At 46.7% G+C, this 115,664-nt stretch overlaps 19 protein-coding genes, 1 long non-coding RNA gene and 1 pseudogene across 38 annotated transcripts; 9 read left to right on the forward strand and 12 right to left on the reverse strand.

Moving 5' to 3' along the window:
* Window positions 1-1,213: 1,213 nt before the first annotated feature.
* Window positions 1,214-2,651, forward strand: LOC117137501 (cyclic AMP-dependent transcription factor ATF-2). The gene is made up of 2 exons (XM_033298982.1): window positions 1,214-2,385; window positions 2,441-2,651. Exons 1-2 carry the CDS (start codon window positions 1,350-1,352, stop codon window positions 2,548-2,550), a joined length of 1,146 nt encoding a protein of 381 aa, XP_033154873.1. The 5' UTR covers window positions 1,214-1,349; the 3' UTR covers window positions 2,551-2,651.
* On the reverse strand, window positions 2,510-6,045 carry LOC117137497 (TBC1 domain family member 31). Its single transcript, XM_033298975.1, has 4 exons — window positions 5,500-6,045; window positions 5,328-5,441; window positions 2,850-5,265; window positions 2,510-2,786 (listed from the first exon to the last, which is right to left on the reverse strand). The coding sequence occupies exons 1-4, from the start codon at window positions 5,781-5,783 to the stop codon at window positions 2,631-2,633; spliced, it is 2,970 nt and encodes a 989-aa protein (XP_033154866.1). The 5' UTR covers window positions 5,784-6,045; the 3' UTR covers window positions 2,510-2,630.
* A 69-nt stretch (window positions 6,046-6,114) lies between these two features.
* LOC117138652 (vacuolar protein sorting-associated protein 55 homolog) lies at window positions 6,115-8,020 on the reverse strand. Its single transcript, XM_033300880.1, has 3 exons — window positions 7,830-8,020; window positions 6,486-6,741; window positions 6,115-6,417 (listed from the first exon to the last, which is right to left on the reverse strand). The coding sequence occupies exons 1-3, from the start codon at window positions 8,018-8,020 to the stop codon at window positions 6,310-6,312; spliced, it is 555 nt and encodes a 184-aa protein (XP_033156771.1). The 3' UTR covers window positions 6,115-6,309.
* LOC117137500 lies at window positions 7,817-12,196 on the forward strand. The gene is made up of 3 exons (XM_033298981.1): window positions 7,817-8,473; window positions 9,314-10,277; window positions 10,339-12,196. The coding sequence occupies exons 1-3, from the start codon at window positions 8,380-8,382 to the stop codon at window positions 10,889-10,891; spliced, it is 1,611 nt and encodes a 536-aa protein (XP_033154872.1). The 5' UTR covers window positions 7,817-8,379; the 3' UTR covers window positions 10,892-12,196.
* A 506-nt stretch (window positions 12,197-12,702) lies between these two features.
* Window positions 12,703-19,757, forward strand: LOC117137498 (sodium/potassium-transporting ATPase subunit beta-1-interacting protein). 3 transcript variants are annotated; one of them, XM_033298979.1, is made up of 7 exons: window positions 12,703-12,783; window positions 13,781-14,169; window positions 14,227-14,364; window positions 14,428-14,508; window positions 14,572-14,763; window positions 14,825-14,885; window positions 18,374-19,757. In XM_033298979.1, the coding sequence occupies exons 2-7, from the start codon at window positions 14,110-14,112 to the stop codon at window positions 19,519-19,521; spliced, it is 1,680 nt and encodes a 559-aa protein (XP_033154870.1). In that variant the 5' UTR covers window positions 12,703-12,783; window positions 13,781-14,109; the 3' UTR covers window positions 19,522-19,757. The 3 variants fall into 3 exon arrangements, with proteins under 3 accessions (XP_033154870.1, XP_033154868.1, XP_033154869.1); XM_033298977.1 differs by lacking the exon at window positions 18,374-19,757 and adding an exon at window positions 15,691-18,097; XM_033298978.1 differs by lacking the exon at window positions 18,374-19,757 and adding an exon at window positions 15,691-18,097 and having other exon boundaries at window positions 12,735-12,783; window positions 13,786-14,169.
* A 36-nt stretch (window positions 19,758-19,793) lies between these two features.
* On the reverse strand, window positions 19,794-22,136 carry LOC117137499 (angiotensin-converting enzyme). The gene is made up of 4 exons (XM_033298980.1): window positions 21,045-22,136; window positions 20,335-20,901; window positions 19,962-20,275; window positions 19,794-19,901 (listed from the first exon to the last, which is right to left on the reverse strand). The coding sequence occupies exons 1-4, from the start codon at window positions 22,031-22,033 to the stop codon at window positions 19,885-19,887; spliced, it is 1,887 nt and encodes a 628-aa protein (XP_033154871.1). The 5' UTR covers window positions 22,034-22,136; the 3' UTR covers window positions 19,794-19,884.
* A 3,501-nt stretch (window positions 22,137-25,637) lies between these two features.
* LOC117137677 (sodium channel protein 60E) lies at window positions 25,638-51,370 on the forward strand. Of its 9 annotated transcripts, XM_033299246.1 has the most exons (26): window positions 25,641-25,789; window positions 32,042-32,253; window positions 35,489-36,108; window positions 36,178-36,397; window positions 36,455-36,589; window positions 36,645-37,380; window positions 37,436-37,650; window positions 37,707-37,877; window positions 37,933-38,126; window positions 38,188-38,290; window positions 38,353-38,481; window positions 39,665-39,907; window positions 39,962-42,102; window positions 42,161-42,488; window positions 42,550-42,650; window positions 43,224-43,398; window positions 43,478-43,774; window positions 44,051-44,205; window positions 44,893-45,026; window positions 45,090-45,759; window positions 45,866-46,225; window positions 46,330-46,438; window positions 46,497-46,678; window positions 46,947-47,047; window positions 48,528-48,785; window positions 48,855-51,370. In XM_033299246.1, exons 1-26 carry the CDS (start codon window positions 25,753-25,755, stop codon window positions 49,349-49,351), a joined length of 8,523 nt encoding a protein of 2,840 aa, XP_033155137.1. In that variant the 5' UTR covers window positions 25,641-25,752; the 3' UTR covers window positions 49,352-51,370. The 9 variants fall into 9 exon arrangements, with proteins under 9 accessions (XP_033155138.1, XP_033155137.1, XP_033155135.1 ...); XM_033299238.1 differs by lacking the exons at window positions 25,641-25,789; window positions 32,042-32,253; window positions 46,947-47,047 and adding exons at window positions 35,307-35,415; window positions 47,988-48,106 and having other exon boundaries at window positions 48,855-49,351; XM_033299240.1 differs by lacking the exons at window positions 25,641-25,789; window positions 32,042-32,253; window positions 46,947-47,047 and adding exons at window positions 35,307-35,415; window positions 47,988-48,106 and having other exon boundaries at window positions 48,528-48,737; window positions 48,855-49,351.
* LOC117137681 (glycine-rich protein DOT1) lies at window positions 29,313-30,699 on the forward strand. Its single transcript, XM_033299250.1, has 2 exons — window positions 29,313-29,545; window positions 29,614-30,699. The coding sequence occupies exons 1-2, from the start codon at window positions 29,528-29,530 to the stop codon at window positions 30,553-30,555; spliced, it is 960 nt and encodes a 319-aa protein (XP_033155141.1). The 5' UTR covers window positions 29,313-29,527; the 3' UTR covers window positions 30,556-30,699.
* Window positions 30,570-31,942, reverse strand: LOC117137680 (mitochondrial thiamine pyrophosphate carrier). Its single transcript, XM_033299249.1, has 2 exons — window positions 30,725-31,942; window positions 30,570-30,660 (listed from the first exon to the last, which is right to left on the reverse strand). The coding sequence occupies exon 1, from the start codon at window positions 31,694-31,696 to the stop codon at window positions 30,725-30,727; it is 972 nt and encodes a 323-aa protein (XP_033155140.1). The 5' UTR covers window positions 31,697-31,942; the 3' UTR covers window positions 30,570-30,660.
* Window positions 34,623-35,197, reverse strand: LOC117137682. The gene is made up of 3 exons (XR_004459164.1): window positions 35,089-35,197; window positions 34,907-34,997; window positions 34,623-34,799 (listed from the first exon to the last, which is right to left on the reverse strand). It is a non-coding gene; the product is annotated as an uncharacterized LOC117137682 (long non-coding RNA).
* A 1,332-nt stretch (window positions 51,371-52,702) lies between the features above and the next one.
* LOC117137679 (transient receptor potential cation channel protein painless) lies at window positions 52,703-59,543 on the reverse strand. Its single transcript, XM_033299248.1, has 4 exons — window positions 59,488-59,543; window positions 55,637-55,864; window positions 53,564-55,576; window positions 52,703-53,496 (listed from the first exon to the last, which is right to left on the reverse strand). Exons 2-4 carry the CDS (start codon window positions 55,853-55,855, stop codon window positions 52,963-52,965), a joined length of 2,766 nt encoding a protein of 921 aa, XP_033155139.1. The 5' UTR covers window positions 55,856-55,864; window positions 59,488-59,543; the 3' UTR covers window positions 52,703-52,962.
* A 473-nt stretch (window positions 59,544-60,016) lies between these two features.
* On the reverse strand, window positions 60,017-68,871 carry LOC117137041 (putative fatty acyl-CoA reductase CG5065). 4 transcript variants are annotated; one of them, XM_033298247.1, is made up of 8 exons: window positions 68,696-68,868; window positions 65,895-66,178; window positions 65,401-65,826; window positions 61,020-61,218; window positions 60,727-60,966; window positions 60,527-60,658; window positions 60,332-60,457; window positions 60,017-60,276 (listed from the first exon to the last, which is right to left on the reverse strand). In XM_033298247.1, exons 2-8 carry the CDS (start codon window positions 66,172-66,174, stop codon window positions 60,159-60,161), a joined length of 1,521 nt encoding a protein of 506 aa, XP_033154138.1. In that variant the 5' UTR covers window positions 66,175-66,178; window positions 68,696-68,868; the 3' UTR covers window positions 60,017-60,158. The 4 variants fall into 4 exon arrangements, with proteins under 4 accessions (XP_033154138.1, XP_033154139.1, XP_033154140.1 ...); XM_033298248.1 differs by lacking the exons at window positions 60,017-60,276; window positions 60,332-60,457; window positions 60,527-60,658; window positions 60,727-60,966; window positions 61,020-61,218 and adding exons at window positions 61,312-61,536; window positions 61,593-61,721; window positions 61,780-61,911; window positions 61,971-62,409; XM_033298249.1 differs by lacking the exons at window positions 60,017-60,276; window positions 60,332-60,457; window positions 60,527-60,658; window positions 60,727-60,966; window positions 61,020-61,218 and adding exons at window positions 62,425-63,052; window positions 63,126-63,254; window positions 63,322-63,453; window positions 63,508-63,946 and having other exon boundaries at window positions 68,696-68,871.
* Window positions 68,872-69,762: 891 nt separating this feature from the next.
* Window positions 69,763-71,014, forward strand: LOC117137189 (protein CDV3 homolog). 4 transcript variants are annotated; one of them, XM_033298512.1, is made up of 4 exons: window positions 69,763-70,065; window positions 70,152-70,234; window positions 70,348-70,609; window positions 70,663-71,014. In XM_033298512.1, the coding sequence occupies exons 1-4, from the start codon at window positions 69,853-69,855 to the stop codon at window positions 70,918-70,920; spliced, it is 816 nt and encodes a 271-aa protein (XP_033154403.1). In that variant the 5' UTR covers window positions 69,763-69,852; the 3' UTR covers window positions 70,921-71,014. The 4 variants fall into 4 exon arrangements, with proteins under 4 accessions (XP_033154403.1, XP_033154404.1, XP_033154405.1 ...); XM_033298513.1 differs by having other exon boundaries at window positions 70,666-71,014; XM_033298514.1 differs by having other exon boundaries at window positions 70,366-70,609.
* Window positions 71,015-71,095: 81 nt separating this feature from the next.
* Window positions 71,096-71,924, reverse strand: LOC117137191 (putative gamma-glutamylcyclotransferase CG2811). Of its 2 annotated transcripts, none has more exons than XM_033298517.1 (3): window positions 71,505-71,924; window positions 71,298-71,405; window positions 71,096-71,234 (listed from the first exon to the last, which is right to left on the reverse strand). In XM_033298517.1, exons 1-3 carry the CDS (start codon window positions 71,825-71,827, stop codon window positions 71,204-71,206), a joined length of 462 nt encoding a protein of 153 aa, XP_033154408.1. In that variant the 5' UTR covers window positions 71,828-71,924; the 3' UTR covers window positions 71,096-71,203. The 2 variants fall into 2 exon arrangements, with proteins under 2 accessions (XP_033154408.1, XP_033154407.1); XM_033298516.1 differs by having other exon boundaries at window positions 71,096-71,246; window positions 71,505-71,923.
* A 138-nt stretch (window positions 71,925-72,062) lies between these two features.
* Window positions 72,063-73,887, reverse strand: LOC117137506 (troponin C-akin-1 protein). The gene is made up of 3 exons (XM_033298986.1): window positions 73,700-73,887; window positions 72,559-72,878; window positions 72,063-72,491 (listed from the first exon to the last, which is right to left on the reverse strand). The coding sequence occupies exons 1-3, from the start codon at window positions 73,712-73,714 to the stop codon at window positions 72,323-72,325; spliced, it is 504 nt and encodes a 167-aa protein (XP_033154877.1). The 5' UTR covers window positions 73,715-73,887; the 3' UTR covers window positions 72,063-72,322.
* Window positions 73,888-74,916: 1,029 nt separating this feature from the next.
* LOC117135718 (wnt inhibitory factor 1) lies at window positions 74,917-76,499 on the reverse strand. Its single transcript, XM_033296150.1, has 4 exons — window positions 76,417-76,499; window positions 75,385-76,220; window positions 75,193-75,303; window positions 74,917-75,135 (listed from the first exon to the last, which is right to left on the reverse strand). The coding sequence occupies exons 2-4, from the start codon at window positions 75,786-75,788 to the stop codon at window positions 75,033-75,035; spliced, it is 618 nt and encodes a 205-aa protein (XP_033152041.1). The 5' UTR covers window positions 75,789-76,220; window positions 76,417-76,499; the 3' UTR covers window positions 74,917-75,032.
* LOC117135717 (LHFPL tetraspan subfamily member 2 protein) lies at window positions 76,487-77,984 on the forward strand. Its single transcript, XM_033296149.1, has 3 exons — window positions 76,487-77,512; window positions 77,568-77,681; window positions 77,732-77,984. The coding sequence occupies exons 1-3, from the start codon at window positions 77,110-77,112 to the stop codon at window positions 77,872-77,874; spliced, it is 660 nt and encodes a 219-aa protein (XP_033152040.1). The 5' UTR covers window positions 76,487-77,109; the 3' UTR covers window positions 77,875-77,984.
* LOC117135716 (dnaJ homolog subfamily C member 21) lies at window positions 77,908-79,739 on the reverse strand. Its single transcript, XM_033296148.1, has 2 exons — window positions 79,094-79,739; window positions 77,908-79,035 (listed from the first exon to the last, which is right to left on the reverse strand). Exons 1-2 carry the CDS (start codon window positions 79,697-79,699, stop codon window positions 78,022-78,024), a joined length of 1,620 nt encoding a protein of 539 aa, XP_033152039.1. The 5' UTR covers window positions 79,700-79,739; the 3' UTR covers window positions 77,908-78,021.
* Window positions 79,740-80,021: 282 nt separating this feature from the next.
* On the forward strand, window positions 80,022-85,373 carry LOC117135715. 2 transcript variants are annotated; one of them, XM_033296146.1, is made up of 8 exons: window positions 80,022-80,753; window positions 80,946-81,221; window positions 81,280-82,210; window positions 82,325-82,880; window positions 82,951-83,373; window positions 83,430-83,624; window positions 83,682-84,367; window positions 84,420-85,373. In XM_033296146.1, the coding sequence occupies exons 2-8, from the start codon at window positions 80,988-80,990 to the stop codon at window positions 84,638-84,640; spliced, it is 3,246 nt and encodes a 1,081-aa protein (XP_033152037.1). In that variant the 5' UTR covers window positions 80,022-80,753; window positions 80,946-80,987; the 3' UTR covers window positions 84,641-85,373. The 2 variants fall into 2 exon arrangements, with proteins under 2 accessions (XP_033152037.1, XP_033152038.1); XM_033296147.1 differs by having other exon boundaries at window positions 82,954-83,373.
* A 6,254-nt stretch (window positions 85,374-91,627) lies between these two features.
* On the reverse strand, window positions 91,628-100,375 carry LOC117138653 (annotated as a pseudogene).
* A 5,978-nt stretch (window positions 100,376-106,353) lies between these two features.
* Window positions 106,354-110,272, forward strand: LOC117138659. The gene is made up of 7 exons (XM_033300892.1): window positions 106,354-106,376; window positions 106,457-107,109; window positions 107,224-107,779; window positions 107,850-108,272; window positions 108,329-108,523; window positions 108,581-109,266; window positions 109,319-110,272. The coding sequence occupies exons 1-7, from the start codon at window positions 106,354-106,356 to the stop codon at window positions 109,537-109,539; spliced, it is 2,757 nt and encodes a 918-aa protein (XP_033156783.1). The 3' UTR covers window positions 109,540-110,272.
* The last annotated feature ends 5,392 nt before the right edge of the window (window positions 110,273-115,664 follow it).

Genomic DNA, 115,664 nt, shown 5'->3' on the forward strand with positions numbered 1-115,664 from the left:
ATGTTCATCGGAACGCATGTTCTTTGAAAATTGCCCATAATTATGCGAACGAACTTCAAACTGATTGTTTCTACCGGCAGCAGCGCAGTCCGAGAAACGAGAACCCAGAGCCGAGGATCGGAACCCATCTCCATCCCATAGCTCCTTGGACCATGGACCACGCTGTCCGAAAAACGCGCGTCCGTTGCATGCAACGTGGCAGGGATGGGATGGGATGGGATCGAGATCGGGACATGGCCAAGGGTATGGCTGTGTGGAATAGCCCGCTTGGCTGCAGTGAAAGAGAATGACTGTAATTACGCATCACTTTTTCTTAATTTTCATGCTGTGCATCTTGCGGCCCTTCCTCCTCGCAAACGGAGCGGATTGGAGTGGTGGTGAACGACGAGGACGAGGGCCGGAAGGGGTCCTCCATCTTGTCGCTGGGAACAATTTGAGCACTGAACTTGACCCACAAGTCGAGTCTGCAGCTTTTTGCGGCAGAGTTTTAGAAAATTGCTCGTTTCGTTGCGTGCATGTTTCCCAAAATGCGATCGGCTTGAAAGCATTTTGCGTGTTGTTTTGTCCGCTGTCTGTTTTCTGCTTGTTCCTCCAATGAGAAATCTAATTTAAAAGATACAAATTTTAAATTATGGGGTTTTCTTGGCTGCCAAAAATGTTTCGTTGTTTTTTCTTCGCTTTACCTTCCTCTTCACATATGATTGCTTCTACGTGCCGAAGACTCGCATTTTGGCATTTTGGATGCCATGGCAGATACGCAATTTCGTGGCGGAAATGCTGAATGTCAAGAGTGGCTTACTTAGACAGTGGTTGCATAACAGCTTTTAAGACAAGGGGGCTAGGAATAAGAAGGGTCTCATCACAGGGAGTACTTTTTACACACAGTACATTTATTGGTAACCAGATTCAAATTGAAAACTTTCGCGCGCTTTTTGCACCCACTCTCGGTATCGATATATCGTTTTGCTCCCATCGCTACTGTGCTAAGGTAAACAACATATAAAATATACATTATTTCAAGGTTTGAAAATGTCATTAGTTATTTTGTGAAAATTATTAATTATTTATTTGATTTATTTTAAATTCTATGTTATGATTTTTGTTATACCAGTAATAAAATACATTTTACATCGTAATTATGGTAGAAAAACCTTATACCTTTTCCAGCACTGCAGCTAGAGTTGGTTTCTTAATGGATTCCGATAGGTTCAATAACACATCCATACATCGATAACCATTTTCTTTTTGTTTTGATAATGTGATTTACAAAATAGTTGTTTTTATTGAGAATTGTCGGCGGTTTATGGAGTTTGATTTGCATATAACATGATTTTGATGTAACTTCTGACATGGACACCGCCGGAGACATGGAGCACCTGGCCAGTGTGTCCTTCGGCGACTTTGAGCCGAAATCCACAGAGGGCGACGTATCCTGCTATCAGAACTTTCGGGCGCAGGCGGAACATGTTTCGCTGGACATTTCGCTTGGGCAGAAGTCAGACACTCTATTTGCCGCCGACCAGACGCCCACGCCTACGCGACTCATCAAGAACTGCGACGAAGTCGGTCTCTTTGAGGACCTGCAGCACGTGAATCCCTTTGACATTGGATTTCAGCAAGCAGCGGAACGAAATGTCAGCGGCACTCCGAGTCGCCCAGAGGCTCCACCCAATGACGGCGAGTCTCTGCACACACCGCAGGTGTATCCCGTCGAGGCCCCCAACGCGGTATCAGTTTCGTCTGAAAATCAGGTCTCACAAAGTGTCAGCTGCGGCGATATGGATGTGGACCAGCTTCTGGCCACGACAGTTACCTCGCCTTCCAAGGTCAGTCAAGATGGACCGCCACCGCTGCAGTTGATCCAGCCCCAGGTCCTAACATGGGTGCTGCCTGCTCAGACAGTTCCCATTTCCATCGCTACAGCAGATTCTAACAGAAACAGGGTGAAGCCGCCTGGTGCCATTCATCCCTTCATATTGCCGAAACCCACTGCGAAAGAATTAAACAAGACCAGTAGAAGACTCGACCCTATTCTGGTTAGTTGCAACCCACCCAATTACGAGCCCAGTAGCGCCAGTCTGACGCCCACCTCACAGCTGCCCATCAAGGAAAGATTGAAGGCCATTATCCACAGCAATAATAGCAGACGCAACTTCTCCACACCGCCCAAGGCTGCGAAAGCAAAGGATCGCAGTCGGGACGAGGATTGTATGGAGCGGCGAAGGGCAGCAGCCTCTCGTTACCGTAACAAGATGCGAAACGAGCACAAGGACCTCGTCAAGCAGAACGCCCAGCTGCAGCAGGAGAATCAAGAACTGCACGAAAGAATTTCCAGATTAGAAAAGGAGCTGCAGCAGCACAGGAGTCACGGCAGCTTAGCTGGCGGTAAGCTTTGACAAACCGTTCCTGAATCCTTAAGCTAATTAATTTTCGTTTATAGTGGTGGCCGACCAGCTGCGGATTCCACCATCCAGTATACACTTGCTCATCAATGTGCCCAACGTGTTAGTGCCTTCGTCCGCGACCAACGCAAGCGCGGACAAGAAATAACCAAGATGCCTTGTTAATTTATTTTCTAGTGCCATGTACATAATCCTAGCCTTGTAGTTTATTTGTACAAAAAGCCTCAATTAAGGTAAATTCCTTCTGTATTCCAGTGTTGTGTCTGTGGTTATGATTTCCGTAAACTCCCTCTGTATCTCAAAAATGGAATTTTCGATATCCACCAGCTGGGGACTAAATAGCACAGATGATGTCGCTGGAGTTCGAAGCTGTTCTATGGTCATCTGTTTAGAAGAAAGAAGACTTTGAAGATCACAGAATACAATCTAAAATCTTTTAGCACATACATCACGCAAATTTTTCTGCAGCTGATCACGCTGATAGCAAAGTTTCTGGATTTTGTCGTAATACTTTTGTGCCAGTGGAGCACCCTCCGTATCCGAGTAGTAGCGCTGGGCAAGGAGCTCCATCTCCTGGTTACGAATTTCATCTTCGGCCAGCTGCATTTCTTGGTTGTGGCGCCGACGCTCACGCTCAATACTGTTCATCAGCAGGTCCATGTCCTTCTCCATTTCCAGAATTTTGCGTCGCTGCTCAGACTCCTGTAACTTAGTGATGACCTCGCTCTTGCGCCGACGCACCTCCATTTGGTAGGTGAGCAGCATTTTCCGTTGGCAGGTGATGCGCTCCTCCTCGCGATGGATTGTGTCCTGGTAAACTCTCTCCATTTCTTTGAGGCGGCGGGCGTGCTCCTCTTGCTTAAGTCCTGTTTCAAGGCGTTCCATAATTTTCACCTCCTCCAACTCTAGATGGCGAATTCGGGCATCGATTTCCTGGTTGTGTTTCATCAGCGATACTGCTTGATACTCCTGCTCATCGATCCACTCGCTAGGATATTTGAGAAACTTTGGATACACCCCCTTTGGAATGGGGCTGAAGTGTGCCATGAAACGCTGCGGGTGAAGTGCAAGCGCACATTTGGACATTAGTTTGCGCGCCTTGGAAAGAAGTTTGCTGATGTCCACTGGGTTCTGATCGTGGAAGAAGAAGAGGACTGATCGCTTGTCTGGCAGCCGCACGATTATCTCTCGATTAATCAAATTGTAGGCCACCACAAGAAAGACCGGAAACCAAGGTGGTTCCGAAAAGATGTTGTCCCACAGCGATAACCACTGCTCCTCTTCAAGGACCTCGGAAAAGGCAGTGCTCAGAAGGGGCCAGGCAAAATCTTTGGGCAAGATCTCCTGGGATTTATAAAACTTGCAAAGCTGTTCGTCACAGTGCTGCAGGATATTTTCGCACATGGCCAGATAATTGGAGGGCGGCAGCGGGTGAAATTCAAACCACAGCTGAAAATGGTTCAGTACAAGAGTAGCGATTAACTCGAAGCAAACCAGACTATTCTTGGGCATTCGCTTCACAAACGGAAAAATAAGGTGCGGCATAAAATCTGCGTGAGCTAAGACCTTGCACCATTGAGCAAGGCAACTCCAAATCTTAATCACAACACGGCGTTGGTGATCGTTGCGAATCTTCAGCTTCTTGGACCGATTTCTGACCAGGAGAGGTGCTCCCAGTTTGATCAATTCCTGGAATTGTGGACCATTGCAGGGCAGGTCTAAGAGGGATGTCCAAATTAGGTACCTGTACTTTTCAGGATAGCAACCGTACTCTTTGAGCATGGTTTTTAGGCGCTGCGGATTGAGCAGATGTCGCAGTTCCTTGCTAACGCCTCCGCCAACGCTGCAGGGCGGCAGAGATTTCGGTTGTTTGAAAGTGGACTTCACCTGGCTGAGGCAGCGGGTCTGAGCTTGCAGGGCGTTGAAAATGCGGCACGTGGACCACACATTCACTTCTCCGCAGCTAGACGTTACACTCAACAGTTTTCCATCCCGGCTCAAACTCAAGCTTCGTGCATTGGAGCGCTGCACAATTAGTTTGTGATCCGTATTGGCTAAATCCAGCATGATCGCTTGGTTTCTGGTGGTGATTCCAAACACTATGCGCTCCTTTGGCTGCGAGAGGAAAGCCATTTGATGGAGAGTAAAGTCCGTCAAGCGGTACATCTTTTCCAGATCAAAGGAGGCCACGCTCAGCAATAAAAGATACCCATCCAAGGTACTAAGGCACATCTTGTTGCCGTCGGGGGTGAAGCAGTAGCAGAGTAGCAATCCATCGGCAAAGTCGTAGTGCTGGCAGTCAAACGTCAAGTCCTCCTCCAAGTCACTGTCATCCGGGCTTCGGAGAACTATTTTCGGAATAGTTTCTCCGGCGGGTAGCAGTCTCAGCTTGCGATTCCTGGCCTTGATAGGCTGGCCCATTCGCAAAGTGGCCAATGAATGGGAGGACCACACATGCAGTGAATCGTTAGAAAACCCTATAAAGAACTGGTCCGAGTGGGGCAGGAAAGCAGCGAACTTAAGAGTGTAGCGCGACTGATCGAAATCCAGCTGATGGGATACCTGCAGAGTATGGAGATTCACCAGAAGAGCATCGCTGCCGAAGCGCATCAGAGCGATAGAGGAGCGTGCATTCTGCAGGCGATTGCTCCAACTCAATTCATCGAGAGCTGCGCTTCCCACTTCTACGTCGACCCCAAGAATTGAGTTGTCCACGTCTATGATAAAAATGTGGCCCGTTCTATTGCCCACAATGTAGTCGCTAGTGTGCAGAGGGGATGGGCGAATGAGCTTGGCCTTGGGCATCCGAAATCCCAGCCGCCAGTAGCGTTTGCGTACAAAGTCGAAGACGAAAACGTTGCCACTGGAAATGAAAAAAGACTGTTTAAAAGAGTATTTCCTTATTGGTTCCCCAGTTAGCCTTACCGCTTGTCTATTATCACCAGCTTGTTGCTAAGTTCGTTGAAGCAGCAGGCGGCAATCTGGATGCGCAGTGCCTGACCTCCTTCCTTGATCGTGTGGTGAACGGTCAGGACGTTCCTGGAATTCGAAAATTCGTTGGCAACAACTCCGTCATGTGCCTAAAGCGCATACTCACCCAGATTCGCTTTGCTTCAGCTTGAAAGGGTACTTGCGCATAGGAGCATCGCTCAAAGGCACTCTGCGCGCTGCCTCAGGCTGCGCGAGCGTCACATCAGAATCTCCCGTGTCCGAATCCTGGTATGTGAGTAGCTCCAACTCTTCCTCCGTGAAGTCCTCCTCCTCCACGTCAGTGTTGCCATCCCTATCGTCCTGCATCGAGTTCTCGATGCCATGAAGGGCCACCGAAGGGATTCCCGTGATCTGTTCCTTCTTTATTTCTGATTTTATAATCCTGTCCATGTTATGGGCTCAAATGAGGACTAACTCCATTTGTCAAAGGACGTGTACTTTTGCCAATGAAAAAAGTATCACCACACCCTAGTCAATTCATTTATCCGGCAAGGATGTTTACAAATGTGTATATTTAAAAACTGAATGCTTGTTCCCAGTTCCTGTGCATCCAATTGAACACCATCCAATTTTGCCGACTACAAATATTTTCAGTTCAATTAAATGAGTGAAAACTGCCAGCTAATCCCTCCTTGATACGCCAGTGGAGAGAACTTCTGCCTATCAAAGAGTGGTTTAGATATCGATATCGAACCAGCAAAAAGAACCGGAACCAAACAGATAATGTCTACTACGTTTGTTTATTTCGTTTGCGTTTATCTGGATACACTTGATTATATGAGATTTGTTGATGACTGCGGATAAGCGAACAGCATGCGTGCTTACGAATAAATGGCCGTAACCCCAGGACTCAGTGCATCGGTGATATTCCTGCGCCGGTTACCAGCCTACTGAGCTTGAGAACTACAAATCCCCTCTAGAACATGGATCCGTATGGCTCGTCATCGCGCATGGCGTACCAGAAGATAGTGCCGTAGTTAATAATGTTACTTATTATCGTCAGGATACTCGCTGTCCAGGTGATCTGTTGAGAAGGGCAACGCGTGTTTAACACTTTTACAATCTTACAAATAGCTCCGTGTGTCCACTTACCACCAATGCGTGAGCTAGGACGATGGGCAGGGCGAAGGCACTCAGCACCATTCCCGCGGTAAGGAAGTGAGCAAACTCCGATTTCGGATTGGTCTCATTTCCAGGAGTTGTTCTCTTGGCAATGAAGACTGGAAGAACTGACAGCACGTAGAACAGCAAAACGAAGAACGGATAGAAAATCTTCGTCGTGGGCACGGCGCAGGCCAGGATCAGGAAGGTAACACCAATGCATGTAAGAAAGGCGCAGATGAAGAGGCTGCACAAAGAGGGGAATCATTATCAGTCGATTGGCTGCAGGAGTGGGTGTAGTTGTAGACATACGCTGTGTGATGGTTTCAAAAGAGGTGTGATGCGGGTTCCAGTTGGTGTTGATGTAGGCGGAGAACGTAAGCCATTAGATTTGCTAGAGACTGATGTGCATAGTTACCCTTTAAGGTGGCCATTGTATTTGTTTATAATTTTTCCTTTGTCGCTCCTAAAAATGACTCAGATGTGTAGTTCCAGATGAGCCAGTTCATCAGTATGACCGTAACATGACCATTAAAAATTATTTAAACGTAATATACCGATTCTAGTATATACCGTTAAAGATAATTTATGATATTCGATTTTACATTCTTTCAGGTCTAATTAAATGTATTTTCAATTTATATGCATATTTTCTCCAAACGTCCGTGATGCTTTATTAAAGGACTTAGCTTTGCTTTCTCAAGTTCTATTTAGTGAAAGCTTTTTCAATAAATGTCTTTTAACTGGGTCCGTTTATCAACGACTAATCAATGAAAAGAAAGCAATAAAAAAAGGAGTATTCCTCAACAATCTGTTACGAAATCATTTCCAGTAAGAATCAAAGATCCACTTGGGGGTATTTTTCCCAACCGATCAGGACATCAGGACCAATGCTTCACATATGTATCACCATGATTGTTTCCCGCTGCATACTCTTTTCGGCCTACCATGACTCCCGCAGTCCTTTGCTGGTGAGAAAAGCTCTTTGGCTGCCAATTCATTGATAAAAATTAAGCACGCCCTATCCCAAGCGAGGAAGCTGGAGGAAAGGGAAGGTTTCCCAAGCGGGGAGTAGACTGGCGGGGCTTCGGAATTCGTGAGTGGCAGCCACCTGCTAGCTGGCCGAGAGTCTCCTTGGCCTCGTCTCGGCTCTTTATGAATGCCCGTGTTTACTCAAAGAATAAAGGAACGGACGTGCCGAGCTTTCTAGCCCCACTGTGCGCAGGCGCTGCTTTTGACTGCTGTGCCCCTCTGGTTGTTGTTGCTGCACGGCCTGCCCTCAAAAGCTGCCCGCAACATTTAACAGCGCGGGGGCGAACCTAACATTTGCGTCACAGCTTCTGCTTCTTCTCGGGCTTTTTGCCGCCGCCAGGCTCATTCAGTTTCTTCAGTATAACGGTATACGTCGACAGCGGAGCAACGCAGCCCAGGAGTCGAGTCCCATCCGCATATGTATATCCCCACAGCCATATGTCCATCTGAGCTTCTTCGGCAGCAATTTGTGAGAAAAGTGCACCATTTGACATTTTAACCAGCCGGTGGAGTGCAGCATAACCTTTGCTAGGACACCAACTAACCGAAAATCCTCGAGAAGTGCAGTTGGCGCAGGTTACTAGCCAGAAATATTGCACGCCCACGCGAAAGTGCAAAAGTTCGGGGAGCAACCACCAGCAGCTGCCAATTGGATATATTCGCAAGTGTGTGCGAGTGTGGGTGTTGAAAATCAATAACCCTCGTCGACGTCGTCGTTCTGGCCAAAGCCCCATTAACCGGCCATATGGCAGTGGTGGCAGAGGTCGTGCAGTGCTAGATAGTTCCCATTCGCAATTGAGTTCTGAGTTCTGAGAAATCCGCAAGTGCAAGTGCATTCGGTGGCAAGTGCAAGATGGCGGCTCGCCTGGAAATCACCGTTAGCTTGGCGCTCGCTGCAACGGTACTGTGCAGCATATTGGGTCATTGCGAAATGTCCGTTTACCCAGGTAAGCCTAAAAATAGCGCACTACACACCCATTCACCTATAAGCCCGTACACCCATGCACCCACACACGCAACCTGAGTGTTCGGGCTTGAATGGCGCAGGAGGAGCGAAAGCAAAGGAAAGCTGCCACCTCGATTTGTGTATCCCCTGCACTAGATACATGCATGGCGTGTCCTGCGAAGTCCAAAACACCCACGCTCTTTGCTTCGGCAAAACTAAATAGTCAAGTAAACTGCAGCGTCGTAAATACAAAAATACACATAAGTGCTCTGAACGAAATTCTGCAATCGAAATTTACATTCATTCGTATGCATACGATTGTTTCCCAGGCCATGCATTTTGTATAAATATATGTAATATGGAGTAGCTACATTCTTCGTAGCATACATTTGAGCGCCTTAAAGCTTTTCCGTTCATCCCAACAGCTATAACAAATACTTCCTTGATTCAAGCGCAACAATGGGCCGAACACGACGAAAACAACAAAGTGCGATGGAATCGCCACGCACGTCACAGACTTCGGTTCCCAGTCCTCCGACTGTATATTGGTCTCCCTCACTCTGCGGGAATGGCTCGGGTTGACCTGGGCGCGTGTGTAATTGGTCTATTTTTAGCCTCTGGCAATAAAACGAACTTTTGTTTGTCTATTTCGAATCCTTTAAGGTTTTAGGGGCAGACCACCGCCACTCGGCCATTCCTTCTATTTCTATTTCGACTTCGATTTCACTTTCTATTTTCCGACCGCTAACACGCAGCCCAGGCTCATTACCATTACCATAATCACCTGCCCGCGCCCACTAATCCGATGACATTGATCCGATTCGAATCCGAATCCTTGCAGGACTGCGCCGTCGACCCATTCAGCCGCCTGTGATGGATCCGCAGAGTGAGCAAGAGTATGCTTTTCTGGCCCAGATGATGGAGCAGTATGCCCGCCGTCGGCTGCAGCAGCAGTTCGACCAGCAGCTGCACGAAATCAACCTGAAGATGGATCGTCAGCGGCAGCTCTTGGAGCAGGAGCGGTACCGCCAGCGGCAGCAGGAGCTCCAGGTACAGCGCGAGGCAGAGGAGGACTACGAGTCCAACGGAAACAACCTGAACCAGCAGTACGACCAGTACGACAACGCGGAAGCAGAGGCCAGCTACGGCAGTCCGATGGAGGCAGTCTCTGATCTCCAAAGTCCTCCTTTGTACCTCCCTCGCCTGCCCAACCTACCGCCCCTGCCCAGCCTTCCGAATCGGCCCAGCCTGGGCAACTCCCCGAACAGAAACAGCGTGCTGCGCGAGCGGATTCCATTCGCCGTAGGTCCCAACGACGCTCGCTTCTTTGACAACCCGAACGACCCTTCGGGGGAGCTGGATTCCCGGGCGCTGGAGGACTACGAGGAGTACGCTCCCATTGAGCCCACAACCGAAGTAGCCACCACCGCCAGTAAGACCAAGATCGATACGCCAGTGCCGGCTCCCGTGCCCGTTGAGCCGCCCAAGCTGCTTGACGCCGCTAACGCCAACTTCCACCGCATCAATCCCCAGTCCGCCGCCGCCGCAGCCGTGGCGGGAGTGAATATTCCCCAGAGCAAAGAACAACCACCCCATGAACTTAACGCACTGATCAACAAGCTGCAAAAGCAGGGCAAAGTGCCCTCTCATTTGACTCTGGTCAACGGAGGTGATTCCAGTCAGGAGCAGATTGTGCTGCGCCAACACCTGGGCATGAACAGCGAGATGGGGGTGTACATAGTGGCCCTAATAGCGGGAGTCAGTGCAGCGGTGACCGTTGGGCTGCTTGCCCTCGGAGTAACTTGGTAAGCAACCCAGAGAAGCTCCCAATGCCTGTTCCAGAAGCTAACCAATATTTCTTGACAGGTTCCATAATCGACACAAGGCAGCAGCGGACGTGGAATACCCTGCCTACGGCGTTACCGGGCCGAACAAGGATGTATCGCCCTCCGGTGACAGAAAGCTGGCCCAGAGCGCCCAAATGTACCACTACCAGCACCAGAAGCAGCAGATCATAGCCATGGAGAACCAGGCCACGGATGGTAGCTGCGGCATGTCGGACGTGGAGAGCGACGACGACAACGAGGAGGGCGACTACACGGTGTACGAGTGCCCCGGTCTGGCGCCCACTGGTGAGATGGAGGTGAAGAATCCGCTCTTCCTGGACGAGACGCCGGCCACGCCGTCGAACAACCTGTCGTCCCAAGCCGCTGGAGCTGCCAATGCGGCAGCAGCGACCAATAACAACATCACGCAGGCCACCCCCCAGCAGCCGGCCACCCAGAAGAAGGGAACGGTCAAGCCGAACATTAATCTCCTGAACGCAACGGGCACGGCAGCAGCAGCAGCTTCAGCCGCATCAGCAGCCTCAACGACCGGAGGGGAGGAGCCCAAGCAGAAGCGCAAGAGCAAGAAGTAAGGCGACTGGACTTTGTTTTCCCTCTTGGGGCAATTGGTAAAGTTTGACTGATCCATTGTCAGCCAACAGACACATCCTCTTACACAGATTCAGAAACAGATCAGACTAGGTGCTGGAAGCCATATATGCATATGAATTCCTAACAGATACTCCAGGGAATTTAATTCCGGGAGCCGAGCAAACCATACACACGACACTCAGCTATCTGTCACTATTCTTCCTTCCCCATATGCATAAGTCCGGTAATGTAATGTAATTGCTATGCAGTAAGAATAGCTCCAGTGAACCGTGAGTACCCCGGACCCAAACCCAATACCGAACCCGAACCCAATCCCAATCCCAACCCCATCCGCCCTGTTTCCACCCGCTGTCAGTTGCACAACGCTGATGATTCTGTTACGGTGCGGCATGCGTAATCCTGTGTTGCATGGCAGCGTGGGTTATTGTATATCAACTTTTTTGTCTCTGCGAATCGTTGGACTTGAGGTCTGGAGGAGCTGAGAAGCTCAGGAGGAGGGACAACCAACCGAAGCAAACTAACATATTATATTATTATAAATATATGTATACACACACACATATTTATATATAGATATATATTCATGTAATTATTGTATTATATACACGAAGGCGGACACCTTTTTACTTACCTGTCTGTGTGGTGTACTATCTTCTCTCATTTTACTACGCTTTGTGATCGATCCTAAATTATCTGTGTCAATTTAGAAATACAATTCCGGCATCCAACCTTTTTGCATGCGCATGCAAATATATTTCGTAGAGCAGGAGACGCGACTAGAGGAGAAGAGGATTATTTACAAGTAAAACTTAACAATAATTTCCCTGCACATTCATGTAAAGTAAATGAAAAACGACTGATAACACACAAAAAGAACACGCGTCTATTGTACAAAAAAGAGAAAACGATACGAAGAAACAATTTATTTACCGATTAGTGAGAGATTATTAATGGAAACTATCAGCGGAAACGATTCCCAGCCCCCAAAACTACTATAGGAAACTGTAGCGAACATTTTACTATGCTGTATTCTCGATTGCTGTAAATAATCATGAAACATTGGGCAAAGGACAGAGTTAGGAACCATTGCGGCCGAAACAATACACTGAATACAACCGAATTGAAGAACTTGCGAGTTCAAAAACTAGCTAAAGAAAACACAACACGAATATTATATTTCTATTAACTAGGCGAATGCAAAGCATGTTGGAGCATTGAAAATTGAATTTGAATTCCAAATCGAAACTGACTTAGCCACAATAAAATGCGCATAGCATATGAATGTACGTTGAGCGTAATGTTGAGTTTGAAATATATATTTTATGGTTTTTGGCCAAAAACACGAAAATAATCCGAACTCAAAACGAGGAATCGTTGCAACTTGCAAGCGGAGGTGCAAAGAACACACTTTGTGAATGAAGAGCATAATTTAATTTATATTTATTCATGTATGATAACCGTAAAAACACAAATTATACAATATGCATACAGAATAAACTAAACTAACCAAAACCCCGCGTCTTCTTCTTTCCAATCAACACGTGTCTGGACCAAACTTCCCGGGATTTTCCACAAGTATCCTCAACTTAATCTTCAACAAGCGAGTCCTTCTGGTCATGTCATGATCGATAATGATCGATCGAGCCTGCCAACCGGGAAAATATTTTAGTTGTACATTTTATAGTTTGATTATTATAAATGACTTTTTAAAAAGTAACGTCAAATACCATTTCCAATGATTGGTATTTCTACAAACTGAAATGGTATATAACGCCATTTTCTGTCAGGTAGGAATTCTTATCGTTTGTAGCACGGTCACACTGCTCAGTTATTTCAATTGTTTGTCCCGTTTGCTCGCGCACTTGTTCCCAACGTAAGTCTGAAAAGCGTTATTTTCCGAGATAATAAATCGCCGTGGCTGCTTATTATGTAAAGTGGAGTGGTTCTGTGCCGATTTCGCTGCGTTGGGGCCGTTCCAAACATATGGAATCTAAACGCAGCGTATCTCACTCCTGCCCGTGTGTGTGTGTTTGTGTGTTTTGATGGTGTAGTGGGGCTTCCGTGTCGCAAGTGGAAAACAAATGAAATTGAGTTCTCGCTTTGAGTCATATTCGAGTGACAAATAAAGCGCGTCATGCGTTGTCCATTGAATTACAGTTTAATTTGATTACCGGGTACCGCCAAGACGTGTACATCCAACCACCGATCGATCTGTGAGGGTCTCAAATATAGACATGGCGTACCCGCACTGGAATGATGATGCGGGAGCATCTCTGGTGTGTCTGTGTGCTAATTAATTAATTGCTCATACTTGACCTGGACACTAAGCAGACGCTGTTGAAATCGACAATACATATAACACTTTGTGCTCGCGTAGATGAAATGGGCGAAAATAGTGCGTGCTTGGTTCAAGTTACGTGAGCCCCTCGCTTCGAGTGTGTTGGTAGGGAGCATTCCGTGCGCGCGAGTGTGTGTGAGCAGCGGTGTGGGGATGGGCAGTACCTCTTTGCTTGTACCTAGGTGGAATAGTTTGGTACCCGTGACTTTCCCAGGGAAAGAGCATTTTATAAAGTTTCCCTATTCTTTAGGTTCGCAAATAAATAATCTTTTTCTAAATTCTACTGACTCATAAACTACTGTGAACATTATATATAATATTACTAAGTAGATTTTAGGCTTTATTTACCATCGGATAAACTATTTGTGAAACATCTCATGACTCAAGTTGCATTCGTTAAATCATAAACCCACAATGCAGTCCCCGAGGTTCAAAGAACTAGTACCCTCCCCAGCAGTGTTTAAGCAGGGTTTCTCTCGGTAGCGCAGTTCATTTGGCTTAATTTCTCTTTATTTACTCTCGGTTCGCACAGATCAGGTTTTGTTCGCTGCTCGACGGGGCAGCTGCATTCTTTCTCGCTCCCACCCTGCCCCTGGAATCCCCTGCACCTGTTCGTTCTCGAGGTGAGAGCGAGAGGCCAAGAGGCAGAGGTAGAGCGGCACTTGCCACGCTTGACTTGCAGCAGGTCTGCAGGCGACGCGGAAATGCCACTAGGAGGCCCAACTACAGCCGCCGATAGCCAACAGTTCCAGTCCCGATAAGGAAGCGATAGACTGAAGTAGACAGCTATCTGGAAAGACAGATAGCGACGGGGAGAGCGGATTTATTTATTATTCAAATTCTGAATGGAATGACGATGTGATGGGATCGTGCTCGTGTACGCGGCGACACTTTTTGCTGTCAATATGCTTCCTGCAAGTGGTGAGTAGTCCGCGATCCGGATGATTACAATTCGAAATCTACAGCCGCTCCCCCTAGATAACGATTATCGAGCGCCAGGTATTCGACTTCCTCGGCTACATGTGGGCGCCCATCCTAGTGAACTTTTTCCACATTTTGTTCATCATATTCGGGTTTTACGGCGCCTACCACTTTCGCGTTAAATACATCATCACCGTAAGTGCCCTGATTACCATATCTCTGCGATAACCCCAATTTATTTTGTGTGCCCGCCTGCAGTATCTAATATGGAACTTCCTGTGGATCGGGTGGAACACCTTCCTCATTTGCTTCTACTTAAATGTAGGGCAGTTGAACAGGGTGAGTTTACATGGCTCCACAAGAGACATATCTCTTCTAAACTAGACGGAAATCTCTTCACAGGACAGTGACCTGCTCAACCTGGGCACTGGCAGCGTCTCCTGGTTCGAGGCGAATGGGTACGGCTGCAAGCCCACCTATAACATGGCCGCGGACGATACGTTCCGTCCCCAGCGGCCGGAGCGCGTGGAAGGCTGCCTGCTGGACTACCCGCTGGTGGAGATCACACACTCGGGGGTACAGTGCGCTCTGGCGGTGAGTGATCTACTAGCTTAAGTTCCCTGAATTGTGTAAATTTTCTCTCCCACTCCCACAGCTGCTCGGCATACTCGGTGCGATTCTGATTAGTTGCATATTTCTTGACGAGGACGACAGATGTAAGTGGCGCTCTCTGAATGCGAATAAGAAACATGCTCGTCTGTCATAAACACCACTAACCGGGAACGGTCATTGCTAACCCCTCTCATCCCCATAAGATCTTTCACTTTCGGGTCTCTCTGTGCACTGTGGTGTATGTTTTCTTTTCTCACAAAACCTGAAATATTCCATTATGTGTAAGCAATGTTTGTAAAGTTTTCATCGAGAATTCGCCCAATTGCTTATTGTAATTCTCGATTATATAAGGCTGTCGATAAGAAGGCTCTTGCCTCCCTACCCAAAAACCCGCAACCTGGAATGCGACTGTACCCCCAGAAAATTATGGTTTCGATTTAAACATAAATTGTATCCTATATTAACCATTATGACTTGTCCATTTGAATTGTGAGCATCTATACACATGCCTTTTAAAACATTTTACTCACATACCACATAATCGTATTGTTATTCATGTTATGTATATGTCATTTACTCATAATCAAGAAATCAGAAACATTGTATTTGCATATGGACAGCGACACTGTGCAGCTCTAAACAATGTAATTCGACATTGAGATAGGTGCTCCGAAATGTATATAATTAAATGATATATGAAAGTATGTAAATGTAAAATAATCGTTTATTAGACAAAATGAGAAAACAATAGAAAAACATATTTACTTACACAAATAAGAAGCTAAATCAATTACTTTTGACTAGTCCTATAATTAGTAAAAAGCTTGTGGGTGCTGCACAGTGTCCTGCTACCTCCGAAGTTTTGCTTTGTTTATTGTTAAAGCATCTTAATCAATTTCTGGTTTTCAGTCGATTTCATGAACGGCGACGCGAAGAGTCCACAGCATACCGTGGTGCACCCAATGTACGTGAGCTATACAAGTATACCCACAACATCCGCAAGCGCCACCATGCAATCAAATAAGCATCTGCAACTGCAGCACCAGCAGCCGCAGCAGAACTCACTGAAACTCTATCATCATCAGCAACAACAGCAACCCAAACTACACCACTTCAATAAGAACTACCAGTTGAGCGGCAGCAACAATAATACACTGAACAATAATCTCCACCAGCGTGCGCCTGCGCTGCTGCCGCCAAACACAACAAATAACCGCAGCGCATCATTCCAACCTCAAAGTCACCCTTCAAACAACCATGTAACCCAGCGCACAGGCGGAGAGGGGAGCAACTGCAGTAGTCTACGCCGCCATCGACAACACCATTCCAAGGCACCCGTCAGTCCCAGTCCCATGTCCCCTCAGACCACGCCGTCGCTTTCGTACGCCTCACTGCAAAACTCGAGTCCCTACCTAGCCGGGAACTCCCTTAGCAACAGCAACTACAGCATATTCCAGAGCCCCGACTCGCTCCAGGGCAGTTCTCATTTCGCCCGTATTCATCACAAGCCCAAGCCGCCTAAATCTGATTATCCTGTTACTGGAGAATTCAATCCGGGCATGAATATATCCTCACCTGTCCGTCCGCTCGATCGCCTGTCGCGCAGTCTCGAGGACGACGAAGACAACTTTTCCCTGCAGAAGTTCGCTCCCGGCGAACACGGTGTCACCTACGTCCCTTTTCAAAGTCCTACTCCAAACAGCCTTTTTCTGGGCGAGAACAACAACGCCCAGCCCCACCTAGTCTTTCACTCCAACTCTCGCTCTAGTCCCAACAACAATGCCTATCCCTACGACCAGAACGGTTTGCCCTCTTCCCTCCGTATGGGGTCAAACTCCAATGCCCGACGGCCGACTCACATTCCTTTGCCCACGGTTCCCATGCACAACTGCCAGGAGGTGGAAAATGATGAGGACGCAGATGGCGAGTCCGAGCAAGATCGCGATCAGATGCTGACGCCCCCGCCTCCGCCGGTAGTGCGGCCTCACATCCATCAACGCTTGGGTCAGGCGCCCTACCTTGATCTCTCTCCGGAAGTGGCAGAGCGCTATGCGATTCCCAGCAAGCTTGGACCCGGCCTTCCCATTCAAGTGCCACTCCCCGTTCCGCATGGGTCGCCCATGGTACGTCGCAGTAATCGTCGACCAAGGCCATCCAATCCCGTGAACTTTTGCGACCAGATTCGCGCTACACCTCCTGGTTATGTGGTACGCGCCCAGAGCGACGATCGTCTAATGGAACAGGTCGAGGCAGATGCTGCCCCGCACGTGAATCGTCGGAGCGGTCGCGATCAAAAGTCCCGTCCTCGGTCGTTCTGCAACTCGATAGTGGGCGTGCAGGGTTAGACTTAAGTACGTCCCGCTGCACTTGCTCCTCCTCTCTCTTACTCACGCTTTCTGCCTAGGCAGGATGGCTGTTACTAACTCTACCAGGATCACTCGATCCCTAAACACATAAAAAAACTTCATATACATAGGTGTTGCTGTTTCTTTGTTGTGCCTAACCAGCCGGCTAACCTGGCTAAGAACAGGTCCTAACCATAGCTTCCCATGCAGGCATTTATCGATTTTAATGATGCCTTGCAGAGCTGACTTTAATTGTGTAAATCTAATTAATAATTCACATACGTGCGATCAGTAGAGACTTTCCTCGAATTGTGATAGAAGGCGTGGAAAGTCGTGACAGAATGCAAGCCTAACAATTTTATGTTGATCTGTGATAACTGAAAACAAACATGAACGACAAGCGATAATTTAAAAAACGAAAATGTCACAAAATCATTATCAAGAAAAGGATATGACAATTTGTTGAGAATATGAGCGATAAATGAAATTTTGAGCCAATTGCAACCAGATGCCTTGGATGAATGACGGAATAGAGATTAGAATATACAACATACATATATATACCGATGTTATGTGCGGGAGAGCCCAGCCTCCCCAAGAGTTGCCTTTTGTTGTTTAACTATTAATACATATGAATGTATTTGCCCTTAATAACGAAATGTACTACGATGCTAACTTTAGTTGTCGAACGAACACAAACAAGAAGTTGCCTATTCCGTTAAGTATGAGATTCGTTATACAAGCGCAAGCAAACGTAAAAGCGTTTAGAATTACGAATAGAAATGTTAAGCCTAGTATTAAGCTTGAGGCCACAAAATGCAAGAGCAGATCTAAATACATTTAGCGTAGACACTATTTACTGTTTTAGATATATCCCCCATCTTTAGCCATGCGAATTGTGCGCTGACTGGTGCCAATTCTCGATGAGATTGAAAGCGTTTCCAATAAAAATGTTCATTTACACCATACTACGGGTAATCTATCTCTGTCTCGGAAGCTCTTTTCGTAGCCGATCCTTCTATCTTCCTAAGTTGCTCTCTTACTGGTAGCTGGCTTTTTGTAGCAATTGTGCCTCTAACCAACCGCTAACTATTGATTCTCTCCGAACGTAGCTAATCCAACTTGATTAACAGCTCCAATCACAAAAGCACACTCAAAAACAAGCCAAGGTAACTTTGAGCATTGTATCCGCGGCTTAACGGTCTTAACAATCTTCCACTGATCCTATATTGTTCTCCCCGGCGCAGTGAAGCATATTAGCAAGCAGTCTAAACACCGCCAGTCGCTGTACTCCATCGAATTCGGCAGCAGCACCGACACCATCCGGCATGGCGGCCACTCCTTGGGACTGGGCGATCCTCGGGGCGACCAAGATGGCGGCGAACTGAGTCCTAAGCCGATGACACCACGACGCGTCAAGCGGCGATCGGTCATGGCGCGCGGCACACAAGGAAGGCAGTCAAATGGAGGAGGCTCGAGCAGGCGCTCATACCACGGATCAAGCGGCACCCTGAGATCCAAGCACGGACATAGTGGACGTGGAGGCGGAGCAGACAGCAGTAGCGGAAGCTATGTGAGGAGCAGCACTCGAAGCTCTCGCCGGAAGTATCATCAGAACCCAGTGACTAAAATCATTGATCAGCAGCTTCAGCAGGAGCAACCTCACCTGGGTTCCTTCCACCGACAGGATAAACTCTCGCTGACTGCCTCCAACCTGCAATCACTCAACAATGACTTTGTAAACAACACCAATGCTTCCGGCAGCCAATTGGGAAGTCTCGGCAAACCCAACGAGCACTACTACCACAGCTACCGCAAAAACATTCCGCTGGACCCCATCTACTACAATACCAATGGTCTAGGAGCGCTGGAGGAACCACCGAGCCTTCCACCGCCACCACCTCTGCCATCTGCAGCTGGAGCCTCAATCCTGCACGGGGGCGGTGGAGGCCACTACAACCCCAGTTACCAACACTCCACGACGCACCTAAACGACGTTGGTCACGCTCCCGATGAAGTGTACAACAATCGACCGCCCTCGGTGCGCTCCAGTTACTCGAATTTTCATGGCTCACGGCCACTCTCCACCGCTTACGGGAATGCCACTGGTGAAAATGTATTCGCTGGACTGAACGGAGCGAGCGCCAGTCCACCGCAGGCTCCTTGTACGCCACCTCTCTACCAACAGCATCCCATGCAACTACAGCAGCACCAACAGCAGCAGTATCCTCCGCCGCCGCCAATGGATCCGGCGCCTGCTTACGTCAGCACCATGTCGTTCTCCAAAAGAACTGCTTCGCGGGAAAGCATCCGCTCAATGGCCTTTCTCAACAACGGTCCGCCCGCCTACAATCTGAACTACCACACACCGCCCGACTCGGAGACGACCATGTAATCCGGTTCGCCCTTTGTCTTCACCGTCGCACATGGACACAATCATCATCAGCCATCATCAGCCCATGCCCAACACATATAATATCTTGTGCAACAAGCCAAGGCTACCACTTGGTGCTTTAACCACATGGATAGCTTATACTTGATCCGTAATATAACGATATATGTAGTGCTTAATTTATACGTAAGTTTCTGTCGTTTTACCAAAGTGCCTTTGTAAATAAATACTTAAAATAATGGATCGGTTATTTAAATATCAGAAAAGACGGTTAATACTTGATTGTTTATGTTCAATTATATTTCTCCTTAGGAAATTGGTTTATAGTTTTATACCGGTAGATAAATGCGTGCTGTACTTGGTATCTTAGTCCCTCCGACACACTATAAGAAGTTCGAAAACTTGAGACACTGCAAATGTTGGATATCTGCACCAATACTCACATTCATCTGCATCCCAGCCCGGCTCGATGTCCAGTTGCTTGTTGCGCTCCTTCAGCCACGTGAAGAGTGGGGCAAAGTATTCAAGGATACCGCGTCCGCTCAACTTTCGTTCACCGGTGGCTATCTCCATGACATCCCGCCAATGTCGAGTGGCTCCCAGCTGCATCATGTCGCGAATCTTTTTTCCTGCTTCTTTGCTGTCGTAAAAATCGCAATTGTGGAGTGGGAAATTGGGATCACCGGGCTTGTACTGTCCACTTGCCAGGCAAAAGGAACGGTAGAACTGGAAGCCCAGGATCTCGGCCAGAAATTTTCTGTGGGGCTCGGGAAATAGGAAATTCTTGATTATCAAAAACAAAAGATGGAAACTGACTTGGTATTGGAGGTTTCCGGATTTAGTCCTCGATAGAACTTGAAATCCACATCAAAGTCCTTGTTAAGACGTTGTAATGGCGGCTGGACTCCGGCGAATTTGTCCTGGAGGCCCCAGTAAGCGCAGTTATAGTCCTTAACCCCGATCCGCCCGTCCATAACGTCCACGAGGAATTTGTCATTGATGAAGTACTGGGGCACGGCGATCAAGGTGTGCACACCCATGCGAAACAGGCGGTTAAGGGATTGCTCCTCCGTAAGGCTGTCGTTCAGCAGGATGTGGAGACGGTGCAGGTGGCGTGGAGTGCCTGAAGCCAGGATAACTGTTTCCGCTATGGCAGCTCCAAATCCAGGACACGGCTCCGTGTCGAGACCAAAGGGCAGTTGCATCTTGTAGAGGTGGTACTGCAGTTCAGCCATCGTTCCGTGAATCTGCATCATCTTCTTGTAGTCTAGTTTGGGGCAGTAGCGCAGCGCCACATCCGGCGGAAAGTAATATACCTGCGACTTGCACTCAGCTCCGCCCTCCTCGTCGTTCATCCGACGGGAAAAGCGGTCGTAAAATATACTGTCACCGAAAAGTTGTTTCTATTAGCTTTAACATTTATATTATTTATACATATGTCTTATTATTTATATAATATAACCTAGTTTATAGGAGTTACTGTTTAAAAATGAAATACCTGCCAAATCTGTAGAGCATATACTTACTTCGGCATCACCATTAAGCCCAACGATTCAAAAAACTCGGCAGCTTTGCGGTTGATTTTGACGGGCGTCACCAGGACCTCCTCTAGACGTCGATGAACGGAGGGCAACTGGTGCTGTCTGCCCTGGTGCGGTGTGCGAAAGAACTGGTGAGGGTACCAGTCCTGCGACAGGATCTGGTCCATAATGGGAGCGGAGATGGCGCCATCGCTCTTTGTGTCCGCCTTTGGGTAGGCAGCTTGCACCTCGCGACGCAAATAGGCGTGCAGTTCCCGGTAGAGCGGCATAATCTCCCACACGACCGCCTCCATTTCAGCTTGAAAGTTCTCCGTGTCGTAGTTGAGGTACCATGTGCGCGAGGGCGTCACATGTCCGTTGTAGGTGGCAGCGATCCGGAGAAGCCGAACGTAGCCGATGAACGTGTTCTTGGCCACGTCCTTCTCGTTTATGGCCCTGCGCCAGGCCTTCCAGTTGATGACCAGATCCTCGTATAGCTTGGTGTGCATGTTTTTGTTTATGATCTGCGGGTACATGGCCAGCGAACCACGGGCGGAGCAGTCCTCGTAGGGGCAGACCAGGGGTCCGTTGACAAAGTTATAAATCTGACGTAGAAGGTCCTTGGCCTGCTCGTAGTCCTTTGGCCGCAGGCCCTGCAGCTGCAACTTGGCCATTCGCTGCACGCGCCTACGAAGAAGTGGGTCATCCAATTCAGCCACTGACACAACGCTGAGATTGCCCGCTAAGTCGTAAAATAGTCGATAGGTCTCCGCCTCTACCTCCAGCTTGGAGTTCAGAACCTGTCCGCCCAGCGGTGACTTTCCCTTGGCCGTGAGCTGCACAAAGATCCTGCGGTTCAGACTCCACACGTGGCGCATGCGGTCTTTGGCTCTATCAAGTATCTGCTTGGTAGCCAGTTCATAGCTGGAATGGCCCATTCCGAAGGTCACGGAGAGCAGAAGGATTAGCAATACTCCCACAAATGGCAACCGCATTTTGCCTTTGCTGGCTTCCGTTTCGCCTTGATAAGGTTATCTGAGTGCTTTCGAATGCGTCTTGGGATTTGCTTCCGACTCTGACGGAAGCTCGAGCAGAACTGAGTTCAGACTGCGCCAGTCGAGCCGCAGGCTTATCAATCCAAGTCCGGGGCATTGAGCTAATCTGTAATTGGGAAAGAAACCCAGCTAGCGATCTCCCCAAGCAAACGTTGCGTATACGTTACGAGCTTGTTCTGGCATTACTTATACGCTGAGTGTGCCAGCCCGAGGCGGAAATCGCAGTGGGCAAGGCGGGGAAGACAGGCCATCCTTACACCATTTTAGACTGATTAACAGTGTCCGCATGCTGCTGGTTTTGTTAGCCAGTGGCCCATATTCAAGCTAAATCATTTTGACATATTCCTTCCGAAGAAGGGACAGCGGAGGTAGTCCTTTGCCCCGCGGTGCACCAGCGAAGCATTCGGAATTCAAATCGGAGAAATATGGGGAAGTTCGTCGCTCGTGTTGCATGTAGCACGGCATTTGTTTATGCCGGCTGACCTACAAGCAAGCGTGAGGGCGCAGGAGATTTTGGGCACGAAGGCGAGCGTGAGAGCTTTTCCCGCACGAGTCCTTTTCGAGAGAATAGTGGGAAGTTCGCGTGTGTATTTTTTCATCGCTCTGCATCGTGGTCGCCCTGCAGATTACGTCAAACGGAAAGGAAACCCGTTAGCCGAGCTCAGTCTCCGACGAACCTTAGAACCGAGCAGTCGCCATGCAAGCGCACGTATTTATAGTGGCCCAGTGTCATAGTGTCCTAGTATGAAGTGAAAAAATCCAAGGAATATGGTGAAAAGTGAAAAGTGAAAGGCAGTGAATAGCCTGAAAGGGCATGGAACATAACGCAGAACTCGCACCCCCACAGCCGCACAGTGAAGCGCCTTACCATCACAAGTGCATTATTCGGTGCGATGAAAATTCTTCAGCGCCCAAAAATAGAGTGAAATGTGTGCTGCATATTGTTGTTGCTGCTACTGAGTGGGTGAAGGGAGGGGGAGAGGCCACGACGGAAACTAACCTACATTTTCGCGCTCTTTCGCACGCTTTTGCTGACACACACACAGACACACGTGCGGTGGCAGGGAGGCCACTGTGCTATCTCTTTCGCACTCACCCTTTGGGCCGCGAAAGAAATCAACAGTAAATTGTAATAACACTTCTTAGACTGCCAGTAGGCTTTCGTATGTGTGTGTGTGTGCGTGTGTCAAACAATGTGCGTGCCCGAAGTTTTTTGCTTTGTTCTGTTTCTGTTTTTGTTGCTGGTTCCGTTTCAACATCCCCACCCACTCACATTCGCATTGTTGCACAGTTGCGACTAAATAAAAATGTAATTAATGTAAAATAAAATCAAATAAAACACAGCAGCAGCAAAAACAACTGGATCGGGAATAGTGAGTGAGCCAGTGTTGGGAAGTCGATGTTAAAGTGCGAGTGAAGGCGTACGTGTGTAAGTGTGCTTTGTGTGCGTGTGTTGCAGGCCCAAGAAAGTGAAATACGAAAATAGAAATAGAAATTGCCGGAGTGCAAACACACAAGCGATTACATAAAGCCCAACTATCATCCCGAACATCCGACAACTGCAACCAGCGGAGAGTAAAAACACTGATGGCCAATGCTTAAAGGTAAAATCGAAAATTCAGACGCCTGTGCGTGTGTTGGTGTTTGGAGGGGAGTTTGGGTTCCAACGCAACAACAATGTCCTGGTCATAAATTAGCCCTTGATGTGCACTTAACTAGGTGGCCACACTTTCGCTTCGTTTCGAATCGCTTCGTTCTGTTCGCACGAAAGAGAGAGCTAAAATGGCGGAAGGGGACCGAGAACGAAATTCGTAGCACAACTTTAGGGGCCAACTGGCAAAGCTCTGCCAGCCGCACTTTTATGAGCCAACTTTAAAACCAACCGCTGGTCACGCCCAGAAAGCAGAAACCAGAAACAGAAGCGAGTATCCCCGCCCCAAAGGGAGAGACCCCCCGAACAATTGAAAGCCAACAACACACTGCTTAATGCCTCGAGCGCCGCTCTCATTGTTGTAATAAAAGTGTTTTTGCCGATTTGTGTGTGTCCGGGACAGACCAGCAAATGCAGGTGGATCTCCAATGGCACACGACAGCCCAGCCTCCAGGCGTAATGGCACATCCCTGCCAGTGCCAGCGAATTTCCGCCAGCAAACATCACATCAACTGCCATAACGGGGCGGTGGAAACTTGATATTGAATATTTTATGGGCGCCTTCATCTACCGCTTTTCCATTTTTGCTGCCAGTTGCGAGTTGCCAGTTGCTCGTAGACGTGTCAAGAAGTTTGCGAGGAACACAACAGGAAGCACCGGCCTATACAAGCACCCACACACCCATACCCATGCCCATATAGTATATGCACAACAATGCCGGGAGCAGCATCAACAAAGCGCTGAGCAATGAGCAGCCTCCGACCCACGCCACAGCCCACGCAAGCTCATTGCTTCTTCGTTGGGCGCCATTTATCAATTCTTGTATCTTACTTGTGTTGTGTGTGTCTGTGCAGGAGATGCTAGATTGTGTGTATGGGTGTGCCCATAATGTTAATTAACTTTATCTCGCCCAAGCTTTAAGTCTTAAAGCGGCACTCATTTCCCGGCCCTCGCCTCAATCCGCATTCTTCCCCTTCAGGTGTTTATCTCTTCCGTTACGCACATTACACATACGTTGGCCGAGTGAGTCGTTACGTTGCGTATACGTACTGCACTCGCAGAAAGGTGTTTCTCAGTCTAGAGGAAGTCTCCATTGAGTGCTGACTGCTATCTTTGTTTATTGGAAACAAGTCCTTACATTCGTTCCTCTTGTTGATTGTCTTGTATTAATTTATGGTATTTTATCCTAGTAAAATATAAAGACTTGGTCTAAAATAAATAAGCTTGGTCTAAAATAAAAAACAGACTGTGGGGTGGTACATTAAAAAGAATCTGTAATCGTATGTTTTCAATGGGCACATTTTTTTGTTTCACTGGCATCAATTTCAAGATTTTTTCTGAGTGTGAGCCGCGTGCGTAGGTGCGGGTGCTTTGAGCTGTCGGGGATTAGCGCGCTGCCAATTACCGTTACATGACGCGACGCAGAGCAATTGCGGGCAGAGGCGATTTAATTTACTCTCAGTCCCCCTACTTACATAAGCTTAAATCTTTCCACTTACATCAATCTCTTTCTTTCGTTTAGAAACCATACGCATCGCATCGCAAAATGTAAAGCAATAATCAGCACAACAAAACCAAAGCTCACAATAGAAGTAGACGAGGCTGAGGAACTGAGCTGGGACGATGCCAAATGCCATTATTGGAAACGGTCGTAGTCATAAGATTTGCATAGTATAGCAATAGCAGCAGACATCATGAAAGCCCCCAGCGTGATAAGCACAGCAACAATAGCAACAGCAATAGTAGATACTAGGCACAACATGGTTAACAAAGGGAACGGTGACAATATTATCGGTAAACTGAGCGATCCGCTCGCTTGAATAGTGAGATAGACATATGCCCAGTGTTCGAAAATCGAGTGAGAAGCCTGGCAAGAGAGAGCGCGACCAAGGCATGCAGCTGCCCTAAGGACTTCGCCCAGGACGACGACGACGACGACGTCGAAGGACCAAGAAGCAACCGCAACCAGAGGCAGCAGCACCCAACATAACGACGACAATCAGTCAAGATGAGTGATGATCAAGCGACGTCCAACGATGAGAAAGGTGAGTCCCCTAACCGCTAAGCCCTCCTGATACTGCTATTGATAGTTTTCCAAGCCACCCGGCCTCATAAATATTATTCCCGATGTGTCCAGGGGGGAGTTTGGTAACCGGGAGGCCATCAAATCTGTATGCGGGAGTGTGCAAGGTCAGGAGGGCAGGTGTCACGGGGCAGGACTTCTGCTCCTCCTCCTTCAATCAGCCCCTCCGACATCCTGACAGCGACACCTGCACGCCAACCAAAAGAAACACGTGCACAGTGGTTGCGGGCACACAGGAGTCTGGCTGGAGATGCAGGACTTCTTTCTATAAGTTATAGAGAGCAAGTTTGTTTTATTCTTTCCATTTTTTTAAACTTCTCGGCCTATTTAAGTTGACTTCTACACCGACACCGGAAACCGACAATTGGCTTAAGAATACATTAGGTGGCCAAGTTATGAGCTCAAAGATTGACATTCTTCATCAGCCACCCACAGTGCCATATACCATAAAAGGCAGTTGGGGGTGGGAGGACCAAAGGCATTTCCTTTTTGTGCGTGTTGAGCGTTTTCCTGCCACTTCCCGAACTCCTGTCCTGCTGTCCGGTCCTGCTCATCAACATAATTAAATAGCATTGCTCATTGTGTGCCGGGCGATTGCTGTGCCGGTTGTGCCTTGGATGCGGGGCATGGGCGTGGGTCTGGGGCACTTGGGTCCTGTGTCCTGGGTCTTGGCCAATAAAACGAAAATGGAATCGAACCAGCTTAATGGCGGGGCAGAGCGACCCTAAGGCCGTTTAAATAAATGATAAACAAATCGAAAATGGGAAGCGCTTTTGCCGGACGCAAAAGTTTCGGCTGATGACTGGCCATAAGTTACGCAATCGTTTTTGCAGGCGCCGATAGAGAGCGCCATTTGTCCTTTCGGCAGGAGTGAGTGGGTGGGCCTTGGGCTGATAAGTGGGCGCACGGCGCCATTGTCAGCGGAATATATTCATTGGGGAGGTGAACAATGCACAAAGGCCAGCAGGCGCTGCCATCTGCGGATTACGAATATGAACGGAAACGGAAACTAATTAAATATGTAGAGCAATTGCTGCTGCATCTCGCTTTATCCTACCGATTCACTTTTTCACTTTTGTTTGTCCCGCATCACTGCAGCCAGTGTTTCGGTTTCTCCTTCGGCTCGGCTTGGGCCGGGGTTGGACCGACCGCCTTCCTTTCCGCCTTGCCAGTCTCGAATTGGATTTGGTTTTTGGCCAGGGCCAGGAAGCAGTCGAGAGCAAGTGCCCCAACTGCGAGGGGCGTAATTGCCCTGCCCCCTAAGCCTCCGCTCCGAGTCCAAATCCCATTTCAATTTCCATTCCCATTCCCGTCACCATTGAACTTGCTCAAAGGTCTGCGCAGCTGCAACTGCAACGGAGGCAGCAATGCCAGTTGCAACTGCAACAATGGCTGCACTTAAAACAACAAACTTCTAAAGTTGAACCAGCAAATCCGAAGCAAAGCAGCCAGTACATAAGGAATATCAAGAGAGCCCCATAATATAGAAGAAAATCGAATTGACATTTTCAAGACTTTCTCCACAATTCTCGTGAATCACTTGTAGCACAACTTTTCTCTCTGTGTGTGGATGCAACTGGTTTTTTGGGAAAACCACGACATTGCACGTTGCTAGCTGCTTTTAGTTTTCTGTGTCGGTGTGCAATTTCCTTTTTGTTTTTGGGCGCTTTGAGAATGGCTTTGCTTCCGCGTGAAGATGCGACGGCAGGTCTGGAGTTTCGAGTCGCGAGCCCGGGTCGATTATGCAATATGGGGAAGATGTGCGTCTTCGTTGCATCTGATGTTAATGTGCGACCGCCAACCGGTTGCCCATCGTCATTGCCGTCATCGCCGGGGCAGCAGAAGCAGCTTCATCATCGTGAGCATGGCCCTCGCTAGCTGAAGATGTAATCCCCATTGAAAGATGCTCTGATGGCACTGGAGTGCAGCCCATGTGCTCCAGCTCAGCGGCTCCCAGTTCGAACTTCATTCGACACAGCATCGTGATTATGACCTGCGATGTGGCTTGATTGGCAACAGATTATTGCGTCGGTGTCCCGCTTGCTGCTCCCAGCTAGTTCCTTATGTAAGCCCGCTTTGTTTACAATCCGAAACAGTTTAAATGTGTATTAATTATTCGGCAGTGATGGAATCTGCCGACGAGCAGCCAGCTGCCTAGCTCCGTAGCTGCCAGATGAGAAATGATAATCAGCGACGTAATCGAAATGGCCGGATGGCCCCGATTCGCTGGCTCGGCCCAAGTCACTCACTGCTAATGAAAACAGTGGCTAATCAACGGCGAAAGCATGGCGGCGGGGGTGGATGGGGCGTGCAGATTGGTGGGTGGGTGAGTTGGCGGTGTTGGGTGGCCAGTGGCCATGACCTCTCTCCGCCGCCAGTCGGACATCTTGCTGATGTAAGCGCGAACAAAACCCACGACGCGTTGCCTTTTGCCCATGCTGCAGCGCGGGGCATGACAAGATATTTTTGATGTTGCTGCAGGCGAGGCTTAACCCAATAGCGCTCGAGAGCCTCTCGCGAACTGGCTCTCTGAACGGCGACCTGACCTGGCCCAATCCAAAGAACAGTAACGGGCTCTTTCCCTGCCCCACAGCCGCAGCAGCACCACTGCTCCGCGTTGGCAAACAAAATTATATTGATAATTTCCGGCACTGGTACGGCCATCAATGGGTTAATGACTAGCGACAGCGAGCAGCCAGCGGGCAGCAGCCAACCCGGCCAACCCTTGGCCAATCGTTATGCAAGTCTGGACCAACAATAAGGAATTGCCAATAGGAAGTTCGTCGTATCTGCATAAAAATCCATAAACATGAACGTCAACAAAATACCTAACGGTTAACAACCAGCATCGGCGATGTGATAAAGTAGCAATAGCAACGAGCTCTGGGCCAAAACTGGAACTGGTCAAGTTGCATATTACCACAGTTTGAGTTTCGGTTTTAGCTATTTTCGGCGACCAGCCCACGAAGCTTAGGGCCACTCAGATTTTCTCTCGAAAGAAAGTAGAGCACAGAAGCGAATGCTCCTCGGGAGAGAGTGTGTTAGTGCACTGGGAGAATCCGAGTATTACAATTACAAAATAAAAGTCTTAGATTTAGAAAAACATTTTTTATGCAGCGGATATCCATATCGTAAAATATGATTTTCTTACGTAAATATAGCAAAAGGAATTTAAGATATCTCTTAGCGATCTTAAATTGGTCTACGAAACCGGTTTTGTTGATCGTGTAAAATATTGAAAATGGAAAACCAAAGATGATTGATACACTTAAGTTGGCATCACACCATGGGACTTAAAATAATTTTGAGTCACAGACCCTTTTTTACGTTACTCTAGTGGGATTGCAAAAGGGCACATGCTGGGGATGATGTGAAAGGTCAACACTCTCGCGATCTTCGGAAAGGGAGAGTGAAGACTGGACGGCCGAGAAGAAAACGAAGACGAAGACGCGGCCATTTGGCCTTCAATGGGTCGCGGTCGTGAAGCTCCAGTGGTCTGGCTCCACTTCATTCAGCTCGTCGTCGGCGAAAGAGATTATCTCTGCACTTGCTCCGCGGCGAGCGATCGCTTATATAACCGCATGGCTCCCGAGTGGAGAAGAGGGCTATAAAACGGCGTGTGCCCACGTTTGCCGAATCATTTCCAGTCGGTCCAGAGGCGAGCAATCATTCGAGAGTCCTTCGCAACGAATCCAGAGAAATGGCAGCCCGTTTCATAGTGAGTTTGGCACGACACCACGTCAGTTCAGGTGGATCCTAACACAGATTCCCTCCTCCCACTCCCAGATCAGTGCGCTTCTGCTGGCTAGCCCAGCGGTATGGGGAAAGCCCACCTTCGGACGAGAGCATGTCCACATCCGCATTCACCTGCCGGAGAGCGGTGGGGATCACGGCGGCCACGGAGGTGGTGATTTCGGCGGCCACGGAGGCGGTGATTTTGGCGGCCATGGAGGTGGAGGCTATGAGATTCACTCCCACGATGGCGGATACAGCGGCGGTGGAGGAGGCGGTGGCCATGTGAACACCTATGCTGTTATCACCGAGAACCACGGATACAGTTCCGGGGGTGGCGGAGGCGGCGGAGGTGGCGGTGGCCACGGATACAGCTCCGGCGGATATAGTTCCGGTCATGATGATGCCAAGATTGCTGCCATCGCTGCTGCTGCTGGCTCGTCCTCCGATCACGGACATGGCGGACACGGAGGCAGCGGCGGACACGGCGGAGGTTATGGTGGCCATGCCATCGCCAACATTGCAGCCATCGCCGCCAGCTCAGACTCTTCTGCTCATGGAGGCAGCGGAGGATACGGCGGCTACAGCGGTGGCGGTCACAGCGGAGGAGGTCATGACACCCAGGTGATTGTGGCTGCTGCTGCAGCTGGTGATTCACATGGCTCTTCTGGCGGATACGGCGGCGGATCCTCCGGTGGATACAGTGGCGGCTCCTCCGGGGGCTACGATGGTGGATATTCTGGTGGATCCTCTTACAGCGGTGCCTCCTCCTACAGCGGCGGCTCGTCCTACAGCTCTGGAGGATACAGCGGTGGACATGGCGGCGGCTATAGCAGTGGCGGCGGATCCAGCTATGATACCCAGGTGGTGGCTGCAGCCGCTGCTTCCGGCAGCGGTGGCTCCTACGGCGGATCTTCCGGCGGCGGTGGCGACGGATACAGCTATTCAGCACCGGCCTCCGGCGGCTGGGCGGGATCCAGTTCAAACTGGAAGTAGACGGCAATGTCCGTCGTTGGCCATCTGGTCGTCTAGTCTACTGTTCACGTTTAACTTATATTTGACATGTTCGCTCATCCATATTCCACACATTCTCCCAAGACACTGGTGTACAAAATAAACCATGTTAGTGTAATAATTTAAGCCAGCCGCCCAGTATGTGGTTTACCTAATGCTTGACCAGTTTTTGCCGATTTTTCTCCGCCTCTTTCATTGGAGCTATATAGTGGCGCTTAAACATGTCATAGATGGAGAAGTAGACGGCACTCATCAGTCCTGCCTTGAGCAGAGTGGGCAACATTCCCTTATAGAAGCCCCCGAGTCCTTCCTCCCGGAACGTGGTGCTGATGCAGCCCAGGATCGTAGGGCACTCAGGGTTGCGGCCAAAGGTCTTACGTTCCTGTTTGAAGGCCATCAGCTGGATGCGCTTTTTAAGCAGGTCCGCCGGGTATACGATCATCTTGGCCAACACCCCGGACAGCGCCCCATTGAGGAAGAGGAAGGCGCCGTGGATTTCCTGGCGCTGGTCGGGAGGCTTGGCCATCAGGACAGCCGCGTTTAGGTACTTATAGAAGAGAAAGTTTGCCCCTACCAGCGGGAACACCTGCACAAGCGTGAAGGGTAATCCTCGCGAAAGACCCATCCAGCCTTCCTTCTTATAGACCTTTCGAAGTCCGGTAAAAGTGTTCATCTGACTGCGGCGCGAGGAGGGATCTGCGGCTACCATCTGCGTTCTTACCACGTCGAACGGCTGGGCTGCCACGGCTCCCAGACATCCGGCTATGCCGCCGCAGATGAAAAACATGAGGAAGGGGCGCTCCCTCCAGTAGTCGAACTGGTGGGCCATGGAGCGAAGCTGTTCGTAGGACCAGAACTGCACCAGAGCGTACGAAATGCTCAGAACCTGGCCGGAGTTGTGGCCACGGAACATGCCGCGCATTCCCTCCTCGGCGTACACCGACTTGAAAGCGTGGATGACTCCACGGTATTTCGACCCCTTATGGTTGGTGACCGGTTCCACTTGCATTTGGAATCGGATCTTCAGCACGTCCAGCGGCTGGGTTATGGTACGCGTCGCAGCTCCGGCGATTCCGCCGCCGACGGCCTGCATTACCTGGACTTCCACCGAGTTTTCGGGCATCGGATGTGGCGACGATGAGGGGACGGATTGGCTTTCGGTCCGGGGCGAGCTCCCCAGCACGGCAGGAGCTATTCACTGTACAGATGAGGACGAAGTGGTGTGTTGTCATTCCGCAAGCTAAATTTCCTGCTACTGTATAAGAATGCGGCTAGGCTTGTATTAAGCTCTGGCCAATTACACAGTATTTTCCAATTTAATATTTAGTCGAAATTTTAAAATACACAATAATTTGTCTGACAATAATGTAAAAGCTTAAAATTAGTACTACGTACTTTGGTTGGGGTCTGCATATGAATGTATGTTTGTGTTGGTTGTCGCAGTATTAATCCCTTCGATCTCTTTCAGCTGTCGCCAAGCACCAGGTTGTCGCGTACACGCAGAGGTCGCAGGTCAAGCACGAGAACCGGCACATCCAGCTGGTGCGGGAGTACGGCTTCCACCCGCGCACCAAGGCCTCCGTGGAGGACGGCGACGTGCTGCCCCGCAAGTTCGAGCCCTTTCCGGAGCACATGTACGGAAAGCCGCTGGAGGAGATTGACACCTTCATTTACGAGGAGGTGAGTACTGCCGCGTTCAACATTCCCTCATTATCCGCGACCTCGCCTCAGTTTGCCGCCCATTGGCTCTAATTAAAAAGTCACAGGCAGGCGACCAGACCCCAGATCCGTGTTCTCGTGGTAGGGCAATCCTCGTGGTGGCAGGTGCAGGCGGCGGAAATGGAACACGGCGCGCGGCTGTTGCTGCTTTTGTTTTGATACCGTCGCCTCGCTGCACTTGCCCCATTGTGGGCACAAGTGGAAGTGCACTTTGGCGCAGGGAAACTGCGGTTAATGGAAACGCCTAGAACGGCCCTCGTGGGTCCTCGAAAGCCGAAAAGGAAATCAGCGTAAATGCCGCTCGCTCGTTAAATTTCAAAGCCGGGAATAAATTTTGGAACTATGTACATCAAACAAAGGACACACAGTTGCAAACACGTCTGCCCAAGTGTGAGTGTAGGCATGAACTCGGTGCTGGAAATATGGGTCATGTCATGCACAGGGCTCCGGGCAGCGAAGTTGACAGCCGTATTTACGTGACTCAAACAAACTGGCCGGAGCCGCTGCCGCAGCAGCCGCAGAGGACAAATTATAGGCGAACATGCAAGTGTACTCAAGACTTGGCGGCTTTCGCGCCACGTGTCGTGGCGAAATAATTCCGGATAGCGGCCCAGCCGGACGAACTGGACTGGGCTGAACAAACATGCAAGTGGCCAGCCCATGGGGCTGCACTATAATGGGAGTTACGGGGAGCGATAAGATGAGCGTACCTGTGACGCCGAGTGATGTGTTTATCGATCTCCCGGACATCCCACTAAGTCCAAGACAAACAAAGTCCGGCAATCTATAATTAAATCTTATTGGCGACATGCTCGCAGTCCGGGAACATCCCATTGCGAATCTCGACGCTCTTTCTGGGTCACTCCTGCGACGAGTGCAGCAATATTGTCCCACATTCTATAATTAATTCCTGAATGGTTAGGAGAACAGAATATCTCCGGTTGACCGCACGGCTTTGCTTAATCCATTTCACAGAATCAGCCAACTCCCAGAGCACCTACACTGCACGGTACCTCCGAGTATTTTTGCGTCATCTGCGCAGCACATCGAAACTTAGTATTGTGACCAGTGATTTCTTTGGAGCAATACAGTTGGTGTCATAAGCTTATTATTGACTTTCAATTTAACGCGCTCTGAAAATTCAGGGTATTAAATAATTAAAACTTTCGACTATGCTAGTAGGCGCTCAGTGACTATTGATCATCTCTGGTGATACCCTGGGAACTAAGCAAACCAAACATTCTTAGGCCATGGCTTTGAGTAACTTCCCTAACCAAACAGCGTAGCCAATCGCCCAGCAACCCAGTATCTCCCATCCGAAACCCTTACTGCTCGTCTCCTATGAAAATGGGTTGCATGGCTTCCAAACAGCCACTGCAGGTGCAGAATCAAAGTGCTTAATTGCATTTTAATGGCCATCTGCTGGCAAACAACGCCCGTCTGCTCGTCTCCGGCGACACGATAAGACACAGACGCCGCATGTTTGCCTGGAATCTCTACAAGCTTCTACACAGCTTTTCATTTCGGGCACTTAAAAATACACACGCTTATTCCTAAGCTGCTTGCCGTAACCACCAACAGCATTTCAGGAAGGGAACTGGAAAGGCATGCAAATTTACAGGCAGGCCCACAAAATGGTAAATGGCAAAATGCCACCCAATCGAAATTTCTGCTTGCTACATTAAAATTTCTGCTTACTTGGCTGAGCGACGTTTATGTGTGTATTACAGTGACAAACGACCTTCAGACGAGTGGTCTGGAGGGGGGTCGGACGCTAGTGGGCCAGCCGAAACATCATCCTCGGCAGGCACATCTGCATATATAATTGAAGAAATCAGGGCGCTAATGAACAACCCAGTGTGGCCTGGGCGGCTGCCTTAAGGTTTACTTTTCGTTGCTCCCCTTTGGAGGCAAACAAATCGATTTTCCGAACATGGCCAAGGGGCAGGAGCGGAACGGCATGACGGGCGCAGGACACGCGCTCCCTGGTCGGAGGCAGTTCCTCCAACCGACTGCGCCTTGAATAATCGTATTAGCCGATTTGTAGGCAATTTATTGCCCTGCCTCGAGCTGATCAATGTTTAATGTGGTCTTCCGAAGGGCACCAAGTGGATCCAATCCGCCGGTTGGCCGATAAGCATCCATCGCCATGGCGCCCAGGGCTAACGTGGCTAAAATCTGTAATCTCAACAGCAAAACACTTTTGGCAAAACGTGCTCTCGCGCTCACGCACATATAGACACATGATTCGCGAATGTGGTTATGTCGAAAGAGCACGCTTGCCCTTTTCTCACCGCTCTCTTTCTTTCACTCTTATTAACAACGCATGATTTAGTTGTGGAACCTTGGCGAAAATCTAGTAATTTATTAGAATCAATTTTTACGTGAATTTAAAATGCACATGTACGTTTGTGTGAAAACTGGTTTGCAAAATTACTCGAGGGCCACCATTTTGGGGCTGCCCTGTCGGCGTTTTTCGTTTCGGTGTTAGCATCAATCAAGAGTTCCTGAAACGAAGGGGGGATTTGGATTAGAACCTCGCGTGCGGGAAACGGGGAATAGTTTGAGATGGGAAAGGGTGCTCCCAGAGGCTGCGACCAGCGGATGAACTCACCATTTAGTGGGCAATGCCGCTGCGCTTACTTGGACCTTGCACGCATCTTTCTGCGCTTACGCTTCAACCTACGCATACGCTTCTTACGCCACTGCAAACGATAAAAATCACTGTTAGTTGCTGTCCACTCGCGTTCAACGCACTATGTTCGGAAGGGAAAATTTAATTTTCACAATTTTTACCTTAGCTCTCATTTTCCTTCTGGTCTGGACGACGGTTTGAGAACGAAAGAACGAATATAAAACGGAAGTCGGCGTGCTAGGCTCGCGTGTCTATTTGACAGCTCGCTGAAGGGTTGCTTTGGTGCGATAGATGACTATCGATAGTGGCGCTGCCACCTAAGGCTGCCACTTGGCAACACTGCCACTTATTTTGCGCTCTGGTGCTGCCATATCCGATTTCATTTTAATGAGATTTAACAAGAAAGTCCCGTTTAATTGGAGGTAGTGCAGTGCCAAACAAGTGGGAAAGAAATTGGGAGTAGGCAACGCTTGGGGCCACATTGCGAGGTGCTTTAACTGGAAAACAGGAATCCTCCACCAAACAGCACCCTGTACTAAGCGCGCTTTTTTCAAATTTCAGACCTTCTGTGTAGTATCCAAGCGGTTCCGGAAGAACTACATCCATCGCTTCACGGGCACCAAGAGCCTCTTCCTCTTCTACCCATGGAGCCCAGCAAGGCGCGTTTGCGTCTACATCGCCACCAACCAGTTCTTCGACTACTGCGTCATGGCCACCATTCTGTTCAACTGCATCTTCCTGGCCATGACGGAGACCGTGGAAGAGGCGGAGTACATCTTTCTGGCCATTTACTCTATCGAAATGGTCATCAAGATTATTGCCAAGGGCTTTCTGCTCAACAAGTACACGTATCTGCGAAACCCGTGGAATTGGCTGGACTTCGTGGTAATTACTAGTGGCTACGCCACCATCGGCATGGAGGTGGGCAACCTGGCGGGGCTGCGCACTTTTCGCGTGCTGCGCGCCCTCAAGACGGTGTCCATCATGCCCGGATTGAAGACGATCATCAACGCGTTGCTGCACTCCTTCCGCCAGCTGGCGGAGGTCATGACGCTGACCATCTTCTGTCTGATGGTCTTCGCGCTCTTTGCCCTCCAGGTATACATGGGCGAGCTGCGCAATAAGTGCGTGCGCCAGGTTCCCACCGACTGGACGAACGTCTCTCATACGGACTGGCAGATGTGAGTTGTGCAAGGAGTCTGACTTTAAGGTCAGAAGTGCGATCTAATCGATGATTTGCTTCGTTTTAGCTGGGTCAACGACACCGACAACTGGCTATATGACGAGGATGAACTGCCCGTGCTGTGTGGTAACTTAACTGGAGCCCGACACTGCCCTTTCGAGTACGTGTGCCTCTGCGTAGGCGAGAATCCCAATCATGGCTACACCAACTTTGACAACTTTATGTGGTCCATGCTGACGACATTCCAGCTAATCACGCTCGACTACTGGGAGAATGTATATAACATGGTTGGTTTTTGAGGTTCCTTGTGTTGTGCGGGTCTAATTCAGTGACATTTCTTTAAGGTACTGGCAACATGTGGTCCTATGAGCGTCTCCTTCTTTACGGTGGTGGTTTTCTTTGGTTCGTTTTATCTAATCAATCTGATGTTGGCTGTAGTGGCGTTAAGTTACGAGGAGGAAGCAGAGATAACAAACGAGGTGAGTCCGTCAAATCTCTATCTGGCGCAATACTAAAGTTGTAATGGCTTTGCAGGAACGCAAGAAGGATCTCTTGGACCATCGGGATGACTCCACTTTTAGCTTCGATCCCTCGGTGCTCAACGTAAAAAAACTAAACAAGAACAACAAAAAAAAGATCGACTCACGGAAAGGAGTCCTCTTGGCATCGTACAGCAAGAAAAAAACTAGGCGAAAAAAAACCAAAGGCGGAAAGGAAGGTGGCACCAACGGCAATGGGAACGGCAGCAACGGGGACGACAACAAATCCCATTCGGCCACCCCCAGCCCTGGACCAAGTCCCCGCCATAGCGCAACTGAACGCCCCTCGGCACTTACTATGCAAGCTCAAAAACAATACCAGCAGATGGAGCAGCAGCACAAGCTGGCCAAATCAGGTAGTGGCGGTAGCAACACTTCAATGGCCCCCACGCCCAAGGGGCGCATCAGCTTCCAGGACACCGGTATGGGCGTAAAGAACCCTAATATGCTTTACCCCTCGGATTACAAAGGCCAGCTCATCGCCAGCAGCGGTCAGCCGAGCTCAAACTCAAGCGGCGTGAACCGCGAGTCCTCGCAGGACGACTCTGGGGTAGTGGACGATCACGAGGAACAAGATACGACGAACGATATGGGGCACGTGTCCACCGTTGAGCTGGCTCTCTCCCCACGCGAGGTACGCCTTATTAAATGCAATGGAAACATTGCCCGCATCAAGAACCACAATGTGTACGCCCTGCACCAGGAATTCTCTTCGGAGGTGGTGGTGATCGGTAAGAAATAAGTTTGGTTGGATGGACACTTTATACGCAAATAACACCATTTCAGATGACCTACCCGACCGAAACTGTGATCGCTGCGTTCATTGGTGCACCGACTATGAAAGCTGGCTACAATTTCAAAACTGCCTATACAAGGTAGTGAGGGATCCCCTTTTCGAGCTGGCCATCACACTTTGCATCGTGTTAAACACAGCCTTTTTGGCCATGGAACACCATGGGATGAGTGAGAGCTTCCGCAACGCCCTGGATGTGGGAAACAAAGTGAGTGTAACATTGCCGACCACCAGAATAAACCTAATTTTTTCTTTCCCTCTTAGGTCTTTACGTCAATTTTCACGTTTGAGTGCATTGTCAAGCTAATGGCTCTGTCTAAAGATTTTTTTCTTTGCGGATGGAACATTTTCGACCTTCTTATCGTTACTGCGAGCTTGCTGGATATAATATTTGAGTTGGTTGATGGCTTGAGTGTCTTGCGTGGCTTGCGTTTGGTAGGAGGACATCACCTAGTTTTCAATTTCGGATTTTCATATTTCATTTTTCCAGCTAAGGGTATTAAAATTGGCTCAATCGTGGACTACAATGAAAGTGCTGCTTAGCATTATAATCTCGACGATCGGCGCTCTTGGCAATCTCACGCTCATTTTGGTCATAGTTATCTACATATTCGCTGTTATCGGCATGCAATTGTTTTCCAAAGACTATACGCCCGAGAAGTTTGATCCAGATCCAGTGCCAAGGCAAGACTAAAATGAAATCTATGAAAGATTTTATATTAATTATATGTATACCCTTGAACAGATGGAATTTCAATGACTTCTTTCACTCATTTATGATGATCTTTCGCATTCTGTGCGGCGAATGGATCGAGCCTCTTTGGGATTGTATGCGAGCCGAAGAAGAGGTATGGCCCTACGGCTAATAACTAATATCTGAAAGTTATTAAAATTTGATATAATTTTCCAGCAAGGAGCCTCCACCTGCTTTGCCATTTTCCTGCCGACCCTAGTGATGGGAAACTTCATGGTGCTTAACTTGTTCTTGGCCTTGTTGCTCAACAGTTTTAACTCCGAGGAGCTCAAGTCGAAAAAAGAGGCAAGTCAAATGTTCCGAATGCCTATATTTTGATCCCAGTTTCTTAGCGTTCGTGAATGTATATGTCTTTATGTCTATGTGTGTACCAAAAAAGGTACTTAAACAACCTAATAACTAAATCCGAAAATCTCGAAAAGCGATGGGGGAGGGATCATCTCTCCCGTGTCGTTAAACAATCCATTAAAATGGTTAAGATGATCAATTGTTTGGTCGAACTATTAATGTATGATTTGAATTTGTCTTGCACTTTATGTGGTGTTCGGTATTTGTGTGTCTCTGAGTGTAAGAATTTAGCTTTATCATGATCGCGCGATGGCACCCCCATTTGAATTTCCAGTTGAATTATACACCATACGATTTGTGGCACTCCTCTGTTTCCACAAGCAAAACCGATTATCATTTTCATGTTTTTAAAAATCCTACTAAATTTAATCGCTGTCTGTATTTTGTTACTAACTGTGCTAAATGTTCATACTCTCTTATTTAAGCAAAACTATAATAACCCCACTCAGCACAGGAGTCAAAGACGCCCTTTGCTGGGTTCTTTAGTTCGGCCCCGTCCGAAAACTGTTTCCGCGATGTTTGTTCTGACAAAATTAGCAATCACTTAAATCGCATTCAGCTCAGAGTCAGAACAGACCTCGCTTAAGTCTTTTTGTACGTCTACATGTAAAAAAATCTTAAAAATGCACTAAAGCGTATTCCAATTAACCGAATTTCTGTCGTCAACTCTGCACAATGCGTTTTAAATCCTAACTTGCGACACAAAAAACACCAAACACTAAACACAATCTTAAACCCAATCAAAACGAAACTTAAACAATTTAAATACACTGAGAACGTTAAACAGATTTTCAAGAAGAAGGTAATTTTTTTAACTAAACTTCTTACTTGCTTTAAACTTGCTTGCCTCGTTTGCGTTAACCAATCCATATCTAAATCCAGACATACTGTATGTGTAAATACTTACGTATAGAGTAGTAAAAAGTCGATCAGGCTATATATGTACGTTATATTTTTTATGTTGCCTGCCCTTAGCATAAGTCGTATTCAGTTTTGTATGCATTGGATCCCCAATTGTATTGATGTCTATTCAAAAAGAAACATGTAGCAAACTATTTAGTTGAGTTTCACCCTTGGGCTTCGCTGTGTTCTAATGTTTTGCCATCTCTGACCCAAATAGGAAGTGGGCGAGGAGTCCAAGTTGGCAAGGAGTATCGAACGAGTGCGCGACCTGATTCGCAAGAAGCGACAAGAGCGCAAGGATCGCAAGGAGCGAAAGTTTGCTGAGAAGTTCCAGCAGATCGTACTAGACGCCCAGCAGGCGCATGCTCAGACTCACTCCCATCAGGCTGCAGTTGGTCTGGAGAGAGGCGACAAGCCCGGTGTGCTGGCCGAAACCAAGTTTCATAGATTGAGCTATCAGGTAAAGTCTTTCATATCACATTTGAACAATGAAATTAACCCATATCTTTCTCAGGAATCTATGAATCGCCCAGTTTCTGGATCCGATTTTGGCTTCCAGATTCCCCTGCATGACGGGCTGCATACGATAGTCGATGGCCTTGAGTATGATGACACGGGAGACTTGCCAGAGCAGATCCAGCTACAGGCGCATCCACTGCCACCCACTTCAGACTCGATGCCACCTACGTATGAAAGTGCTATGATGGCCACCACTGGAGGCTCATTTTCCTCTGTCAATGGAAACGGGACCTGCCAAAATCTAACGCCGTTCGTCCATTCGGAGCGCCGGCTGCAGCACCAAATCTCTTCGGGAGTGAGCACCCAACAGAACGATTCACGCGAGGAGGCTACCTACACAGAATCAATCGAGCTGCGCCTGCTGGGCCAATACAACTCTACCGATACAGACCCGTACGCTAACGATCAAAGGAGCGGCTGTGGTTCCTTTAACCGAGGCGACTCACTGCAGGACAACTCATCGCGGCGCTATGGAAGCGAAGAGCACGACGAGGCCTATCTCAAGTATCAGAAGTCCCTGCTGACGCGATCACCTAGCTACCGAAAGTCACTGGATCGCTTATCCCAATCTAGTGGGCAGTCTCAGCGCTCATTGCTCAAGTCAGAAGAGGCTGAGATGCGGCGACATTCAAGCGGCCAGTCCCTGAACTCAATATCTATTGAACAGGATGAACTGCTGTCTCAGCAGGGCAATTTGCGAGAGGAACTGCTCAACTGCGACCAAAAGGAACTATTTCAGTTCCTGCAGGAGGAAGAGGATCTGCAAAAGGGGACCAACCTGAGCCGTATCTCAAATGTCATGAGATCCCGACGACCGTCTAGTCAGATGGGACAGCCTGAGAACGAATCATTGGTGGAACACTCAGAGTTTGACAATATAATTCAGAGTTTTGAGAAAGAACTAGAAGAGATCAAGCGATCCACCACATCGTTAGAGCGCAAGCTTTCCAACCTTTCAGAGCCCTCTCCGGCGGCCGATGAAGCCACTAAAGCCATTATGGAGCACATTGCTATCATTACAGGAGCTTCCGAGCGCTCGGCCGCCGACGAGGTAGTGCTCCCCTTAAACCCGTACGACAGTTATGACCTGTCAAGCGTACCACGACGTTCGCAATCCGTCAGCGCAGCCGCTCAGCGCCAGTCCGTAAAACTAAAGCGTCGCAGCTTAGAAAAACAACGCAAGATCGATGAGGACTTTAGCATCTCAAATGAGATACGCAAAATCTGTGATCAAATCCACGCCCCCTTCGTGGCCATGGAAGCAATGGCAGTCGCAGCCACCAGCGCCAGCCAGGCGCAACCTAATCAATCACCCTTTCTCAGGCGGAAGGTCGATCCGTTCACAGTGCAGTTTGATCGCTTCAAGCGTCTTTCCCTTATTGAGCGCGTGGAGGAAGTACCCGAGGAGGAGAAGCCTATCTCGACGCTACGCATTGAGTCGGAGAAGATGCCACGCAAGTTTCTGCATGGTCCCGACCAGCTGCGTCTGGACAGCCTCTCTCTAAAGAGCACGAACTCGTACGAAAACCTCCTGATCCAGAAACAAAAGCTGGGCATGGCCACGCCACCCGCCGTTCCTGCTACTCCGCCTACCTCCTTAAAATCGAGCATAGAGCCACCGACACTGGCGCAAATTTCATCGCTAAAAACCACCCCGCCGCTGGCTGCTCTTACCGAGCACCAGCAGCACTTTCATGCCACTAGCATTCAAGCAGCACCCACTCACGCCCACGCCCATGCCCACTCTCAGGCACATGCTCACTCAATGGCTGGGCAGCGGCGACGCATGGAGCATCCACAATCGACGCTAGACAAAGCCGCATCCTTCCAGTCGGCGCGCACCGAGTCGCACAGCTCGGGAGCGGCAGACACAAGCTCAGCCCTGGCTCTGGCCATGGCCCATAAGACTGAGCAGTCGCAGTCGACGGCGCCAGATGCCACCCAGAAGCCGTCTGCATTTACGCGACTGACCGAAAAACCATGGCATTGTTTGGTTTCCTACGTAGACGATCTCACTGTCGGTGGGAGGCGTAACTCGCAGGGAGCTTACAATGATCCCATGACTTTTCCGAGCTACGGGGCCACAAAGGCCGCCAAGGTGCCTGACGACTGTTTTCCTCAGAAGTGCTACGATCAGTAAGTATTCCTCAGCGTTCCTGCGCTCCTGCGCTTTCTAATTCTGACTCCTTTTCAGTTTCTACTTTCGCTGCCCCTGGTTCATGAGCTGCATGGACACGCAGAGCGCCAAGCACTGGACGCGCGTGAGGACGGCTGTCTTAACGGTTGTCGATACTCCGGCCTTTGAGTGGTTTGTGTTGGTGCTGATCTTTGCGTCAAGTATCACGCTCTGCTTCGAGGACATTAACCTGGACAAGAACAAGACGCTAAAAAGAGTGCTATACTGGATTAACTTCTCCTTCTGTCTGATATTCGTCGTTGAAATGATCCTCAAGTGGCTGGCCCTCGGATTTTCCAAGTACTTTACGAGCTTCTGGACCATTCTTGATTTCATCATAGTGTTTGTAAGTCTCATTAATAAAAATGTATTGTACGAATACTTCTAACCAACTTGTTCTCCTCCAGGTATCAGTATTCTCGCTGCTTATTGAAGAGAATGAGAACCTTAAGGTCCTAAGATCGCTACGCACATTACGAGCTTTGCGTCCGCTGAGAGCCATCTCTCGGTAAGTTGACCAATTATTGGTCTCCCTAAAGGCTGCACCACAACCTTCTCAGACATACGTGCATCCGATGAAGAAAGCTATCTGCGTAGGAACTTCCGTCACTACTTCTCGTTCATCCTCTATCACTACTGATCTATTGTATCTTTTTGGGGAGGAGTTGGTCAGACCGAGCGATGCGATCCAAGCCGTGTGCAGTGTTTAATACAATCTCGTCTTCTTTATGAATTTCGAATAGAAATACGTACTCGTAGAACACGCATTGCATCGTCCTCGCCTCCGTCCTTGTCCTCGTCCTCGACCTTGAATCTGTTTAGTCTGTAGTTAAAGTATAGACCTTTCCTGTGCCTCTGTAGTTTTGGTATGTTGTAGAAATAGAAAAGAAAAACATGTATATATGTAAGATAAGCTAGCTAAATAGTTGACTAAGCAGATGAGTTCCACTCCACCATCCATACACCACTTTTAAAAGTAGCCATTTGACCACGACCACTTAGCACTTTCCCGGCATAGTTGAGACGACATGTGTCCATCACGTTATTGCTGCTGGCATTTCATCGATCATTTCTATTCCAGGTGGCAAGGAATGCGGATTGTAGTAAACGCTCTCATGTATGCAATACCATCAATTTTCAATGTTCTTTTGGTTTGTTTGGTTTTTTGGTTGATCTTCTCAATAATGGGTGTTCAGTTCTTTGGTGGTAAATTTTTTAAGTGCGTTAATGAGATGGGCGAGCTACTGCCGATTACTGTAAGTATTCTGGTGGATGTTCAGATGCAGCTTCATACCAATTAACACCTGAGATATTAATAATCATTTCATATTCCAGGAGGTTAACGACAAGTGGGACTGCATCGAACAGAACTACACGTGGATTAACTCTAAGATTACTTTTGACCACGTGGGGATGGGCTATCTGGCCCTGCTGCAAGTGGCTACCTTCGAGGGCTGGATGGAGGTAATGGCCGACGCTGTTGATGCTCGTGGAGTGGACCTGCAACCGCAGCGGGAAGCCAACCTATATGCGTATATTTATTTTGTTATATTTATTGTGTGCGGATCGTTCTTCACACTGAATCTATTCATTGGAGTTATTATTGATAACTTTAACATGCTTAAGAAGAAGGTAAGTCCATTGGCCTATGCTCCTGCCCGGTCAGCTTTTTGCAACCACACTTAAATCACCTGTACAAACGCAAACCATATATGATCCATCTTTGATTTGAATCGATGTATTCCGTTCGAATCGCCGTCATAATGTGTAAATTTATCCGTGTTATTGTGTTGCTATGTTGTGACGAGTTGTTCATTGAATATCTTTTGCATACCGCTTAGTGTGTTACATAACTGTGGATTGTATATATATAATTAAATGTTCATTTTATTCTCATCACTTTTATAGTATGAAGGAGGAGTGTTGGAAATGTTTCTCACCGAATCTCAAAAACACTATTACACGGCTATGAAAAAATTGGGACGAAAGAAACCTCAGAAAGTTATTAAGCGACCTATAAATCATTTTTTAGCTATGTTTTATGATTTATCCAATTCGAGAAGGTAAACAAACCCGTCAATCAACCATTGATCCAATCAATCTCAATCTAAGAACAGCAAATACGTATATCTACTTATAGTTTGTACTTACTATTAGTCTGACTCTGTCCTCTATGAACTCTTTTTTTACCAACTTGTATGCTAAAGCTTAGTTGCTTAGGTTAGGCCCACAACACATCTATAGAATGTTTCTGATTTGGTGATAAAATTCATTTAAACACTTGAAATTCCCGACATTTTTGGTCAAAGCCGGTGCTTGTCTCAAGCAAGCACCGTCAAAAATGCCTCTATTTCTGTATTTTTAATCTGTGTATACTATATTCAAATGCATACCCCTTGAAGTTTTGTAGAGCACATTTTGCTATGATACTTAACGACTGAACTAGATACTATTCGAAATATCAGACCCTCCGCACTCTAGGCATGCTCTATCTATCGGATGAGTAGCAGTCCTTTGGCCTCAAGATCCGACCCTTTAATAGCTCGCCTTTCTATGTACAACCAGCATGAAAAACATAGTTAGCATTAGAACTAGTTAACTAATGAATCTACTTATAATGGTGCTCCTCGAAATGCCTGTACATAATCCCCGTCTTTCTGAATTTCTTTAAGCACCGCGAATTCGGCTAGACCGATGTTTAATAGTGTCAAACAAAAATCTAATTAATTATCCACTTTTGTGATGTGCAGGTTCGAGATCGCGATCTTTGTACTGATTTTTCTAAATATGCTTACAATGGGCATCGAGCACTACGATCAGCCTCATGCAGTCTTCTTCATTCTGGAAGTGAGCAACGCCTTTTTCACCACAGTATTTGGTCTAGGTAAGTCGCTGAAATAATTTGCTGTTTATATATTGATGTGTTTAAATGATCTCCATTCCGCAGAAGCCATTGTGAAGATTGTCGGTCTGCGCTACCACTACTTCACAGTCCCATGGAACGTGTTCGACTTCCTTCTGGTGCTGGCCTCCATCTTCGGGATTCTGATGGAAGACATCATGATAGACCTGCCCATTAGTCCGACGTTACTTCGGGTGGTCCGCGTCTTTCGCATTGGGCGTATATTGCGGTTGATCAAGGCCGCCAAGGGTATCAGAAAGTTGCTATTCGCTCTCGTAGTGTCCCTGCCCGCCCTCTTTAACATCGGAGCTCTGCTAGGACTGATCACCTTTATCTACGCAATTCTGGGCATGTCGCTGTTTGGAAATGTCAAGCTCCAAGGTGCCCTCGATGACATGGTGAACTTCCAGACCTTCGGGCGCAGCATGCAGTTACTGTTCCGGTTGATGACCTCAGCCGGGTGGAACGACGTCCTTGAGTCCCTGATGATACAGCCGCCCGACTGCGACCCATTTATCCATGGGCACACTAACGGAAACTGCGGTCACCCGCTTCTAGCCATTACCTACTTTACGAGCTTTATCATCATCAGCTATATGATTGTGATCAACATGTATATTGCCATTATCCTGGAAAACTTCAATCAGGCGCACCAGGAAGAGGAAATCGGCATCGTCGAGGACGATCTGGAAATGTTTTACATTCGCTGGTCAAAGTATGTGTTTTCTTCCTGACAGTAGGCCTAGCCGTAGGATCTCCAATAGCTGCCTGGAAAACAATTTAAGGAACACTGCTGACTGTACTATCTGATTTACTTGCAGATACGATCCACATGCCACCCAATTTATACACTTCTCGCAACTGTCCGATTTTATTGCCTCTCTCGATCCACCATTGGGCATCTCGAAGCCCAATAATGTCGCTTTAGTGTCATTTAATCTACCCATTTCTAGGGGTAATAAAATACACTGTCTCGACATTTTGCACGCGCTCGTTAAGCACGTGCTAGGTCATGTCGAGGAGACCGATAACTTCAAACAGTTGCAGGAACAAATGGATGTCAAGTTCAAGAAACAGTTTCCAACGCGCAAAGAATTGGAAATTGTTTCGTCGACGCGGATCTGGAAGCGCCAGGAAAAGGCGGCCAAGACCATTCAAACGGGCTGGAAGGAATATTTGCGGTACTACATTTACCACAACAGCCCCATTATCTCACTCTAGCATTCTCCGGCGAACTTCCTATCTAATATTTGCGAGTTTCTAATCCTATGGTGTCTCTTCACAGGCGCAAGCGGGAAAAGGAACGCTCCAATTCTGGGGACAGCGCCACTCAAACCTCCAGCCCTGGCGGATGGCAATCAAAACTTTCTGCCCTAAATTTCTTCCACCTTCAGGTGAGTACAGGGATATACTTTAGACCTCATGAATATGCTCAAATTTGATTTTCCGCAGGTGAGTCGTCGAGGCACCGCCTGCTCCAGTCGAGCCTCGTCTCGAAAATCGTCGCGTGCCTCGGATGCATCCGATCTTAGCGAACTAGCTGGGCCCTGGTTGAACCTGCCTCTGATGCTCGTCTCAGGTGCCGACGAAGTAGTCAAGGATATAAAACAGCAAAACGACGAGCTGGGCAAACGGTAGTTATCCAGCAGCACCCATTCCTCTTACTCAAAACAACCACATCGACTCATGACACACACTCCAATAACACACATACTGACACGTAGCCATTCCATGTATGTTTATGTTTCATGGCTGCGATGAATTTGAAATGCAATTTTTAGACGAAAACGAAAGGCTTTCCATGCTCATGCCACATGCAACAAGAACATAACCGTCGATCTGCATCGATAAATTAACGTTTTGTGTGTCCACAGTGTATATGAACTTAAGCCCTATTTCTAGCAAATCCTCTTGTATCTCCCTAAACTATGAGTCCCTGCTCGCAGACATGGTCACTGCCGTTCTCAGAAGTGGCTCGCAGCCTAGTGGCTTGAATTATCTAGGTAAAGGCAATCTCCCAGTCATCAGCTGCTTAGCTAAGCTGGCAATCTATAACCTACTACTTACGTACAATCTTAAATCTTACAACAGACAACATCAATAGCAGTATTAAAACAAAAGCAACAAGCAATCTTACCAACTTCGTTTTAAGTTCTCGACTATAACTCATCCACAATCCTTGTATATTCAGATAGATTAAGTATATGTATTTACAGTACCAACTATCCAGTACTCGAATCATTCGACCTTTATACCTAATCTATTTAGTATCTCCATCCAAACTCGACCCTCAACTCGATTCAGCTCATTTCTGCGAACGAAAGCAGTCTGTCAAAAACTCATTTGCAGTCAGAAGCTCCCTACAGCAACTCTTTTCAACTATTAGTCGACAATTATCAGAACAAGACTCACAGTAATTTCAGCTTTAAAATAATTGAAAAATGTCTATAACAATAATATTAAGATCATTTGTAAGTAGCGGCTTTTCCTTTGAATCCAATCCGTAGATCCACCCATTCCGACCTTACTTGTCTCGCCAAAATTAATTTGCGATGAACACGTGAATGCGCCATTTGATTTAGTTTTGATTGGTTGCTTGCCCTTATATAGATCGTTAGGATAATTTGGCTATCTATAATTACTCTCATTTAGTTTAAATGTAGCTTAACGAACATGCCACCAGGTAATTGGAACTCTAAGACAAAATCACATACCAAATCGATTTCATCGCCATTGATAATGATGTACAGCTTCTTTAGCGTTGAAAGCTTTCCCTATTTCTTTTGTTATTTCGTCAAAAAATTGCAGCTATCGTTGAAACGAAACAATCCTCGACTTTTATATGTGAACTGACCTAAACCTAACATTCTACATCCAGATAAATGAAATTTATGCTTATGATTGTTACTGTTATTCCAACTACTAAACTATTACTATTATTAGCGGTAGCATTTTTGTGGAAGCGCCTAGAGCAAGTCGTCGCCGAAGCTTTTATAATTTCTTTTTGCGTCATCAGGATGCTGTCGATGACAGCTTAACCTCACCTTCAGTACATAGAAAAAGTAATTATTGACAAGTGCCTATTCACCCACCCACTTCCCATTCGACCTAACAACCCACCACCAACAACCATCACTTATTAGACCATTCACAACTCTTGCGCTATTTGTATATACTCCCTGTACAAAGGCACCGCCCGAAAGGCCTGCACCTCGAACCACATCTGCACCACTCTCTGAATCTCAGTTAGTATCAACCTCACTTTTGTGGCCTATCTCCATCCAGATGCATTCCATCGAAAACAGTATTTTGCATTTCTAGTTATAAGCTTATGTTCTTGAGTCATCAACTGTTACTCTCTGCGATCTCTTTATATCTATACCTATATCTATTCGTCTATCTGACCTACCTGTCTGTCCACACAACCTTCGTACTTGTTGTCACGATTGCCTGACACTAATGCGTACATTTCACCCACGACAGCTGCAATGAACAACACGACCAACACCACCTCAAACTCCACCTCCACCTCCGGCACGGCCTCCTCCACCGCCACCGCCCCAGCCACTGGGTGTGGCCCAGCAGCCACCTCCGCCTCCGACAGCGACCGACACCAGGCGGTGGGGGGTGGGTCGGCTCCGTCACGTAAGCGCGCCTCTAGTTTCATTCGCAAGAAACCGCCCCTAGAAAGAGGTTTGTCAGCACAAAGCGCTTTAAGAGTAAACAAGAACGCTTTTGTCTGTATGTGTGAATTGTACTTTCTATCTTTCGAACGAGCAGCCCACTAAAGTCCCCATTTCCCCCTTCCAGCTGAGGCGCCAGCCCCCGAGGTGATCGTCACCAGGCCGTCGCCGGAGCAACAGACGCATCCGCACTCGCTGAGCCTGCGTCCGGACAACGCAACGCTGGTCCACGTACTGGTACACCGCGAGAGCGAAGAGTACAAGGAGGAGGATGAGAGCAGCCCGTCCTCGAGCGGCAACGGAAATGGTTTTGGTATAGGCCTGGACATGCTCGGCAAGCAGCCGCCGCCTCAGATACGCATCACAACGGGCTCGGTAGAGAGCTCAATGGACACGTGCGCGATGCCCACAGTGCAGATCATGGTGGACAGTCCGAAGGACCCGCCACGAGGCGATTTCAGCTCAGCGGCGATTGATGATGTGGGTGCGCCAATCGATGTGAATGTCCAGGGCGATACTTCGCAGGTGTTTTACGACTATAATCCTGAGAAAGCCACCGATGACCAAGGGAATGGGCAGGACGAGACAGCGCAGTTCGAATCACTTCCAGACAGACAGAGATGACCTCCGGTCAACACTCCTCTGCGGGATTCGGAGAAACGCTCCAGCCGTGGCAGCCGCAGTAGTAGCAGCAGCACCAGCAGCATCAGGAGCTGCTCGTCCTCCTCGTCGTCGTCGGCGGCATCGGCAGCCGCACCCTCGGCACGGCGTACAAGCTGACAACCTTCGGTCTGAGTGCGTATTCTTTGCCGATTCCTGTGTGCATTTGTGTCAGAACTTGTAATTTCTTAGGCTTAGGCATGGGGCCCGCCCCTTTGTTATCATAGTCGATTACCTATATAGTTATATATTAATCGCTTTATACGATATACATATATACACATATACAGATACGAAGCTATTCAAATTTATACATGCAATATCAGTTTAAGGAGGAAATCAATATTAACTATGTTAACAAGAACGTGCATTAAACCGTTGTAGTACTCGAATCTAATCAAAACTCCGAATGAGTCGGAATCGCCATCATCATGGTTAATGTCACAATCAGAATTGAGGAAGAGCAAATTTGTCGGTAGTTTACTGCCCGATTTAGTTGTAGTCAGAATGCCTGACCCACAAGTGAGACAATGAAGGCAAGGCATCGGCACGGCCTTCTATTCTCCTGCCGTGGGCCAACTTTCTGCCACATTTTCGAAGGTTGTTTTTGAACTATACAATACGTAGAGGTTTGCATCACATGCATACATAACATGTGTAACTAACTATCGCGGTTAGATCTAGGCTCATAACTGTAGTGTTTGTTTCGTAATTATCGACTTGCATATACGGAAGGTATATGTGAATAGTATCTAAATACATTTTGTACATATGCCAAAGGAAGTATTTTAAATTAAAGAGCTAATACTATAGTTACAGACATATGACGTTAGTTAGATACAACTTATTGAAATATTTATAAAGGTTTTTCGTTACGATAGCGCAAAGATTGCCGATTACAAATGCGATTACGATAGCGAATATTATCCATTACCGATTGTTCGAAGTACAAAAGCGAAGTATTAGTAGATTTGATTATTATTATATTGTATTGTACATATCTTATGGCTCCTCCCTCATCCACATCTCCCTTTCTCTTGTGCATCCAACGTTAAAAACAAAGACGTTAAAATACGAAGATGCGTAGCGCCATACCATTTTTTTTTTGCAAGCACCAATACGTGGCCGTTACGCATCTTAGAGATTATATTGGTCTTTGGTAAAAACTAAGCCAAAAACAATGTCAAGTGATTTTGTACTCAACGCACTTACATATATAAATCAATCCTAATCCCAGTCGGGATTAACACACTACACTGCACTCCTATCGAGATCCAAATCAACCCGAAATCAATCAGCAGTCCACATAAGTACCAGTCAGAAGAAGTTCACGAAGGTGAAGTTTTTAAGTTTATTTTCGATAAGTGCAGTCGAAAGAAGCAAATCAAAAGCAGGACGTAACAATTTTGGTCTCCTATACAATGAACAACCAACAAGCTTCCACATGAACTCTATTTTAGCAAAATAATTTACAATTTACACTCACTTTATTGTACGACTAAGAATGGTTAGGACGGGCCAAGTTTCCAAGAAACTCGCCTTGTTTTGTTACTTTTTAAGTGTTGTTCTCTCTTTTAAGTCTCCATTGTGATCGCATTAAGTTTAAACATCGAACAGGAAAAAGAGTTAAGAAGTGAATAACGTACACTCCGAGTGGGAAAATATAAACAAATCCCGAATTACTTATGCACCCCCGCGCCATTCAGGGCACTTTGCTACTCTTACTCTACTTTCATAACTTAACAACAGACAATCAGACAGCGATTGATAGTAAGTTGAAATTCTATGGTACCAACTAAACGTTTTTTCCAGAAACAAACAACCAAATGAACACACAACAACTTAATTGTGATTTTAACTGCAATTTTTACACAGAAAATACAAAAAGTAAGGTCATAATTTTAATTAGAATTGTTAACAAGGAAACAAAACCAAAAACAGACAGAAACCAAACACTCGTCAATTAAGTGATATTTAATATTGGTACGTACTCGTATTCGATTGTACATAAACGAAAAACGATTATGATAATGGTAACGAAATAGCAATAGAACCTGATTCCAACCAGAAAAAAACTAAAAACTCAAAAAAAGAGAAATGCTTTTATTTTAGTTTTCTTCAACAAAAATCGATTAACCAGATTACAGAGCGAGGCGAGACCAGTCGGAGCGATGCAATGATGTGGGATGTTTAATTTAGTCATAGAGTATAACGACAATAAAAGGAATGATGCATATTCAATTATAGAGACGCTAGTTCGAGTCATCGTTACCGAAACCAATACTCAAACAACAGCAACAGGCAGGCCACTCACACAGAATCTGGGAACACGAGGACAAACTTAACTCTTAGATAATCGTAATCGCAGTAGATGCGGCTTTGGTCCCACTCAAGTCGGTCAATAGCAGTACGAAGCAAGCGAACCGGAATTGGAGGCGAAGACAGATCCGAATCCTATGCATTTAGAGCTCACGCAACACAGACAAGACATTAAGACAATCTCCCGGACTTGGGAGAGATAGGTGGATGCAGGATGCAGGAAGCAAAACCACAGGAAGTACACAAATATATACCTATAGTTAGCAATACGGCTGGTTTAATTAGGCATGCCTTACAGAATACACGATTTTATTTATATATATACATTGTTGAGATTAAAGTATATACGAAAGATAGCAGTTAATGTTTCATCGGCCACGCTACCAGCAGCAGAATAAGACGAATAATACCACTTAAACCGAATAACAAGTCGTAAGATTGTCCAAAACGCTCCGAGAACTAAGTCAATTATTTTGATTTGCCGCTTTAAAGGTCCTAGTCCTAGTCCTCTAACAATAACAGCAGCAGCTAATCAACAGCGTTATCAAGTCGAGTAACCAAACTAAGGCCTAGTAGTAATTTGTATTCTAGCTTAGCTTAATCGATCGATGCCTGCGCTTCACTCACTCCATAAAACGGCCTGAAGCTTTTTATCCGTTGCTGTCGGAATCATAAAAAACAAATAATTAGGCTGAAAATTGTTAACAAATTATGAGCGCACAGCTTGCATAAATTTCCAGTCGGTTCTCCATTGCCATTGATTGCCTCGTTAGCTCTTTACGCCCGTGTAATTCGATTTGGTCCGCTACGCTCAGTTCAGCTCTGACTTAAACAAATGAATTATTATAGACAAGGAAGACAAAAAAGTAAAAGATTAAGAGCCCATTAACCATAATATGTGACTAACACACATTTTGAACCGAATCATATCAAATCAAAATAAAAGAAGATTAAGTAAAGCGAATAACTAAATGAAAACTCTAAAAAGCGTACATCTAACATTTGAAATTAAATATTTACTCGGGTACAAATGGTACAGTAATGATATTCGTTTATACAATATTTACTGTCTATATAACCATTATATACTACTTACTTACTGACAATTATTAAGGGTTTTGTTCAATTTCATTACTCGTATGTTAATAAAAACAATTTCCGACTAACTCGGCTCTTTAAACTGCAAGTTAAATGCAACACGTTCTAAAAGGTTGATTAGTCTCATAAATACTAAAGCTACCAAAATACATGCTCCATCACTTCCTGTCCTGGACCAGCTGTATTAATTGCTCCAGCTTGTACTCGATCAGCTTCAGTCGACTGTCGTTGATCTGTTCCTGTTTCCGTCTCTGCTCCGCCGCGTTCTTCTGATCGATTACCTCGAGGGCCCGTTTGACCACCCGGCCGCTCATCTGGGAGCACTTTCCGGTGAGCATGGAACAGCAGCAGGGCAGAAGTCTAAGCGGTGGATCCAACAGCTTCTTCTGGGGCGCTGCAGCACTCAGGGGCAATTGCTGAAAGCTAGCCTTCTTGTTGCCCATAAGAGTCCTCATTTCGAAGGGATCGCTCATTGGAATAAGCACCTTGTTTCCATCGTTCGGCAGCACGGAAATCTGACGCAGACTTAAGTAGTTCGGGTAGATGTTCATCAAACGTTGGCAGATGCTGCGGAAGAGATGGTTGCCCAACAAAAAACCAGCGCGTCCGTGGCCAGTGAGAACCTGCTCATACCGACTAAGGACGTTGGTTCTGCAAATGGCTCCGTTCAGTTCCGCCTGAGCCTTAATAACCTAGATAATAGATAACGCCGGAAATGGGATTAGCGAAGGAAAATAATACTAATGGCGATAGACCTACTTGGGTGTCGTTCACTGCAAGACCGTTCAAAAGGTTGAACAGCACTATCGTCATAAAGATCACGAAGAGCAGGAAAATCAGGTAGGTGTAGATGCTGGTGAACTGGATGCTTCCGGCGTCAAACTCGCCTGTCAGCATCACAATGGTCTTGATCAAGGCCTCGATAGGCTTGGTGAATGTGTTGAAGCCCTGTTCGTCCTCCTCCTTCTTCTCCAGAGGTGGACCCGGCGCAGCGCTTTTAGACTGGTCTTCCCCCACTGACTTGCCGAAGAGGATATAGAAGCACAGACTGAAGGTGAGCACGAAGATCGAGTAGAGGGTAAAGCTCTTTAGGAAGCTGTTTGACACCTCTCGCAGCATCAGCATGTGCGTCGAAATTGAGAGCACTGGCAGGGAGCCCACTAGTAGACAAAACTCCATGGAGACTAGTAGGATGGTGAATACGGCCAAGACGCGCTGTGTCTCCTTGTCGAAGCTGGATTCCATGCAGGTAAAGATAGATAGTGTAATAAGAGCCACCTCCATAATATTCGTTATAGACCAGAAGTACCGAACTGGAGACATTATCCACTGGATGCACTCCCGTATTATAAGGTAGCTGATTCCCAGCCAGGAGAGCAATCCGAAAAATGCAGTAAGAGCCCTTTGATCGCTTTCGTGGAACTTAAGGAGCGTGTATGTAATTATGGAGGCGGTAAAAAGCGAGTATATCAGGAAGTTCAGGTAGAATATCACGGAAAGTCGGTGCCACTTGAGGAATAGGAAGCTCGAGATCAGCGGGTGCTGGAGCAGGTGGCGCATCTCCTTCGACTCGGCGATGAAGGCGATCGGGGCCATTTCGTCGTGCAGCTGGTTGAGAGCATCTGAACTCTTTCCCACTCCGGAGTCTTTCTCCTGGCGCATAAGGTTCTTATAATCGATGATGATCTCATAGTTCTGCTCACCAGGCCTCTCGCCGTTTGTGGTGATACAAGAGTCAAAGTGCTCTTCGAGAACCTCGGGTGGCATGTCCTTGATGGGTAGTGTGCCAAACGCGCTCTTCGAACCAATGTAGGCACCGTTCTTCAGGAGCTTCTGCATCGCACTCGTGTTGCGGTACTTAACGGCGTAGAACAGAGGCACCAGGCGTCCGGAATCAGCTTCGTTGATGTCTACGCGATCGCTATTAATGAGCAATTCAAAGCAGCGCTGGTGGCTGAAGCCATCATACGGTGGCTCATCCAGACGGCCGATCACTGCATTTAGTAGCTTAGAGTCTGGAGTAAGTCGCAGGTTTGGCTCCTTCAGAAGTCGCTCCAACGCCTGCCAGTTACCGTATATCACGGCCGTCTCTACAAGATTGGCCTCGTTGGCCCTGCCTGGTCTCGAGTTGATGTCCATGCCAGTGGACAAAATGACATCGAAGGCTCGCTGCCTGCCTCTCTTGATGCTCTCCTGCAGCAGTCCAAAGTATTCCTCCTGGTGGGCGTTTAGTTGGTTATCCGCCCCGCCTTTGAGATTCTGCAAGTACTCAGCGAACTGTTGTTCAAACAGTGTTTCGTCCCCGTCCCGTAGAGTCCTTTGAAGGGTTTGGATGTCAATTTCCGGCCCGGTATGACGCTCCTCCGGCAGCTTAAGCTCCGGAAATTGCGCCTGCAGCAGTCTGCGCACCTCTCCGTTTCGGTAACTATCGATGTCCAACTCCGGCTGGTCCAGAAAGAGCTGAATCAGTTCCTTCTTCCCAGCCTTCACCTTGCTCTTTCTCAACACATGGTGCAAGGGTGTGAACTCGCCCTGGTCTACGATATTCGGCGAGGCGCCGTAGTCCAGCAAGAGTTGCATGCAGGAGTGCACATCTGGGGCATTTTCCTCCGTGAGATTCTTGGCAAGTGAGTTAAGTGGAGTAAGCTGCCCATATTTTCTATCAACCTGGACTTGTTTTCCGGGGCGGTACTTAAGGAGAGCCGCCAGGTTTCCTGGATCCCTCGAGTCGGCCGCATAGCTGATCGCGGCCTTGTCCAGCTTCTTGTTGATCTGTGAAGATGAACTGTGGTTAGATTGTGTCCGACCTCTACTCCCTGTTGCTCTACTCACGTAGTTCACCTGGCTACCGTGGTCGATGCAGGCTTCTATGAATTCCCGACAACCTGGTGTTGAGAGTGCCTTCTCGTAGATACTGGTATGACGGTCGTCTTGTAGATCGGCCAGGGCCCCGCTGTCCAGGGCAGCAACGAACTGTCGGATGTCCTGCTTGGCCAAAGCTCCAGCCAGCTGGGCCTGCGGATCAATGAAGCCGCAGTTGTTAAAGTCCATTGGTTTGGTCTGCAAAGAAAGAGCAGCCACGGAGCGGATGAGCAATGTCTATGTGGGCTGGACTTCAGGTAATTACCCCCACGCGTCGAATGAGTAACTTAAGCTGAAAATGAAGCAAGAACCCGCATTGCTCACTCAGGCAACCTTGTGACCCCACTAGACCTTAGGGCCTTGGAAGTCAAAAACAATGGGTTGGAATTGGACGCTCTCGAAAAACGGCATTTGACATCGCTTCATGCTACGATGGTTTTCACATGGAGTGGACATGAGGCTGGAATGGAGCGGGAGCAAAAAGCTGCCCTACAGGTTTCTTCACAGCCAAATCTCCGTTTTGGGGGCAATTAAAGAAAGCGTCTTAAGTGGTTTCTGTGGTACCGAAATCGCTCTTAATTTGCTCCCCCGTGTAGTTATTAAATTATAACAATCCATGCGAAGACAAGACAAGGTTGGCGGTGGACGGGGGTACTCGAGCCCCCAAAGTACCAGCAGTGGCTGCGGCCGGAGTGATCCACTAAATCTGAATCAGGTTTGGTGCGGGTATCAACGTCTAACGATCATAAAGAATAATCATAAAATAATCTACACATCAGTATCAATTAGCAATCAATTTGTTGCGCTTTACGCTTTGATAACTCTTCTAGATGGGGCTCGAATGGAGCCTGGGGCGGCTCAGGCAATGGGAGCGCCGAAATTGCGAGATTTATAGGCGGCTTTGTTCGTAAATTTCAAGGCGGCTTCTTCTGGGGGATTCTCGTTTCCACAGTTCTGTGCTGACCGCTGTGATACTTGAAATGTGTGAGAAATCTGCTAATCACACTCAAGACCTGGCTAATTTGAATACGCCACTTCTGATTATTTATCAATAGCCGAAGAATTGGTAATCAGGAAACATATGCCCGACCCATCCGTTGAAAGCGGCTACTCAGCCGAAGTCTTTTGGCTGGGCGAAAAATTGGGTTTTGTAAATGACCCCCCCAGGTGGGAAGGTCGGCCTGATAAGATAAACAGAATCGCACAATCATCTTCTCTAATTGGCTCACTGTTTGGCCCCCGTTGTTTGTGTTGCGTATTTGGCCACTAGGCTATTTGTAAAACCAATTGACAAACAACTTTATTGTTTGCCCAGCTCAGGCCCAAAGTTTTAGCCGACAGTTGACAGAATGGCGTAATCAAAATTAGAAGAACCGCCATTCAGAGAGAGCCGATTGAACCGGGGAACCGAATTCTTCGCAGCCTTCGGGATGTGGAATGCACTTGGAGACTGCCAAAAGAAAACCCGTCGATCAGGTTTGCACAGGAAAAACGAGAAGCAAGCAAACACAAACATTTAACGGAAGAATTGCACAGCTCTTAGCAAAAATGTGGAAATGGTACAAATGAGAAATACCATTATGGGCTTACTCAATACAACTCAGTACAGCACAATAGAATAGAGAAGTTACAGATCTCCAGCTTACAATTGTCACGCCCGTCAAATATTATGCGAAAATATATTCTGATTTCCACAAAAGGGTAGATAAACTTCGGCTCGCCGATAACTTTCTCGCTTTCTCTTCTCCCTGTCACTTAATCCAAATTGGAACCAACAAGAGGGGATCGGAGGGATAGTCTGGAAAATGTCTGGAAAAGGAAGGGAGTTCGCGACACCGACAGCTGGATATGAAGCAGCGCAGATAAATATGTATAGTTGCTCCGGATCCAAGCAAATATCTGAGGAATATTAAAATCGCGTTTCCCTTGTTTATCATGTTTTATACATACGTACATACGTGCCGGAACGAATGGAGTGCCAACATTTCGGCTATATCGTGACCTTATAGATTTTCATGGAGTGGGCGATTTCGAAATACAATAAACTAATTTACTTGTCCATAAAGTCCGTTTATTGGCAACGGAAGATTTTGCTTGCTAAATTTAATGCTCTCTCTGCAGTTAATGAATAACAGACGATCGTTCGGCTGTGTTTACACTTAAATTGGGGGCTGGAAAAACAAGGGAAATAGCCAGAAACACGAATTCTTTGAAAATGCTTAGGAGTGGCAGAAAAACAGCGATCGTGATTGGGGACAGCAGTCCACAACTGAAGTTTTTTTGTGTAATCAACTTTGCAAAGCTCAGCCCGAAAAAAAAGTCATAATTAAGATGGATGCGTGCGGAGATGGGCCTGAAGATGTGGATATAGATGTGGACGGGGGCTGACTTCATGGTGAAGTGAGCTTGTGAAGCATCCGCGAAAAAACAACAGCGCCAGAATTTAGTTGTATTCGGAAAAAATGTTTAAGCGAACAGCCCACAGACACATGGGCAATAGCCACACGAAAGTGGATACCCCTGCCACATGGAGATCGGTGCTCTATATACCCACTGTGCACTTCATAAACAATTGACTGGCCCACATCGTGTGCACAACAAAAGATTTGGGAGGGGTGTCCGGAGTGGGGAGACAGAGAGCCTCCGCTCCGCACGATTCAGTAATTTCAAATAATTTAATTAAACACACTCGGACGTATGTACATAGTATATGTGTGAGATCAACACACGAAAGCTTATTCGTATGCCAGATGGATGGATTCCTGAACCGAAGGAATCACCACTTACCAATCGGTCCAAAAAACTTTAGCCCCTTTGGGCCTACGCCCCTGTGCCCCACGAACAGTAGGAAGCGAATACAAAATTAGATGGGCGGAGCCAAATCAGCGAGCGAATGAATCCAATCCAGTCGCACAGTTTTTGCAGTCGTGAGTAGGCTGGAGCGCGGGCTCCAGAGGAGGGTCCTAACATGCCGCATAACGCCTAATCGATGGATAACTTAATTGTAATTGGCAATAAAAAACGCATATTAAGCGCTTCTGGAGGGGAACGGAAGCACTGTGCGCCTAAGTTCGATGCAAATGTCTGTGCTTGGGGGAAATGTCCCCAACCCAGTTCCGAGTTGGGTAAACATGGGGCTCTGTCGGCTCGTCTTACACGACATTTTCTAAACTCGCCTGGTCAGCAAGAACACTATCCGTTCAAATCGTATTTGGGAATGGTATCACAATCCGAGCACTTCACAGAAAAGTGGACACGGCGGGCGTTGCCTTTTAGGGCATGTTCGTTATCTGCCCACCAGGCATTTTAAAATCGTTTTTTAAAATACTTCGATGACGTCACTGGTCGCATACATTCCAAATTAATCATTTATCAAATGCAATTCAATCAATTTATTAGCTGTTCTGGCGTCATTAAAACAAAGCTTTTTTTAATTTTTTTCGATTGCGCCGTGGGCGCCGTTTTCTGCAGTTTCTTAACCTTGGTTCGTTAAATGTTTTAAAACTTGTTTTCACTGCTTATGTTTTTGTTGTGTGGGTTGAAGTCGAGCACAGATCACTTTGCAACTGCGGTTTCAGATCTGCATTACACATGATTCACTCGCAGTAACTAATAAAACGTCTTAATTTCCCCGCGAGTCATCCTCTTTAAGTAGAGATTTGGCGCAACACCGGTCTTATTTGCATAGTGAATGAGATGACTCAACAGTCATCTCAATGGTCAATACCCATTGAGATCTTCCTCGGGCTTTCAAAAACTGTTTTCAAAACACTTCTCAGCGCCTAAGCAAGTAACGCACGACACTGCTGCTCGATCATTACCTTCCTCGTTAATATCCAGACAACGACTAATCTGATCCGTGAAAGCGATCGCAGTGGCGGGCACTTTACAGAAATTTAAATTTAACAGAAAGCTAACAGGGGCCACACAGAGCATGCCTATCAATCGATAACTCTTTTGTCTCGTGAGCTTAGATTTTGTGAATGGCAGATATATGGGCACACTTGTTAAGACTTTCCGGGCGCATTAAAAAATAATGCTAAATTTTTCCCAGTTATATGTATGCCGAACAGCTAATAATAACTAATAACAAACGGCTACAAGTGATTATAGATACTAAATATTCTATTCATTCCATTACCGCCGTCGGCAATGGAACATCATCCTTGATTTGGTACAAATCCCATTCAGATCTGCAGAGCTTGGGACGTGAGTTGGATTCCAGGCTCGTCTTTATTTTTTCAAATTTCTATAACTTCAAGACAGTGCCTTTAAAAATGCCCTGTCCAGAACAGTAACTCGCAAATTTAAATGAAATAGCCTAATGTTTTAAAATTTTTATTTTCAACGACTTGCAATTACAAGTTTACGTATACAAAACACCTGAATATTTTTGACCTGATTTACAACAAACCCTTTCTTAAAGGCATATGAAATAAAAGGTACAAAATGTTAAGAAATCAACTGAAGAACAATATTATGTACTAGAAGCTTATGTACTAGTAGGGAATGCGCTTCTAAATAGGTCGACTACTCTCAGTTTTTGGGAAACCCAGTACAGAAGGCCTGAAATTATCATTGTTTTGCAAATACGGTCCAGGACATACATGCTGAAAAACAAGAGCATTGGTTAAACACTATATATGGAAGTAACAAATTACTTACAATCTCAATTGTATGCGGGATTTCGGCAACGAAGTTAAAGGTTCCTTCATCACATACTGACGGCCACCCAAAATACTGACTTTCATGTACTCATAATCGTCGACATCGTCGGTGTTAATCTTAAATCTGTCGTAAATATGATTTCGTTACAAGCCTATTCAATGCATCAAGATGCATATGTTTTATATTGCTTACATCCTCCGATCTGTAGATCCTAATTCTTTGTAGATCTGCTCAAAGTGTGTGGATTTGAAGTCCCAGCTTCGCGTGGTAAAGAACTGCAAAACTTCCAGACCCACAGCGATTTTGGTTTGAACCCGTATCATGCTAGACAAACAGAAAAGTTTTGGGTTAGATTCTTGTTCGGAAGTGCCAAATTCTTTTGAAGGTTTTACAAGCGACGTTGTCCAAAGACCAGGAGTAGGAAGTCGATAAGGTAGGCTGGCAGCCACATAAACAGAATGGTGCAGATGGTGTGATAGAATTTGCTGGACGTCATGTTGCCGTCGGGATACCAGAGTCCCACTTCGAAGGGGTACTTAATGCCCAAGTCGCGACCCACATCCATTATCCATTTCCATGTGCGCTTTTTGGCATCGTCCACGGTCAAGTTGTAGACTGGGATCTGAAGAGGTCTGTGGCAGAAGTTATACATCACATTGACAAGGGGGGCGTCTGAAAAATTTACCTCTTCTCCGCAAGACTGTTATGATATGGTAACAAGATTAGGCCGTTAATGGCGATGTCCACAGGTATGACTTCAGATTTTAGCTCCCCGTTGCAGATCATGGATCGGATAACTCCTTTGCCGGCGCCAATGAGAACTCCCGTAGGTCCGTTCATATTGTCCACCCAACCTGGCAGGGGCTCAGCGACAGCCGGAGTTACTGGAGAACAAAGTAGAGGTCAGTATGCTGGGACACAAAGTCTGCTTTGGTGACTGGACTGGGAAAGAGAAACACGGCGCAGTTGGCGAAATGTGTATATTCAACAACCTACAATCATATTTATTTGGATTCAAAACCTCGAATATGTGTAACTACAACTAAGCTAATTGACTAAATAAATGCCTGTGACCACCAAACCAATGCAAGTCCACGGAGAACTAGAATCAGAATATAGCCAGCACCCCCGTCCACTTAAGGAGGTAGTAGAAGAACAGTCCCACAATCACCGTCTTGCACACAACGTCCACGACCCATTGGCTGGAAGTGAAGATGAGTAAGTCATAGTTGGTAGCACAGGCTCTTGCCTAACTTACATCTTCATGTGCACGCGCGCCCTGGGCAGATCCTCCTCCTTTTCCTTGAGGATAAACTTTCGAGCTCCTTTAGCACACTCAATCATGTACTCCTCCTCGGTGTTCTCCGTGTTCATGTTCATGTTAAAGCTGAACGGGAAATTGATGTTGATATGTTAATATGTTAATATTCAGTAGCAGCACTTACATCGCCTTGTCTTCCTCGTTGAGTTTGTTCCATAGGGAGGCGTAGCTATCAGATCGGAAGCACCAGGCATTGAGGGTAAAGAACTGCAGGACGCCCAGACCTGTGGATATCTTCTCCTGAACTCTCAGCATGCTAGGGAGGGAAACGGCACATAAGCTCCATTTGGGGTAATTCAGTGCGGCGCAACTTACAATCGCTTTTGCCCTAAGATCAGCATCAGGAAGTCCAGGAAGTAAGCGGGCAGCCAGTGGAACAGGGCCACGTTGAAGTTGTGGTATAATTGGTTGGTAGTAACGCAGGGGTCTGGGTACCATAGGCCCGCGTTAAATGGGATCTGCTTGTTGATGCGCTTGCTCATCTCCACAACGGTGCCCATGGTCATCTTCCTGTGGTCCGCATTAGTTATATTGTAAACGGGCACATTGGTAGGCCGCTTGGCCTGCTTGTTGAACTCGTAGGGAATGACGATCAGTCCGTTGATAGCGTAGTCGACGGGAATCACCTCGGCCTTGTTCTGCTGATTCACCAGAACGGACCGGATCACGCCCTTGCCGCATCCGATCATCAGGCCAGTCGGTCCATTCAGGTTGTCCACCCATCCGGGCAACGGCTCGAAGGCAGCCGGAGACACTACACGGCGGAAGGAAGAGATGTTTACTAAGGGACGTCTGATCGGCTCAACGCGTGAAACCAGTCTACATACCACGAGCCCAAGATGATGGTCACCGAAGCCGTATTATGTGTGAATGTGTGTATGGTGTGGGTGTGGGTGTGGGTGTGAGTAGTGTAGTTGTGTATGGTTCGGACTATGTTTTCGCCAAGGATGAGTGTGTGAATTTAGAAGTTAGGAAATAGTGTGCAATCGGGGAAAATATCATTGTGCTCTTTCTCCTGTGTGATCTGTGTGTTCTGTGGGTTTGTGGGTTTTGTTTGTGTTGTTCGTGTTGTCGCGCGAGTCCTCTGGATCAACACTTGTACACTTGAAGCACAGACACATAAGCTCAGTACACAGACTTTTTATTTTGACACGAAACATAGATAATCACTTAAAGTAGAAATGAAAACCAGATTCGAGGCCTCTCGTCGAGTGGCTCGAAGTTATGCCCCAAGCGAACCTAAGCGGAGATTGATTGAGATAAGCGCGCAAATGGATTGGAAATGTCCCGGGTGGCCGTCGTCTTAGACGCCCAGCAGACGTGCCACCAAACCGTAGGTCCAGTAGCACAGGGTGCCCACGATGAGCGTCTTGCAAGCGCGGTCCAGGATGTACATTCTATAAATGAAAGGAAGACCGTGCTTAGAGATCGGGCTCAGGGCTTAGGGTCCTGTGGGCGAGTCTCGCTTACAGCTTCAGCTGGAGCCGGGCGCGGGGCAAACTATCGGGCGACTCCTTCATCAGGTACTGTCGCCCTCCCTGGACACACGACTCAATGTACATGGGGACAGTCTCCTCGGGATCCATGTCCATATTGAAGCTTTTGGGTGGGATCAGGTGTTTCGGATTAAGTGAACTCAGTACCCTTCTACGCTCGCGCTACGTACTTTTTCCTGTCCGCCTCGTTCAGCATGGCCCACAGAGAGGAGTAGGCGTCCGACTTAAAGAACCAGGCGCGCATCGTGAAGAACTGCAGCACCTCGAGGCCCACAGAGATGCGGTTCTGGACGCGGATCATGCTAGGAAGAGAGGATCAAGATCTGTGTCCACGATCCACAGGGTCCGCAACTTACAATCGCTTCTGGCCAAGCAGCAGCAGGATAAAGTCGATCAAATAGGCGGGAAGCCAGTGGAAAAGCAGCACGTTAATGTTGTGGTGCAGTTTGTTGGTGGTGATGCATCCGTCTGGATACCAGAGACCCGCTTCCATCGGGTATCGGTACCCTATTTCTTTACTCATTTCGATTACTTCGCCCCACTGCATCTTCCGGTGGTCAGCGCACGTGATATTGTATACCGGCACGTCCTTCGGCCGCTCCGACATCTTGGCAAACTGGTAGGGGATCACGCACAGTCCATTGATGGCGTAGTCCACCGGAATCACCTCGGACAGGTGGCGCGTGTCAATCAGCATCGAGCGGATGACACCTTTGCCGGCGCCCACCATCAGCCCGGTGGGTCCGTTAAGGTTGTCCACCCATCCCGGGACAGGCTCGTACGCCGACGGCGACACTGGGCGTGCGGGAGATGAGTTCAAATTGGGACTCCTCCTCCCAGACGTTCCTGGGATCAGGCTGATGCGGATGCGAGGGCGGAGGCGGAGGCAGAGGAAGGGTAAAGCGGGGCGTTTCTGTCTTCTTTGTTTTCATTGCATGCTCATTGAACTTTTTGGTCAATGACGACGGCGTTTGTGTGCAGTGGTTGAGGTAGTTTGTTGTTTTAAGCAATGCTGTACACCATGCCATGTAATCGGGCTCTTTCGTTTCAAGCGCTGTGGTTGTGGTGGTGTTGGTTGGCGGTTTGTGGTTGCTCAGACCTGTATTGCTGCTGCTGTGGTTCATGTGCGGTGTACGTATTAAGAAGCGCGGCAGCGGAAGAGTCAAGCGGGTGAGCCCGCGCCGAATAGGAGGACGCGAGATCAACCAGTGGCGATGTCATAAAACACACGGAAAGCGTAAACACTTGACGAATTAGCGGTAGGTGGCAAGAAGCGGCTTATAACTAGCACCAAAGCAACCCAATCCCCAACAAGTACATTCATTATCATCCGCTAATGTCTCTGAAGATCTGCTAAAATCGGCGAACTCTGCCGATCTTTGCTCGCTAGTTAGCAAACGAGGAGGTAACCCGTCTATATTGGGTGTATCCATGGGCTATTTGCCCAGCTAGGCAGGTCACCCCTGCCTTGAACCCGCCCGGTTACAAATGAAACATTCATCCACTCCTATCGATTTCAGCATTCAGCTAGCCTATCATTAAATAAGTTTGAGGGGAGCTGCCATCGGAAATACCTATTAACAAACATTTTCCTAACCTTATCTGGACAGTTTTTCTACTTATTCAGATCATATGTTGTATACAAATAGAAGATTTGATTAAATAAATTGTATGTTGCTCTTTCTTCACATAGAGTACTACTGGTAGGAAATCATCACGGAAAACAGTATACTTTAATATCAAATTACCACCCAACTTCAAATTAATTAGTGTTTGATTTTGCAGATTTGCATTTGCAAATGGTCGGACTGGTTTCTGCCCAATAGTTTCTCCACCTCCTATGAATAACGACCTCTCAGGTTGGCCAAAAACTGCTAATAGAAAACTTTAATTGACTGCCAGCGCAGACAGATCGTACATTCAGGCAGAGACGTCCAACAAAGACGCCAGGTGGCCGAAAAAGATATAAATAATAAGCAAGCCAGGGCAACATAGACACAGACACAGTCACAGACATAGACTTAAGGCGGCATAAGCGGAGGCGCATTATTAGTTATTAGTTAGAGGGGAACTGGCGGCTGGCAATTGCAGTCTCCATTTCGCTTCCAGCGCAGCTGGCTACCAAGCAAGCAAGCAATCCCGTCCAGAGACATGGAGAATTAACGACTCTGATAAATCGATTCGCCGCAGGCCAAAGCGACGCGGATAGGCAACAGCGAGGTGGCATCCGTGCTTAAAAGGTCACTTACCGATGCTAGGACGGGCGATGATGACGGGCATGGACTCGTAGTGATCGCGCACCAGAAGCTCCGCCAGGCGCTTTGAGTAGGTGTAGGTGTTGGGGTGCGGCTTTAGCAAATCCGGCGTAATGGCGTCCAGGGTCTTCACGTCCATCCACTCGGCCAGTCGCATAAGATCCTCCGGCTTGTGTGGGAACTCGTAAACCTTCTCATACATCACCTCCTGGTCGCAGTTGCAGAATGCCGTGGACAAGTGGATGAAGGCCTCAAGCTGCTTCATTTCCTTGGCCACGTTGAGCGCTCGCCGGGTGCCCAGCAAGTTCATGTCGATGGCGTCTCGAAGATTGCCCTCCAGCTTAAGGGTGGCCGCCATGTGGAAAACAATGTTAGTGTTCTCGGTCACGTGCTTCAGGCTCTCCCCGCTGAGCCCAAGCTCTGCAATTGAAGGGAAGGAAATGCTAATCAATCGATATTAAAGTGCGGAACATGAGCGCTACACTTACGGTCGAAGGTGACGTCGCCCTGGTAGATGGTAACCCTCTTGAGCATCTCCGGCCGCTCGTCCTTGATGCGCTGGAAGATGGGCAGCTTGAACATCTCCTCGAGACGCGTCTCGGGAGCCTTGCCGCGCTTCGGGCGACAGATGATGATCACCTCCTTGAGGGAGTGGCAGGAGTAGAGCAACTTCTCCAGCAGAACTTTGCCCATGAACCCAGACGCTCCAGTGATGAAGATCGTCTTATCCTTATAGTATTCCTGCACAGGCGATAGATCCACCGTCATCTTGCTGCAAGAAAGGGGTGTATTAGCACACCTTCTGGGAGTGGGAATGGGAATGGAGTGACGCAAGAAGCATTCCGGGAATGCGAAAACCAGTCAAAGGAAAAACTAGTGATTGGCAAGCGAATGGCGCAAGTGGTGCTGGAAAAACTGGGGCTAATTCTGGCCACGCGTGCCCCTCTTGCCACATCTGGTGTTCGACTTGGAAGCAGCCACCACACAGCAGCAACCAGTGAGCTGAACCTGCCGCAAACTGGTTTCCAGTGGACTTTCGGTTTCTATTTGGATTTTCGATTGCGCCTGTGGATTCGCATTTCTTTGCTGGCTTATGCAATTGCCAGGGGTAGCTGGCATCGAACCCGTCTAGCGTGCCAGGTTGCCTTTATATCTCCCCCTCCGACGGGGATTGTTGCAAGTATTTGTTTCTCAATCTGCATGCGGCTGGGTTGGATTGCAGCCGCGTTACAGTTGGCCACATCTGCTCGGCAATCTCGAATTGTGGATTGTGCCTGTGCCTTGCACTTTGGGCATGTCATGACATTTCACGCAAGACCGAGCGGACGTACTTGTTTACCTATTTATTGCAGCTCGATTGTGGTCACACCCCGCCCAAGTGTATGCATATGTCCAATACTGTATCTCCGTCAATGAGTGTTTACCTCCTCCAGCAGAGCAGAGCAGAGCTGGCGAAGATGGAAATCGCAAAGAAGCACGACGCAGCAGCCCCACTGCACCTTGAACTACAAGCTATAATCTATGTGGCTGGAGCTGTTTCTGGGATCACTTCACTTGGATCACTGCGGTTCTCCTTCATATCGCCTCGCGGCACCTGCCTTTAGGGGCTTGTTACTGAGCCCCAGTTTTCGGCTTTATGGCCAATTAAAACGCGTCCGCCGAATGTGTGAAACCAACGAGAGCAGCGCCACAGCCCGAGAAACAACCTCAGATTGCCTGCACTTATGCAATCCTCGAAATACACACATTGAGACAAATTTTGAGAGCCAAATTTCGGTCGACCAAAGTTGTCAAACCCGAAGTCATGAGCATTACACACAAGCGTATTTATTAAAACTGAACCTAAAACAACGGAGCTTCATTTTCATTTTGTAAACGAAAGACTTAGGCCACAAACTTGATCCCAATTGGGGCGGACAAGTGAGAAAGAGACGAGTCAGAAAACTGTAACTAATGCAAAATACTGATAAACAACTAAAATAACATAACTTATTTGTTATTTTTAATTAAAGGACAATGTGTGCATAGTATTCAACGCGGAGCATCACAAAGATAATGGAATTCAAGAAACTTGTTTCAGCTGTTACCATCTATGTATTATGTTCTTAGGCATATTGATGTAGCGGAACGATTTGCAAAAATTACGTCGAAATCGAAAAATTCAAATCCGAAAATTTTTGTATACCATTTTAAATTTACCTTCCCCACAATTGGCAAGAGTGTTTTTTAAGCTCTTTGATATTACGCAAACGCAAATTGACCCTATTCGAAACGACAAGACTCTTTATCTTATGATATTTGTTTCTCTCCTTCGTTTGTCATATTTTTATTAGAGCCAAAACCGGTATATCAGTTGTAAGTAGAAACATTTTTGAATCTTTAATTAGCTTGTATGTGGCTGTGTTTATCGATGGTTCCTCTTGTTTACATATTGCTGCTTTTTAGCCTAAGTAATATCGTGTTGTTGCAACTCGATTGCGACCTCAGAACTGGCTAACGATGATGGGGCCATTAAAATTTTCCAATGCAAAGTGCAGCCTGCAATCGGTCTGCAGTTAATAAACCCATTGGAGCGCAGTGACTGATTGACTGACTGCGGCGTACCAATGACCCCTTTTCTAAGGCAACGTAAGCTCAAAGACGCAGAAGAGCTGCGGATGTGGCTGTGTGGAGGATCATTAAGAAAGCCACTTGAGGCTGAGACATTAAACCATGAAATCGAACAAATTTTAAATGTTTGGCAATTCTTCCATTCCATTTCCCATTTGGCCTTTGCTCACGTAGTCTCACGATATATTTAAATAAAAAACCCCCTCAGTATGTAAATGGCTTTTGTATTGGATCAGCATTGATACAAATGAGATGAAACCCCGACACATAAAATTAGCAGCAAGCCGCAAGCCGAGGTTCAAATATATGCATAGGGCCAGACAAAACCACGGAACTCGAAGCGGAAAATGTGGAATATCGAAATATCAGACTGCGACAGGTCATGACACGACCCTGACATAGACGGGGGTTCACGAGCGTATCTCGAAATCAAACTCAGTAGGGCAGCCACTAGACAAGACACGGTACAAAACTAGAGGGGCCTACCTTTGTTATCCCCAATTAAACGCTTCGCTGGGCTGGCAAATGCCTCGAATTGCAGCCTAATAGCCCCGAAAAATGAGCAGCATTGTCTTTACAATGCGGTAATCACAAGGAGGAATCGCAGGTCGAGATGAGGTCGGCGGAGTGCTAGATTGCAAGCCGAAACTATTTTGGAGCTACTAAGTGTTTCAATTACCTTGAGTGCTTGGTATTCTCCTCAAATAAAACACTTGCAATATTGGTATCAAACTCTCGCGCACGCGAATTAATGCGAGACTATATCGGTTCGGAGCTTACTAGTTCGGATCGAATCGAATCGAATAGTGGAGGGAGCGGTGTGCACGCTGCGAAGCTCGAAAGAAGACTGAACGCGACCAGCTCGGTGGTTGTCAATATGAATACGCTGTGGAGTGGGCTAGCAGTGCTCTGGGATGTTGCAAACCAAGCCGAAACGAAGAAAAACCACTGGCCTGGCTGCACGCCGTACTGTGGTAGGTATTCGGCAGGTGTTGGTACAGACATAAATATCTATTAGCTCGGCTAATCTAGGCGGCACTGGCCGTCTGGCCTAAGAGGCTGAGGCTGGGTCCAAGTGATGGGCCAAGTAGTTGACTTTTGACGACATGGGCGGGCCTGCTGGGCACCACAAGATGCAAGTCCCAGGCCCAGGAACTCTTTGGCATATTTTGGAAACATTAGCTTTGCCATTTGGACGAGTTTTATTGGCTTTGCTGCTTTGTCTCAAATAAGATATATTGGCAACATTATGGATGCAAAATTAGCAACGGATCGAATTGGTTTCCATTACACAATGGTCCAGCTTTGCATTCGCAGCCACCGCGGCGGTGGTTTCCACTTTGTTTGCCTTAATTAGGTGGTTATCAATCTCCTATGCAAATCTATTGTTGCACAATGTCGCGAATATTGGTAATTAATTCAGTCTTTCCTCTGATTTTTGCACACGCTAAATTATGCATGTTACCAATTTTGTTGCAAAAAATGAATATGTTTGTGACGTCCCGTCCCAACTGATGCTTTAAAAAAGGCCGCCAAAGTTGGAAATATCGATATCACGCAGATGATATATCGATGCTTGGCCTGCTAAGATAGTGCTGTCAGTATTGTCCAAGCTGATTAGTTATAATAAACCATCAGTTAATTCCAGGTATGAAAAAAGCATGTATTATATAAATTACATAGTGAAATTAAATCGACATCTTGTAATTTCGCTGCGAATTTCCAGGAATCTCCAGCCCTGGTCGGCTTATCGATACATCTGGCACAAAAGGCGTGCAGAGTTGTTCTCCAAATTTCCTGTCGCGAATTTTATTCATTTATAATTAATTGCAAGCCATGGCCGAACTGGACGATTTCTTCGCGAAAAAGGACAAGAAGAAGTCCAAGAACAAGACTAAGTTCGTGACCGCCGACGATATGGTCAAGAACCTGGAGGACGGTACCAAGCGCGAGGTGGTCAAGCCCAAAAAACCCGAGGCAGCCGCTGGCGGCGTGGCAGTAGTAGGCGAAAACGAGAATAGCGGCACCAAGGTGCCAGAGTCCGCCCCGGTGAGTCCGAATCTCAGTCTGGTGAAATCAGCGCCTGTTCGCCACCTAGGGCATGCTTATAAGTTCATTGTTTTGCCGCTCCGTAGCCCGTCGAGGAGGAATGGAAGGAGTTCGAGGAGGAGCAGCGGAAGGACTACAGTGGTTTAAAGATCGGCCAGCTGAGCACCATGTGAGTTTTCGACCGTTACGCCGACCGCCTATTCCACGAGCAGGAGAAAAGGCCGCTTCCATTGATTAACTTTCCATTTGACCCCGCATATTGCGAAAACTCGCTTTCTATAGCTCTTCGGCCCGTTCCAGAACTGCCCAGGAAAGTTCCGAGTCGCAAGCTGCTCGAGTGCCCTCTGCCCCGGACGGCGGGAACTACAACGAGGACGATGAGGACAGCAATGGGTATGACAACGCGGAGGTGAACAAGGAGCGCGTCGGCCACGGACCCTGGAAGAAAGTTGTCCCAGCCGAGGAGGTAATGCAAATTCCGGTGCCCGTGGAGGTGGAAAAGCCCTCGTCCAAGACCTACGTTTCACCCGCGCTACGATACAGCGTAAGTTGGAAGAGCGAGACGATCCAGATAGAGTTTAATCGAATTCTCTGCAGCAGCAGGCCGGAAGCGGACTGGGAGGCGGCCCTACTGGGGGGGCATTGCGTCCACGACGCGCCGCCCCCGACATCACCAATACCGAGTTTTTCCCAACACTCAGTGCGGCGCGTCCGGAGGAACAGCGCAAGAAGAAAAACGAACCCGCCTTCGAAGAAGTCCGTCACGGAAGCCGTTTCCAGCGCGTTCAGGAGTCCACGGCTGCCCCGGTGGCGGCATCCAACCGATTCCAGTCGCTCGACGACGAAGCAAGCTAGGTCAGTCCACGCCAACGGTGCTACTGCTGGCCACGGGAACCGCTATCTACCACAGTGTCCGCTGCCGAGCTCAAGTCATCCCAGGGTTCTACGCCAGCACATGCAGATTTTCTAGGCTTTTTGATTCATATAAACCACCACAGCTACTCTTACCCTAAACCACAAACTACTATTGTTCATTTCGTTTTGCATTTTGAAAAATGGATTAATGTAATACAATACGAATAATACCCATGCGTTGAAATCCGTTTATAAACGTTACTTTTTTATAAGTTTTCGTGTCTCACTCATCCATGGCGAGGTCCTCCGGGCAGCTGTCCAAGTAGCTGCAAAATCAGTAAGAAAGATCATCTCTTGCTGAAACAGTGCGTACTGACTTTTCATTGTACGGCCTCTCCGGGGTGTTGTGGTACGAGATCAGCAGCTCCTTAGCCAGCATCTTGTCCGGGAAGTTGCGAATCAGGTATAGCCAGCACTGAATGGTTCTACACATAAGGGCAATAGTGAGTTATCACATCTGGCCATCATCCCACATCCTCGTACTAACGACACTAGAATAACTATTCTAGTGTCTTTTCTCATACTCATTCTGCTCCATTAATATGGTTTGTTGCTCGCGATCATAGTAGTCCGGGTAGTCTTCTAGTATGTCCAGCTTGGAGAGCATGGTCTCGTCCACTTCGTAGACTTCGCCTTCTATGTGGTTCCCCTCACCCGGCCGGGCGAGCAGAAATGGAATGTTGTAGCGGGTTCCCACAACCAGGGGAAACTTCGTTTCCGTTTTCCCCCTGCCAAGAAATCGCGCTTGGCCGTTCTCCTTTTTCGTCAGCCAGTGGTGATTGGGCTCACCGCGCTTCAGCGTGCCATACACAAAGACCCTTGCCGCCATTCTCAGCTTTTCAGCCATTGCGCTTCCTGCCGCCAGGCTTATCAGTTTCAAGCGGTATCGTTCTATCAAATCCGACCTGTAGATTGCACAGTCGACATAACCCGTCCGCTCTTCTTCTTGCTGCCATTCGCACCGAATCTAGCCTCCGTACACCGCGAGAAACTGAAGCACTCGGCCGGCAGTGGGCTGTGGAAAATTACCAGGGACTGCAGTCTAGCATCTTACTTCTATAACAGAATGAGAGGGCATTTTATTTTATTTTAAATTGCTTCAGTTTATTTGCTTTGTTTGTCGAAAACTATCAAATTACAGACTACGTTCGCTAAAACCTAAATAATGCGTATGGTACATATGTATCAGTTTATATCATTTGCCAATATATACGGGTATATATCGATCAGTACATCTGCGTCTGCAAGTACGGTCTTAAAATGCAACTACGGTAACATAAGATTAGTGGCCAGGCTATCCAGAGCACATCCAAAGAAACGGGCTACACCACAACCTAGGCTATTAGTTCTGGGCCTCGTAGGTGAGGTCGTCCTGGGCCGGATGCTTGTGGGTGCGGCGATGGCGCATAATGTATGGATGGGTGGTTGAGTTCTCGTAGCTTGACAAGTAGCGCAGGCTGAGTAGGTTCTCCGGGTACTTCTGCAGCAGGTACACCCAGCATGGAACGGTTCTGGAAAGGAAATTGTGACCCATCACACCACATTGCTGAAATGACGTCAGATCCGACTAATGCTCACCCTTCTCCAACGCCAATGTTCATATCGTGCATCTCGCGAGTGTAGATCTCCTCGCAATCCTCCAGGTTGTCCAGGGAATTGAGCATTCGGTCGTCCACCTCGTAGATCTCCCCTGTTACGTAATATCCCACTCCGGGCTTGTTCAGCAGGAAGGGAATGTTGTAGCGGGTGGCGATCACTAGCGGCAGCTTTTGGGTGGTGGTCGCCTTGCACCAGAACTTAGCGAAGCCGTTGCCAGAGCTGGCCAGGATTGAGTTGCTGGGCTGCCCGTACTTGAGGGCGCCGTACACGAAGAGCTTGCTCAAGGCGGAGGAGACTTTCTGTGGAGTGCGTGGGAGGTGGGTGTGGCGAAAAGACAGATAAGTAGGGTTAGGTTAGAGATCTGATAAACAGGTGGTATCTTGTGAGAGTTTGCTCTACTGGTATCAATCGATCGCCGTGGCTTATCAGGAGATCCGAATACTTTCCACTGGCTAGCCACCGCAAGTTATTGATAAGGTTCACGAAACGTCTCGGTGTTTGGCGAGATTCTCAGCTGAACGGCTTTTTGGGCGAGGATGGGATGGCTCAACCGGTTTCGTGCATTCACACGTTTATTCTTAAAGTCAGTTATTGTTGCTAATATATGTACATAGCTGTTTCGTATTTTTGAGGCTGAGTGCGTGCCTGACAAACTGCGCAGCAGCTACGCCTCTTCAGGTATATATGTATGTATGTATATACTCCATATCTGTACACATGTAATTAGACGCATTAATAATTGCTTAAATCGGTCTAATCATTGCAGTAAATGGATAACACACGCGAGCGGCCTTAAATCAATGTCATTGTTAGGAAAGCGGTTGCATCAAAGCATCTTGGCGAATCCGCTTACATAACCCAGAACAGGCGGCAGCTCACACTCAACATACATACATATGTAGATATCTTAAAAATTTCTATAAACTATCTGACAACCCTCCGATGGATCGGATAACTTAAAATGCCTTAAATTTGGTGCCCAAGCACTCAGGCTTTTCCACGCTTTCTATTTGGTGCTGCCCACTTGCCAAGGACGAAGGATAAGGGATGCGCATACATAAGCTAATAGTGTGCATGTGTGCGTGGGCTTTACAGTGTGCTGCACTCTTACTCAGCTTACCTTTGCTTGGCCCATTTTTCTCGTGTCTTTCAGTTTCTGGTCGAACCGCCTTGCAGATAATTAAAATTGCAAATTGCTGCACTAAGCAAAGGCGAGAGAGCTCTTCGGGATTGGATAGGATGGTGTGCAGGAGCTCCAGCAGAGATACAACCGCGCCGATGGCCAGCAAAACTCCAACTGAATCGTGATGGAGAACAACGGCTGCGGACACGGTGTTGCCGCCTGCCACTGTTTTTGTTGTTATTGCTGCTGGCACAGTGGAACTCATCACAACGTGTTATTGGTTCAATTTATATAATTTAATTGTATACAAACGTAATACACGACACTACGAGGAAAAGCAATGCTTAAATAATAATTATGTTATATATACAATTTCTCAGGTATTAAAATTGGAAAAAGAAAGAAAAAATGATCTGGTCTGTTTAGTGACTCTGCCCACTGTGCCTTGTCGTCGAGACCAAGAGGCCCGCCTCTAGTGAAACAACAACAAGTAAAACAATAACACGCCACACGCGCAAAGCTAAAAATGACGGTTCTGGTCTTTATCTAAGAAATACCCTCTAGGGGGTGTGGGTTAGTTGAAATACCCCAAATATTATAGGCCCCGCAAGCACAAACACTTTAAAATTCGGGCCTTATCAATGGCCTAATAACATCTGAACACAGAAGCCCCTCTTCAGATCCACGCTCCCTCTACGATACCCCCCTCGCAGCATTTTAGTAGGAGACGCCTCTGGAGAACACGTACGCATGTCTGCTCCGGTTTCTCTGCTGATCGGTGGCGATCGGAAATTATGGACTGTATATTGTAGTATTCTGCACTTCCATGTGTCCGATTTGTTATAAACAATAACAAAGTATCTTTGTAAATCGGCGGGGTGGGTGCGGCAACAACAACACCACAACCAAACCAGTTGACATGCGCTCTTTAAAATCAAAATCTCACAGCGCTCTCTGAATTGTGCCCTGCAAAAGGTAAGGCACTTAAGTTTCCGGACTCAGTACGAACTATCAAGCGTAAGTACATACATATATGGTTGCCCAAAAATTATTACAGGGTAAGCACTTAATAAAGTTAATGTGTCTCTTTGCGTTTTTTAATTTGGTATTTTGATATGGACGAATTATAGATTACTTTATGTTACTCCTTATTACCGTTTCCAAAGACAAGATTGCCTTTCCATAAGATTTTTAAATTAATCAAAAGCGTAACATAGTTTTGTAGTTTAATTCCTTAATAATAATAAACCTAATCAATAAATATATTAAAATCCAGACGTCATCAGCGGGACTTAAAACAGCCCCATTGCTGTCAAACCTCCTCTCTAGGTCAATAGTCCCTGGAGCAGATGCCGTTGTGAGCAAAATGGTGCTGTTTGTGCCGGCAGGCACACAAGTTGGGAGCGAAGCAGTAGGCTCGTGGTCCGCAGTTGCTGGAGGTACAGTTTAGGGTCAGTATGGCAAAAAGATAAAGCGACAATCAAACTTACTGATCACAGATTGGCATGCATTGCTGTCCGTGAAGTAGGCTGTCCCTTAGCTCGTATCCCTGGGCACAGATGCACCTTCCGTCGGAGGAGCAGGTGCCATGTGTGCAGCGTCTGAGAATGGGAAAGGGTACATGAACATGTACGTATGTACAGTTCCCAAGCGTTAAGGTGAGGAGCAAGAATCATACTCACCCAAGGCAGGGGTCCAGCAGACGGGCAGCCCTGTGGCGGCACTTTTGGGAGAGGGGATCAAAGTAGTAGTGCCTGTCCTTACGGCACACACAGAGGTCTGGTGCGGCGCAGTAGCCACCTGCCGCCACGCACCCGGGGAGGCACTCTGCGGCACACACCAACCCATCCGGATTACCCGCCAGATACTGGTCGGCACAGGGACAGGGTCCGTCCTCGAAGCACACTCCATTCCGGCAGACGATGTTACAGCGCCTCACGCACTGGTGGGTATTGATTACCAGCATTTCGTAGTCGGAGCAAAGCGGTGGAGGCTCGTTGATCTCCCAGTAGCCGTAGTCGTAGTAGTAGTGACCCTCAACTACTGCCCACAGCAGCAACTGCAGGAAGACCATCCGGCGCGACATCTCGGCTAATGGCAAGTGATGAGCCGCGGATTGGTTCCGGCAACGAAAGGGAGAGTGAAAGTGCTTTCCGGAGGCTGCGCACTTTGTGTACGGATCTCATTACGGCCTCGGTCACGATCACTGTACACAAACACAGTGCGGATGACGCAATGGCCCCCAACAGACTCGGCCAACTGATAACCGCTCGACCGAAGATCGTTTCGATCGGAATTGCACATGATCAGCTCGAATCGAAGTGGCGGCGTGCATTACTCACCCGAACGGGGGTGGAGGCAATGGTGGGGTTGGTGGTGGTGGAGTCGACAGATTGGATCCAACTCGAACGTGTGTGCAGAGAGCCAGGGAGAGCTGTTCGGGGACTGATTCTGAATTCGGAATGTCTGGATTTCCACGCTCTCAATGAGAAATCGGCGCCCACATCTGCATAAGGCACTGAAAACATAGGAAATAAGTTTTAAAAATATACACAATACATGCGACTTAGAAAATAAAAAAGTTCCTCATTAAATTACAATATTTTATATTCTTTATTTCCTCTAAGTCAACATTCTTACCAAACGGATAAGGTTAATAGTAATTTAGTTTTTTAAATTCTTTCGGGTTATTATCAAAATGTGATTCACCAAACCTTTTCTTCCAGTGCTCCGATTGGGGCCTGGCTCCGTCTGCGACTGCAGCTGGCTTTAATGGGCTCCATTCATTCGGTCGGTCGGAGTCGGCGAGAGATGACGCTGGCGAGGAACGGCAGCAGACACGCCTGCGCGAACGGAAGCTCAGATCCAAAGTTCCAGAGTGTGGAACAAAGTTGCCAAATAGCTGCAGCCGCTTGGGGGATAAGCGAAAACGCCATCGAGGCAGAGTTATTTCCGCGCTCGACTCTGTTTCAACTCGCTTCGACGTCAGCTGCGAATTGAGTTCTTGAAAGAGCTGCGGACTGGGCGGTCTACTGCCTCGCCCTCGCCCTCGTGGTCCCCCTATCCCCCTATCCCCCAGTCACCCTCCGCGCGCGTGTGAGTGGGGTGAATAACATAAAACAGACGGCAGAAGGCAGCGCATAACAGCGAGCGGCGAAAACATAAAATAAACAATTCCATTTCGGGCTGGTCAGCTGGGAGGAAGTTCTGGTCTGGCCCCGCGCTGCTGGTGGTGGCGAGTGGTGCGACGGTGGTGGTGGGTGACGGCAAAGTGGGTGTGGGATGTGCGTGCCCAGACAAAGCAAGAGCGCTTAGAGTCTACTATCTATCCGGCAAGTGCTGACGCGTTGCGGTCGTCCGTCGTCGATCGCTGAATCTGTGTACTCCGGAAAATCTGGTGCATCGAAATGTGCTACGTTATTATCACCAGCGCCAGTCTGGTGTGGTTCCTCTGTTCCCTGGTGGCGGACATGCTCTTCGCTGTGGCCTTGGTCACGCCCAGGTGGCTGGTGGGCCCCGCCCAAGGAACAGACTCCACCTCCAGCCCTCACCGCCAATCCTCGGTGGGCATCTACACGCGCTGCAAGGTCATGCAGGAGGGTGGATTCCAATGCGGCCGCTTCGACTTGGACGGACTGGCTACGGACAGTAGCGTTTACCCAAGCGAATGGAAAGCGGCAATGTTCTTCGTCACGCTGGGATTTAGTATACTCTCTGTAACGGTGCTCCTGACCCTGATCACCTGCTGCCGCCAGTCGGCCTTTGGCAAGAGCATACACAACATGACGGCCTGCGCCCAGGTGGTAGCAGGTAAGCACCCATTACTGCGATATCCTCGCAGCAGTTATGTTTGCATTGTTTATAGGAATATGTATGATGTTGGGTCTATTTCTGCATCCGATGGGATGGCGAGCGAACCGGATTCAACGTCTATGCGGCATGGATGCCGAGCCCTTTTACCCCGCCGACTGTAGCATAGGTAATTCTTTGAAACTGATCGTAGAAACTTACTAAACGTAATCCTTACAGGAGTTTCCTTCTACTGCGGAATCATTGGGTTACTTCTAACATTTACTGCAGCCGGTATTAGCCTAAAGGCAGAGTCTTCCAATATGCGAACCCGAGTTCGCAGACGCGTGGAGGCGGGCAGCAAACTGGTCTGTATTCCGTAGCTGCCTTTGGATACAATAAGAACACTATCTGACTTGGAGCGAGCATACTTTACTTCATTCTCGAATTAAATTTATCATTAGCATAAATAAACTTTTAACATTCTACAGTATAGATACAATGAGTGGGTATGGATATCCCATATGACCCTACTTGTTGCGCTTGCCCTTAGCTTTGCCAGGAGGCTTGCCCTCTACATCAGGCTTTGCCTTAGGTATGTAGACACCATGGTTCGTCTTCTTTAGGTGGGCAAACAGCTTGTTCTTGGAGTCAAAGACGAGCCTACAGGTAACACAAGTGTGTTGCGGCTTGGTCGGGTCGAGGTCCTCATCTCCGCTTTTTGGAGCCACCGTGGCCTCCTGTGTATTCGGTTCCGAAACCGTTTGCTCTAATAGCTTCACCTTCCTAGTCGTCGTCTTTTTGCTTTTACTCTTTTTGCTCGCTTTTTTGCCTTTACTCCAGTCTTCATCCTCTGACTCGCTCTTGATTGCCTTCTGTTCTATTGGCTCATCTGGTTCGTCACTGCCTTCCGCCTGCGCTTGCTTGACAGCTGACTTCCTTGCCTTTTTGTTTTTTTTGGATCGTTTGGCTAGCGAAGATTCTTCTTCGCTTGGAACCCCGTCGAAAGATATCTGATCCTCGGAGACTTGCAATTCTTCCAGCGATTCCTGTACGCCCATTAAACTGTCTTCATGTGCATTGTGGAAAGCGTCCTCTTCTTCCTCCATTTCCTGGCACAGCCGGTCGACATTTTCATTATGCTTTTTGCTTTCTTCGTGATTAGCACGCGCCTTGGCGTTTTTAAATGTCTTGTTGCACGCCACGCAGTAAAGATCGTCTACATACTCCACTTCGTACTCCTCGGCTTCCTGGCCGCCTTCATGGTCAAAGTCCTCGCCATCCTCGTCGTTCTCGTCTTCACCCGTGTAATCTTCTGACTCGCTATCGTACTGCTGCTCCAACTGCTTAAGCTGCTCCTCGTAGCCCTCGTTAAAGACATTATTCTTCCTGACGGCTGCCAGTTCTTCCTGTCGCTTCCTTAACTGCTCTTTGCGCTTCTCCTCCTGCTTAAGTCGATTGGCTTCGACGCGTTCTTCAAGCATGCGCCTGTAGGCCTTCACTCTGGGATCCCTTTTTCGCACGAAGTTGACTAAGTTGCGAACCTAAGTAAATGAGGTAAGTAAAATGTGTCTCGGAAGAACAAGCGAATTAATTGCTCACCTCTTCGTTGCGTTCCTTGCGGGCAGCCTGCACGATCTTTTTCATTTCCTTCTCCACCTTTCGTAGGATAAAGCGCTCTTTTATTTCGCGAACATCGTAGGGACACAGCCAGTCGTAGGTCTTCCGGGTACTGTATGCCTGCCAAAAGGCGTAGAACGGACCCACTACATCTTCGTAACTACTGTTCGCATGACCAAAGTCAGGTGCCATCCCCAGCCGGTCGTCCTTGTCCATGAACTCTAAGTCCTCCGAGGCGATTTGGACGAAGACGTCGGTGTACACGCGGTAAAAGCCGTGCTCATCGTCGCTATAGCCCTTGTAACAGGAACTCGTGAAGAACTGGAACACGTCTAGGGAGTTCTCCGCATAATCGGAGTTTTTGCCGCGCAATATCTGCTCGCGATGGTTGTCGTACCAAGACCGCTCCTGAGGATCAGACAGAACTTCATACGCTTGCTGGATCAGCTGGAAGCGCTCTTTGGCCTCCGCCAGTCGGTCGGGATTCTTGTCCGGGTGCCAGCGCAGGGCCATCTTACGGTACGCAGTCTTGATGTCCCCATCGTTAGCGTTTCTTTGGAGCTCGAGCTCCTCGTAATAGCAACGCATGTTTCTTATAACAACAAAAAATTTTGATAGAGTTGCCAGATGGGCGGAAAGACAGCTGACGCTCACAGTTGCGTTGCCAGTGCTGCAAAGCGCCACGGGAAAACGTAGATATCTAGCAAAATAGCTTACTTTTGGGCTGAGAGAGTTGAGCGTTTATTGTAATAGCTGAAAAAAACGTTAGGGAAACTATAGAAGCCTATTCTTAGTAGGTCTGTATTTACAGTTACCCAGCTAAGTGACTAAAATGCAAGTGGCATCTCCTAGCAGTCATACGTAACTGCGCATTCCGTCATTAGCTTTTTTACTTTTGACGACGACGGATGTTTCCTTTCGTGTCCGCGCATCCTTAGTTCACTAAATTCTGCCGCATGCTTTTCTCACTACCACCGAAGCTCACACATCACATACCCATACACAGGCACGGAAAAAAGTTAAAATCGGAAAGGTTCCTGTGAAAAGCAGCAGTTAAACTCATCAGAAGTTGTAGTTTTTTCCAGGAAGCAACGGTGCTTTTTTCCCTTAGTTTCCGAAACATTTTACCTAATTTGCATAAACTACAAAAAAAACTGGAAAAAACTGGACTGGAATCGAAGCTCGACTATTGCCAATCACCCATAACGATACAAGCAAAGTGCCAAAATGTCGTTTAGCATTTGAGTCTGCAGACGAAAAGGAAAATAGCTTGACATAAAATTTACAGTTACGTGGGATTTACAACCGTGGGCTGTAGCACACAGACAGGCCCACACATACACACACATACTTACATCGGATGAGTGCGGGAGTGGAGTCCTTGAAGCATCTCGGCTTACGAACAACCCCCACAACATTGGGTGCGTCGGTACTCGGCGCGACGTAATGGATGACGGCAAAAAATAACCGTCAACAAAAAACAAACAAACACAAGTATAGGAAGCCGACGAAGTCCGTGTGTGTTTTGGTGTAGATTTACCGTTGCCCTTTCATCTCTTGTGCGAGTGTGTGTGTGGGCGCCACAATAAAAGGAGGCGCAAAGGATATGAGGACAACGTTGTCTGCCGCATTTGCAAGTAAGGTAATTTCGCATAAAATTCCAGCACAGCCTCCCACCCAAACTATGGAAAATGTGTCCCTACTGAAAAGCTATTCGGCTTTTGTGCCGTAGTAAATGGATTTCCTTATCAGCCCAAAGTGGTCCCAGGAGTCCACTCCTCTTCATTGTTGCAGCTGAATTGCAGCCAGCTAGCTTAATGACCTCCCCTTTCAGGAATTACCGTCCGTCCACATCGGTTAAGACTAGAATACCACTATGTTTGGATCCAAGCTGCGCTCCTGGATGGAGACGCATATTGTGCGTCCGCGCAAGAAGGGCAGTAAACACAAGCAAGGAACTGTGGACGCAGGCATTTCTTGCGCGGGGAAGAAGGCGGGCACCTTACCAACACAGGGCAGCAATCTAACTAGCCCGGTCCTGACCAGTAGCGGAAGCCACAGCATCGCCAGTCCGGTGCGGAGGCGCGAGGTCTCCCCCATCCAGTGTCACGTAAGTAGCTTCCTTCCTAGTAGTATGAAGAATGCTTACGTCGATCATATTTCCGTAGCCTCCCAGTCGACGATATGGCTGGCAATCCCCAGATGAAGATTCCTACGTCATAGCCTCGCCCAAGTCGGATAATTTGCTTTACGCTCCGCAATGCTATCAGCCGCATCAACCGCTCCAGCAGGCGTCGCACCACTTAAGCGTGCCCAATAGCAAGGAAACCTCCTATGCGGAGAAATCGCCCACCAGAGTAAACTGCTCTTCGTCCTCCATATCGTCGTTGTCCTGGTCAACGGGATCCAAGGAGCCCTCTTCTGGCAAACAAGCCACTTTTAGAGAGCAGCCCTTAAATGGGGAATACCACATCCCACCTGAGGAGGAGGTGGAGTATGAGGAAGTTGGCGCTTTGCTGCTTCGGCCTGCACCCCCCATTGCAGAACAACAGCGCCCGCAGTCAGAAAACTTAAGTGCCGTGCGTCTAATCTACGAGGAAGAGCCAAGGCAAAGCAAGAATCATGTTCGTTACGGTCGCCTGCTTCCCTCTAAGCTAGCACCGGTTCAGCTTGGCGAGTCCCTGGATAATTTGACAGCTACACCGCCTATTCCACCCGCTTCACTTACCGGCTCGCGTATGCGAACTCCACGAGGAATTCAGCGCAATAATTTTATGTCGGGACCTCGGCCCCATAGCTTGCCCTCGCCAGAAAGCGCTTATTCCACGGGCTACTCCACAGATGGCACATCGCCCTGCGCCGCCAGCAACTATAATCCACCTGAGTACTACATTAACATGCGCTCGGGAACCCACTATTTCCCGAAGAGCGTCAACTCGCTGGCCGTCGAGGCCCAGCGTTACAAGTTCGGCCTAAACCGCATAGAGGAGATGTCGCCTATGGATCCGTTGCCCAAGAGCAACTTCGCAACTGCCACTCATGGCCTGGAGTCGTCGCCTAGTCCGCTAGCTCTGCGGCAGCAGTCAAAGCTCTTTGAGTGTGAGTTTCAGTGTTGTTAGCCCGCCTGCCGACAAACTGAGCAATTAACCCATTTAAAATCTCTACTTGGCTGAAGTAGCATCTCTCAACTGCTTCTTTCTCCCATTTTTGCAGCTCCCTCGCCGAGACAGCGCTGTCGCATAAGAACAAATCCCTGGTACAACACGGGAGAGCTCTTGCCTACCTCCTCAGGCCCCACACGCATGGATCTGGATGCGACCAGTACTACCTCCACGACCTCGTCGGGCATTAAGTCAAGCAATGAACTGGAAGTTCCGGTGGCCAAAACAATAGCAAACAAAGCAGGAAAGCCAGTCCCTTATGCAGCAACCCCCAACTGCAGAGCTACTCCTAGCCAGGCAGCCAAACAGGCTGATATGGACATTGTTGGGGGAGGGCCTGGTGTTGCACCTGGAGCGGGAGTCGTTTACGAGTCCGAGGGCTCCTCGACTTCGACTGAAGTGGAAAATATGCATGCCCCACATACTATTAAGCGGCGTCACTTGGAGCACGCCGAGACTACAACAACTTCAGCGCCCGTGGCAGCTGGTGGTGGAACTGGAGCTACCACCACATCCTTCGTTCTTAGTGACGACGAGGCCACCCTTAATGAAATGATTGGGAAGTTCGACGAGAGTTACATTTACGAAAAGGAAACTGATATATTAAGGTGAGTTGCACTCGTTCATTGCTCGACAAGTAAAATCAAGTTGTCTTTTTATATTTAATTCGACTTCCAGCAGTGATTCAGACCTTACTGACTGCTGCGCTTCGGAGCTAGACACTGGACAGGATGCGGGTGATGAGTGTGATACAGACGAGTTGTTGGACATTGACTTTATAGACACTTCATCCATGCAAGAGGTGGAACTGGACCGCAAGGATCTGTCACGAAATCTGGGCAACTGTCACTACTATTCTAATCACCCTATCAGTCCGATGCTCAATCGAAAGGCATCAGTCCGTTCCCGACGCAAGAGCGGCCAGGAGACAGGGGAAAGCTCTCAACAGCGCCGACGCAAGCGGTTCCTTAAAACACGTAAGAAGAGTTGTGAAAATCGCGAAAAGACCTCTTCGTCACCCCTTCGTGAGCCACGAGGCACCCGAAGTGTGGGTGGCACCCCCGTCTGTTTGCGCCGCAATCTACTGGGTCCAAGGGAGAGGTATAAGACAACATTTTAATAATTATATATAGGCTTTTAAAATATTTTGTCTACAGAATATACAAGACGTCTCCCCTGTCAAACCGCTCCAACTCGCTAATCTTTGGAAGCATGAAAAAAAAGTCCACACTCACCATCGCAGAAAGCGAAAAAGCACTTCTTAAAGCAGACTTGGAGGCTGATATGAAATACAAACAACTAATTATGGAAGCGGAGTCCTTGCTGGAATCGATGAAGAACAGCTTACAGAGGTAAGGAATGTTAAAGTTTCAATATTTGATTCGTTATTAATAACATATCACGATTAGCATTCCCAGAGACACGCCTGTCGCCAGCCCAAGACGAGTGAATCCCTTAGCTAACAAGCGCGTGGAAATGCTTAAAAACAGTGAAGTGGACTCAAAAAAACAGACTCTGGTTCCGAACTCTCCTCCGCTTGAGCATGAGTTAGCAGCAGCCATTAATAAGCGCATAGAGATGCTTAAGTTTGAGACATCGGCTGCTTCTTCGCCACCAAACAGTCCTAAGCCTGCCCGATGCAGTCCTCGCAAAACGCATCTGACCAACTTTATGAATCAAAATGCTCCACCAGAGTTGCCGCCACGCAAAATAAAAGGTAACCCTCCCTCTGCTCCACTCTCGCCACAACTTCAGCTAAATGGAAGGAGTATTCAGGAGAGTCCAAAGACCAAGCGACGCACGATGATGGTGACTTCAACGACCACGACAACGGTGATCAGCTTCAACGGCAGTGATTCTGAGATGGAGTGCATAGCTGTAGAGGATATTGGCAATCACAACTACTTGCCTCAGCCGCAATCGAATACGGTGGATGGAAAATATGGATCGAATACGAAAATGCAAAATCCATTGCATGCCGAATTAAATATTAATAACAACTTTTACTGCCCACACAGCGAGCCCTTAAAGCGCAAGGTATACAAGGGTAGCTCATCGTTTGAGCGCATAAAGAAAAACTTCGACTTCGAATTGGGTAAGTAATTCGGCTTCTTTGTTAGTGAAGTATTTAATCAAATGATACACAGATTCGAACGGACGGTGCAAGTCTAATGAGCGTTCGCAAATTAAGCTTTTGGCCTCCGTGTCGGCCAAGAGCTCTATGCAAGACGTGACCGTTGACGAGGCCAAGGGCCATGCAATAGGCGGTAGTAACCGCAAGCAGCAGCTCATACTGAATACCATTGTCGATTTAAAGCGCAGCTTGGAGCATCAAAGCCATCAACTGAGTGGATTTAATGGCGAATAGAACTGAGTGAACTAATAGGACTAATATCATCATCATACATATTCACAATGCATCATATAGAAAGTAACTAGTTGGCTAAGATATTGAGTCCAAAAGAGTCCCTCAGACTAGACACTGAAACGAAGCGCAATAACTTTAACTTATAAGGGAAGACGATTATTTACAAAAATACTAGAATACTCAAGGGCCGTAATAGACCATATGAACTGGTGCAGAATCTTATCACAAAAAGTATTTAGCATGTAGCGAATTGTTTTTGACGGAACTTTTACATTATAATCGTAATCATAACCCAGAAGTTTTCAAAGTAATATTTTCAGTTTTAAAATGTATTTTAGACACCATAGATTTTAGTTAAAGCATATCAAAAGATTTGTATACTAAGTAATATTCTGTTGAAATTAATCGTTTCTGTTATTTACACCAATTTTGTTTTGGACATATACATTGTTTTCATTAAAAACTCGAAACATCTATTTTGTGCGGTCTATGTGCCCAAGCTGAAAGTGTGTTCAGAACACTATTTCCGTGGCATGTCCATTATACTATCCTAACAACTCATACTATCCAATCATAGCTTGAATACGTTGATATTAGTAACTATACCAAACTACATAAGTTAATAACTGGTAGTATTCCTTAGTTTTTAACGAGCGTGAGCGCGTGTGCGTTAATGTGGAAAATATACTAACATTTCAATGCAAATCCCATTTGAACGTCGCCTACACTTATAGAGCTCATCTTATTGCTAAACTTGACAACACATCTCACCTAATTATCTATATTAGAAAAGTATTCGGAAGTAGACCTTTAAGTAAACCATATTAAGATCCATCCAAATGAAAATTGTTTAGCCAAATTGTTTGTAGAATAATGAAAAGAAAAGGCATTGTTTTACTGTTTTGTTTCCTTGGTTAAGTAGATAACGACTATTGTGTTTATATGCCAGACATTGGATTAAACAACGGAAATAGAACTATATTCCAGCTGGCATTACCATGAATTTAAAATTTTGTTGAATTGGCAAAAATTTTAATGTTATCAAATTGGAAAAATTTGGTTGTAATTTGGATTAATCGACTCATGTAATTATTTATGGTGTTGTGTACCCAATTAATATGCATATAGACGCTGTAGAACCTACACGATGAATACATTATCTAAGTCATACTGTACGTGATAATAAACTTAATGAAAACCCTAAGACCGAAATCAAACCATATCCAAAATCGAAGAAGACCCACGGAACTGTAAGTATAAATTAATTAAATAATTCTCAACGGTTTTGTTTGTTCTTCTTAGTAGTACGTATATATGTTTTTGTAGCTTTGCGAGCTTGTTGCTCATCGAAATTAAAATTGCAATTTTCGTTTTTGCTTACGTACTAGTGCCTGCTTCTAGTGCCTCTGGGTGGGCAGGAGGGGTAGTGGTTCGGTATGCTGTGTTAAATTTACTTAATTAGTTTCACCCGCGACGCGACACTTGAACATCGAACGCCAGCCTGCAAAGCGAAAGACGCACGCCGCGATATCAAGACATCGAACTCGCTATTTTGAACTTTAAATGGGCAGCTAATGCGTAGTTCCACCCAGCCCACAATGACGGCTTGGACCTGCAGCTGTCATGTTAATTTATGCACCCTAGATTCCAAATATTCAATTGGATTTCCGATTAAAGCGACCTTAAGACAATCCAACGAGCTTTTGACAAGATGACTTACAAACCGCAACTTAGGAAAGACTGCAGCAGATTCACTTTAAAGACGGGGATTTACATCCGTTCGAGTCCCAGTAGCACCACGTGTGGCCTGAGTGATATTCGTTTCTGCCGAATACCCATTATCCTATCAGTCGACACATGTAATTATTGAACCCATGTACTTTGAACGTCAATAAAGGACCAATATTTTGAACTGCCTCATTAATTGCTCTTCCACGTTCGAACAAGATGCCAGTCATCGTGGAATTTCCAGAGACGTCGATCCGATCCCCGTTTCTTGTCATCTCGTCCATTATTGTGTCTGGCGATAAAAATAAACTCGCACTGTTCTAAAAATCCCCAGAGGAGCATCGGCAATGGAAAATTAGCAGACAGATCATGGACTGGCCGCTGCTAATTATGCAAATGGAGGCGGAGACAGGGAGCGGGCTGGGCGAGGAACACTGGCCTGCCCGTTGGAATACCAATTGACCAGGCCACGCTTGAAACATCAAATCAGCATTAAGTCGGCAAAAACATGGCTCGGAAGAGTTGCCATAAAGTGCGTGGTGGCCCAGTGAAGAAGGAGGCGCGACCTGATCTGGCTGCGTTGGAGATGCGCCCTAAATGGACAAACTGGTTCGCCTTCCACAATCTGTGCGCTTGCCAGGAGAAGGAATGCACTCGGAAAGGCAGGGGCCGGTCTACAAGCGGATTCGCTTTCTTACTAAGGGTATGAAAGGTGCTTAACCAATTTCCGAATGCTGAATACAGTGAATTAGCTTAAAAATAAAAAAAAAAATAGAAAAACAATGTAAAAAAATGTAAAGTCTCACTCCTGAAAACCCACTTATTGAGTTCCGCGCTCGACGATTTCCGGTTAGGGTATTGCCATGGCCGACTACAACCAAGATGTGATCTGTGCCTGCAGTGCAGCTTTCGATCTCGAGCGCGCCGAAAGCTTTGAGCGCCGAGGAAGGGGGCTACTATGTTGTTGTGGTTTCTGTTTGCCGTCGTGTTGACTGTTGTGCGTTGTTGCTGCTTTTTAACGTCTTTGTCGATTATTGTTATTATTATTGAGATTCTTGTTGTTGTCGCCGCTTTGGTTTTCGGCCGTAAAATGTTACTATAGAGTCGGCTCGGTGCGCCAGCGCAGTTGCGGGCTCTGCCGCAGTCGCTGTTTAGGGGAACAGCGAAGTGGCGTCGCCGCAACCGCTGTTTTTAGCCATGAAGGTCATGCCCAGGTGTGTGGCATTCAGATTCACCTGAGCCCGGGCCGAGCCCGATACTAAGTCCGATACAGAAACCGAATCAGAGTCGGGCCAAGCCGAACTGCAGCTCCAAAAGGTGGGGTGGGCAGAGGGGCACGTTGTTGTTTTGGCAGTTATGAAACTAGTCCAATGACTTGCCTGTGTTAGTGTGCGTCTGACTCAAGTCCGAGCTTTTGCCCGTGCCTCGTCTTCTTGTAAGCGTGTAATTACCCACACTGCTGCACAGGGCGTATGAGTGATCTTCCCCATGCTGTTATTGTCCAGTTCTCAATGTTGCGTCAGCCACATCTTCAGAGTTTCGCAACGTGAGACAAATGAGCGCAATACTAAGACAATCGCACCTCGTTCTGAGAAGGGGTTTGTGTACGGCAGGCAGTCGATACGAGGAGTACCCAAACCACAGGTGACAAAGGAAAATAGCCCAGTCATGCGGCACTATGCAAAAATCGGCTCAGCCCGCTGCGTAGCGGATTGTCCGGTTCTGATTCTCGACATCCAGGGAACGGGGCTTTTAACTTGATGTGATCTCTGAGTGATTGCCTCCACACAAACAGGTCACAGTTGCCTGCCGAAAATGGCACCCACCTCAGCGGCATCGCCGTGCGACAGATCATGATTACATTTCTGTTCTCATTTGTTAACGTTAGTAGCAAAAATATCATCATAGCATATCCTTCTGAGCAGAGCCCCCTTTCCCATTGAACCTGTTCCTGGCTTATTGGCTTCAAGTGCCTGTTTCTCAAAAAGCCACTGACGTCACGACAGCTCTTTGGGTTTTCGAACTTGGCCCACCTTTATGCGAATGTGAGTGTGGGTCCCCTTTAATGTGTGGAGTGGGTCAAGCTAATTAATTTCGAGGGTGCTCAATTAGCGCTCGCTCCCATTCAGCCGGAGATCACGTTGGTCGCTGGACTTTGAGAGGGTCGGTGCATCCCACCCGGGGCGGGAATCGCGTTTCGGGTAACGCGGATTGGGAAACTAGCTCTACGGATCCGCAGAATGTTCGTGAATGAATATCTTTGGCGCGATTTAGCGCGCTCTGTAATGTCTGCCGTTTGAGCTCGGCCAACTCGGCTTCGGACGTGTGTGTGTGTCGAATTTCGAGTTTTTGGACTTTGTACCAGAGGCTACAGCCATGAACCGACTTCGCAGTGCTGGCTGCCAGCACGGTCCGGGCCCCGCCAATCCCCGCGAGATCGTGAGCGTTGTTTGCGCTTGGCTATTGATCTGTTAAAAACTCGCAGATGGGCAGGGGTTGGGCGTGCGGACAGGAGGGGGCCGGTTATTCGGCAATGTGACGTACTGCTGACAGCATAATGCGGAATTCTGTTCTCGGCGCCCGATTCGGCGGCAGAAACCTAACCATATCCATATCCAAATCCATTGGTCTGCGGCCATAACGAGACCAGCATCCGCGAATGAAAGCAGGAAGCGATCGGGTACTGGGGAGGCGACCCTAGCGGCGTTTCGCTAATCCAGTCAAAGTTAGACACAATTGTTAAGGCGCGAGCCAAGATCTCCGCTTCCGCCTGCGTACGTCGATCTGGGGTCAAACGGAAGTGTTTCTCGATGCGCTCGGACCTTTAATGCTAATCTGCGATGAAGCTGGTCGGAGTGCCGTTATTAATTAATTTCTCGTTTCGATTTGCATGCCGAGTTATTGTTATTTTCGGATCTCAGCAGCGGCACGTGATAATATTTGGTTCCGACTTCGTTTCTCAGCTGCGGCGATGGCTGCAGCTCAATGCTGCAGAGCACCAGCTCCAGCCTTGGACACTTGGACTCCGACCTTGGGCAGTACCGAAATGCTTAACCATTACAAACGGTCCAATCTGCTGACTCACGCCGACTCTGACTTTCTTTGTCGCCGCAGAGATATGCTAATTCCTTGGGGCGAGGGGCTGAGGGCGGTTCTCTTGCTCTGCTCAAGGTTCAGATGCTTTCGGTCCGGATGGGGTCAATAAACGGAGAGGCAACAAGGCAGCATAGGCGCAGTATCGATCTTCGCAGAGCTTGGATACTTCCGTCTATCTCGGCGTCGTCCGGGGTTAAGGCGAGCGAACGGCCAACAACAAGCGGAAGCCGAAGGCAACTAGAACCGTAAACAAGTTTTGGCTCACAGCAGCCGAAATCTAAGGCAATCCACCATTCCAAAACAAAGTTTCGAAAGAAACCCCAGCTGAGACTGGCGCAGTTGGCAAACGGCTGGCCACCCCTCCCGGACCATCCGGCGATGCGGAAGCCGTAGCAGGGCGCTAATTGATTGCCCGAGAGGAGGCGTAGAACCTCTCAGAATAAGAAATCCCCCGACTCACAGCCGGGTTCGATCCCAACCAATTCAGTGGGCCAGGAGGAAGACCCTGGAAACCGCTCAAGTGGAGTCTGCCGATAAGCACGAAACAAGTTCATGGCTTCTACGTTAGACTGGTAGCAATTCTCGACACCACCATGATAAGGCCACGTCCAAGAGCACAGCCATAATGGAAACAGAAATAAACACTAACTAGCTGTCAAGTGGCCGCGGCAAAAAGCACAATTAACTTGGCCCAGATACATACTTATCAGAATAGTAACCGAACCCAGATTGAGATGGATTGCGCCCACCATTAGCTTGAGTCGCATGTTTTTTCGCATGGAACCGCATTTTCGGTCTTGATCCAAGAACTCAAGAGCCACCAGTTCCCTGGGCCTCCCACGCCCTGAACTTGAGCGAGAGCTAGATATGCCCATGAGTCAGTCGCATGATCGGTGCTTTTTCACGGTCACAGGCTTCGAGTCGGCAGGGCGGGGAGTTACTTTGTTATTGGACGAATGCTTCGCCTCAAGCACTTTATCTATGCGGCGATAAGGTTGCCTCATAGGCTTCACCTAGAAGTGGTTCGAGGAAAAGTTTTCCCTTTCCCCGAGCTACGCCTAATCAAAGACACCAGAGGAATAATACCAGTGACTCTCCAGATGTGGCACGCGTTTGCTTTCGTTAAATAACCTGGAAGTGCGATTAGATTGAGAAGTTTCCGATTCGGATTGAGAAGTACTGCAGATTGTAGAAGCACACAAGCATATAAGGAAACCTGGATAACAAGTGGTCACGTTGGTTATGTTGTTGCTATAAATACAAATTATATCGACTCTTTGTTTTCAGTAGGATAAGATAACGAGGAATTTCCGTTTAAAAATAAAACATCAGTACGACTGATGGATTTTAAGAACGAATTAAGAAATTTCGATCAAATGTGTAATACAGCTTAGAATCTTCAGAGAAGTGAGTTTAAATACCTCCATTGCTATATTGACAACAAGAGTGCCAACAAGCACTTGCTCCAAAACTCGATTCTTGTACGGGGTATCCACTGTAATCTAAATAGCACATTTACAATGGCCAATGCCACCTTTCAACCATTCGACTCCGCTGATCCAAGCGGCCTTTGTACCCATCGCACGAGCCAGAACTGAAATTTAGCTCCGTTGGCACTTTCTTTATCGTTGCCAAGCCCCAAAAAGCGGGGCCCAGGGGGCTGACCAGAACGAGCACAGTAAAAGAGCAAGCTGAATATATTTTCTAAGTAAAATTTATTTATTGTGTATAAATAATTCTCTTTTAGCTCTCGCACAAGCGCTATTAACGTTAGTAATTTACAGTTTGCTCTGCAGTCCTCGTTGTCGAACCAGGGACACACAGTCGGATATCCAGGTCACCTTTGGTGGGGTTTGGGACGATCCTCCCTACTCCCGCTGTAACCACTGGGTGTCCCTGGTCGGCTGCGAAGAGGAAATCAAACGAAACATAACGGCACAACTAGTTGGCTTAAACAATTACAATAACAATTGTGGAATATATAACTTTGCGTACAGGCTAAAAGTGAAGTGGTCCCGTCTCCACAAGCATAGCTCCCACTTCACTTACGTTCGTATTCGTAATTTAGTTAGAAATTAGATTTCTTGTACTTGTTGAACATTGTTTGCTTTAGTGTTGTGTTGCAGTTCCCATAGCTATCTATCCAATATATAAATACGAAAATCAATTGCAAAGAAGAGGGATATTCGGGCCGGTGCCACCGCTGCGCCAGGATGGATAATTTTTTGACTTGGGCGCAGTGGAGCCCCAACGGGTACAGAAGGAATGATTGGGATGGATGCGACTCGAGTGCTCGTCGGCGGTGCCTATGTAGGTGGACGAAGGACAAAGGACCAGTCCGATGGCACTCAGCATGCACATGGACACGATGACGCCGCAAATGAATAGAGTGCGACGCTGCCGTTGGTGTACCAATTTCGCAGAGTTCGTCTTCAGGCAGCGGGGTAAACCTTTGGAATAATGGTAGAGCGTTTAGGCCTAAGGTATTCTAGACTGAACTTGAGTAGTTTTATGATTTTCATAATACTCTGATTTAATTGGTTTCATGCTCACCTGGAAACTCCTCGGCCATGACCAGGACGCAACAAAAAGTTAGAATTACCGTGCCCACGGAGAGGCAAATAATGAGACGCGTGCAGCGTGGAATGATGATGACCTGGCACAGCACCATAAATATCCAGATGACAAACACACACAGCATATTGGATCTGAATGGAGTAGATGGGGACGGTACCACATGGCAGGGGGAGAAATCAATTAGCAACAGTTCATTAATTAAGAGAGTCCTGGCCTTTGTTTGTTTTCCATTAACAGGCCTGCACACGCACCGGAACATATCCTCCCGCAACTGGCAGAACTTCTGCTCCTGGCTCTTGTCCTTGAACTTGAGGGTCCAGGGATTTAGGTACTCGCGTCGGATTTCCTTATTCGAATTGATTTGAATGTTCTGCTCGATGAACTCGTCGATCTGCATTTCGAGGAATCGGGTTGTAGAATCGGTGAACTGCAAGTTGACTAAACTTACCTCCTCATCCAGAACCGCCACAGAGACTCTATGATCCTCCTTGGTATCAACCAGTATGGAGTCGGCACGGTTGAGGCCTTCTTCAGGACTGTTAAGCTAGGGTCGCCAAGATATTGTTTGTAAACATTTTGTTTAAGCATCAAAGTAAGTGATCTTACGTTCTTGAACGGAATCTCGGGTATCCAGTCGGTGGTGGACTCATCCTCAATGATCAGACCCTTGCCGTCGATGGCCTCCGCCAGATTTTGAATGCTACAGGCTCCGTTCCTGGGTCGCAGCTGCACTTCCAGAGGAGCCGACATCATGGCCGTGGGCGAGGACACGGTGGACATGCCGCATGGGCCCGTTCCACCGCCTCCGGCGCCACCTGCTCCTCCCATTACGCCACAGCCGTTCCTAATCCTGCGACTGTCCATGGCCACGCCCTCGACCACATTGGGCAGGGAGTTCAGGGATATGTTCTTCTTCTGCTGCTGCTGAAGAAGTTGCGTGGGTTGCTGGGCGGGCACAGCAATGGTGGCCGCGTACTCCAGACTCCGTCCGTCGATGCTGGCGCCATCGTTGCCCGTCGCGGTGACCCCGCCGATACTTCCGCTTCCGCTGGCTGAGATTGATTTGGGCAGGGCGGTGGGCGTGGTGCAGGGGGCAGCGGCAGTGGCCACACTTCCCGCCAAATGGGCGCTGCTGCGTGTGCCAAAGCGCCGCTTGGGTCTGTTGAAGCAAGCGAAGGGTTAGCAATTGGTTGGCAATTGGTCGGTTTGGAATTTGAATGCACTCGCAGAAAATGGGGTAAAACACAAAATAAAGATATAAGTAAAAATGTTCCATTTCACTAATAACAATATAATATAACAATCGTATATATTTATTTATATACTTTGCGTAATTAGTACGAGGGTCATAAAATGTAACTTAAAAGTATTAAAAGTTTTCGCTTTGTGCACTTTTCACTTACCTCAATGGCTCAGTGCGCTTGATGAGGTAAGTCTTAACGTTCAGCATTTTGAGGTGATTGTCCCGACAGCCGCCGTTTCCCGGTTCCACCTCGTAGGCGTCGTTCAGGCACTTGAGCGTCGCCTCCGAAATATGGACTCTTCTGCAGGAGGAGGAAAAGAAGGGGGCCAAAACAGATTCCAAGGGGAGAGCATTAGCAGTTGGCCAGACTTCAGTTGTAAGTTCGGAAATGTAGTTGGCGAAAATTAAATTCAAATATTTGCATACGTTTTCTACGAATGTGCCTGGTGATTTGCCCAGAACCACCGACTATTTCCCATTTCCCACTTTTCCCGCCCAGCTCTTTGTGTTTTCTTGTGGGGGGGTGGTAGGCCCTTCATAATTGGGTCTCCGCCTGGGTTCCTTGGAGCCTCTCGATATTGTTGCTGGTTTCTGGTTGCCGCCCAGGCCACCATCACATCAAAGCATTTTGCATTAAATTGAGCTTTTCATTTCTGGGTCTTTTCATTTTGTTTCGGGTTCTGTGGTCGCTCGGATTTTCCCCATTTTCCCCATTTGCTGGGCGAGCTGTTTCTTTCTATTATTTGGTTTCTTGTGTCTAAACACGCCAAGCTTGCAAATTCCCAAACAATTGTTGTGAGCTACACAGGAGCAAAGGAGCCAAATAAAGAGCTTGGACTAAGCCACAGGACCCGCAAATTGGCCAATTAAAACTGCGGCCAGGCTGAGACTTGCAACCAAAGTCAAAGTTATTTGAATTACGTATAGTTTTACAAATTAATTTAAGACCGAGGTGGTAAGGTAAACGCAAAACGAACATTGTTGGGATGCCCAAATAAAATTATATTAGTTATAAATGCTTATAAATAGTTATAAATGCTTTATAACTTAAATAAAATGCACTAAAAACCTATATATTATATATTTATAATTCAAATATTAGTAACAGGGGTACTTAAAAGTTTTAAGTGTAAACTATAAACCATTATGACTAACTTATTAGTAGAACATGTGTCTACTCTGACTGTGCAATTGAATTAAGCTCCTTTGACCTTTAATTCACTTGCATGGTTAATAACAGAATCATTTATGCGTAAACTACTTTCTAATCTCCTAATCTGTTATTTCCGGGTATAATAGTTAAATTAACCTGCCAACATATTAGGATATTCCCCTGCATTGGAGATATACACTGGATATCTGGTTTTGTCAACTCATTAGGTATGTACTCACACGCAGCCGTGTATTCGGATTTCTACGTGACTGGCTTACTTACCCGGGAATTCCGCCGGATTCCATGTGATTCGCAATGATAACATCATTAGACCAGACGTCAAAATGCCATTTCTTGTTGCCCAGGACGCCGCACATCACTGAACCGCTGTGTATGCCGATTCGCATGTTGAGGTCCACCTGCAATTTGCGAAACGCACTTCTTAAAATATGCAAAGCACAGCAGGAATATTTACACCACGGAAAATTCAAAACGAGGTACACTTGGAAATAAAATGTGAATCGGAACATTTTCAAATCACACTCTGAAGAGGAAAAATCATTTCAAATTGATCTTTAAATTTCATGTATTTTGTCTTCTGATAATTCAAAATATGAATGATTGGAAAGGAATCCGAATAGTAAACATATGACTTGAATTATTATTTTAATTCCTAATAAAAGTTTAAAAAACTTAATAAGCCTCAAACTTGTATAAACGTTTGTCCGGAGAATTCAGTTTATTATTCATTCCTCTGCCACTTGCTTAAAATTTCCCATGAACTCTCTTCAGGTTCACAGACTGAGTTACCCAGTCAATTGTCAGACTGCCGCAGCAATTAAATCGCCGTTCCAATTATGCAACTGCAGGCGGCATAAATCCCCGTAAACGAATACGGGATTCCCCCGTTTTTCTGCGGCATGCCTCAGGCTGCAGGCGCACCGAAAAAAATCAATTAAATTCCAGTGGCAAGCTCGCCGTATGAAAATTTAACTCTCGCTTCTGCTTTTCGGCCGACTGTTGTCCGTTGCCTTTTGCTCTGTTGAGATTTGCATACAAATGAATTGTCAACACGTCCGATGTCCCTGCTCAACAGCTCCTGCTCCTACCATATACTGAATACCATACTACCATACCATACTATACACGTGCTATAGCCTCCGCCCATGGTCAAAAATGGTTACTGGATTGTGCAATACAAAATAAACGAATGGAGGAATGCCAAACAGTTGAAACTGAACAAAAGCACTATTGGACTATAGTTGATTTCCTCGACTATCAGATACCCGTTACAGCTCGTGGCGTGAAATTTCATTTTACTCAGCTTATCAATAAGAATGTTCCATAAAAATAGTTAGAGTGGCCCCTTCCAAACCATATCCATAAAAATTGGAAAGACAAATAATAAAATAAAGGCAATCCAAAAATATTTCAAAAATATGGGAAGTGACAGATCTATGCACTTTATGGGCATCTACGATTCTAGAATCCGATTTCTTGCATTTTTAGTTGCCGAGATCTTTTTACAGACAAGCGGGCAGATAAATGGAATGACCAGACCGACTTGGCTAGTGATTCTCATCAAGAATATAAATTTGTTTTAGGGTGGAAAACGATACCATCTAACTGTTGCACACTTTTCAACGAATCTCGTATACCCATTACTCTGAGAGTAACGGGTATAAAATGGGTCTTAAATATTTCAATTGTGCCGACCAAACAGAATGGAAGCCATGAGACCTCAACAGATGACAGTTGGTTTGCGTTTAATGTAGCTCGTGGAAAACTATTATTTGTTCATTGTCGATTTTTTTCGCAAAGGTACAAAAAGTATTTAAATAAAATGTTAAAAAAAGGATCAAAATGCATTTGTGCAAATATTGATACATGTGTAGTCTGCATACTAATTGCACATAAATTGCATTTGTTACAAAGTAAAAAAAGGAAAGTGAGATCTTGAAATACTAGTTTCAATTTACAACATATAGTTGTATTCCTAGTGAAGATTATTTAAAAGATTTATGTTGTTAAACTATTTACCATCAGTTTGTTTCAAAGGTATGCCCTCAAAAGTATGCTACACCTTTAATGGATTTTCCATTTGCTTGCTGTACCATTTTGTTTGTTTAAATCATTTAAATAATATTTTGAGGGCCACACTTCATCATTCGATTTGATTCGATTCGAATCGATTCGATTCCACTTACATGCGTGTGCAGGCGCACATCCTTAATGGCCTTTATCATGTGCAGGCCAGTTTCCACGCTGCACACCGCGTGATCCGGCCGCGTCTTCCAGTTGTCGCTCTCGAACTGGGACACACAATAGTAACAATCGCCCAGCAGCTTCACACGCAGACAGTGGTTGTCCTTAAAGGGAAAAGGGCGGAAGAGCATTCAGCGAGTGCAAGGCACCAAAGAAATGTTTAAAATTTACAGGTAAATGTTTATTAAAAGCTCTTAACTTTAAACAAAAAAATATTTTACAAAGTCAAACACATATTCAAATTCAAAGCAGAATTAAATTGTTACCTAGTTTGACTTTATAAAAGCAAAATTGTAGCTTAAAATAAAGTCATGTTTTAAATATTGAAATATTTTTATTTATTTATTTATTTATTATAAATAAATTCAAGCAACTCACCTCCGCAATGCGATCGAAACGGGCGAACAGGTCGTTTAAGATTTTCACCAGCTGCTGGGCGGAAGTTTTGCTGGCCAACTCGGTGAAACCCTGTGGGCAACGAAAGTGAAGGTGTCCAAATGCACACTATAAACCTCTCAGGCTATTTTATACACCTACCTTAATGTCGGCGAACAAAATGCTCACATTGTGCATGGGATAAACGTACAATTTGTTGAACTGCGTCTCCACCGTGGGATCCGTGCCCTTGTACATTTCGCTGCGAATTTGATTGTTCACGATGTTGGGCAGAACTGAGAAAGGGAGTGGAGTTTTGCGGAGTGGGGTTAGCACCAACTTGGACACGAGCCAAACGCAATATATATTCAAGGACCCGCAAACCGGAGGCAAAAAGCATAGCCGACTGCCTGCAGTTGTCAGGCAACACAAAATTACCAGGAAAGGCGGAGGTTTCGCCTACCTGTGCTTCCTCATGGAAAAATGTCACTGAGAGTCCCTCAAAATAGCGCTAACAACCTATTTAGAGGGGCATTTGCGCATTTGAAGTTTCATTTAAAGTAAACAGCAATAATATCTCGAAAGGAATGCAGCTAATATCAATCAGACAAATTAAGGTGTCTAACAAAATTATTATATTGAAAATACCTTACAAACAGAAACAACTTTATTTAATTTAATACCATACCATCAGAAAAGAACATGTTTTATGGAAGCGAAAAATAAGGTGTCAATCGATACACATTTTCAACCTGAATTTTTTAAAATTTGTACTTTTTCACGCTCATCTCTATTTCTCCTTAACCATATAAAATCTTGGTAAGCGATTCCCTTAGATTTGTGCCACCTTTCGATTGGTGTGTCGCTCATTAAGATCGGACAGCGACACCAGATTTATATTTATTTGTGTATATATACGCTTTTGCCCACTCTCTTAGAGCGCTTCGTCACTATGTGGACTGCCACCAACTATTTAATTTGACTTAAATTAATTATACAGTTTAAAAAATATATCCATTATAAGGTACACTTTTATTGAAAGTGTGGAAATGTTTTACGAACATATATTTTTGTAAATTATTAACTTACTTGAATCCAGTAGTTTTTGAGTGCGCTGTAGCTCCTTTTCCGACTCCTTTTTGTGCTCCATTGCCTTGTGGGTTTCTATGATGCCAGTCGTTGTCCGCGATCCGTGAGATACTTTGTGTACATACCGGCCACATTGATGGCCGTATACAGAATGAAGTTGGCAAAGATCTGGAAGAGCACGCACTCGGGATTTATGGTGGCCTGCGTGAAAAAATGGCAGGGCTTAGGCAAAAGTCACAAAACAATTTCAATTCCCGATGGCAGGCCAATTACCTCGCCGTGCTGCCAGTTTGATGATGGTAATTACGGCCAGGTGACAGCTGGCCGTGATGGTTCCGCCCACAACGCACCCACTTCAGGGGCAGTGGGAGCATCGCATACGGCACGAAGATGACGAACAGGATGTACCAGACCAGGTACTCGCGATCCGCGAATCCCACGCCTTGGCCAACGAATCCTGCCAAGTCGCGAGAGATGGAAAATCACTGCTGCGACCTACAGCATTTACGACTCATCCCGCAGGGGACGCCCAAAAAGGATTAGTCCTTTTGACGGTCCGTGCAGGTGACGCATGATTTACGACCCACTCACCCTGGATGTTGAAGAGCACCCATGTGCAGACCGCCGCCCAGTGCAAATAGTTGTTGGCCAAAGGCAGCGCCAGTAGCCCAAAAAGCAGATGGCCATGTTGGCAATCCCGCAGCACACCGACCAAGTGATGGCCGTCGCCATGCTCTGAAAGCAAATTGGGAATATTTGATAAGCCAATACACTTCAAAAATTCGGATATGAGTTTAATTAAAGAACTATTATTCCTATTAACGATTATTCCACTCACCGTTCCATCCTCGCTTTCAATGGGTCCCAGTTCACTTCGCCGCATTATCCAGACAAAAAGCCAAAACAATTTTTAGAACAAAGTCAACTACGTTCACAATGATAAGGGACTTCTGGCGCTGTCGGTGCGTGTAGGTCAGGTAGGATCGTTCCAGAGAGCTCTGCTTGAAGGAGTTGGTCAGCGAAGGACACAGGATTCCTTTGACCACGTTGCCGCTCTTGAAAGCGGAATACATCTCGTTGTTTAAAGGACGCTGCGATTGACCAGCAATGCTGGCTAGTGAGTTTCCCGATTCCAAATCGTGTTCTTTGGAAGATTTAAAACGAATCAGAATTTGTATAAACTGTAAAACAAGAAACTACGCACTATGCTTATTTCATTTATAATAAATAAAATATTAAAACCATAACAATTGGTTTACATGCTTTACTTTGATTATTTTGTATCTATTTCAAAATCAGATTGAATAACCCAAAAAAGGAATATATATATACTAAAGAAACGTCTCAAGGAACTAAGTAAGGTACTTATGTGGCTTACTAGAATTGGCCTGGTCAAGTCCCTTTCCGCTTACCGAAATTGCTGTTGCCAAAGATGCTGCAGCTCTCCGTGCGGCGTTTGGGTCCGTAGGCCCGCTTGGCCTCCACAATCCGGACGGACTGCACCCGCAGAGGCGTCTGCTTGGCCACGCCCCCCGCAGGGGGCCGCCCTGCTGTTTCTTGCGCAAATTGGACAAAATTGATGTGGTGGAGGCACGCAGCGATGGCGGCAGGTCGCCAGTGCCAGTGTCCTCCATTTGGGCACCGTTCGCCGGGAAGTCGGGGTATTTTGGACATGTCCGGAGTGGCCATCGCTGTGCTGGCTGCATCCTGCCTGTTTTTGGTTTTAGCTTGGCTTTAATTAGTCCTAAGTGCGTGGGCGCACACATTAGCTTACCTCGGAGGACGCGGCATCGGCTGCCACCGAGGATGTGGCCGCTGCTCCAGTTCCGTTGACCGTAATCTGCTCATCATCCGTGGTCTGCCGCAGCAGGATTACTTAGACCCAGGCCATCAACCTCCCCGTCATTCACCGCCGCCTCATCGTCATCATCCCCCTCTAGTTTTAGGTCGTCGATTTGCGCCAAGGCGACGGCTCCCTTGTCCACCGCCCGGCGCAGCACTACCCTCTCATCGGGTTCCCTCTCCTCTCCCGGAGCAGCTGAGTTCCCACCCATGGTGCCGCCTTCTGGAGGCGCCTCCTCTTTCGTGTTGCTTCCCCGACTGTGTTGCAGCGAAAAGGCCGACGAGGGCCCGTCGCACTCAACTGGCGCAGGTGCACCTCGTCTGAAACCAGCTTGTCGTCATCCATGTTGGCCAACTGTCCCTCCTCCGCGGTCCTGGAAGGAAAAGAAACTTGAATTATTTAAGCAATCAACAAAAAAATTGAAATACTGTTGTAAAATTTTACGGTTGCATATTATGAGCATTTAAAAAATTACAAAATATTTAAAAAATTATAAGACAGACAGCAATAATAAATCGGTGTGGGACAGTACTCCATATAAACCATTTATTTATGGTAATTAAAATCAACTTAATGTTTCCCAGTGCACGTAAATTTTCTAAATATACTTTCAATTTCAAACTTCCTTTTGAACTTCAGGTACAGCTAGATGAATGTAAGCAAATGCGGATAGAAAAGCAACAAGTAAATCTGGTTCGGCAAGCCGAATCTTATATACTTATCATATATAATAATATAATATAATAATAACTTAATACTTAAAAAGGGCGTATAAAGAAGCAACTAATCATGATATATAGTATTTCATTTTTGACCACATAAATTATTTATTGTTAAAAAACTGTTGGATGCAGACTTAAAACACAGTAAGATCAGAAAAAGAATGTATATATTTATAAGTGGCAAATGACCCATTCATTCGGAGAAAAGTAAAAACAAATATTCTGTTAAGATCTTTAAATTAAATGTAAAATCTGTATCCCAAAATTATTATTATTATGCTAAAATGATTGATTGACGTAATAAAAGAGCTGTTATATGCTTGATTTTTTAAACTGAAAAGAATGAATAGGACATTATTAGGAATTTGAATTCATTTTCGCCTCTATGGGGGGTCCTTCCATTTGCTTAAAACTAATAATAACTGACAATACTCAACACTCATTCGTTTTTGAGACCTTAAACTAGTCACTTTACGTTGGCTTTAATGTTAAATAGGCGGTCAGTATTCAAAAATTAGAAAATTAAATGGCCCGTACATTGTGGCATTAGAATGATTTAAACTTTTTGTCTAAAGGAAATAATTACAAATCTAATTAGGGCTTTGAGAAACTTTTATCGGAATGTAATGTGTGTGTAGAAATTCCAACTGAAGCCACAATTCATCTGATTAATATTTATTGCAATTCCATTACGGAGTAAATCAAAATTAAAATTACCGAAATGAAATTACACGATTTGTGGCATTTAAATAAATTCTTTGATTTCAGTAATTTACGCTTCTGGAATCTGGCAATAACAGCCTTCAAATGTCTTTGGCAAACGCCCTTCGAGTCTGAGAGCTTCTGAATAATTTTGTGTTGTCTGGAGTTGTTGTTTATGTTTCAGCTGATAACAGACCGGATATATATGTATATATTATATATACCTTTGTATATACATTTCTATATGCTTTATAGCAACACATTTAATGTTTAATTCCCGGTGCCGCAGCGGAAACGCAAAATGGCAGGGCAAATCAGCGCGACGACAGTGGAAAATGGCGCGTTGATGTCGTTGTCATTATTCAAATTAGCAGTGAGGCACTCACACTCACGAGTGCACCAATACACGTGCAGGCATGCGTACTTATAGACACACACACATTCCATCGCAAAAGTAGCACACTTTTCAGGGAAATGAATTTAAATCCTAGCTAAAGGACAAAATAGGAAATACCAAATACGTCGAGGGGTCAACTACGGCATGTGGGAAGCCTTATAAATAAGCCCTATCGATTTGATAAAAGATATAGATACTATTATTTTAAATCTCTATAAATATAGTATTTTAAATAAAACCTTTAGTCGTCTTTAATCCTTTGATTAGTTTAATGTGTACGCCTTTAACGGAAACGACGAGCATGTGACCTTTTATATTACTAATATCCTGTGGTTATTTATCTTAATGTGATCCATTCACTGCTTGCATGGCCTTTATTATCAAACTGATGACAATTCTTATCTGCCCAAAGAAACCTGATGTATTTTCGGCCCTGTTTTACCAGACAGCGTGGATTGTATTTACTTGCCTAGCTAATTTGCATCGGTATCTCCCTATCAATACACCTTTCTAATCTCTGCCAGCTAAAAAGGCAAGCTATGGGGGAAGTAATGAGAAGTAAAATGCTTTGTTAAACAAATTGAAACTTCGATATACTGAAATGACTGGTGCAAGTAACAACGAAAAACTCCGATAAGTACTGGAATTTTCCGCCATGCGTAACAAACAATCAATTTTCACAGCATAGCGATATCACAGCTTAAATGAGATTCGCGGACTGTAAAGATGCGGATTTTAGCACCTTAGCAGAAAATCAACCAACCATTGAGCATTTAACATCCCCCTCCTACAAGATACTACTATTGTTTACGCACCGTAAGATGTTGGTCCCAATAAAGACACAATATCACATGCCAGATCGCACCGGATTATGTTCCGTTTCAGTGATTAACACATTGTCACTCCCGGTTGCACCACTCTGCGATGAGTAATCCCGCAAGGAAAAGCGAGCAACTGAAACCCAAATCCAGTTGAAATCGAGTGGAGTTTATCGCCAGCGGATGGATGGGTTCGAGATAAACTTCTAATATAATTATCGCGTATATAAATGTGTTGATAATGGCGCAACAATATTCAAAATACAAAATCGATAAATCGAACGCCGGGCCAGGGTTCTCCGCGCCCATCATGTCAGGTTCGAATATGCAAATATGGAACCTATTCCGTGATTCACCCCAGGAACTTTGCACTGTTCACCGTTTTTCTCGACCTGGCGTCATATACCATGCCAATGTTGATCTATTCCGTGTAGACTTATAGACATATGTTAGCTGCGCGACTGCTCAACAGGTTTTACTTATTAGTATTATTATTATTATTTATTCTGCCGCCAGCGGCTAGCTTTGGTTAAATATTACTTTTTCGCGTCTTTCACATCAGGACTGGCGTTTAGCAACCTGAGCGAGAAAAAATCGCCATCGCCAATCGCCAAACGCCGGGATATTATATGATACTGTCGAGCGCAATTCTGATTTTGGTTTGGCTGCGTTCTCTCCATTTTACCCATATTAGCCATATTTTTCTCTTTTTTCTCTCCGCGGTGACGCCAAGTGAAATCAGTTTTGGTCAACAATGTTGCTGATATGGTAATTGACTCGAGTTCGCTGCGTTGACTTGCCCGCGATGAATGATAATGATAATTATGATGGGTGCCCAAATGATAATAAAGCTATTTCTGGCTAAAATGTTTGGCAGGACTAGGGTTAAATTTTCCGAGTTATTAAGCATTACAGCCTCAATGCAGTTATATGTCTATAGTTCGATGGGTTCACAGTTTTTTACTGAAATTGTGGGCAATGGAAAACCAATCCCAGTAAAGCGTCATCTTTGGAATTTTTTAAATTTGCCCATATTTTGGCATATGGCATTTGAATTAATTCCATGTTTAGCCTGAGGCAAGTAAAAGCCATTTTAATTAAAGTGTCCCCAGCATAGAAATATTTTTGAGTTTTTTTTTTGCAAAATCGAAACAAGACTTTTATAATGGATATTCCCCTTATTTTTGCCAATTTCCTGGAAAGATTTCGAGGTGCGTTTAGAAACGTCGAAAGTTCAGATATAAAATGTCAAAGGCATGTCTGCAATGCTGGCTATTATTTATATAGACAAACAGTGGGGATAGTTCCAAGTCCCAATCAGCCATTCCAGCCACCCACTTTTGGCCCAAAAAGGGCTGGGAGACCCAAGGAAGACGGGAAAGGGGCAGTCCTAGTCAGTCTTTTTATGAGCTTTTGTTGGCTTGTTGAATTTATGGCCATAAGAAACTTGTTAAAGCACATTATTGGGTGTGTAACAAGTGCGTGTGCCGATGTGTGTGAGTGTGTGTGTGTGTTTGTGGGCTTGTTTGCTTTCGGTGCTGCACTTCGAGTCGCAGACCCAGAAGAAGGGGTGGAAACGGGGGGCTTAAGGCGGCAGCTGCTAAGCTAAGTAGATAAAGTCATATTTACACGTCTTTGCTATATGTGTGTGCACCTGAAAAAATATTCTAAATATGTTCGCAGTATTTAAAGTATTATTACATATTTTAATAACCATTTATCATAGTCAAATTAACCTATTTCAGTTAAATGGTGCTACAATTACCACTTAAAGTACTTGTACCAGGCATTAATCCAATTCATAAAGTAAAAGGATATACTAAATTCGTCGAAAAGATTGTAGAAAGGTAGTAGAAAGCGTTTTCGACCCTATAAAGCACATATATTCCAGTCCGTCCTTTCATCTGTCCGTTTTGCTATCTATCATTACTATTAAATTTCTTATATTTATTATCTTTAAATTGTTTAGATTGATCTTGAATATTTTAACACATTTTTCTAACACATTTTACATATTTATTTCAAGTCGTTTTTTTAACGGTGTATGTGTGCTTCTGCGGTTGTATTTGAGTTTGTGCTTTGCGTTAAGTGGCAGCAATTAACACTTGACATATTTATGCTTAACCCGAGGGCCGCAACGGGCGCCTCTCATGCATTATTGTCATGCCCCGGTGCCACCATCAACTACAAACCAACTAATGCCACCAACTACTTGGCAAGGTTGACGCCATCATCGATATGGTCGCAACAACAGCGGCTACAACAACCACGCTGGCTATGTCTGCCCAGCTGCTTAGTTTATTTATCAAGCGATAAGCCCTTCCGAAAGTGGGCCGGGCCATACTGCCGTAGGGGCGTGGCCGTCGGCTAACTGGTGCGAAAGCACTTCCTGCTGTTTTAGGCCGAGGTATGTGAGTGCGGCAATATTTAAAGATAATTAGTTTGAAACTTGAAAGTAATTTCTCAGCAGGATAGTGATATCTAACCGATGGCCAGGGGATAAGAATAACCTTGGCATATTTAAGGAGTAAATATCACCAAAAAGGTTACACACAAGTTTAAGGAATGCTAATTTCCGAGTATTAGAAACATTTTTAGCTCTGAATGAAATATATTTAAATTCTTTAGGTGAATGAATTAGCTATTAGAATGGGAATAAAAATTCGTTTGGAAAATTCGACTACAATATAAAGTGTACAAATATGAAAGTAAAGGGAATTGATAATATAATAATATGTTATAATAATAATATGTGTATGTAACATCCCCCAAAATTGCCCCTAAGCGTCATGCCATTAAATAAATGGATACATGGCATGAGCATAATTTTATTGATAATTAATATCCGGCACAGGTCAGGAAATGGCAATCATCAGAATGACAGCTCCGAAGGCCAAAACAAACGCAGCAGGTGGCCAATTCACCGCAAAGACATTGGCCATTGCTGTCATGGATATGTCCATGTCTTTGGCAACTTCATTTGGCTAAGAGTCTTGGCCCATAAAGTCCGCTTCTTCCAGACAGACCCATCCACATATTCATATATATACATTTCTGTGGGTATGTGAGTGTGCTGGATTTGGGTTAATGTCGACATTGGTCAACATGGGTGTGCAATTGAAAGCGAGCAACAAAGCAGAAAATAGAAAAATTACTCAGCGGCTCAGTTTGGGTCGGATAAAATTAAAGGAGTAACGAAACCCATAAAAAAGGACAAAGGACATGGCAAGAGAGTCTTCCGCTTACACAGAAAGAAGCTGTCATTCAATGGAAATGCATTTCAAAGACGATGAATTCGACCTGCTCATATACATATTGGTGGATTTCCAGTAAAATACGATATGTATTCCCAGTGCTTTGACATCCTTTGTCTTTCAGTGTACTTTAAATCAGCAGGCACAAAAGAAAATCGGACATGTTTGGGTATCAATCTGAATTGGACGGCAAATAAATTCTTCCATTGTGGGCTCAAAGACCTCAGCTGGGACCTCTTGGCGGCTCTATAAAAAATACCATTATTATTAGATTTCTCTCGTTCCTTCTTGTTAAGCATTATTATGCAGAAAATGCGCTTAGCCAGGACCACGGCTTTGATGTCCTTTTTGCCGCTATGCGGTTCGAATCAAAGTGGCTTATTTGACGGCTGCCACTGATTTGGGTAAACACACTCAAAAATCAAAAGCAATCAGGACCAGCTTCTGCGACATGAAGGAGAAAGGCAATAAGCCGTGTAAGTGGCCACTTTTTAAGGCAGCAATCAAGCCAGCAAGAATTTAAAGTCTATTAAATTTGACAAATCGCCTGGGAGAAACCCCTTAAATGGGGAATACCACATCCCACCTGAGGAGGAGGTGGAGTATGAGGAAGTTGGCGCTTTGCTGCTTCGGCCTGCACCCCCCATTGCAGAACAACAGCGCCCGCAGTCAGAAAACTTAAGTGCCGTGCGTCTAATCTACGAGGAAGAGCCAAGGCAAAGCAAGAATCATGTTCGTTACGGTCGCCTGCTTCCCTCTAAGCTAGCACCGGTTCAGCTTGGCGAGTCCCTGGATAATTTGACAGCTACACCGCCTATTCCACCCGCTTCACTTACCGGCTCGCGTATGCGAACTCCACGAGGAATTCAGCGCAATAATTTTATGTCGGGACCTCGGCCCCATAGCTTGCCCTCGCCAGAAAGCGCTTATTCCACGGGCTACTCCACAGATGGCACATCGCCCTGCGCCGCCAGCAACTATAATCCACCTGAGTACTACATTAACATGCGCTCGGGAACCCACTATTTCCCGAAGAGCGTCAACTCGCTGGCCGTCGAGGCCCAGCGTTACAAGTTCGGCCTAAACCGCATAGAGGAGATGTCGCCTATGGATCCGTTGCCCAAGAGCAACTTCGCAACTGCCACTCATGGCCTGGAGTCGTCGCCTAGTCCGCTAGCTCTGCGGCAGCAGTCAAAGCTCTTTGAGTGTGAGTTTCAGTGTTGTTAGCCCGCCTGCCGACAAACTGAGCAATTAACCCATTTAAAATCTCTACTTGGCTGAAGTAGCATCTCTCAACTGCTTCTTTCTCCCATTTTTGCAGCTCCCTCGCCGAGACAGCGCTGTCGCATAAGAACAAATCCCTGGTACAACACGGGAGAGCTCTTGCCTACCTCCTCAGGCCCCACACGCATGGATCTGGATGCGACCAGTACTACCTCCACGACCTCGTCGGGCATTAAGTCAAGCAATGAACTGGAAGTTCCGGTGGCCAAAACAATAGCAAACAAAGCAGGAAAGCCAGTCCCTTATGCAGCAACCCCCAACTGCAGAGCTACTCCTAGCCAGGCAGCCAAACAGGCTGATATGGACATTGTTGGGGGAGGGCCTGGTGTTGCACCTGGAGCGGGAGTCGTTTACGAGTCCGAGGGCTCCTCGACTTCGACTGAAGTGGAAAATATGCATGCCCCACATACTATTAAGCGGCGTCACTTGGAGCACGCCGAGACTACAACAACTTCAGCGCCCGTGGCAGCTGGTGGTGGAACTGGAGCTACCACCACATCCTTCGTTCTTAGTGACGACGAGGCCACCCTTAATGAAATGATTGGGAAGTTCGACGAGAGTTACATTTACGAAAAGGAAACTGATATATTAAGGTGAGTTGCACTCGTTCATTGCTCGACAAGTAAAATCAAGTTGTCTTTTTATATTTAATTCGACTTCCAGCAGTGATTCAGACCTTACTGACTGCTGCGCTTCGGAGCTAGACACTGGACAGGATGCGGGTGATGAGTGTGATACAGACGAGTTGTTGGACATTGACTTTATAGACACTTCATCCATGCAAGAGGTGGAACTGGACCGCAAGGATCTGTCACGAAATCTGGGCAACTGTCACTACTATTCTAATCACCCTATCAGTCCGATGCTCAATCGAAAGGCATCAGTCCGTTCCCGACGCAAGAGCGGCCAGGAGACAGGGGAAAGCTCTCAACAGCGCCGACGCAAGCGGTTCCTTAAAACACGTAAGAAGAGTTGTGAAAATCGCGAAAAGACCTCTTCGTCACCCCTTCGTGAGCCACGAGGCACCCGAAGTGTGGGTGGCACCCCCGTCTGTTTGCGCCGCAATCTACTGGGTCCAAGGGAGAGGTATAAGACAACATTTTAATAATTATATATAGGCTTTTAAAATATTTTGTCTACAGAATATACAAGACGTCTCCCCTGTCAAACCGCTCCAACTCGCTAATCTTTGGAAGCATGAAAAAAAAGTCCACACTCACCATCGCAGAAAGCGAAAAAGCACTTCTTAAAGCAGACTTGGAGGCTGATATGAAATACAAACAACTAATTATGGAAGCGGAGTCCTTGCTGGAATCGATGAAGAACAGCTTACAGAGGTAAGGAATGTTAAAGTTTCAATATTTGATTCGTTATTAATAACATATCACGATTAGCATTCCCAGAGACACGCCTGTCGCCAGCCCAAGACGAGTGAATCCCTTAGCTAACAAGCGCGTGGAAATGCTTAAAAACAGTGAAGTGGACTCAAAAAAACAGACTCTGGTTCCGAACTCTCCTCCGCTTGAGCATGAGTTAGCAGCAGCCATTAATAAGCGCATAGAGATGCTTAAGTTTGAGACATCGGCTGCTTCTTCGCCACCAAACAGTCCTAAGCCTGCCCGATGCAGTCCTCGCAAAACGCATCTGACCAACTTTATGAATCAAAATGCTCCACCAGAGTTGCCGCCACGCAAAATAAAAGGTAACCCTCCCTCTGCTCCACTCTCGCCACAACTTCAGCTAAATGGAAGGAGTATTCAGGAGAGTCCAAAGACCAAGCGACGCACGATGATGGTGACTTCAACGACCACGACAACGGTGATCAGCTTCAACGGCAGTGATTCTGAGATGGAGTGCATAGCTGTAGAGGATATTGGCAATCACAACTACTTGCCTCAGCCGCAATCGAATACGGTGGATGGAAAATATGGATCGAATACGAAAATGCAAAATCCATTGCATGCCGAATTAAATATTAATAACAACTTTTACTGCCCACACAGCGAGCCCTTAAAGCGCAAGGTATACAAGGGTAGCTCATCGTTTGAGCGCATAAAGAAAAACTTCGACTTCGAATTGGGTAAGTAATTCGGCTTCTTTGTTAGTGAAGTATTTAATCAAATGATACACAGATTCGAACGGACGGTGCAAGTCTAATGAGCGTTCGCAAATTAAGCTTTTGGCCTCCGTGTCGGCCAAGAGCTCTATGCAAGACGTGACCGTTGACGAGGCCAAGGGCCATGCAATAGGCGGTAGTAACCGCAAGCAGCAGCTCATACTGAATACCATTGTCGATTTAAAGCGCAGCTTGGAGCATCAAAGCCATCAACTGAGTGGATTTAATGGCGAATAGAACTGAGTGAACTAATAGGACTAATATCATCATCATACATATTCACAATGCATCATATAGAAAGTAACTAGTTGGCTAAGATATTGAGTCCAAAAGAGTCCCTCAGACTAGACACTGAAACGAAGCGCAATAACTTTAACTTATAAGGGAAGACGATTATTTACAAAAATACTAGAATACTCAAGGGCCGTAATAGACCATATGAACTGGTGCAGAATCTTATCACAAAAAGTATTTAGCATGTAGCGAATTGTTTTTGACGGAACTTTTACATTATAATCGTAATCATAACCCAGAAGTTTTCAAAGTAATATTTTCAGTTTTAAAATGTATTTTAGACACCATAGATTTTAGTTAAAGCATATCAAAAGATTTGTATACTAAGTAATATTCTGTTGAAATTAATCGTTTCTGTTATTTACACCAATTTTGTTTTGGACATATACATTGTTTTCATTAAAAACTCGAAACATCTATTTTGTGCGGTCTATGTGCCCAAGCTGAAAGTGTGTTCAGAACACTATTTCCGTGGCATGTCCATTATACTATCCTAACAACTCATACTATCCAATCATAGCTTGAATACGTTGATATTAGTAACTATACCAAACTACATAAGTTAATAACTGGTAGTATTCCTTAGTTTTTAACGAGCGTGAGCGCGTGTGCGTTAATGTGGAAAATATACTAACATTTCAATGCAAATCCCATTTGAACGTCGCCTACACTTATAGAGCTCATCTTATTGCTAAACTTGACAACACATCTCACCTAATTATCTATATTAGAAAAGTATTCGGAAGTAGACCTTTAAGTAAACCATATTAAGATCCATCCAAATGAAAATTGTTTAGCCAAATTGTTTGTAGAATAATGAAAAGAAAAGGCATTGTTTTACTGTTTTGTTTCCTTGGTTAAGTAGATAACGACTATTGTGTTTATATGCCAGACATTGGATTAAACAACGGAAATAGAACTATATTCCAGCTGGCATTACCATGAATTTAAAATTTTGTTGAATTGGCAAAAATTTTAATGTTATCAAATTGGAAAAATTTGGTTGTAATTTGGATTAATCGACTCATGTAATTATTTATGGTGTTGTGTACCCAATTAATATGCATATAGACGCTGTAGAACCTACACGATGAATACATTATCTAAGTCATACTGTACGTGATAATAAACTTAATGAAAACCCTAAGACCGAAATCAAACCATATCCAAAATCGAAGAAGACCCACGGAACTGTAAGTATAAATTAATTAAATAATTCTCAACGGTTTTGTTTGTTCTTCTTAGTAGTACGTATATATGTTTTTGTAGCTTTGCGAGCTTGTTGCTCATCGAAATTAAAATTGCAATTTTCGTTTTTGCTTACGTACTAGTGCCTGCTTCTAGTGCCTCTGGGTGGGCAGGAGGGGTAGTGGTTCGGTATGCTGTGTTAAATTTACTTAATTAGTTTCACCCGCGACGCGACACTTGAACATCGAACGCCAGCCTGCAAAGCGAAAGACGCACGCCGCGATATCAAGACATCGAACTCGCTATTTTGAACTTTAAATGGGCAGCTAATGCGTAGTTCCACCCAGCCCACAATGACGGCTTGGACCTGCAGCTGTCATGTTAATTTATGCACCCTAGATTCCAAATATTCAATTGGATTTCCGATTAAAGCGACCTTAAGACAATCCAACGAGCTTTTGACAAGATGACTTACAAACCGCAACTTAGGAAAGACTGCAGCAGATTCACTTTAAAGACGGGGATTTACATCCGTTCGAGTCCCAGTAGCACCACGTGTGGCCTGAGTGATATTCGTTTCTGCCGAATACCCATTATCCTATCAGTCGACACATGTAATTATTGAACCCATGTACTTTGAACGTCAATAAAGGACCAATATTTTGAACTGCCTCATTAATTGCTCTTCCACGTTCGAACAAGATGCCAGTCATCGTGGAATTTCCAGAGACGTCGATCCGATCCCCGTTTCTTGTCATCTCGTCCATTATTGTGTCTGGCGATAAAAATAAACTCGCACTGTTCTAAAAATCCCCAGAGGAGCATCGGCAATGGAAAATTAGCAGACAGATCATGGACTGGCCGCTGCTAATTATGCAAATGGAGGCGGAGACAGGGAGCGGGCTGGGCGAGGAACACTGGCCTGCCCGTTGGAATACCAATTGACCAGGCCACGCTTGAAACATCAAATCAGCATTAAGTCGGCAAAAACATGGCTCGGAAGAGTTGCCATAAAGTGCGTGGTGGCCCAGTGAAGAAGGAGGCGCGACCTGATCTGGCTGCGTTGGAGATGCGCCCTAAATGGACAAACTGGTTCGCCTTCCACAATCTGTGCGCTTGCCAGGAGAAGGAATGCACTCGGAAAGGCAGGGGCCGGTCTACAAGCGGATTCGCTTTCTTACTAAGGGTATGAAAGGTGCTTAACCAATTTCCGAATGCTGAATACAGTGAATTAGCTTAAAAATAAAAAAAAAAATAGAAAAACAATGTAAAAAAATGTAAAGTCTCACTCCTGAAAACCCACTTATTGAGTTCCGCGCTCGACGATTTCCGGTTAGGGTATTGCCATGGCCGACTACAACCAAGATGTGATCTGTGCCTGCAGTGCAGCTTTCGATCTCGAGCGCGCCGAAAGCTTTGAGCGCCGAGGAAGGGGGCTACTATGTTGTTGTGGTTTCTGTTTGCCGTCGTGTTGACTGTTGTGCGTTGTTGCTGCTTTTTAACGTCTTTGTCGATTATTGTTATTATTATTGAGATTCTTGTTGTTGTCGCCGCTTTGGTTTTCGGCCGTAAAATGTTACTATAGAGTCGGCTCGGTGCGCCAGCGCAGTTGCGGGCTCTGCCGCAGTCGCTGTTTAGGGGAACAGCGAAGTGGCGTCGCCGCAACCGCTGTTTTTAGCCATGAAGGTCATGCCCAGGTGTGTGGCATTCAGATTCACCTGAGCCCGGGCCGAGCCCGATACTAAGTCCGATACAGAAACCGAATCAGAGTCGGGCCAAGCCGAACTGCAGCTCCAAAAGGTGGGGTGGGCAGAGGGGCACGTTGTTGTTTTGGCAGTTATGAAACTAGTCCAATGACTTGCCTGTGTTAGTGTGCGTCTGACTCAAGTCCGAGCTTTTGCCCGTGCCTCGTCTTCTTGTAAGCGTGTAATTACCCACACTGCTGCACAGGGCGTATGAGTGATCTTCCCCATGCTGTTATTGTCCAGTTCTCAATGTTGCGTCAGCCACATCTTCAGAGTTTCGCAACGTGAGACAAATGAGCGCAATACTAAGACAATCGCACCTCGTTCTGAGAAGGGGTTTGTGTACGGCAGGCAGTCGATACGAGGAGTACCCAAACCACAGGTGACAAAGGAAAATAGCCCAGTCATGCGGCACTATGCAAAAATCGGCTCAGCCCGCTGCGTAGCGGATTGTCCGGTTCTGATTCTCGACATCCAGGGAACGGGGCTTTTAACTTGATGTGATCTCTGAGTGATTGCCTCCACACAAACAGGTCACAGTTGCCTGCCGAAAATGGCACCCACCTCAGCGGCATCGCCGTGCGACAGATCATGATTACATTTCTGTTCTCATTTGTTAACGTTAGTAGCAAAAATATCATCATAGCATATCCTTCTGAGCAGAGCCCCCTTTCCCATTGAACCTGTTCCTGGCTTATTGGCTTCAAGTGCCTGTTTCTCAAAAAGCCACTGACGTCACGACAGCTCTTTGGGTTTTCGAACTTGGCCCACCTTTATGCGAATGTGAGTGTGGGTCCCCTTTAATGTGTGGAGTGGGTCAAGCTAATTAATTTCGAGGGTGCTCAATTAGCGCTCGCTCCCATTCAGCCGGAGATCACGTTGGTCGCTGGACTTTGAGAGGGTCGGTGCATCCCACCCGGGGCGGGAATCGCGTTTCGGGTAACGCGGATTGGGAAACTAGCTCTACGGATCCGCAGAATGTTCGTGAATGAATATCTTTGGCGCGATTTAGCGCGCTCTGTAATGTCTGCCGTTTGAGCTCGGCCAACTCGGCTTCGGACGTGTGTGTGTGTCGAATTTCGAGTTTTTGGACTTTGTACCAGAGGCTACAGCCATGAACCGACTTCGCAGTGCTGGCTGCCAGCACGGTCCGGGCCCCGCCAATCCCCGCGAGATCGTGAGCGTTGTTTGCGCTTGGCTATTGATCTGTTAAAAACTCGCAGATGGGCAGGGGTTGGGCGTGCGGACAGGAGGGGGCCGGTTATTCGGCAATGTGACGTACTGCTGACAGCATAATGCGGAATTCTGTTCTCGGCGCCCGATTCGGCGGCAGAAACCTAACCATATCCATATCCAAATCCATTGGTCTGCGGCCATAACGAGACCAGCATCCGCGAATGAAAGCAGGAAGCGATCGGGTACTGGGGAGGCGACCCTAGCGGCGTTTCGCTAATCCAGTCAAAGTTAGACACAATTGTTAAGGCGCGAGCCAAGATCTCCGCTTCCGCCTGCGTACGTCGATCTGGGGTCAAACGGAAGTGTTTCTCGATGCGCTCGGACCTTTAATGCTAATCTGCGATGAAGCTGGTCGGAGTGCCGTTATTAATTAATTTCTCGTTTCGATTTGCATGCCGAGTTATTGTTATTTTCGGATCTCAGCAGCGGCACGTGATAATATTTGGTTCCGACTTCGTTTCTCAGCTGCGGCGATGGCTGCAGCTCAATGCTGCAGAGCACCAGCTCCAGCCTTGGACACTTGGACTCCGACCTTGGGCAGTACCGAAATGCTTAACCATTACAAACGGTCCAATCTGCTGACTCACGCCGACTCTGACTTTCTTTGTCGCCGCAGAGATATGCTAATTCCTTGGGGCGAGGGGCTGAGGGCGGTTCTCTTGCTCTGCTCAAGGTTCAGATGCTTTCGGTCCGGATGGGGTCAATAAACGGAGAGGCAACAAGGCAGCATAGGCGCAGTATCGATCTTCGCAGAGCTTGGATACTTCCGTCTATCTCGGCGTCGTCCGGGGTTAAGGCGAGCGAACGGCCAACAACAAGCGGAAGCCGAAGGCAACTAGAACCGTAAACAAGTTTTGGCTCACAGCAGCCGAAATCTAAGGCAATCCACCATTCCAAAACAAAGTTTCGAAAGAAACCCCAGCTGAGACTGGCGCAGTTGGCAAACGGCTGGCCACCCCTCCCGGACCATCCGGCGATGCGGAAGCCGTAGCAGGGCGCTAATTGATTGCCCGAGAGGAGGCGTAGAACCTCTCAGAATAAGAAATCCCCCGACTCACAGCCGGGTTCGATCCCAACCAATTCAGTGGGCCAGGAGGAAGACCCTGGAAACCGCTCAAGTGGAGTCTGCCGATAAGCACGAAACAAGTTCATGGCTTCTACGTTAGACTGGTAGCAATTCTCGACACCACCATGATAAGGCCACGTCCAAGAGCACAGCCATAATGGAAACAGAAATAAACACTAACTAGCTGTCAAGTGGCCGCGGCAAAAAGCACAATTAACTTGGCCCAGATACATACTTATCAGAATAGTAACCGAACCCAGATTGAGATGGATTGCGCCCACCATTAGCTTGAGTCGCATGTTTTTTCGCATGGAACCGCATTTTCGGTCTTGATCCAAGAACTCAAGAGCCACCAGTTCCCTGGGCCTCCCACGCCCTGAACTTGAGCGAGAGCTAGATATGCCCATGAGTCAGTCGCATGATCGGTGCTTTTTCACGGTCACAGGCTTCGAGTCGGCAGGGCGGGGAGTTACTTTGTTATTGGACGAATGCTTCGCCTCAAGCACTTTATCTATGCGGCGATAAGGTTGCCTCATAGGCTTCACCTAGAAGTGGTTCGAGGAAAAGTTTTCCCTTTCCCCGAGCTACGCCTAATCAAAGACACCAGAGGAATAATACCAGTGACTCTCCAGATGTGGCACGCGTTTGCTTTCGTTAAATAACCTGGAAGTGCGATTAGATTGAGAAGTTTCCGATTCGGATTGAGAAGTACTGCAGATTGTAGAAGCACACAAGCATATAAGGAAACCTGGATAACAAGTGGTCACGTTGGTTATGTTGTTGCTATAAATACAAATTATATCGACTCTTTGTTTTCAGTAGGATAAGATAAC

The sequence above is a fragment of the Drosophila mauritiana genome, chromosome 2R, assembly GCF_004382145.1.
Source record: "Drosophila mauritiana strain mau12 chromosome 2R, ASM438214v1, whole genome shotgun sequence".
Lineage (NCBI taxonomy): Eukaryota > Metazoa > Arthropoda > Insecta > Diptera > Drosophilidae > Drosophila > Drosophila mauritiana.

Coding starts and splice junctions, on each gene's coding strand:
- LOC117137501 (XM_033298982.1), top strand. CDS start 1,350: ATGGACACCGCCGGAGACATGGAGCACCTGGCCAGTGTGTCCTTCGGC. Junction 2,386..2,440: donor TCACGGCAGCTTAGCTGGCG/GTAAGCTTTGAC, acceptor TTTCGTTTATAG/TGGTGGCCGACCAGCTGCGG.
- LOC117137497 (XM_033298975.1), bottom strand. CDS start 5,783: ATGGACAGGATTATAAAATCAGAAATAAAGAAGGAACAGATCACGGGA. Junction 5,442..5,499: donor CTGAAGCAAAGCGAATCTGG/GTGAGTATGCGC, acceptor TTCGAATTCCAG/GAACGTCCTGACCGTTCACC. Junction 5,266..5,327: donor CTGGTGATAATAGACAAGCG/GTAAGGCTAACT, acceptor TTTCATTTCCAG/TGGCAACGTTTTCGTCTTCG.
- LOC117138652 (XM_033300880.1), bottom strand. CDS start 8,020: ATGTCAAATGGTGCACTTTTCTCACAAATTGCTGCCGAAGAAGCTCAG. Junction 6,742..7,829: donor CCCGAGAAGAAGCAGAAGCT/GTGACGCAAATG, acceptor CTCTTTGTGCAG/CCTCTTCATCTGCGCCTTTC. Junction 6,418..6,485: donor TCCTAGCTCACGCATTGGTG/GTAAGTGGACAC, acceptor CCTTCTCAACAG/ATCACCTGGACAGCGAGTAT.
- LOC117137500 (XM_033298981.1), top strand. CDS start 8,380: ATGGCGGCTCGCCTGGAAATCACCGTTAGCTTGGCGCTCGCTGCAACG. Junction 8,474..9,313: donor CGAAATGTCCGTTTACCCAG/GTAAGCCTAAAA, acceptor GAATCCTTGCAG/GACTGCGCCGTCGACCCATT. Junction 10,278..10,338: donor CTTGCCCTCGGAGTAACTTG/GTAAGCAACCCA, acceptor ATTTCTTGACAG/GTTCCATAATCGACACAAGG.
- LOC117137498 (XM_033298977.1), top strand. CDS start 14,110: ATGGGATCGTGCTCGTGTACGCGGCGACACTTTTTGCTGTCAATATGC. Junction 14,365..14,427: donor GCGTTAAATACATCATCACC/GTAAGTGCCCTG, acceptor GCCCGCCTGCAG/TATCTAATATGGAACTTCCT. Junction 14,886..15,690: donor TCTTGACGAGGACGACAGAT/GTAAGTGGCGCT, acceptor TCTGGTTTTCAG/TCGATTTCATGAACGGCGAC.
- LOC117137499 (XM_033298980.1), bottom strand. CDS start 22,033: ATGCGGTTGCCATTTGTGGGAGTATTGCTAATCCTTCTGCTCTCCGTG. Junction 20,902..21,044: donor GGCTTAATGGTGATGCCGAA/GTAAGTATATGC, acceptor TTTCGGTGACAG/TATATTTTACGACCGCTTTT. Junction 20,276..20,334: donor CCGGAAACCTCCAATACCAA/GTCAGTTTCCAT, acceptor CGAGCCCCACAG/AAAATTTCTGGCCGAGATCC.
- LOC117137677 (XM_033299246.1), top strand. CDS start 25,753: ATGAGTGATGATCAAGCGACGTCCAACGATGAGAAAG. Junction 39,908..39,961: donor TTCATAGATTGAGCTATCAG/GTAAAGTCTTTC, acceptor TATCTTTCTCAG/GAATCTATGAATCGCCCAGT. Junction 44,206..44,892: donor GATTTATCCAATTCGAGAAG/GTAAACAAACCC, acceptor TGTGATGTGCAG/GTTCGAGATCGCGATCTTTG.
- LOC117137680 (XM_033299249.1), bottom strand. CDS start 31,696: ATGCCCGAAAACTCGGTGGAAGTCCAGGTAATGCAGGCCGTCGGCGGC.
- LOC117137679 (XM_033299248.1), bottom strand. CDS start 55,855: ATGGACTTTAACAACTGCGGCTTCATTGATCCGCAGGCCCAGCTGGCT. Junction 55,577..55,636: donor ACGGTAGCCAGGTGAACTAC/GTGAGTAGAGCA, acceptor TCATCTTCACAG/ATCAACAAGAAGCTGGACAA. Junction 53,497..53,563: donor TTGCAGTGAACGACACCCAA/GTAGGTCTATCG, acceptor TCTATTATCTAG/GTTATTAAGGCTCAGGCGGA.
- LOC117137041 (XM_033298247.1), bottom strand. CDS start 66,174: ATGACGGTGGATCTATCGCCTGTGCAGGAATACTATAAGGATAAGACG. Junction 65,827..65,894: donor GGGCGACGTCACCTTCGACC/GTAAGTGTAGCG, acceptor CTTCAATTGCAG/AGCTTGGGCTCAGCGGGGAG. Junction 60,659..60,726: donor GTCTTTGGACAACGTCGCTT/GTAAAACCTTCA, acceptor CTGTTTGTCTAG/CATGATACGGGTTCAAACCA.
- LOC117137189 (XM_033298512.1), top strand. CDS start 69,853: ATGGCCGAACTGGACGATTTCTTCGCGAAAAAGGACAAGAAGAAGTCC. Junction 70,235..70,347: donor ATCGGCCAGCTGAGCACCAT/GTGAGTTTTCGA, acceptor CGCTTTCTATAG/CTCTTCGGCCCGTTCCAGAA. Junction 70,610..70,662: donor CACCCGCGCTACGATACAGC/GTAAGTTGGAAG, acceptor AATTCTCTGCAG/CAGCAGGCCGGAAGCGGACT.
- LOC117137191 (XM_033298516.1), bottom strand. CDS start 71,827: ATGGCTGAAAAGCTGAGAATGGCGGCAAGGGTCTTTGTGTATGGCACG. Junction 71,406..71,504: donor ATATTAATGGAGCAGAATGA/GTATGAGAAAAG, acceptor CCTTATGTGTAG/AACCATTCAGTGCTGGCTAT. Junction 71,247..71,297: donor GAGAGGCCGTACAATGAAAA/GTCAGTACGCAC, acceptor CTGATTTTGCAG/CTACTTGGACAGCTGCCCGG.
- LOC117137506 (XM_033298986.1), bottom strand. Junction 72,492..72,558: donor AACATTGGCGTTGGAGAAGG/GTGAGCATTAGT, acceptor TTTCCTTTCCAG/AACCGTTCCATGCTGGGTGT.
- LOC117135718 (XM_033296150.1), bottom strand. CDS start 75,788: ATGTCGCGCCGGATGGTCTTCCTGCAGTTGCTGCTGTGGGCAGTAGTT. Junction 75,304..75,384: donor CTGCTGGACCCCTGCCTTGG/GTGAGTATGATT, acceptor TCCCATTCTCAG/ACGCTGCACACATGGCACCT. Junction 75,136..75,192: donor TGCATGCCAATCTGTGATCA/GTAAGTTTGATT, acceptor CTGTACCTCCAG/CAACTGCGGACCACGAGCCT.
- LOC117135717 (XM_033296149.1), top strand. CDS start 77,110: ATGTGCTACGTTATTATCACCAGCGCCAGTCTGGTGTGGTTCCTCTGT. Junction 77,513..77,567: donor CTGCGCCCAGGTGGTAGCAG/GTAAGCACCCAT, acceptor CATTGTTTATAG/GAATATGTATGATGTTGGGT. Junction 77,682..77,731: donor CCCCGCCGACTGTAGCATAG/GTAATTCTTTGA, acceptor TAATCCTTACAG/GAGTTTCCTTCTACTGCGGA.
- LOC117135716 (XM_033296148.1), bottom strand. CDS start 79,699: ATGCGTTGCTATTACGAGGAGCTCGAGCTCCAAAGAAACGCTAACGAT. Junction 79,036..79,093: donor GCAAGGAACGCAACGAAGAG/GTGAGCAATTAA, acceptor TCATTTACTTAG/GTTCGCAACTTAGTCAACTT.
- LOC117135715 (XM_033296146.1), top strand. CDS start 80,988: ATGTTTGGATCCAAGCTGCGCTCCTGGATGGAGACGCATATTGTGCGT. Junction 83,374..83,429: donor CTACTGGGTCCAAGGGAGAG/GTATAAGACAAC, acceptor TTTTGTCTACAG/AATATACAAGACGTCTCCCC. Junction 84,368..84,419: donor AAACTTCGACTTCGAATTGG/GTAAGTAATTCG, acceptor AATGATACACAG/ATTCGAACGGACGGTGCAAG.
- LOC117138659 (XM_033300892.1), top strand. CDS start 106,354: ATGAAGGAGAAAGGCAATAAGCC. Junction 107,110..107,223: donor GCAGTCAAAGCTCTTTGAGT/GTGAGTTTCAGT, acceptor CCATTTTTGCAG/CTCCCTCGCCGAGACAGCGC. Junction 108,524..108,580: donor ATGAAGAACAGCTTACAGAG/GTAAGGAATGTT, acceptor TATCACGATTAG/CATTCCCAGAGACACGCCTG.